This window comes from Filicampus tigris, chromosome 1 (genome assembly GCF_054856515.1).
Source record: "Filicampus tigris isolate MCC_2025a chromosome 1, RoL_Ftig_1.0, whole genome shotgun sequence".
NCBI lineage: Eukaryota > Metazoa > Chordata > Actinopteri > Syngnathiformes > Syngnathidae > Filicampus > Filicampus tigris.
The window spans coordinates 8291534-8415149 of NC_141217.1; the positions used below are offsets into that span (position 1 = coordinate 8291534).

General features: G+C 40.9%; 4 protein-coding genes across 11 annotated transcripts; 3 read left to right on the forward strand and 1 right to left on the reverse strand.

Annotated features, from left to right (window-relative positions):
- Positions 1–1465: 1465 nt before the first annotated feature.
- On the forward strand, positions 1466–45424 carry LOC147152659 (glutathione synthetase-like). The gene is made up of 13 exons (XM_086050188.1): positions 1466–1747; positions 27541–27673; positions 27865–28010; positions 28227–28302; positions 32764–32903; positions 35365–35481; positions 35695–35775; positions 35914–35991; positions 36101–36170; positions 42585–42779; positions 43788–43869; positions 44074–44263; positions 44409–45424. The coding sequence occupies exons 2-13, from the start codon at positions 27542–27544 to the stop codon at positions 44530–44532; spliced, it is 1431 nt and encodes a 476-aa protein (XP_085906314.1). The 5' UTR covers positions 1466–1747; position 27541; the 3' UTR covers positions 44533–45424.
- A 3463-nt stretch (positions 45425–48887) lies between these two features.
- On the reverse strand, positions 48888–62426 carry gss (glutathione synthetase). 2 transcript variants are annotated; one of them, XM_086050282.1, is made up of 14 exons: positions 62358–62426; positions 60589–60613; positions 60146–60286; positions 59265–59410; positions 58944–59019; positions 57481–57620; positions 56805–56921; positions 56524–56604; positions 56295–56372; positions 56144–56213; positions 54859–55053; positions 52770–52851; positions 51503–51692; positions 48888–51347 (listed from the first exon to the last, which is right to left on the reverse strand). In XM_086050282.1, exons 3-14 carry the CDS (start codon positions 60275–60277, stop codon positions 51224–51226), a joined length of 1431 nt encoding a protein of 476 aa, XP_085906408.1. In that variant the 5' UTR covers positions 60278–60286; positions 60589–60613; positions 62358–62426; the 3' UTR covers positions 48888–51223. The 2 variants fall into 2 exon arrangements, with proteins under 2 accessions (XP_085906408.1, XP_085906399.1); XM_086050273.1 differs by having other exon boundaries at positions 62197–62413.
- Positions 61887–70654, forward strand: LOC147152661 (U8 snoRNA-decapping enzyme). 5 transcript variants are annotated; one of them, XM_086050322.1, is made up of 5 exons: positions 61887–62038; positions 67206–67337; positions 67471–67511; positions 69866–70103; positions 70200–70654. In XM_086050322.1, exons 2-5 carry the CDS (start codon positions 67206–67208, stop codon positions 70443–70445), a joined length of 657 nt encoding a protein of 218 aa, XP_085906448.1. In that variant the 5' UTR covers positions 61887–62038; the 3' UTR covers positions 70446–70654. The 5 variants fall into 5 exon arrangements, with proteins under 5 accessions (XP_085906448.1, XP_085906430.1, XP_085906457.1 ...); XM_086050304.1 differs by lacking the exon at positions 61887–62038 and adding an exon at positions 62068–62838; XM_086050331.1 differs by lacking the exon at positions 61887–62038 and adding an exon at positions 62068–62346.
- A 2809-nt stretch (positions 70655–73463) lies between these two features.
- arhgap4b (Rho GTPase activating protein 4b) lies at positions 73464–119809 on the forward strand. Of its 3 annotated transcripts, none has more exons than XM_086050344.1 (24): positions 73464–73629; positions 85184–85475; positions 98434–98605; positions 98688–98850; positions 100739–100801; positions 100915–101088; positions 102011–102139; positions 102567–102788; positions 102866–102967; positions 104654–104839; positions 105015–105099; positions 105791–105818; positions 106063–106159; positions 107514–107574; positions 107826–107903; positions 109538–109666; positions 110508–110613; positions 111242–111469; positions 112488–112543; positions 112693–112864; positions 113240–113335; positions 114902–115009; positions 116408–116510; positions 117678–119809. In XM_086050344.1, exons 2-24 carry the CDS (start codon positions 85406–85408, stop codon positions 117897–117899), a joined length of 2850 nt encoding a protein of 949 aa, XP_085906470.1. In that variant the 5' UTR covers positions 73464–73629; positions 85184–85405; the 3' UTR covers positions 117900–119809. The 3 variants fall into 3 exon arrangements, with proteins under 3 accessions (XP_085906470.1, XP_085906487.1, XP_085906477.1); XM_086050361.1 differs by lacking the exon at positions 106063–106159 and adding an exon at positions 106539–106566; XM_086050351.1 differs by lacking the exon at positions 73464–73629 and adding an exon at positions 84097–84213.
- The last annotated feature ends 3807 nt before the right edge of the window (positions 119810–123616 follow it).

Genomic DNA, 123616 nt, shown 5'->3' on the forward strand with positions numbered 1-123616 from the left:
TCTAGGTCTCGCTTACGCTTACAACCTGGAAAAAAAATATTATTCTGTGAGGTCTCGTGCAATTTTGATTGGCAGTTACAGTACAGCTGCATGTTACAAGGCCGTAAACAAATGGAGGCCAGTATTGTCATGTCTTATTTGGGGGAAACTAAATTAACCCTTGTATGGTGTTCGGCTCTGTGCGACCCATGTTCAGTTTTTTTCAAAATGACAAGGCTTACGTGAAACCTTCTCCTCGTGGTGATAAAACACTGTTATGGGATTATCTTTTTTTTATTACATTTTATTTAAAAAAAAAACGAGCGGCACATTAATTAATAAATGTGATCTTGTAAGAATCGATGAAGTGAGCGAGACGAGAGTTGGAATGTGAACTTGTTTATTCAACAGTGGTCACTGTTTTCATGTCCACGCAGCGGACGTGTGAGAGGTCGGATGAAAGAGGTTGGATGGGCGGGGGCCCAGCTTGCGGAGCGCCTCTTTGAACAGCCCCTGGTGCTGCTTCAAGTACTCCCCCGTTAGGGAGGCCATGGCCAGTGAAAGTGTCGAACTGCAAGGTGAACAGCCAGTAACTCTCAGCCAAAAGTACTGTATTCCGTAACCCGGTGGGGTTTGGTGATCCCGTTGAGCGACTGTTTCACGGCACCTCCGAGAGCGACGTTGCTGGCGTCTGTCGAAAGCGTGAGAGGGGCGCGGAAACGACAGTGTGGTGCCGTTAGCCAATGCCAGTTTGGAGGCGTAGACCCCCTGGCATGCCACAGGTGCACTTGTCAGGGCGCACAACCAGGCCGTTGTCCCTCAGAAGCTGCGGGACGGTGCGGACGTGGCTTCGGTGTTCCTCTTCACTTTTGGAGTAGATCAAGATGTCATCGATGTAGACGCCACAGAGGGAAAGGTTGCCAAAAATTTGGTCCATCATCCATTGGAAGGCAGCGCCACTGTTCCTCAAGCCAAGGGTGGAGTAGTTGAACACGCACGTGCCAAATGGGGTGACGATAGCGGTCTTAGTGATGTCATCTGGATGCACGGGTACCTGGAAGTACCGCTTCAGCAAGTCCACCTTAGTGAACACTCTGACGCCGTCCAACTCGTCAGCCATGTTGGGCAGTGGGTAGGGGTCAGGAACAGTCTGGAGATTTGGACGGCGATAATCCCCACACGGCCTCCAGGACTCATCAGGCTGCTCTACCATATGTAAAGGCCTAGATAGATCAAACCGACGTCGGAAGTCGTGAAGCGTCGTGAAGAGTCGCGAAGCGTCGTGAAGCGTCGTGAAGCGTCGTGAAGCGTCGTGAAGCGTCGTGGCATCTGATTGGTGTAGTGACCACCGTCGTAATCTGTCAGGAAGCGTCTGGTGGGCGTGTCAGCATGTTGAATCGGCGTTGTGAGTCGTGACATTTGGTCACTCTGACTGGCTGTTAGCTAGCCAATCCGCACTGGGAGCGCCGACGGGAAGAGACAAATGCGGATAAACAGCGAGCATGCCTTTGCTGGCTTAATCTTCTTACAAGTACAAGAGCGAGAGTTGACAATAAATATTTCACGATATTGTGTCAAGAACGTAAGGGTTTACTTTGCGCGGGAGTTCATCGTGAGGGAAGAATATCGCTGAATGCACTGTTGACGCCCACGCCGCGGATGTGTAAGAGGTCGGATGAATGAGGTGAAAGAGGCCAGATGGGCAGGGACGGCCGGCCTGCGGAGCGGATCTTTGAACATCTCCTGGTGCTGCTACAATCCAGCAAAGGTAAAGGGCAAATATCAACAATGTTTTCTGTTCATATGACTTGCAATTGGGATGTAGTAAACATCTGTTGAGTATTTTAACAGGAAACTATGTGATTGTGTTGTTTTGAAAACCCAAAACTCTAGCGGGTCCAGCAGACCCATTAACACTGACTGAGTAACAACATTACAAACACCACAAGGGCTGATGACTAAGGCAGAACTAGAGACCCAAGCAAAGAGAAAAAAAAGAAGCATGTTTTTGTTGCAGCTTCTTCCACTGCCGTTTGGTAGCTGCAGAAGCTGCACCATACCACAGTTGGTTTCCGCGAATGTCTCCAAGGTTCATTTCCTCTTTCATTCGCAGAAAGCAGGCGCCATATCACAAATTCATGCCAGTAAACTGATGGAGGTGTTAGATGGCTTATCACAACATTAATGGACGCTTTCAACGGACAATGTTAGTTTAGAGATGAGTCATCACTAAAATAGAACACGAGTAGCTTTCAGAATAAAAGACACCTTGATTCTAATGATAAATAATGTGGTGTTTGAGGTTATCTTATTACACTGTGCCGTATCTTCCTCCTTCTTGCATTTTTAATCAGTGAGAGTGTTGTCCACCAGCTGATCATCTCTGTCCTCTTCCCGTAAGTCATGTAGTAAGTGCTCGTTTCCCACTTGCATAATCAGCCACTCATCTGTCCTGACTGTTACATTGTGTAATACTGACAGAAACATCACTTTGACCCTCTTATCGCTCTCTCTGTCTCTCTCCTCCCCTTCCTGCTCGTACAGCTACGATTCCTTGCCTGCGTGGGTTTTCTCCGGGCACTCCGGTTTCCTCCCACATTCCAAAAACATGCATGGTAAATTGATTGGACTGTCTAAATTGGCCCTAGGTGTGATTGTGAGTGCGGATGTTTGTCTCTGTGTGCCCTGCGATTGGCTGGCAACCAGTTCAGGGTGTCCCCTGCCTACTGCCCAAAGACAGCTGGGATAGGCTCCAGCACGCCCCGCGACCCTTGTGAGGAGAAGCGGTACAGATAATGGATGGATATATATATTTATATATATTTATATATATATATATTTTTTTTTTACCATTATTTTTGTGGATAGAGCATCAGTGTCTGTTAAAACTGAGCATTAGTATTAGTTTTAGCAATTTTCTTGTTGTCCTTGAGTATTTTAACTCATTCACTGCTATTGACGAATTGACTTGTTTTTTCACAGTCCAGCCATTCAATCCCAGGATTTTTTCTTTTTTTTTTTTTCAAACACTAGGCTAAAAAAGGGTCTGAAAATGTCTGGCAGTGAATACCTTAATGAGCAGGGGTGGGTAAAGTATGGCCCTCGTGCCACATACGGCCTGTTCTTTTCTTAATCGGGCGTGCCTAACATGTATGTTATTGCAGTGGACATGTTAAAAAAAAAGTTTGGTTCTCATGAGAACATGTTGCTACATCGACTTCAAGCAAAACTCACAAATTTTATTCACTCTGAGAGACTTGAACCCACAACCTTCACACTGTAACTCAAAAAGATCAGTCACATGGCAGTTTTAGATTGAAGTTTTAAATAGCAAAGACCATATTTGTTTCACAGCCAGTGGGTCAAGTGATGCTTGTAAATTGCAGTCATAAAAATGTCTGTTTGAGCAGGAATTATGCAAAACAGGTCCGTCCTGTTTATTGTGTTTCCTATTTTCCAATGAATGTTGCATTTTTTATGGAAGTGTGGAACTGCCAATGTGGAGTAAAAAATATTGACTAGCAAATACATTCAAACGTACTCTGTACAAACGTAGCATTTTTTTCCCATAATGCCACGGGGTATTGACTTGTGCATGCGTGAGTTAGCCTACATTATAACAATACATTCTAAAATTAAGTAAGTGAACAGTGTTTATTCATAATTTTATGGTTTGATTTTGTCTCCAGTGCATGAGTTACGGTACTTTTCTCATAATGCTACGGCTTATGCACATGCGCAATCAATAGCTGTGGCATCATAGGAAATAAATGCCACGTTGATAGTATTTCGCCTCCAAGTATGTTCGAATGTATTTGCATGTACGTTGGAATGTATTTGCTGTATGTTTGAACATACTTGCGAGTATGGAATGTATTTGCCAGTCAAAAAAATTTTAATATGTCACACTGACAGTTCCGCATATATTTTACATGTAGCTCGCTTGGTATTTTCGCAAGACAACTATCAAATTGTATTTGCAGGTGTAAATTCAGCATGCAGTAGAAAAGAGCAGAGTGAGATTTCAATCAACACAAACAAGGCAAAGCACGGCATTTGCTCATCAACGGATGTGCTCGTGATGCTGTTTTTCATTGCCTCATTAAGCAGAAATGCGTCAACATGTTCTGCTCGCTTAATCTGCATGAAAAGATAGCCGACAGTCATTCTCCTGCAACTGTATTCACACGAAAGTAAGAATTTGTTTTCACATGCGAGCAGTGAGTGACTCAGGCACAAAGAAGTGACTCTCTGCCCCACCTCAGACGCCGGGTCCCACGGGCTGAGGCTTTCCCTGGCACCTCCATGTCCAACGTGTATGGGCAAGGAAGGCGCGAGGAGGTCCATGAAATGAAGGTATCGGGAGTGTTGGCAGATGCGTAAAGGTTTGGAAAAACAAGTGATCTGGTTTCAATCCAGGGAGAATTTCACCCACAGTTCGTTCCATGATGTTTTCCCAGAAAAACAGACAGAAGCTCCTATGTGACAACATGGGAACCAAAGGTCATATGCTCATGTTGGGAATTTCCAATTCAGCGCCACTCTTCTTTGTATATTATTTTTCATTGTTAGTATTTCCATACATGGGGTGGAACAGTGGACGACTGGTTAGCACATCTGCCTCACAGTGCAGAGGTTGAGGGTTCGATTCCGGGCTCCGGCCTCCCTGTGTGGAGCTTGCATGTTCCCCCCGTGCCTGCGTGGGTTTTCTCCGGGTACTCCGGTTTCCTCCCACATTCCAAAAACATGCATGGTAGGTTAATTGGACTCTCTATTGTCACTAGGTGTGATCGTGAGTGTGAATGTTTGTTTGTCTCTGTGTGCCCTGCTATATATTTATATATATACATATATATATATATATTTAGTCTGGCTTTTTATAAATGTGAAAAGTGGCATTTATGGTTGACATAATGTAGATTTAGAGTTTTTGTATTACAGTTTTGGGGCCATGCAAAAGAAAAAAAATACAACTCTACAATGGAAATAGTCAAGAAGAAAATTAGAACATTTTATGAAAATTAAGGGGTTATGTCATTATGACGTCCATTTCCGATTATATCGTCATCATCACATATTTCCGTTATCCATCATTGGTGCTCTTCTATTTGATTGTTGCTCGTAATACTCACTTGAGTTGAATTCTGAAATTGTTGAAATAATAATGAATTAGTTTCATGAAGTACCTTTCAATAGACATAAGAACACCTGTGTGACCTCCATCCACTGTATATTTGTTATTTCTTAGATTGAGACATTATTTGTGATAAATCTTATGAAATGGAGGGAATATATTGGTCTTAAACCCAATGACTTGTATAAAGTAAAGGAATATTGATAGTGTCAATTCATCGGAAAACTGAAAACCTTTTTTTTGCTGCAAAGTTCCACATCATTAGGAAACTTGAATGATAAGCAGAGCATAACACTTATTCGGAAACACTTTTGGATAGACTCGATCTCATTGAAATCCTGCTAAATGCCATTAATGTACACAAGAGAAAAGCAGAGTGAAGCCAAAGTTAAAAATTAGAAGTTCTTAATATTGAACTTTCTTTCTTTTTTTTTGGCCTTGGTTTAGCATTCGTAGTGAGTAGCTTTCCCAGGCCTGGCAGTCTTCTGTGGGAGTCCAGGAAGTGAGTGCGGTAGCTCAGTGTGTCTCTGTGTTTGTCTCCAGGATGCCTGTTGGGTTTCCAAGGTAGTGGGGAGTGTGTTGTCTGAGCCAGGGGTGACCCTGCCTCTCTCTTTGGCCAGTTCCCTGAGCAGCTGATAGGCTGCGGCATTGGGAGGCAGCACTTTGTAGAAAGTGAAAGGTTATGGGAATGGGAGCCTGAAGAAGCCACATTGAAAAGATCAGTCAGTTACATGAAAGAAAAGGTTCTATTGGGCACCTTTGTTTGTCTGTGTGCCGACACATATGATACTGTTTGAAAAAAAAAAAAAAAAAAAAGCAACACAAAACTATACTAGTACGGCCCTACACCTCTGGCATAAGATTTACACAGTACGGACATCAGTTTGAAAGCCGCTTAAAATTAGAAGATCACCAGTCAAATTCACACTCAAGGTAAATGAGTGTCAGCATGCACTTGCCATCATTTCAAGCGCCTATTTTTTTAGCCCAAATAAACTTCAGATGTTCCAGTAGGCTTTTCCTATATTTTGCTTTCTAAGGACCCAGCTCCAGCTAAAGAAAAACAGCACAAGAGCATGATGCTGCCACCACCATGCTTCACTGTAGGTATTGTTCTTTTGGAGATGAGCAGAGTTGTGTTTGCGCCAAACATACCCATCTCTCAATCACATGTGGGAAAAATGTGGTCTGATTCCCACCAGGAAAAGATGATCTACAGTGACTGAGGCTGCTGTTTGGATCACAAATATTGTCTCCCTCCATCTTAACAGATGGAACAACTCAGTATAAAATGAAATTAAAAAGCATAATTTCTGTCATTTTATGTCATTGAAAAACTCTCATGAGCTTGATGTAATTAGTCTGTTGCTTCTGTAACACATGCAGTCATGCCTGGCAGTTGCTCCCGGTTAAACAAGCAGTACCAGATGTCCTTTGACAACTTGTTTTGGAAATAGTTCAAAAATGAAAATCAAACTGGTGATGGCTCTGTATTTATATCAGCATTATTGGTAGAGTATGAAAATAATTAGTTAAAAAGTTAAATAGTTGGCTGGCTAATGACTTTGAGAAGAGGTTACTTTTGTTTCAACTAAAAATGGTAAATGTAAAATGACTCATCATTATGAGGCTACAGTATATATATATGTATATATATATATATATATATATATATATATATATATATATATATATATACTCCTAATTAAAATAAGTTTTGACTAATTTTGAGCCAATTTTTTTTACTTTTAATAATTTAACTGGAAATGTGAAAACAAATTGTCAAAGCAAAGTGAAAGTAGGTTGATTACAGTAATTGAAATGATAAATATGTACTTTCGATCGTTATATTTTTTTAAATTAAAAGACTTTTGATCTTTAAAATAATCCAATGAATAAAAACAAACTCAAAATATTGAAAGACTAAGGCTATACATTTTTTTTTTTTTTTTTGCTAACTGTAACGCACAAGATGAACTCTTCCTGCAAGCATGGATGACTTAATAATAACAACCAAATGGATCACACGTTCCAAAGTTTCTGTTGATGTTTGGGACCAGCCCTTCCGGCAAGCTTTGTGGTGAATAGAGAACAACAAGTTAGACAAGCAGGCTTGCAACTAGGTCAACCAGGTTGACCTGTTTCAGGTTACTCGTCCACATGGAAGAATCTGGGTGGGACTATTGAGTTTCACCTCAAATATTTATGCTAAAGTTCAGCCCAGAACCAGATGATACAAGAAATAGCCTACTGTGGTTCAAAGTGGAGCGTCAACAATGTTATTCGCTTGAAGAGGATACTTCATGCTTATCCACCCCCACGCCCCCCCCGACACACACACACACACAAAATATCAGTCAATATGTACACATGACACACACAGAATATCAGTCAATATGTACACATGACAATAATAAATAGGACGTCATCATCTGGTGATATTAAGTAGAGAACAACAGGTAATAAAACTGGTGAGAACTCATGCAGGCCTTCAAGGAGATGCCGGGGGAGCGCCACATTCCAGTTGGCTTACTCAAAAGTGCCTGACACATGGTCCTGGCGGTCACAGTGTCCTTTAAGGGAAAAGGTCAGCGTCTCCTCCCTCACTGTGAGGTTGAAGACTACAACTTGCAGTTTCTGCTGAGTGAAGGGTGACCGTCCTTGTTGTATTATGAAGAACATATACACAGACTTGGTAGACATTTGAATAGAAATAAAAGTGTGCGCATGTTATTGAAACATTTTTACTGAGACATATGCATGCCTTCAGGGTGGTAGAGACCCACCAGATTCAGCAGGTGTTTCTGTTTGTTTTTTTTTATTTCTAATACCTATCCATCCATTGTGGATCCATACTGATTGTAGATTGCACTGGAGCCTATCCCAGATCATTGGACGAAATGCTGTGTACAGCCTGGAATGGTTGCCGGCCAATAGGGTACATACAGACAAACAACCATTCACATTTACATTCAGTCGCATGCACAATTTAGATTTGACAATGAATCTAACATTCATATTTTTGGAATGTCAAAAGAAGCCAGAGTACAGGAGGCGAGAAGTGTCTCATTTGTATGAGACAGAACTGACTCACCAAAACTAAGTTAAGCATATTGTAATACTTTACCTGTTGTGTATTTTGAAGGAAGAATGCGAGAGAGCTTTTACTCAGGCTGCAGGGAACAGTTTCAAATTGTGGAGAAAACCCACGATATGTCTCCTTTAAGAATCGTTGTTGAGGACACTCAAATAAGAGGGTATGACTGGCATATGGCAATATTTTCAAATTGGCCAATGGGGCAGTTATATTTGCGTCACGCAAACTCTCCCTGGCGACAAATGGCAGCGCAAAGGTGGCATGACACAAAAAAAGAATGATTCTCTGCCCAATAGTTACATTTATATTTTACATGTACATTTTAAAGATGGGTGTTTTTTCTATTTGATACCTTGCCGTTGGAGACGAGTTGAAATAATATGTTGCCTACCTGAGTTGTTGGTGGCCAACTTTTTTTTGTTGTTTTTTTTTACCTAAAAAGACCACTGAATTGTGAAAGAGAACACAGTGTGTATCACTTTCACCAGCAACGATAATGCCCTTATTGAATAACGCCTCAGTGTGGAGAACAAGACGCCACTATGCCATTTCCTTCTTTTGCAATCACCACGAGTGTTTGCCTCGATGCACGCGCGCCTAGTCACCTGTGATGTGTGATTGCATGTGAAGAATACGATTAAAGTGTTCTACCATTGCACTTTGCCTCTCTTTTTAATCCCCTCTTCCTCTTTGCCTTAGCAAATATTTGTCATACCCTCCCCACCCATGCGCTTTCCCATTAAGCCCCACCTCCATGCCCCCTCCTCCCTTCCTCCACACAAGCACGACACACACGCGCGCACACGCACACACACACACACACATATGCTGGGTTCCCGTAAAGATGCAGCCTCAAACACTTCCCCATTCCTGAAAGACGTATAAAGAACTGTGATGTGGCAACACTTCAGCTTCTGCTTGCTTGTGCTGACACAGTGTACGCGCGCGTGCATGTAGTGTTGGGGGGGGGGGGGGGGGCGGGGCGTTGGGCACGGGGACGGCATGTATGTGTTTGGAAATACAATGCTGGGCAGCGATGTTGATAAATCTGAAAATGGGCTGTGGCGCATTGTAATTTGTCACTATCGGAAGTGATGAAGGAGATGACTTGCGTTTAACCTTCCTGTTATGTCAAATTGACGTGCTTTTTTAAGTAAAAAAGAGAAATCGATGAAATATATTATAAAATGTGTAATTTAAAACAGCATATCCCTTCTTCTGTTGGCCCTCTTTCCTTTTTATAGACCATTTCAAGGTCTCAGAATTACCCAGAATGCACTGCCACGCATCCATTTTGGATGTCTTGCTCCGCTACCACTTCATATGTTATTGTCCAGCGAAGCAAGGACGATGTTTACCATGCCTACTACGTGTGTGGTTGTTTGCTGTACAAATCGAGGGGGAAATGGCGGGAAGGGATTCTACAGACCCCCGAAAGTGATCACAAACCAGGAATTTCACGCCCAGAAAAAAAGTGAAAGACAAAGACGACTGTGGCTGGCTGCAATAAACAGAGCCAACCTACCAAACTCCGACTATGTTCGAATTTGCTTGGATCACTTTGTCACAGGTAAAATATTCTCTGCTGAAATACGATCGCTCTTTGTTCGATTCTTTAACGGTAGTATTTTTATCGCATTAGTTGGACTATATATCCTGCTAAAAAAAAAAAAATTTAAAAAAAATGTGACTGTCCTATAGTGTGGTGTGTTCATGTTGGTCTTGCTAGTTGCCCTGCGAGTAGATGATGAGACCAGCGCCAAAACAAAACAAAACACAACCATGTCGGTTTGTTGTTGTTTTTGTTTTTTTTTAAAGATGGGTATCCCATTTCAAAATGACCTAACCAGAAAAGTGATTTAATGTCAAGCATGTATCATGTGTGTTTGTGTTGGTCTTGCTAGTTGCCCCGCTAGTAGCTGATGAGACCAACACCAAATCAGAACAAAACCATGCCAGCCTATGCTGTTGCTGTTTCAGCAGGGAAGTGATGATTAATCCAAATGATGGAACCAGAAAAGTGATTTCATGCCAGTCGAGCATGTATCGTGAACTAGGCTCCGAGAGTCTCTCTGAATGAAGCCCTTTTGCTCTCACAACCTTTCGGTCACCATCATCTAAATTGTAAACACACATCGCGAACCCAGCTAGACACAAACCTGTCATATGCCTCCATATTTTTATAATTCTGGAAGTCCTTCAATTCACGGAATGGGCTTGGGTGGAAAATGAGGTAGTGGACAAAATCGATGTAAGTCACAATGGGCAGTGCTTGCTTGTCAGTAATCCAGTCCCTCTGTTGAAGTTTGTATGGGTCCAAATGACAGATCAAGCGCAATTTGTCGGCATGCCGCACACTAGCCTGCTTGCTCAAAGTCTCTGTATTTCTCCATCGCAACAGACGGTTTCAATCCACTAAAAACGGAGTCCAAGTGACCAGTTTACATGTTTGCAATGAAAAGGCGGGATTGCCATCCAAAATAGACGATCGCATGGGATTGTGGGACATGTTACTATTTTTTTTTTAGCACATACCTCGGAGGGGTCTATTATCAATTTTGTAAATTATTTTTCAATTTTAATCCATACCAATTGGATATATAACTGATTATAGTTGGAGTTAACCTGTCTTGAGCCTGTAAGGCAAGTATATCACACTTTTTACACTGAAATAATGATGATGTGAACTCAATTAACACAGATTTTCTCATTCAGTTTGAGCTCTGGGCCGATTGAGTTGAACACAAAGCTATTACAGTCAGCCCTATTACAGTTATATATATATATATATATATATATATATATATAGTTAATTACAGTACAGTAGTCATCGTTTTCAGTCAGTTTGTTAGTGAGTTAGTCAATCAGCCAATTACCTAAATAGCAGGTTTAACAGTCATTTTAGTTCCTGTGAGTTTTCAGTCAATTTGCTTGTTAGTGAGTGAGAAATTCACCAAAATAGCTAGACGAAAGGTATCGTTTGTTGTGCTTTTTTGTTTACCTCTATGTAATGCAAAGTACTGTACTTTGGAGTGTTGTGCCTGAACAACTTAAATGAGGGAAATTTCATTAATTTGTTCATATTTTGTGCCAAAGTGAACTGAACGTAGTGTATTTTTGCTTTGTGAACATTTCTGTGAATGAGCTCATTCTGGAGCCAATGCATGGTTTTTGAATGGCAGTTCAGTTTTGTTCAAGAGGGCCAGGTTTTCTCTTGTTAGTCTACAAGGAGAAAACAGCTAAACACATTATAAATTTTCCACCTTAGTTAGGTGGAAAAGGTCATTATTTGACAACCCCAGCCACCAACAGTCGCACGGTGTCATCATCAAACAATCATCAAAATGCGATGCATGCTTGGAGTGGGGGTAAGAAACTACAACAAAGCACGATGATTTTTTAAAATCAATTAGGAACTAAGAACTGAATTAGTTCATCTTAAGATTTGTGAGCTGAAATTTGAACTAGCTTGCATAGAAGATTCATTTTCTCAATTGCACAGGCAATAAACCATGTATGTGAAGCATTATAAAACTTCAAGTAAAATTTCAACAATAGAGCAGAGCCAACAACATTCCGTTTGATGTGATAATCATGTTTGCTTGGCCACTTGTTACTTGGCAGGATTCTTGGGGCGGAACCATAATTGCCCTATAGGCAAAGTAATAATTGCCATATAACGGTCACACCCTTTTGAGCTGTCAAAGGGACACTTGGATGAGCTTAACATTGACACTTATATAAAAGGTTTGCATGTAAAAATGACATCAGTACTAAAATTCCCCCCCCCCCCCCAAAAAAAAAAGACTGTAGTGATTTAATGGCTTTTTTGTGATTAGATTTACGACAAATTGGCACGGCCCCTTTCGGAGCTCTCAGCGGTCTACGTCACGGGAGAGAGGCAAGCTGGTAATAAACCAGCGACTGATCGCCACCAAAATGCAAATGCACATTACTACTCTTGTCCACTTCAACCTGTGAAAGTGTAAAAGTGTTCTGTACAATAGTTTGGATTTATTGACATCAAACATGATCTCATCATGATCACCTCCACATAATCAAAAATACCGTGTCGATCACGTCTCCTTACACAGGCTGAAGCAGACAAGAACAGGAATGCGCACACGAACCCCGACTGTTTATATTTCGGACATTTAACTATGCTAAACTCGTGTCAACTCTCATGAGGCAGACGTCGGCTGGGAGCGAGCAGCAGGCAGTCATCAGGCAAGCATTTTGACAGTACAACATTAGCTCCTTACTGTCCGTCCAGCTTGCTTCTTCATGTCGCCGAGTTGCCTCCCAAGCAGTCGCGTACGTTGTCCAACACTGTTTGCAGCCACCAGCTTCGGCGTGACAGTGAAGCGGCGTGAGAGTAAGGTAAAACCTCATCAAACAAGCGTCAATGTTCAGTGAACAAAAAGTTCGAGCGAGGAGGCTGACTGACTCCACAGCCGAGTGTGGCCGCATTGGAACGTACCGTTTCGGCTGTTACGTTCCAAATTGGACGGCGTGTTGTAGGTGGAAAAACTGTGGCCATTCCTCATCCAAATTAATGTGCACGTCTCCTCATTCCCACTTCAGTCTCTGTAAATATCCTGAATGTTGTTAAATGCACTCGCTCATCCTAACCGTGATCAGCAAAGAAGCAGTGTTTTTTTTTTTTTTTTTTTTAAGAAAAGAAGCAGTGTACGCTCGTCCCAGCACAAATCTATGTAGCTCCGCTCACTTCCACATTTCCTCATCATATAAATCGGCCCCGGAGAGGTTAATCCTTTAGATATGTTGAAGTGGTCATTAGTAAGGACGTCCACATAAATTCTGGTGCCAACTGATCACCGTTTTTGGACGTTATAAGCAATAAAAGTACAATGATTTCCAATGAATTTGTAAACGGTTCCTCCAGTGACTACGACCGAACAAGGATAGAACGGTAGGGGGCGCGACCATTCTCCTCATTAACAAGAGGCGTTATTTATGGAGTCACTTATTTCCTAATTTCTCCAAAATGAATGGATAAAATAGAAAACGACAAGTCTTTTCATTTTCCTGATCAAAAAATATATTAAATGAACTTGTTAGTGAAAACATGGCCATCCTAGCCCAACCATCCCTTTAATTGACAAACTAGGGGCTGATGGGAGAGCTGACAGGTAGAGAAACAGGGCATGAAATTAATCACATAATAGCTCTCAATGAGGATTATAGGTTTAGACATAGTTCCTAATCATGTGATCTGTATTTGTTTGTCGGTTATGTTGGAAGTGGAGAAGGTCTTCAGTCTCTTGAAAGTCTTAAGGTCCCTTGAAACGGAAAAACGATGTAGACTGGCTCATGTTTGTTTTCGTGTATTTGTTTTTTCTGTGTAACTTTAATCAGATTATATCAGATCTGTTATTAATTTTCCAGTCTCCTTAGATTTCCTAAATTGAGCTCTAAAAAGTTGACAGAGTGAAGAGAATGCAGTGGCAAAGACATATCACAATGACCAAGTGGCCGTCATAAACAACTATGATCCCCTCTCAAATCAAATCGTTCTCATTACCTAGCTGTGCCAATTCAATCACTTAATGACCCGGAATAGTTGACCGCATGGCTTGCTTAAGATAAAAAACAGCATTGACTTTGCCAAACATTAGCCTCAAGGATAGATAGCGGTTAGCATGGCAGGAGTCCAGAATCCTATTTTGTTTGTGTATGTGTGGATAATATAAGACAGCTAAATTAAATATATGTACAGTCGGCTACTGTCTGTAGAGAACTTTTTTTTTTTTAACATTTTAAAGCTTACCTTCAACAAAGTGTTCAGAATGAATATAGACGTATGAACCGGGTATCAATAGCAGGAGTGAGATCACTCTTGCTGATTTGTGAAAGCCACAAACTCTCCTCCATTTTCTTTTTTTTTTGTGTAACTATTTTTGTTGTGTGCATGCGTCATACGCTTGCGCATAACAAGGACATTCAGGGTGCTTTCACAACACTGAAACTTGCATACAAACACCACTCCGTTCGGCACATTAATCGTTTTGGTTCGATTGTAATGTTTTTATGATCGTGAGAAGCCAAAATTGAAATTAAATTTCGATTACTTGCCCAGCTCTAGTCTGTCATGTATTTCTGCAGCTCACAATAAGATCAACATTTGTAGGTGATGACAGATGAAGTCATAAGGAAATAGTCTTACTTGTATCATAGTCCTTGTATCACTTTAGTAAGGAATGAACTCAGGCCATGAAATTCCTTGACTGGAGAAATCAGGCTTCCCTGGCTGTGAGCCAGCTGGTGGTAACTAATGAGTAGTGAGGGTGTGTCAGGAGTTTATGGCTTTGGCTGACTGCTCTCCCTGGATTTTTCCATCCGGCTGTTTGGTAAGAGGTCATTAATAGTGGCGGAATGTCATTGTCTGCAGTTTATAGTTGCGGCGAACTCGGAAAGATTCAAAAACAGGATCTGACCTTCACTCTTCCCTCTGTGTGTGATGTCGCTGGAATGCACAATCGGTTGTCACAGAGGTTCCAGCGTGTTGAAATGACCTGTTACTACAATGGAAGTTACAATTCTGCTGACACTAGTAGCTTTTAAATCAACAATAAATGTTACATAATGTTATAATTTGCAGAGTTATCCTGTCCAAAATAGAAACCCAGCCAGTAGAGGTCTGACAAAAACATCCAAAAACCTCAGCTACCAGAATAATACTGTGTAAAACGATATTATGCTATCTGGTCACGTGACGTTGTGAGGCACAAATAATTGCATTTAGAAGTGAGACAGTCATTCGGATCTCATCTTCAGGAACATGTGACCAAGAGCCTCGTTTGCATGTGATAACCTTTGAAATGTTAGCAAGTATCACTATAGCGACATCCTCTTGCCGAGTGTTTAGCGATTTAGGTTAATTAGAAAAAAAAAATAGGAGCGGAATAAGAATAGATTGCTTCTTTTAATGCAGGTTGTCAAGTGTGCTGTAATTAAACCTATTCTGGTACATCAAAATAATAATAGGGCTGCAAACAGTGAAGCCTGTTTCCCATGGACCCTATTTTTCATTTAAATGATCATCAAACTTTGAGTGACGCTATGCGCCACCACTTTTAAAGTAACATAAATTGTGCATGCATCACCAATCTGTGTATTTCAGTGGCATCAAGCTTGCATGGAGAGTGTATGACCAATCTGTGCATTTTTGCTGGACTCACACTGACAGATACCTGAAATGTAGTGGATTTCTATCCACATTTGAAAGAGGCCTGATTCTGATCTGAAACTCTTTAACTCCATGCCTTTTTTCTCTACATTGCCATGATCTCAGGGAATTGAGTTTGGGAGAACTAAAATGCTTTCAATGCTAAAAATATTTCCACCATGGTGCACACGCTTGCAAAAATGTGTGCGTTTTCGGGCATGTTGAAGGCTGCCAAAAAGACAAATAATTTGTCATCAATTTGAGATTTTCCTAAAAAACAGATTTTTGTGGTCACCAATATTTTTTATTTAATAATGTCACAGCAAAATATAGAATATATTAAGAACATTAAAGAGAAAAAAGTATAATAAAATCATCATGACAAAATAAATCAAACAATTTAATACTTGCACGAGGCCATGATTTATTCTGTCTTATTCTGACTTATAAATGGCAACAGGTGGAGAGACATTTTGACTGTACCTTCTGCCATCTAATTGAAGAACATTTCATTGTTCTACCTGTCATTATACGTCACTGGTATATATAATGAACGAAGATACATTTGTAAATAATGAAAATTAATTTTCAACTTAAGTGAAATTGACACCCAAGATTATCCCTCACCATAAACCGGAATTGATTTCTACAAAAATTCAGAAATTTTGATGAATGAAATACAATGATATCCACAAAGCTCCTTCACCTTGATCAAATAGACCAAAATCGTCTTACACCACCTGCGCCACAACTTAGACCTGCTTCCAGTTGGTCTAAAGTTTAGTCTACTTTCAGCCACCAAATTGGTGGCGTGTAAAAGAAAATGCCCTTGGTCCGCCCAGTATGGTGCAGCACCATCTGCCGAATTCCCCAATTAGACTAAAAGAGGTTTACACCGCCACGAAAATCGAGATGTGTCAGTTTTTACCCCCAAGCGCAGGTGTGCTGCCTACGAAAATAGAGCCCACTTAAGACCCCAAAAGTGGAAATTGTCTCTTTCAAACAGCCACTACCAAATGTGGCTATTCTCGTTAACAAGATGGCGTGGAGGTGCAAAAGCGTCTGCCACTACAACCCAACACACAACCATGCGCGCACACGCACTGAGGCGCTTCAAACCTGCTCAAGTCCCTGCTTCCTACCTGAGGAAGGAGTCAAGAAGGAGAGCAGGGTGACTCTGACCCACTTCCATCCTTTCACGGCTCACATCCTGCCTCTCTTCCCCTGTGTCGCTGTGACATGCACAGACAGACGCACACACGCACGCACACTCACTTGACTCACACTTAAGGGAGAGAGGTCACTGGCTAACTGGGCCAGAGCACTTGTGTAACAGGCTTATTACAAGCACAATTGTTGGGTATGAGGCAGGGTTGGAGCTGTGGACTGGAAATTGAAGGCAGATCAACAACATAACAGGGAGATGGTGGCTTCACTACTGACCCATCAACAGCCAGTTGTGAGATTCCCGCACCCCTGTGCTTGTTTTGCTCGTGCATCGTCATCATTTTGCAGGCAATTAAAAAGGACATGAGATTTAGGCTGAGAGCGCAAATTAAGCACAGCGATTGTGCTTTACAACTGTCACGTGACACACTATACAGTGGATCCTTCAAAGTCCAGTCCAATCTAGTCCAGGATGCTGGTTGAATTCCAAGTTGCTCGAAATTTAACATTCATTTTCCTATAGGAAATTGTTGCCATCATTAAACCTAAGCTAACCAAACCGATTTAAGTCATATTTTGCCTTTTCCAACTACAAGTATTATGAGTTCATGTGAGTAATGCAACTAAAGAACAGTAAACTACTCGCCCTTGAAAGGAAGTCTGTTGCCCGCAGTAGAAGGGCACCGGGAAGGTTTTCGCAGAACGACACTGTCACTCAGTTTTATTGTTTAGTGCTGAAGGTGTCGTATACATATATGGACAGTACAGTGTGTCTGTCAAAAGGCAGCATAATAGCACATCTTGAGCTTTGTTGATATGTACTGTGAAATAAATTGGTAGGTAGAGTGATCTAGTCATGAAATCGAAAACAGAAACATAAATCACTTTTGAACTTTTTGACCTTCAGTGAACCTCACCTCATTGCTGCTGGATCAAATGTATTTGTGTACAAACCATACATTTGGGGGGATTCTTACGTTAGGATGTAAAGTCCGATTTTAAATTTTGAGGCTGGTTGAACTCCAAAAGGTTCCGCGTACAGGAAAAGGAATGAGAGTTCCGTGTACAGGAAAAGAAATGAGACATATGTGATGAGGCCAAATGCATGGCTTTGCCTTGCACTGAATCATACCCCATTGACAACGGCTTCAGGGGGCAACTCACAAATTGTTTTTTTTTCTTCATTTGATGCCATTGCAGCAAAAACAATAGGATGGCGTGTTTCCTGTGGGACATGATCTGTTGCTGACAGACTTCACCGGCATTGACCTTTGTTTCTGTTTGATGACCCCCACTATCCCCACTGAGGAATGTGTCGTACTTGCAAGTCAACACTATTAAGCATAAAAATAACAGGAAGACTGCGGGGGGGACATTGGTTTTCCGGTAAGGAAAGACCGACAATTGGAAAGAGGAAAATTGGGTAATGATAATATGTTTGCTCCAATGTGATGTCTTACCGCGAGGGTTGTCGGCTTTCATTTACAGCTCCAAGGGCCCCTTTTTTTTGTTCCCAATGCAAGTCTAGCATAAAGGCGCACTCTAACTGTGCACATGGGTGGAGTTTTCTTTCTTTTGTATAATGCTAGACTTTGCACAGGTAGAATTGGCCGTTATGGCGTGTTTGCGCCATTGTAAGATGGAACCTAGTAACCCTAACCCTAACCCCGGCCAATCATAGCTGCATCCCTCATCTGCATTAAAATCAGGGTGGCCGGAGTGCGCGCTGTGCTTGACATTGCGGAAGCAGTAACAGACTTGCTGGGGTCCGTGCTTAACATTGACAGGTAAACTGCAAGCTCTCCCCTTGCGGATGATGTAGTCGGCCGCACATGTGACGTGGGCAGTTGAGAGCACTTTGCACTCACGGCCGTGCGTCCGTACGTGACGCCAAACCTAATTGTGCCGCACGGACGAGGCGGTGCTATTAAGATGTTAATGGTTCTAATTGGTTCAATGAATTGAGTTTTACAAGGATTCAGAGGGATTGCCCCACGTTGTTGTCATACCTTTGAATGAAATAGATGACATCCACCACACACATCCGCGGAGCGCTGAATCGGTCTGCCTGGGCCTCGATCAAATACAACAAAATCGCATTACACCACCTGCGTTACGAGTCTGGTGCGCTTTTAAGCAGAGCTGGGCATTCCGTCCAGCCGGCGGAGCGGTCCGTCTATCCGCCTATGACGGACGCACATTTTGTAGGCGATAAACGATAGACGGGAAACGCAAAAATAAAGCCGGACTAAGCATAGGCGGAAGTGCATTATTTTTCTTCGCCTTATGTATCGCCTCGAGGGGTATCAGCGGCAGCCGAGCAGTACAGATAAGGGTTCCTAAACACATTCCATTACACATTGGCCACGGTGAGTCTTCCATTTCACATTTCGCACAGGGACAGGAGCGGGAGAGGTTGGTCGACGGAAGCGCTAATGGAAGCGCATTTAAAATGATAGACAGACCGACCGATAGGCCATTACTATTTGATCCGGCTTGACAAAAAGGTGGATAGGTGTCCAGGCTGCAGAGGGATGGCGATAAACGGACGGTCAAATTTTAGTCAACTGCCCACCTCTGCTTTTAGGTACTCTAAAATAATGTCTAGTTTTTGTCACCAAATTGGGAGATGCTCTGGGTGCCGCGGCAGTACGTCACCCGGAATGCCCAGCGAGGCATAGCGCATCTGTCAAACTCATACGTGTTGCAAACACGCTAGGCAAGACTTGCCCCGGCACCAAAATTAAGGTGCACCTGTTTTTATGCTGAGCACACAGGCACCTAACCTACCAAAATAGGCCCACTACAAAGTACTATAACTTGAGCCATCACCTTACCATGGCGGAAGGGTTTGTGTGTACTAATGATCGAAGGTGCTCAGTTATTGGTGGGGCCACCATAAAATAGGCCCCAGGAGAGGGACCAGTCAACATGCCTCAGGACCCTTTAATGATGACAAAACTCGACCAACTGCGGTCAAAATGAGTTGTTGTTATTTTTTTTTTAATTAAAACAGTTGTGTTTTGTCCCTCACAGATAGGAGAAGAAACTTTGACAATATAAGAGAAGCTTAAAATAGAGTTCTTCAATGTGGAGAGGAGCCAGATGAGGTGGCTCGAGCATCTGGTTAGGATGTCTCCTGGATGTCTTCTTGGTGAGATGTTCCGGGCACATCCTACTGGGAGGATGCCCGAGGGAAGACCCTGGACAATGTCTCCCCACGGGCCTGGGAGCACCTTGTGGTTCCCCTGGAAAAGCTGGACGAAATAGCGGGAGGGAGGGAAGTCTGGACGTCCCTGCTTAGGCCGCTGCCCTAGCGACCCAACCCCAGATAAACAGAAGTTGTGCAGATTAGTTTAGTAGTGATTAGCACGTGTGCCACACACTTGAGGTTCTGAGGTTGATTGTCAACATGTGCCCAGCGAGTGGCTGGTAACCAGTCCAGGATGTACCTTGACTCTTGCCCGAAGTCAGTCGGGATAGGCTCCAGCTAAGCTACCACCCAAATGCGGACACGTGCTATAGAAAATACTTAAACCCAGAGCTGTCCCTCATACGAGCAACGTGTTGCAAGTAAAATTATGATGATATAAAAAAATAAGATGGTAATTTGTCAAAGACCAGCCAATGGCAGGGCACAAACAGCATACAGCCATTCACACTTACAGAAAATTAAGAGTCTTCAATTAACTCATTCAATGCTAGACTATGTTGAAAAATTGCACTTGCCAGCCATTTTTGACCATTTTTACTCATTTTTGAAGGCCTACAGAAAATTGAGTTCTGTAGCTATATAAACATGGAAACTGTCAAAAGAGTGCTTTGATCCTCCTCTTTCATCAGAAAAAAGTATGTTTCTACCCTTTACCATTCTTTAGTAAAGGGCAGTTGAACATTGGTAAATTTCTTGAAAATAGTCATTTCTAAGAAAGATTTTGAGGAAAAAAAGCTTTTTGTGAAAGGACGCATTTCAAGCAGAACTTTCACTTCAATGCTATTTTTTTTAATTTCATTTGTTATACCTCAAATATCTAAATGCTTTATTACATCATAAAGAACACAAAAATGGCAATTTAATCGCAAAATAATTTTATTGCAAGACACTGCACTGTGCACGTTCACGTTGACGCTTCTAGAAGGCGTCGTCACTTTTACCGTTGATCGTACATTGACACTCGATCATAATTCTGGGGAATTCAATTCAATTTTCCACACGTATGGCAGTCACCACGATCGCGTGCACATTATCCCTTTCCTTTCAAACAAAGATGATGATGGGACTGTGTCGCCTTTTTTTGATTGGTAAAAATATATTTGAAAGTCTTGATACTGGAGACCAGTGCCAAGCCCTTTATTATAGTTTTATTTAAAAAAAAAAAAAAAAAACAACTAAAAACGTATTAATACATCATGGCATCCACAAACAACTGTACATTGACTTATTCTGCAGATGTATTTATACTTTTTTGCATCAAAAGAGTTAACCTACTGTGCATGTTTTTGGAATGTGAGAGGAAATCGGAGCACCCGGAGAAAACCCACACAGGCATAGGGAGAACATGCAAACTCCACACAGAAAGGCCCGAGCCCGGAATCAGACCCTGAACCCTCTGCACTGTGAAGCGCATGTGCTAACCAGTCGTCCACTGTGCCGCCAGAAATAAAACAAAAATAAAAATGAGCTCAATCATAGGCATGGGGTATGCATCCATCCATTATCTATACCGCTTCATATGGATGGCTGGATGGATGTATAAAAGTATAGGTCCTGTTCGCTCATTCCCACCACCGTCGCGGCGCAACGCTGCCTTGTTTACAGCTGGGTGTTTTGGTGTGTCTCTTTTTCAGCCTCTATTAATTTCTTTCTTTCTTTTTTTTTCTGACAACCTGCTGTTCCTGTGCCTTTTTGGGGACATTTTTGGTCCGTTTTGCAACGTACAGAAAAGCGCCAAATAAATCGGACTTAATATTAATATCATTATTAATATTATAATTGATATTATTATTAATCATAATAATCATCATCATCATCACAAGGAAGACCCGTAATAAGTATGTCTTGTTTTGTTTTTCTGTCCTTCACGTCATGGCCGTACTGAGCTCAATGCCTTGGGCATTACTGACATCTAGGGGTGGAAATAGCGAACTGCAGATGTACACGAGTTTCTATTGACATAGGACTTCAAATTTAATAGCTTATTCTCTCTTATGGTCGTTCCTTGTTTTTTTTTTTTTTAATATAAAAAATGTTGAGTGTCTGTTCGGTTCGAGGCAGTATTTCAGTATCAGAATCATGAGAATCACTATTCGCAAATGCATCAAGTAGACACACAGGAATTTGACTTGGCAAACAGTGTTGAAAAACATCAATTCATTAAAAATAGGACTAAACAAACAGACAATGAGTGCACATGAGCTGCAACAAATCATCAGCCACATAGCATAATTGCCCAAAATAAGAAAAATAGGCTGCTCAAAGCATTTCATGACCACTGATGTAAGGGCGATGGGCCTGTAGACAATGAGGTCAGTGCTGCTGTTCATTTTCGGCACTGGAATAATGATGGATAAGTTAAAACAAGCCAAGACTTTACATAAAATGACTGATTTGTTAAAAATGTCCATAAAAACAATGCGAACTGACTAGCACACAACTTTACAGAGACAGGTAAAATCCCACCCAGGCCACCCGACTCCCTAAAATTATACCAGCTAAAAAGATGGTTTGGTTTACATCCTTCACCTCAAAACTGAATAAACTGAATAAAATACAAATCCATCCATTATCCATACCGCTTGTCCTCACAATGGTCGCAGGCGTGTTGGAGTCTATCCCAGCTGTCTTCGGGCAGTAGGCGGGGGATACCCTGAATTGGTTGCCAGCCAATCGTAGGGCACACAGAGACAAACAAACATCCGCACTCACAATCACACTTAGGGGCAATTTAGAGTGTCCAAATCAACCTACCATGCATGTTTTTGGAATGTGGGAGGAAACCGGAGTACCCGGAGAAAACCCACGCAGGCACGGGGAGAACATGCAAACTCCACACAGGGGGGCCGGGGCAGAGATCGAGCCCACGACTTCTGAACTGTGAGGCAGACGTGCTAAACAGTCGACCACCGTGCCGGAAAATATTAATATATATATAAATATTTTTCAGCGGCGGCACGGTGGTCGACTGGTTAGCACGTCCGCCTCACAGTTCAGAGGTCGTGGGTTCGAGCCCGGCTCCGGCCTCCCTGTGTGGAGTTTGCATGTTCTCCCCGTGCCTGCGTGGGTTTTCTCCGGGTACTCCGGTTTCCTCCCACATTCCAAAAACATGCATGGTAAGTTGATTGGATACTCTAAATTGCCCTTAGGTGTGATTGTGAGTGCGGATGTTTGTCTCTGTGTGCCCTGCGATTGGCTGGCAACCAATTCAGGGTGTCCCCCGCCTACCGCCCAAAGACAGCTGGGATAGGCTCCAGCACGCCCCGCGACCCTTGTGAGGAGAAGCGGTACAGATAATGGATGGATGGATATTTTTCAGCAAACATTAGGGGAAAAAAAGCTGGTTAGGCAGTATAGTAACTAATCAGGTAATTCCGGTATGAAATACTGCCCCAAATAGAACGCTCAGCAAAATGTTTTTATTTAAAGCCAAATAAAAAATGAACGACAGAGAGAGATGGTAAGCTATTAAATTTGAAGTTATGTGTCAACAGAGACTTGACAGAGCCCCCAGTCTATCTATGTGCTGTGCGCTTTTTCTATCCCTAGATGTCAGTAATGCCAAAGGCATTGAGCTCAATGGCCATAACGTGAAGGACTGAAAAACAAAACAAGTCACACTTATTATTAATATTATTACTACTACTAGGGCCCGAGCAGCGACCGCTGCAAAGTCCCTATTGTTTTTGTAGGCATTAATTTTATTATTATTCTACTGCTATATGTCATATTTGGGGCCCTAAACATGCACAAAAACTCACCAGATTTTCCACACTGATCGGGCCTGGCGAAAATTGCAATGTTTCAAAGTCGTCCTAAACGATGAAAACAAAATGTCTCTGTAGTGAGTGGGAAAACAAAATAGAATTCCAGCCCGTTTGACCTTAGCGTACGAAAATGGGCAGGCACAAGCATCCAGAGATGTAAAAAAAAGTCCATTGCAGCCATAGTCTAAAGCAGTTATTTTCAAACTCTGTGCCGCAGCACACTGGCGTGCCGCGAGATATTGTCAGATGTGCCGTGGGAAATTATCTGATTTGTGATCTTGTGCGGTCTAGCGCCTGGCAGCGTAATCATGTAGTTACATTGCAGTACTCTACCACAGCAGCAATCCTTAATTACTCCTCTGGACATACTCCAAAAAACCCAAAACTTCACCTGTACGTAAATAGTCGTGACCTGAAGACATCTATATGATAACATTTTGTTATACATATAGCGCCACCTATTGACGACCAAAATTGTAATTTTTTTAGTGTTGACCATTTTTTTTTATAATGCAGGCTTATCATATAAGTGGCAATGTTCATCCCACCCAAGTGTCCCTTTAATCTTCTTCCCCTGTCTCTGAAGGACAGGCCTTACATCTTGTGTAGAAAACTCGTTTTGGCCGAGCGTTTGTTCCATTTTGTCATCGTTAAAGAGTCCTGAGACATGTGTTGTCTGGTCACTCTCCTGGAGCCTATTCTATTTTACCTGGTTGACCCCACTATCAGCTATCCCACTTCTGATACCTAATTTGTTGTGGAACTTTCAGCCCTTAAGCGCATCAAATAAAATAGTCTGAGGGGAAAAAAAATTGCCTTTTGGGTTTTTTTACATTTGAAGCTTCAGATATAAAGTCGGACAGAACAGTCTTGGCTTCTGTATGAGAGAGTGAAGGAAAATAGATATGGGAAGATTCTTACGAAGGCAGTGATAGGAGGTGACTATTGACAGGAACAAAACAAAGAGGTACTTGTCCTGTCTTGAGCAGCATTCAAGGTCGCCTTGTTCTGGCTTGCTAAATAATTATTGTTCTGGCTTGCTAAATAATTATTATTAAATAATAATTATTTTCCATAATACGATCCATCCAGTCATACAGTTATCTACGGTAACTATAGATCCACCCACAATATAGGGGAGAAGGAAAGGCCCAGGTGGCAATCTACGCAAGCAAATAGGAATCGAAATATCTAGGTCCAGCATATTGATAAAAGGTGAGTAGCATTCTATGCAATCATTTAGTTGATTTGCCAACATTTTTTCTAATGCAATGTATTCTTTGATTAGATTTAACCATATCTTAGATTATTTTTCCAATTTAGCAACATTGTTTTCTTAGCGATAACTAAAGTAACAAGTATTGGTTGTGTGTGTTTATTTGGGTCTGTTGCCTCTGTAACACATGCAGTCAGAGGTGGAATCCTGCATTCCAAGCATAACCAATGTCCTAAAGCTTTGAACCGGTGTGGATTCACACATAGCATTCCCTCTACTTAGCACTTCAACTTTCGTGCCCTCAGTGCAGTGCAGATTTTTCAGAAGCATTCATAACAAATTAAAAATGAAACAACACAGCCATATCGGCAGAAAGACGCATTGTTTCAAAGATATGAGTTGCCTCGGAGGCTTTGTAGATACCCGCAGGCACTCATAAAAGGTGCGATGGGTTTCTGGTGCGAGATCGACCAACGAGAGCATAAGTGGATTTATCCCGTGAGCTGACGGTGCGCATCACCGCAGCCTCTCGCTAGTATTGTCCGCGCTAACAAACGAACATCACTTTTGAACGACGTTCTGTTCGGATATTCATAACGTTATTTCAAATGTGCCGTCCGACAGCTGGGTTTACAAGTTGTGAGTAAAGCGTGCTCAGCCACCCGGCAAGCACGAACGTTCTCAGCACGACAACGACGACAAAACAAACAACGTTATGTTCGGAAACTCATAACGTCATTCAAATGTGCCATTCATTTAGTCAGAGTCAAACCGGGTAAGAGGATAGTACAGTACAACGGCTGTGTTTACAAGTTGTGAGCAGAGCACGACGACAAGACATCGGGCAAATAAAGGGTGGAAGTGTTTATTTTTAGCCTAAGTTTGTCTTAAAACACTTTACCTTAACTAGAATCCCGCATTGCATTTTATCTAAAGGACCTTGTTGATATTGTGCAAAGAGAAAGTTAAGGCATAATTATCTACGGTGACCGTGCTTCTTAGTTTTTAAAAGAAGTAGAAGGAGGCAACGAAGAAGTCGCGGCAGCAACAGCAGCAGCAATTTTACTTTTGCTTTGCACAAGAAGGACGACGACAAGCGTCGAAAAGTACAGGATTGTACATTTGGATAAAATGAACTATGGCATTCTAGTTAAGGTCAATGTTATGATAAAAATTAAAAATTTAATGTAGTTATTAGAGAATGTTCTGTCGTAATCATCCACTGCCCCGGTTGAAGCTCAGTTTCTCTCTCAGCCTGCAGCTTGGTATTTATTATTCATTTTGCATTTTTAAAGTGAAATTTATTGTATAACAAGTATTTAGAAGTGTGGGAACCATGTCGGGGGTTCTCAATGGCATAACAGAGGCGTAAATCTCCCCCAAAATGTGTCATCTTCCAAACCGCTTATCCTATACAGGGTCGCAGGGAGGTGCTGGAGCCTATCCCAGCCGTCAACGGGCGAAGGCAGACTACACCCCGAACTGGTCGCCAGCCAGTCGCAGGGCACACACAGACACCGTCACTGAGAGGGAATCGATCCCACGCTGCCCGCACACAACTCAGGCGTGTGTACCACTACACTATCAGTGACCTCCCCGCCAAAATAAAACTTTAAAATAAATATAATATAAGATGAAAATACAAATTATCAGAGCTGAGCAGTCCGTCCATGGGCCACCGGTCGGATCCTCCGGTCCGGCCGGATGCCCATTTTTGGGGCGGGGCGACTTGGAGGCGACAAATTTGAAAAAATGGCTGGACTAAGTATGGCCGGAAGTGGATTTTAGTGCGGCCCACTAATCGGCCCTCATGTGTTTGACCTGGTCGCGAGGCGGCCACATTTCATCTCAGCCTACTCAGTGAAAGGCTTCTTTTTAGGCTTGTTTCTACTCCCGCGTCAGCGGGAGCGTCAACTGCCGCATTGATTCACGTGATCGACGCGATGTGCTGTTGGCGACAGGTCTGCAACACATGCCACACACCCATCAGGAATTGTTGCTGCTCTGATCTGTCCATTATGTCACATGTTGCGATGACATACAGTCTCCCACACGGAGAGGAGAGAGAGGAAGCAGCACGCAGCTCGTTGCTGCTGCAAAAGCAAACTAGTTTGGCAATGAAATTAGGTTGTAGCAGGTACGATATCCATTGTTGTCGCTGTCTTTTTGAAGCAACATAGAATTTAACTGTTTCAAAACAACTTGTGTCTGGGAGTATATTAAGTTGCACACAGCACTCAACTATGACGCTGCCACATGAAGGGGCAAGGGGTAACGGGGCGGGGGCCGACAATGTTTATGAATATGGCCGGAGGGTCGCGGCCGGAAGGCTACCCAGGTCAAGGGTGGAGGGTCGCGGCCGGACCGGCAAAAAAGGGTCAAGTACCCAGCTCTGCAAATTATAATAAGTCAACCTTTACTTCAAGGTTTTTCACCTATCATTCGGGGTTCTGGTCCACATTAACTGCAATAAACGAGGAATCACTGTATATCTGGAGTATTTTCAGTGCGTTGCGTACATGTATCAGATGGAGAAAAGCCCATTTTGTCCATACTATATTGAGTAATGTGTGTTTTATGGAGCATTGTCTAATTTTAAAACAATGTTTAATTGAATAATAAACTGAAGCTTAAAATCAAGGTTTACAATTTTATGTTATGATAAATGACAGTGAACTGTTTGTAATTGCAAATCTGCATTCTGCTTTACTGTGTGTTCAGATTGCTGCATATGTCCATTCTCTGACTGTGTTTTACTTATCTTAAATATAAACCAGAATGGCTGAGGAGATACAAAATGAGTTACTGATGAACACAACCCAAATAAATGAACTGGCAGGAGTGGCAAAGGATTCAGCATATGCACATGGTTTGCTTATGAGGCTGAAAGAATCCCTTAACTCGTCAGAGGTGAGAATTTCCCATCTTTTTGAAAATGTTAGGTAGTTAATCTGGTTATATAAAAGCAGCGGTACTCAAGTAATTTCTAAAAAAAAAAGTAAAAAAATAAAAAACTTTGTAGAAGGGTGGCGCAATGGAGCCAGCTGTGGATCTACATTTCATTCCAAGCCATTAGCGGTATCACGATTGCTCTATTTTAGGAGATGACGTATGCTCCCATCACGCTCTTCCCAACGCCAGTGCCAAAAGCTCTTTTCCTCCAAGCTGTGGAAGTGCAAACTCACTTCAACACACTGGTTGATAAGATCAGCCAAGATCCTGACTTCCTGCAAGAGGCTCTTGCCAGGTGGGATGCTGACTTCATATTGGGGTATATTCACACATGATAGATGGGCAGATTCATCATGAAGTGAGCGAGATGTTTTTCTATATTTTATATTTGAAGCAGAAAATATTGATTTAGACACACCTCTAGACATTTTTACATCTTTGTCAGTCAATCCACAGTGATTTGAAATATTACAAAAAATAAATTTTATTTTGATACATTTTCATTTTCTAGCCTCGTTACTGTGGATGATTTCATCGCAAGATTGTTCAAGATACACCAGCATGTCGTCAAAGAAGGAAGGTTGAAGGTATGCAAGTCCTCCTGTATAACCTGCTTCTCAAACTTGTCCAACTAAGCATGCCTTGGGGGAACTTTGTTGTGCTCTCTGCCACAATCATGATGGAACAGAAAAGAGCCACAATCTTATCATATCACAGCACCCACTCAGCATACAATTGTCCAATATAGTTAAGACTCAGATTTATGGTCAATGAAGGAACATTGTCCAAGGCCCCCATTAAATCACAAACTCATTCTATCCCAATGACATATTCATATGTCATTTCACAGACGGTCTGAAAAAGTCTGGTACTGAATGAGTTAAAGGAGATGCAACATGCTTAATCAACTTACTTTTCTGAGCTTTTAGCCATGTTAAAATGCTTTTTCCTCAGCAAAAAAAAAAAAAAAAAGTGGTGTTTTCCTCCATTTATCGATATTAACGTAGCACTGAGTAAGAATTCGACCTTAATATTTTTTTTATTTTATTTTTTTATTTTTTATTAACTATTTTGATGAAACATTGACTTACAAGTAGTTGAATGGGACTTTTGTCATGCTGTGGGGAGTGGGGTGGGGGTCTGTATAATTTTTTCTGGCACTAAGCAACTTTGAGGAAGATAGGAGTAACCTTAGGACACGAAAAAATATAAATGTCCTGATTTGCTTTACGGCATACTCACTTCCTCCTTTCGCTATAAAGACGGAAGTCGATTCGAACGTCTACGTGCTATTACTGGTGTCATGGCAGAAGCCCCAAAACAAACAAAAAAAACAAAAGCATTGTATAAACAAAATTAGATTAATTACCTCATCACTATTCATCTTTCACACAGCCACTGTAAATAGAAATGTAATTCAGTACAATTTGCAGGCGAGCGATAGCAGGATTTCACGACACTCCGCGCTGGCGCGCATAGGAAATGTGGTTGACTTTGGTCAAAGTACTCCCGCTTTTGTCAACATGGCGCCGCCATAATCAACAAAACGGACATATGACACAGTACTATTTTGTTTTAAAGCATTCCTGCTCATTCCTCCTCACTAAACACCCACCCCACCTGATCCAAGAAAACAACTTCACAATGTGAAGTCACAATGTGAGGCGCACCTGCCGAGTAAACAAGCCCACTTTCCCCAGAAGCCAGCAGTTACTGTTTGGCGGGAGGTGCGCGCATCCGGCTTTGGGACGACAACGTGAAAGAGGCTCTGCAGCCACAACGGGAAGAGGCAGGATTTTGGTTAGTCTTACTTCTAGGTTAGAAAGATACCCACCAAAATAACTCATATTTCATAAGAAATTTGACCGCCATTGCGCTAAAGGTCATCACCATCATCATCAGCACTTTGAGTTCCATTTTTGTGTATGAAAAGTGCTGTATAAATAAAATGTGATTGATGTATATGCCTATCGTTAACTGTAGAAATCTTAATATAGCATGAGACATTTACTTTAAAGGGATGGCCATGTTTTCACTAACAAGTTCATTTAATATATTTTTTGATCAGGAAAATGAAAAGACTTGTCGTTTTCTATTTTATCCATTAATTCTGGAGAAATTAGGAAATAAGTGACTCCATGAATAACGCCCCTTGTTAATGAGGCAAATGGCTGCGCCCCCTACCGTTCTATCCTTGTTCGGTCGGAGTCACTGGATGGAGTCTCTGAACCGATTACAAACTCTCCATTGGAAATCATTGTACTTTCATTGCTTATAACGTCCAAAAACGGTGATCAATTGGCACCGATATTTATGTGGACATCCCTACTAATGCCCACTTCAACATATCAAAAGGATTATCCTCTCCGTGGCAGATTTATATGAGAATGAGGAAATGTGGAAGTAAGCAGAGCTAAATCGATTTAGGCTGGGACAAGCGCACACTGCTTCTTTGTTTGGAAAAAAAAGAAAAGAAAAGAAAAACACTGCTTGTTTGCTGATCACGGTTAGGACAAGCGAGGCATTTAACACCAGTCAGGATATTTCTAGCGACTGAAGAGGGAATGAATAGACGTGCACATTCATTTGGATGAGGAATGGCCCCAGTTTTTCGATCTACAACACGCCGTCCAATTTGGAACATAACAGCCGAAATGGCGCGTTCCAATGCTGCCACACTCAGCTGTGGAGTCGGATGCGCACGTTTAAGACATCCCCGGTGTTCGATGAGGTCTAACCTCACTCTGACGCAGCTTCACTTTCGCAGCTGCAAGTGGTGTCGGACAACGCATGCGACTGCTTGGGATGCAACCCCCGCGTCATGAAGACGCAGGCTCATGATCACCTCCACACGATGCGCGGACAGTAAGGAGCTAATGTTGTGCTAACGCCTTTTTTTTTTATAACTGCTTTAAGCTAGTTGTTGCTATTCACTGTACCATTATCCTGCTGTTAGCCGGGGGCGGGATAAAGATCCATGCCTCGCTGATTGCTTACCCGCTGCCAGTAGTTTAGTGTAGCTAAATGTCCGAAATATAACCAGTCGGTGTACGTGTGCGCATTCATGCTCTTGTCCACTTCAGCCTGTGTAAGTGGAGAAGCGATCGCCACGGTAGTTTTGATTTTGTGGAGGGGATCATGATGAGCTCACGTTTTATGTCAATAAATCCAAACCATTGTGCAGAACACTTTTATACTTTCACAGGTTGAAGTGGACAAGAGTAGTAATGTGCATTTGCATTTGGGTGGTGATCGGTTGCGGTTTTAGACAACAGAACTGAAAAAGCAAGCAATATTAACAGCTTGCCTCCCGTAACGTAGACCGCTGAGACCGGAAAAATAGCAAGCCGAGCCCCAAAAGGTGGCGGGGCAATTTGTCGTAAATCTAATCACAAAAAAAGCCCTTAAATTATTACTGAGTCTTTTGGGCGAAGCATTTTAGTTCTGATGTCATTTTTACATGCAAACCTTTTATATAAGTGCCAATATTAAGCTCATCCAAGTGTCCCTTAAGTGTTTGCAAGGGCCTTCTTTTTTAATCAATGTGCATAGAAAAGGTTGTAAATTATTTTGTAGAACTAAAATTGTGGCCACAAAATTGGTGGATGTCTCAATCCTTTTTCATTTTGTTTTCAAAGAATCACAAAATGTTAGGCGGTCCTCTTTCTTTATCCGCGGCATAACATTGCTTTTCTGCCATCGTATTATTATTTTCATTATTATTTAGTTATTTTTTTAAACAATGTGATGTGAAACACAAAACACACTCGGTAATGTCGTAATAAAAATAAAATCTCAACCATACATTCAGAACACTTCTCAACTGAATTTGCTTCACCGTGGCCATACCGTAAATTGAAAAAGCATAAAGTGCATGACCATTGCTGTTGGCACATTCCACTTCAGTATGAAAAATTACCGAGACCTGTACAAACAAGCACAACAAAATAAACTGAGAAAAATCATTTACACATACAGAGCATTCTTTAGAACAGTTCAGACAACTAGCAGAGAACGAGCTTCCTGAGCCACCAGGATTGTCAAGAAACATTTATTTTATATCCTGTACTTGATTTCTTTTTTTTTTTTTTTTTTAGTCCTTCAAATTTGGCAGGGCTGTTAACAAAACTCCTCTCTGGGGTGTTTCAAATTCAGAAGACATTTATGTTCACTTTACACAGTCAAAAGTTCTGAGGGGACCTTAGCATGGTTCTTTTATCTTTAATGCTTGCTACGCTAATAGTAACCACCAGAAGACTGTATATTTTCAGTTGAGCTCTTCAGGGAATGCCAGTAAGATCGCGTAGCTACACAGCTGTGGAGCCTTCTCTGCAAGATTGCAGTAGAAGGTCTAATCTGTCCAAAATGGTTCTTATTCTTTTTACTTCATTGGCTGCCCACCCATAGGGATGGCAACTCTCCTCTAGGACATGTGTGACTCTGTTCGGAACTGATTCCAACTAGCTAAGATGCCGAGCCAGGAGGAAAGGTCACAATGACACAACGGCCTAGCTCAAGTCACCTATCTAATCATATGCGCCAAAGAGGCCTTATATAACATCTTTCATTCGTTTATCCTTAACTTGTTTTTTCACCTGGGCTACGTCAAATTTTACCATTGAAATGCCACAGATAGGCTTTTACATGCACATGGTGAGGAAAAAACATTGGCTAAAGGGCACTTGGCGCATCAAAGTTAAATGGTGCAGGTGCTGCTTGAGGCACAAGGCTGCGTTCTATGTGTAGTTTCACTGTTGTATCACTAGCTTTGTTTGAACATACGGTAAGAGTTGCGCTTAAATGTACACATTCCTACACACTAGTGCACTTTGATAAATCTGATACTCTGCTAGGGGGGAAATGTTCGGCACTGATTATGCACACATTTGGCCCTAGTACTTTTGTCCCCACATTGCATTTTTACATTGAATTATTTTATCCATTTTTGTGTGTATAAAAAAGCACAAACAAGTTTAATTTTATCGGTCACAATGCAGACACTGTCTTCATAAAAATGTGTCAGTCTGTTATTCTTACCGTCTTCCCAGTCAATTGTGTTGGGTCTGACTCGATCCGACTACATGTGGGACCAGAAGGAGGATGGACACACATCTCTGAAACAGATCGAGATCAACACCTTTGCTGCTGCAGCAGGAGGCATCGCCTCACGCATACCTGATGTACACCGGTAACGTAGTTGTCAAAATCTAACCGCCAAAAAATTTTGGATTAATATACTAGAAAGCCCCAGAGAATCTGAGTAAAATATCGAGGAAAAATGGGCCTCTGTTGTCACAAAACTAGAATATGGAAGGAGTGAGGGCTGCCGGCCATAAGCGCTTTTACAGGGTTGCAAGAGGTAGCTGTTACCACCTTTACTAAATCCTTGGTACCAAACATGCCATCCCTGTTCGCATTGGCAATTAATCTATCAATACTAAATTCAAATTTTTTTTAATAAATATGACTTGTTTTGTCTTCATAGTGTGTTTAAAAAGTGGGTTTAGTATTTACTCCCACTCCGAGCCCACCTTCTTTCAAAAAGAAATGGTTGGGTCCTACGCGCCAACAATAGAGGTCCGGACATCACTTGACTGACCCACGTATGCATTTTTTTACGCAGCCATGCTGGCAGGATAGTAGCTGCGACAGGTAAAGGATTCACAATGGAAAGCAGTGATAAAATAGCGTTCACCAGTCAAAATTCCGACCAAGTGATTTCACATCTCACTTTGGTAAAAAGGAAAAAGTGCAAAAAGTGCAAGCTGGAAAGGTTACATTTCAAAGATCCCTAACAACTATCACAACGGCAGATGGTGAGAGCTACAATGGGGAGCCCTCGCGAACATACAACGTCTTGCAAGGTTACAAGTTTTGGTTACGGGCCATGTGTACTTTAGTCCGGTCACACGGCAGGATAATTAGCTCAATTTTATCCCCGAATCTCCCTTTCCGACAATTATAAGCATTACTGTAATTTCTCAAGAATATAATTTCACCAGATATTCCTGTTGACGGTGTGTTCTGATCTCAACGCTGCGACCTCAAATTGCAGATATTCAGCATGTTGGATTGTTTTGGCACGACTCCTCACCGTTCGTGGTGTGCACTTAGGACAAATAAGCGCACAGCCGGTAGACAGTGATGTGCAGCCAATCAGACAATGAGGTGACCAGGCGCCAAGTAAGTACGTAAGGAATCCAAAATCAAAACCGTCATGGCGTAACAGAAAATCTGCGCTCGCACTGTCTCCACTTCTTTGTCCAACGCAATTTCTTTTCGCCACTTTTTTCCTGATAAAAACAAACCAAAAACTATTGCCACTGCCTCCTCTTCACCCTCCATGTTTGTTTACTCCCTCACATTTAATCTCGAGAGGTTTTGCAAGATGTCTCGATCGACGTGGGAATATTCCTGAATGAAATCGGTTTGTGTGTGATGTGTTGATTTTGCCGCGTGGCTGTACACCACATACTGTATGCTCAAAACTGTTATACCCGTGATTTTTTTTTCCTCATCATGCGTGAGGTCTCTCACAATTTGGAAGTCTGCCGACAATTTTAAAGTCCTACCGTGTGGACCAGGCTTAAGACTTGCAAGGCTTAATCTTTGAAACAAGACTACTGAAGGCTCTCAACTGGGTTGCCTCTGAGCCAAGGCTGGGCTGACTGGCGGGAGGGGAGCAGCATTGGCAGGCCGCCTGGCGGTGGGCCGGGCACTTCCGCGCGCTGCCAAAGCGGGCGGGCAGGCTGGCCTCGTTCGGAAGCGTGAGACACGTGGCGCTCGCAGTCTCCCCGGCACTGGAGAATAACCCGTGGGCCGGAGGAGCCCTCCAATGGTGGGTCATAGCTTCGGTCAGTGTGGCAGTGGGACGAGAGAGTCCGTAGTTGGGTAGTTTTTCTATTACCCAGCTCAGGGAGTCACCCCGGAGGCAAACGGAACTGAAAAATTCCGACAACCCATCAAGGGATGGCCCGTGCCTTGCCCCTTTGTGAAGCAAAGCAAAATGTTTTGTATAAATTAAGGGTACATACAGAGGTGGGCATCGTTTAGCTATCACTAATTTCCCCTTTGTATTTCCGGCCAACCCATGCGGTCCCAATCCGTCCCTCGTTCCCAACAGCCAATCGGCGTCTAGAACATAATTTTCACGTCACACGCAAGCGCCGCACAAGAAGACACGCTGCCAAATAATGAAAAAATATGTCATTGTCATTGTGTCTGTGGGACCAAAAGGTATAAAACACTTTTATTTTTTATTTGTCTTTATGTGGCTGCATGTCAGGAGTACCGGTAAGTTCGTTCTCGAGGCTGTTTGGCTGACTCAGACCGACCGGGCGGGCCTGAGATACAGACGGACTAAAGCGCTGACGAATGTCCACCTGTGGTTGCATAAAAACAAAAGGGTTTATTTTAGTTTTCTTTTGTACAATGCTTTTTCGTTCAAATGTTGCTTTAAAATGGCTCGTATAGTTAAACATTTTAAGATTGGGACACTTTGACCCTAGAACACATTATCTGTATAGTTTCCTACCAAAACAATTTCAAAATCCAAATTGTTTGACCTCAGAGTTTTCACGGAATTTCTTATTTTGACCTTCCGTTTTAAATTTCTGTTTTAAAAAATATTGTTTGTGTTGCTACAAAAGACACATCCTCAAGGTGGCTGGGCAGCCGGAAAAGAGCGAGCGAATCATTGACAACAACCCAGCGGTGGGTCTGGCCAAGGCTATGGCCAAGGCCTGGGAGCTCTATGGATCAAAACGGTACATCCACCGAAAACCTTATCAAACGACACTTCATTGCCTAATAATACATTTTATATCTGAAATGGGCAGATTTAAATAAACAATACTTACTTCACATTGTATCCATTGGGCTTTCCAAAGATGTCTAACCCAATTAAGCACCATACCCTTAATGCAGAATGTGTTTCTGTAGCGATAAAGTGTTTAACAGGAGCCCTGTTGTCATTAAAGAGCGGTTGTCATGTTCGTGGTGGACGAGAATGAGTTCAATATGATGGATCAACGGATAATTGAGAATGAACTGCGGAAAGGGTAAAGTGTGATTACTTAAGACCTTTGCAATACCTTCAATAACTTTGTTTAAAATGAAACCTTTGCTGCAAAATGCAGACTGTGCTCACTGACCACTTTTCATTTAATGACAAACTCACAGTTTTCAATGTGTTTCAGGAATATTGCCGTTATACGAAAGCGTTTTGAGGACATCTCTGAATCTGGAAACCTTGATGAAGACAAGAGACTGTTTGTGTATGTGTCTTCTGTCCATTAATATCCAACATGAAGAACACTACTAGTGTAACACTGTAGACTGTGTTCTTGCTCGTTTTGATACAGTTCTGTCCTACCTCAAATTCAGTGATCGTCATGAAGTTGCAGTGATCTACTTCAGGAATGGTTTTATCCCTAAGAACTACAAGTCAGAAAAGGTAGTGACTTGCTGTATTTCTTCAAGGTGAACCACACTATTTAATCCGACTCAGGTACATAAACATACATAACACTAGAAAGCAGAGATGGGCTCTTTACCCTATTTTGCCGGTCTGTCCTCCATCCGGGACCTGGGCACCCTTCCGTCATTGTCCTTCCGTCGTTATTCATAAGTATAATCGTCCTCCGACCCCATCCGTCCACGTCCTTTTGAAGAGCTTCCGTCCTTGCATTCCGTCAGTCCATCCCCATTTAAAAAATAAAATAAAATAAAAATATGACGCCGTGGGAGAGAGTCTAACGACAGACGTTTCACAATTCATAAACATTTAAAGCTCATTAGCTGGGTATATCGTGGGCTGGCTGGGAATATCGTGAGTGGATTGAATTGTTTACAACTGTATCACAAAAGATAGCATGTACCCAGAGGACATCATGAGAATATTTACGATTGCGTTATAACGCAATGCTATTGTGTTTTATTGCAAAGCGTTTGCATTATAACTCAATACGTTTTCAGTTTTTATTGCGTTATTTCGCAATAAAATAATTCTTGCAAAATAATACAATGTTATTTTAGGAGGAGAACGAAAGACTTCCACTTCTGGTCGAAGCTTTAAGTGTACGGGGCCGCTGGAATGAGCATGAATGACTGTTTGGAGAGATTTTTACAGTCTAGAGATGTCCTAGACAAGGACATTTGTATGCAAAGGGATAAGAAACGCACTGAATGTTAACAAAACAAAATAGCTATCCACCTTTTTCCTCATCAGCGTAATGGGTGTCCTGTGGCGTATTACGTGTGTTGAACTACTAGAGGGTAGACTATGCCTGTGAGTGTGGTATCGCAGAAGAGAACAGTGGTCTTTCTTTTTAACACTAGGAGTACGAGAGCAGTCATTTTGACTGTTTTCAAACTTTGTGTTTACTCTGCATCTATAGATATAAGATGCTCCTGGCCTCTTGACTTTTCCTAATTCTGTAAATATTACATTACCATGGTGCAATTTTATGGTGTTAAATAGGGGTGTAACGGTATACCAGGGTGTATTAATACATTTCGGTCCGGCATGTTCGGTTCGGTCCACTTGCATATCATTTCTGATCAGTTTTTATTTTTATGGTAGGCTTATGCGCGAGTAGGCGAGTTTTCACACGGAAGCTATTGAGTGTTGCACACTAGGAGAGTGGGGGCACAGATGAGGAGTCAGTACGCCAGAAGCCATGATAAATCATAAATGCGTGGATAAATGGTATTATTATGGCATACGCAAACAAGCCAGAGCCCGAAGGCGGGGGAGCCTTGCGTGCACTGCGGTCTACTGTTAAGGAACATTCTGGCTTTACTGTTAAAATCGCCGATGGGGATAGGTACGTGGATAAGACCCAAAGTTGTGTGCCGACATTGCTACATGGAGATCGACGGCTATGTTGCAGGTAGCACGTCTAACATAATAATGGCATCATCCGACTGTGAATGTTTCTTCCACGAGGAAGAAAGTCTTTTTAGACAAAAACTTAAATAGCGAGAATTATCATATGCTGTTGAACATTGAAGATTTAAATTCCTGAAAAGTGTATATAATTTCATAAAGACTTTTTAAAGTTACTGTATTTTTTTCATTATAGAGTTTTAACATAGTTAGCAATAATCGTGCCTTCACACATATGTTATTCCTACACTATAAACGTATTCTATTTTATTCCACTATAAACGCTTTTCAACACACCCACAATTCCTACTTCACAAAGGTTCAACTTTTTCACCCGTAAAAAAAACACAAAATTCATTCCCATTGCCATATTCAACAATTCACATTCACATCAACAATCATTCCAATTTGAAATTGACAACATTCATCTCATTCACCTCATATTAGTCAAGCTTTTCAACACCCCCAAAATTCCTACTTCCCACACTTTCGACTCATTCACCCTTAAAAACCCACAAAAATTCCACTATTAACCATTCATTTCCATTGGAACATTTAACTTTTTACATTTATACCTTCCTAATTTCCACAAATTCAAGTCATTCAACACATATTCCGCTTTTCAACACCCCAAAATTCCTACTTCCCACACATTCAACTCATTCACCCTTAAAACACACACAAAAATTCCACTATTAAGCATTCATTTCCATTGGAACATTAGACTTTTCACATTTACACTTTCCCAATTGACACAAATTCAAGTAATTCAACTCATTAAACTCACATTCAGCTTTTCAACACCCCCAAAATTCCTATTTCCCACACATTCAACTCATTCACCATTAAAAAAAATCCACACAATTTCACCATTCATTTCCATGGACCAGTGTTATTGCTCCTTGGTCTCCCCAGTGCGGCCGCCATCTTGGACAGGGACATTAGCTAGAATGGGGATACTCACCCCGAAGTCTCCCCAGTGCGGCAGCCATCTTGTGTAGGGACATTAGCGAGACTGGGAATACTCACCCTGAGGTCTCCCCAGTGCGGCGGCCATCTTGGGCAGGGACATTAGCTAGACTGGGGATATTCACCCAGAGATCTCCCCAGTGCGGCGGCCATCCTGGGCAGGGATATTAGCTACACCCATGATTCTCGCCCCTCAGCTAGCCCCAATAAGGCGGCCATCTTACAGTATTGGAACACCCAGAATTGTCATACCCAGGTGTCCCTAATGAAGGGGACATGTTCAAAAGTATTGGGACACCCAGAATTTTCATCTCCAGGTGTCCCTAATGAAGCGTCCATGTTGTTCAAAAGTATTGGGACACTCCGATTTTTCATCCCCAGGTGTCCCTAATGAAGCGGCCATGTTGTTCCAAAGTATTGTCCCCCCCCATTTGAAATCCCCAGGTTCCTTCCTTCCCAAGATTCCTTCTTTCCTTCCTTCCTTGCTTCCTAGTGTCCTTTCTTCCTAATTTCTTTGCCTCATCCTTTCCTTCCTACTATTTTATATTCTTACTTTTTTTCTTGCTTGTTTTCCTTGCTATCTTGGTTCCTTGCTTCCTCCCTTCCTTTGATTCCATCATTCTTTGTTTTCCTTCTTTTTTTCCCTGACTTCCTTCTTTCATTCTTTCCTGACTTCCTCTTTTCTTGTTTCCCTTCTGATTTTTTTCAAGGTCATTCAACTTGATTCCAACGCATTCCAGTTTCTATTCAGCTTCCTTCGCCTTCACATGCAATTTATCCAGAAATTGCATTCTCTAGTTGTAAATGTTATGTATTGTTTTCATCACAAAGTGTATACACGTACTGTAATGACAACTTGTCTTTAACTGGAATACTTAGGCTGTTGCTGCTGAGTGTTCAAATATTTCAGTGTCGTAATAGTTTACAACATTAAGATATCTTTATTGTTATGTATTTTTTATTCTGGTGTAATTTTTATTAGAATGTCACCCGAATCGTTTGCTTTTATTTTTTCTAAAAAATGTACCGTTTACTTGTAATCTTTTCAAAAATAAACATGTTAAAAAAAAAAAGAAATCATTTTTTGTACCGAAAATATACCGAACCGAAATGTGATTTTAGTGTACCGTTACACCCCTAGTATTTAACAATATAAAAATTGTCATTCCATTAACTACAGCGTCCCAGTCAATTTGACGGTTCTACATACTCTTACGCACATTGCGCTGGGATGGCGACGTTCCTATAGCAACCAGCGGTTGCATGCCAGACAGTCGAAATAAATAAAATAATGATCTTATGTGGTGCTTGTTGACATAATTCCCCCATGGAAAAAAAAAGAGTTCCGGGGTGCGATCGGGACGCAGTTGTTTTGTGTACCCTACTTGGGTTTTACGTCCTCTTCTTCAAAATGAAGTGCAGTAAAGTTTCGGACACTTGTCTCCTTTTTCTTTGGCTCAAACCAGCGCAAGAGCCACATGGGACAATAGGCACTCCGCCAATTGTTTTTTTTAATAAACAAAAAACTAAAAAGAATTATTAGACACTCAAGCAGCGAGTAATAATGATTTTAGTCGATTACATCATTGCTAGAGCGCACCAAAGCACATTTCGCGCAGCAACATTGGAGCCCCGATTTGACGAGTCACTATGGCAACGAGGAAGAGGCGTGAGAGAACATTGCTGATTGGGTCAATGCATATGTTTCAATTAATATATGTCCATGATGGATCGTCACGTGAACCGGTACCGCTCAAAAACATTTTCTGGAAATGCTAAAACATCACTGCGCGGCCTGATCTCCATCCATTATCTATACCGTTTCTCCTCAGAAGTGTCACGGGCGTGCTGGAGCCTATCCCAGCTGTCTTCGGGCAGTAGGCGGGGGACACCCTGAATTGGTTGCCAGCCAATAGCAGGGGACAGAGAGACAAACAAACACTCACACTCACAATCACACCTAGGGGCAATTTAGATTAACCTACCTGTCCAATTAACCTACCAAGCATGTTTTTGGAGTGTGGGAGGAAACTGGAGTACCCGGAGAAAACCAACGCAAGCACGGGGAGAACATGCAAACTCCACACAGGGAGGCCGGGATCGAACCCACAACCTCTGAACTTTGAGGCGGACATGCTAACCAATCGAACCACCGTGCGGTCTGATCTCCCGACGAATAATTCTCTGTGTAGTAATGCTGCACTTTTAGCCACGGGCTCATTATCAAAAGGACATGCCACGTTTGTCTCCACCTGCATGTGCCTATAGGCACTTCTCATATACTGACTCAGATTTTTTTTTTTTTTATCGGTATAGACTTGTATGAACCGGTCCATGGCAGAAAAAAGGCTGGGGACCATTGCTCTATATGGATGGCTTTATATTAGCCAGTATATTAGCCATATGTTGATCAGATGGTAATTGCATCACACATTTATGGCCATCACACACAAACAGCTAAATGTCTTTACACATAAGCAGTCATATAACAATCAATAGTAAGGGAAGAAAGAAAACTCTGTGCCTTTTTTGACACACACACACACACAAACACACATGTAGACTTACACGCACACACCAAGAGGCATTTACATAAGTGCAGGCATACTTTGTCTAGTGGAATGGAATGTGGTTTAGAGGGATGTCTGACAAGGGCAGGACCAGGGCCGCCTTTACCTACTTATAGGCCCTGGGGCTAACCATCAAATACTGTATAGACAACGCCCACCTCCCCCCGACCCCCGCCCCCTTATCCCCACCCACACTCCCCCCCACTCTCCGACTCTAAAGCTCCTATTCCAACCATTTCCCAAACATTTTGGTGAAGGTAGAAAAATCATGCTAAAGTTTGTTACAGTTCGTAAATGTTCACCAAACTGCTGTCAGACATTCGCATATACTTTTATTTCTTTCTTTTCTTTTCATGCGACAAAAAAAATCAAAAAAATCTGTACAACTGTTGCCGAACGTTTTGCAAACATTTGCAACACTGAACAAACCCTGGCAAAAACTCGGGAATGCAACATTTTCTGCCTTCGAAAACACAATTGTTCGTTGCTCAGTGCAGGCATAAAGTGCTTTTCTGAAATACTCAACTCATTATTTAACATTGACAAACAGATCAGCATGCATATTTATGCATTTAATCCATTTTAACAAATAGAGTAGCCAACAAATCAAAAGATTCACAAACCTTAGTTTTTATAAAGTAATAGTACATTTCCCAATCACTTCTATAGATCAAAATATACATAAATATATTTTAATAGTTGCACTGCTATAATAATTGTGGACAGAAACATCACAATGCCCTGCTCCAAATAACATCCAAACAAGGTCATTTTGGCAGGGTAATAATTGACAGAAAAATAAACCACTGACAGATTAATGTGGAACTTAATGCCTTCCGATAGGCACCCTAGAGCGGGCTTCGTGTACTGCAGCAGCAAGTGATGCTCTCTACAGCCACGGCGTTGCACAGAATCGCATGCGGCTTGGTAAATTCATGGCAAGAATGTAAAGTGATTGACAGAAAAATCAACATCTTTTTTAAATAATTATTTTTAATTCTGATAGGCCCCCGACTTCTGTAGGCCCCTGACTCAATCCCAGGTAAACCCATTGGTAAATGCGGCTCTGGGTAGGAGTTCTTGTGGCCAAGGGTGTCTGCAGCCAGACGACCTGGTCTTTGAAATGATAAACCATAGATGGAGACGGTTAGAATCAACATTTTTGATTAGACTTATCTGTCAGGACAACACAATATACGTGAGGGTTGCCCTTTTCACACTTCACCTTCCACGGATGTAAAGTCTTTGCGAGGTAAGAAAAGAAGCCCTACTAAATATTTTCCTGCGTAACAGACTCATATCTGCCTTTATGTAAACAGAGCATAAAGAACTGCACTGGGTCCTAAAATTAAGTAAACTTCATAAACATGTAAACAAAGCGTACTTGGTTATTGCTGCCACACACGTTTCACTTTCACCAGCTCCATTTTTTTGTTTATAGGCCTGGGAAGCTCGCCTGATGATGGAGTGCTCTTTGGCTGTGAAGTGTCCAGATATAAGCACCCACCTGGCTGGAACTAAGAAGGTCCAACAGGTGCTTGCTAAGCCCGGTGTTCTGGAGCACTTCTTCCCCAACCAGCCGGAAGTAGTGGAGCAAGTTAGGGCCACATTTGCCGGCCTCTACACGCTAGACATGGTGAGCAACAACCAGGGGCTGCGCAACATAATCCGGTGTTTTTATTTGTACAATTCCACAAAAGCTATTTTTTCTCTTCATACCGTTGCACCACAAGACAGAAAACCATTATCTAGTAAATACTATTGCGCATCTCCAAAGAAATCATCACCATGACTGTTTCATTCAAATTCATTCGATCATCCATTCGACTGGTCCTCTAAAGCCTGGTTCACACGGCAAGATTTTAAAATTGTCGGCCAACTTCATTTGAATGAGAGCCACCGCTGTAGCCTCGGCAGCCACCCGGTCCGACGGTCGTGGCTCCCGCCTCGAGGGTGGTGACTTCAGGTGGCCGCCAGAGAGTGATGACGAGCCGTGCCTTTTCCTTTTTCACTGTAATTTTTACCTTTGCTGCTGTTCCCAAAATAGTGTGGACTTAATCGACACTGGATTATAGTACAAATTGACTAGTTCTCACAAACCTCACAAACGGAGGAAACATAAACAAAAGCGGGCCTACCGAGCTAATGGCTAATATGGTTAGCCATTCTGATCTCCGCTGCCGAGCCTCTCTACCTTCAATCGCTATAACACACAAAACGGGTGAACTGGAACTACAACCGGCAGGAAATCGCAACGTTGGGGACTATTGCATTTTATTAATCACAGAATCCTGACACCTCAGTGCAACTATACTTGAGGCTAAGTGCAGCACAAAGTCAAGTTTCATCACCAGATTATGTTGTCCAATAATACGCCACAGAATAGTGGGGATAAGCAGTTCGGAAAATGGATGGATGGATAACAAACGCTTTGACACTGCACTGTGTCGTTACTGCCATAATAGCAATTAATACTTGTTGGAATACAAATGGCCAGGGCTCTTTGAAGTGTAGCTATGGTGAGTGACATTATTAATCATGTTTTATTTCTTTTTTTTTTTAAGTGTCTTCACATGAAAATGACCATTGGCACTGATTTGTTTTTATGTTTTATTTTTTATAATTTTTTATTTTGTAATTAAAGGGAGCAGAAGGTGACAAAACAGTTCAAATGGCTTTGGCGACACCGGATCGGTTTGTCCTGAAGCCTCAGCGAGAAGGAGGAGGTACAATAAAAGAAATAAAAAAGTATACATTTTATCATGCAGCAAAACATATTTACATTTCCTACACTGCTTGAACTGTATTTATCAGGGCAAAATATTTGTATGGGCTAGAACTAGCACGGCTGTTTTTCATGCATCGCTAAGTCCAGAAAAATGTAACTTGATAGATAAATAAATAACATAATCATACTTCTGTACTTCGAGGAAACAACTTTTACGGCCGAGGGATCAGTGAGGTTCTTGGCAAAGTGAAGAGCACTCCAGAGAGAATGGCCTATATACTGATGGATAGGATCCAGCCCGTGCCTACACAGAACTACCTGCTCAGTAGAGGCAAGCCCCTCAAACTAAGTAATTGCCTAAGTGAACTGGGCTTCTTCGGAGCCTATGTCAGGTAAGCAGTCACTATTGATTATGTTTGGAATTGCGCTTTTGGCACATTAGGATGCTTGTTTCACATCGCTACTACCAGGATAAGGAGTTAAAGGAAAGACAACAAAAGGTTTCTTATTTAATCCTCACATCCCGTTTTTGTGCAGGCAGGGTAAGGACATGGTGATGAATGATTATGTGGGCTTTCTCATGAGGACAAAGTACTCACAATTCCCGGAGGGTGGTCTAGCTTCAGGAATGGCAGTCTTGGACAACCCGCTCCTCTTCTGAGAAGGTGCACATTGTCAGATGTTGTGATGATTTGGTGCCACAAAAAGGTGAAGTAGCAAGAGCGCAAAAGGTATAACACTTGTGTCACAAAAGGTGACGTGGTTCAATTCCTATTGATGGGTTAAGTCCCAGGCAGAATGAATTGATGCTCAGAATATATTCAGTAACTGCTTTATATACTATTCTTTTTGAAGTAGTGTGAACCCATGATCATACACTCACGTTGTGATGCATGTGAATAGGATTAAGAAGGTTTAGGACCCGTCTTTACATGTGAGAGTGAATGTACTGACGTGAATAGACATTGTGTTATGGTTAATGAACAATGTGAGACTTTAAAAGGTAATCCGTCAAAGGTGGAATGTCTTGTACAGTCAGCATGCTTTGACGATCAACATGACTGTCCATAATGGAGCTAAAAGACCCTTCTCAACAAAAACAAAACTCCTCTGCGTTCAAAACTGTCTTAGTTCCGAATTAGGAATTAAGTGGAAATAGGCAACTTGTTCACTCGACTATCCACCTAAAAGACTTTTTACCTAAAAGTGATTTTTCTTCTTATTTTTATACTTACTTTGTGTTCAATCAAACTTGAATTTCTGATCATCTGGATTATGTTGGATTATTCTTGATTTTGGATTTTTTTCTTGTTATTTTTATATTTACTTTGTGTTTAATCAAACTTGAATTTCTGATCATCTGGATTTTGTTGGATTATTCTTGATTTTGGATTTAACATGATTTGGATTGAGAAGGTTTTCTTCCTGATTTGTCAGTAAGTACAATCGTTGTTTGTCTGAATACTGTTAATTGAATTCATATGACTTTATTATTTCTACTTATCATTTACTATTGGTTGAGCTGCGACTCGCCCGCTTTTGTTATTCTTACATTCTGGCTATTAAAACTCATTCATAAAATTCAATCTATCTATCCTGTTTATTTCCTGATTCCATAAAGTTCTTTTAGTGGATGAACAGCAATACTATTAACACAGTCTAGTCATCATAAATATTATTAGAGTTACTCCATCCTATTTAGACGGTAAAATAAACGAGTCCTCGCAGTCCTAACAAGGGCGGCTAAACTTATTTAGGTGAGTACCAAGTACACCAGATCATTAAGGGAAAGAGCTGCTGTAAAATAGGAGTGGTCTGACCTTGCCTCTGATTTTGGTTATTCGGTAAAGGTGCGCGGGCCGACGTAAATAGGACAGACTTCTTAAATCTGAGGCAGTGAGAACCTAAACGAATCTTTCCCGACAGCGGCCTAAGCAGCTTCCGTCTCTCTGCACCATTGCGTTACAGCGAGCGGGGATAACGGGAAGCTTAACCCGTCTGAGTTCTGTCTAAGATTGATTGCCTGTTGCCGCGGCTGTTTGGTGTTTTGCTATGACAACCGAGTGCGAGTTTCACCATCCTGCTATGCATGGATTACAGAGCATTTCAGGAGCTGGCGCCAAGCCCCTTCCCCATTCTTCAAATACTCTTTATCTTGGCTTTAAGTTTAGTGTGCCAAAAACTCTTACCAATCTTTAAGCACTCATCTGGACTTTGACGGTAAACTGCTCTTTTACTGGGCTATGAAGTTAACATCTTGTGAACATCGCATGACCAAACCCACAAAACAGGTGAGCTGTGACAGTCGTTACCTGAACCCTTAGGCACTTTGATGTCATTTTCAGTCCACAGCAAGAAACGTGGCCACCATCTTCTCTGCTCTGACAACGCATAGCGTGTGGCCCATCCAACCCTGTTGTTAGAATGCAACATAAATGCCAGACAGACTAACAGCTAGCCTAGATTCTTCTACTTCTTCTTCTACGACTATTCGCTTCTTTGTATTTTCCATCGGTGTCCCCATCTGGAACTGCTCAAATGAGTTCATGTTTAACGAGCTAAGATAGTAACGAAACATATTTCTCAAACTGATTTTGGCAGGGAAATGCAACAAATTACAGGTGTAATGGTTCAACATAATGTTATTGGTGGAGAAAGCGGCGAGTCGAGTCAACTTTAGCTGCATTACGTGTATGGAACCGAGGCCGTTGTTACGTGTCCTACACGCAGGAGTAGATTACGTTTGTTTTATGGAAGTTATGACCAAAACAAATCCAAATTCCACTTACATTTCCTGGAACTGAATTTATCCGCTGGCAAAAGCTGTTCGGGATAAACCTATCTTTTCTACAATAGTTGCCAAAAATAACTTTTCCGGTGTGAACCTCGCCGGTACAGGCCCACGTGTGGGGGCCATCAACAACACTTGGTGTAACACCTGGTGCAACTACCCGGACTTGCATGCTACACCGATAAAACCCACGCAGTGATGTGTGGTGGTGGTGTAGTAACCGAATATATGATGCACTGAGGAATGCTTCAGGAGTTTGTGCACTTGTAACATTACTCTTACCTGTTGCTACTTTTCCATCTACTGCAGAGGACATGCAGAGGGCAGCTCTGACGCACACTCCGTGAGAAAACCTCTTTAGGCGCAGTGCTTCCTGGAGGGATAGCGATCCGACCTATATTGATGCGATTGGCGTACCTCGTGGTGTACCAGATGAGTATAAACTGGTTGATCAGATTGCAGCCGGTTGGGAGTCCATTTTTATATGGATTACACCGAATAAAAATGTTGATAGAATCAACTACCTGCACTACAATGTACAGAAACTAGGTAACTATGCTGCAGCAGGATTTCTTGCTATCAAAAAACAGCTGGCAGCCACCTCTCTCATGACATTCCAGAACCGCATTGCGATTGACATGCTCCTGGCAGAAAAAGATGGGGTGTGCGTGATGTTTGGTGACATGTGTTGTACGTTCATACCTAACGTTTGTTTTCATAAAATGATTTGGTGGATTAAAGCCTTTCTGGAGGGTCTATCCGATAATATGAGGATTTGTGCAAATGTAGGACAAAGGGGGGAAAAGTAAGAATAATGTATATAACGAATCGTATGTTATGATGCTTGCCTTTTGTCTCACATTTGTATTATGCAGGATAGAGGTTTGCTTCACTTGTCTCCCTCCCAGAGTTATTGCCACACCTGCTCGGGACCAAGTGCAATTGGCCCTGACCTTGATCCTCAACAACTCTAGCAGGCAAAGGAGTTAGTGGATGGGACCCAGGATGTGTTCTCATCTGTCCCTGGATGCACCCAACCGGGAAAAACTGGGCACCAGAAGCTGTACCAAATACCAAAGACCCGCAAGAGGACAGTGGGGGAGGAGGTAAGGAAGATGCTGGAATTAAAAGTAATAGAACCCTCTAAGAGCGCCTTGTCGAGCCCCATAGAACTGACAGAAAAAACAGACAACACAGTACGCTTCTGTAATGACTTTCGGAAAGTTAATGGAGTATCGGAGTTCCTCCGGGTCCTCCGGTTTCCTCCCACATTCCAAAAAACATGCATGGTAAGTTGATTGGACTCTCTAAATTGCCCCTGGGTGTGATTGCGAGTGCGGATGTTTGTCTCTGTGTGCCCTGCGATTGGCTGGCAATCAATTCAGGGTGTCCCCCTCCTACTGCCCGATGACAGCTGGGATAGGCCTCAGCACTCCCCGCGACCCTTGTGAGGATAAATGGATTGGATAATGGATGGATGGATGGTATTTATCTGATGAGTAAACACTGTACTAAGAGAGATATTAGATTGTGCTTCCATAACCATAGGAAAATAATTCCTCGTGGGAAATTCTTCTGGAACTCTCAATTCACAAAGATAGATTAGCGTAAAACATGGCTTGTTCCTTATAATTTTTTGGGAACAAATAAAGTAAGAGAAATACTGTACATCTAAAGATATTACATAACATATATCCAACAAATTTATATATTTCAAGACTTGTTGAGTTGCACTGATCAAAAATGTGTAATTCATCTTTTCTATAGGTGTGTCTTTAGTGTTAAATTCTGGAAAGATGTATAGACGTATATTTCTCATAAAAGTGGTCACATTGTAAAGATTGAGGGTACCAATAATATCACTGGTTTTGTTTACAAAGATACAGACATTTGCAAATATGTTGGTCTATTTTATTCTGTTAGTTTCAAATTTCATATTCACAAAGCTGTACTGGGATGTCTGATTGTTTGTACACACTTTTGTTTGTTCCCATTCATTGTTATATTGACAAAGGCAATGTTATTGAATTGTAAATTGGATATGAATGGTCTGTTAAAAAAAAAAAAAAAAAAAAAACACCATAGCATTCCGCCTATGTCGGATACCCATTATGTAGGCGAAAACCATAGACAGGAAACTTGAAAAAAAAAATACACATACTAAGCATAGTCGGAAGCCCATTTTTTTCCATCTATGCAATCCCCTAAAATAAGCACAAAACAAACATTTTTCAATCAATTTTATTTTAATTATATGAAATATATAATATCCTGCACAATCTTCACTTGGTCTAAAATATGACACAAATAAAAAAGTTCAAGATAAGTGGACTGATAGGCACCGGCCTTTCATTAGGCTTTGAAGATAGTCATCCTCATAGAAGCGAGAAGTGTTTATTGCGGGCTACAGAGGTACTGATTTTTAATCTATTTTTGTCTCAACTCGATTTCAAAATGCGACAGACCCCACAGATGATGAGGAAAAAAATTAACTATGTGTCTGGTGCATGGGTGTGCGTGGGTGTGTTTTTTTAAACCATCTACAACCAGTCCACTTCCACCTCCCAATACTCCTGCGCCATCCAATTTCATCCTGTTATACATGTAAAACATATACTGGAGGTTTCATAGGGTGTGTGGGGTTTTTTTGCGCTCAATGCAATTTAATGGCTGTCAATTCCACACTGATTTTAGCTATCAGCTGACTGGCACAGTCCATATCCCACACGAATAGCAGAGTTCAATCGTACATGTTCCCTTACATCTATGATAATTAAAACAACCCTATATATCTGTGGTGTTTGTATAACAAAATGGAGGAAAACTTCACAGAACTAAAATGTGACCACTGTGGTACAGTACATATGAAATATTGTCTACCCTATTGTCTACCCTTTAAATCTACTCAGATGAGGTAATACATGTACAACAAATGCAATCAACCACCTCGCCTACCGGTAATTAAGATAATCTGCTCTAAAGCAATCACTTTCTGCTAAAATATTTACACTTCCAGTAAAGACCAGCTGAAGGGAAATTTTACATTGTGATTAACGTGTTAGCTTGAAAAAACACTTAGCCTTGTGTTAGCCAATTTGGCTGTCAATTACACTTATATAATAATATATAAATCGCTAAAGCTCTGTAGGCTAACTAAATCATGGATTCTTATAACATCAAGTTTGGTTTATACAGGAAGTCCTCAATTTACAAGTTCCGTTCCTCCACTGGCGATGTAACACAAATTCCAGCGTATGTTGGATTTCACTGTGAAAGTCTAAATTTACGTACAAATACTTTGTCCAAAAAAACCCGAAAATACATTAAAATAAAATGCATAAGATGCTGTACTTAGCATTACTGCTGAGAGGTGGATGGAGAAGAAGCAGAGGAGGGCGAAAAAGGCAAAGAATCTGCAGGCGCGCACAGACACGGTTGAGACACCCTGCGCATGCTCAACCGCTGGTCTTTGTAGTACAGGAATTGCTTGTATGCGGAAGTGCGTTGTTTGGCGCGAAACCCATCGCAAATACACAAGCAGAGGTAAACAAGCTAAGAGACGCAGCACAAAAGCACACCTTTGGAGCGCGGAGGAAACCGGCTGCTTCATTTATGTGGTGAGTGACATGAATATCAACTGTTTTATTGACGGTTGAAAGTAACAAGCGGAAATGACGTCCTCTGAGTCACGACGCCATGCGCCGCGGTTCACAGTGGGTTGTTCAAATGCCGGAGCAACTCTGTCCGCTCAATCATGTCAGCGGGTTATTCCGAATATTTCTGAATTTTGACCTTAAAACGAATATTGACTGCATGTAAACGTAGTCACTATGGTGCTGGGGACAAAATGGCGTTAGAGGCACGGGCGTCCTAATTCGAGGACTTCCTGTACTAGATGTTACTAGGATCCAATAATAATCATAAGAATAATAAAAAGAGGAAGACTATTTTAAGATTTAGATTAGCTGTGCAAAAGATTGAGTTTCAGGGTTCTGAATAACTTTAAAAAAAAAAAATCACCAAGCTCCAACAAATTTTCACAGCCTTTTTCCGCATTCTTATTTGAAGATATCAAAACATACCAATTCACCAAAAAACAAAAACAAAATCATCACATCACATTTTAGTCTCCCAAAAAAAAAAAAAAAAAAATCAAATTAACCCAAGCCCAAATCATCTACCTACTTTAAAAATATACTTAGAATTTTTTATATGTACAATATATTATTGGTGTACCTTGCGGTGAATGTAATCAGCCAAAGCTGGAATCCAGGCAGGAGCTGGTGATAGGCATCAATTTCACAACGGATCATAGGAGGGTGCCTACTTTTTTTTTTCTTTTAATGCCATTGTGATCGACCGACACCCCCTTCCGAGAATGACGCAATGGACACCCCTGGTGTACATGCTTGTCATTCACCCTTCTTGATTGGCTCAAGTTGTATTTCGCTATATTCTTTCTCAACGGGAATGTGCATGAGGTAGCAGTGGGTATTACTATCAATTGCATCAAAAGATGGTGTGAGTGCCTATTTTGTAGCCCAAATACTGGTGCACCTTCTCAGAAGAGGAGGGGATTGTCCAAAACTGCCACTCCTGCAGCGACACCTCCATCCAAGTGGTCGGAGCTCTTGGTCCTCAGAAGATGGCCCACACAATCGTTCATCACCATGTCATGACCCTGCCTGCACATTACATGAGAATTAAGATAGACATTTTGTTGTCTTTTTTTTTTTTTTTTTTTTAACCCTTCAACCCGATAGTACCAATTCCTAGCTGAAGCGAGTATCATAATGTGACCGAAATGCAATTCTACACATAATCAATAGTGACTGCTTACCTGACATAAGCTCCAAAGAAGCCCAATTCACTAAGGCAATCACTGATTTTGAGGGGCGCGTCTCTTCTCAGCAGGTAGTTCTTTGTGGGTAAGGGCTGGATCTTATCCATCAGTACATAGGCCATCCTCTCAGCACTATTCTTCACTTGGCCCAAAACTTCACAGATCTCTTGTCTATAAATGTTGTTGCCTTGGAAGTAAAGAAGGTTGATTTTTATTTATCTCGCGTAATTGTTCCGGATTTTGCAATGCTTGGAAGAGGAGTAACCCTAACCCCAACCCAAGAGCTATTTACACCCCTTTACCTACAGAAAAGAAAACATGGGGGCCATTTTGACATCTAAGATAAAGATTGACTGTCTATTCCTCTATGGCAATTTTATAAATGTTTTACATGCAACAAAAACATTTGGAACTCTGGGTTTAAACTTATTTTAAAGAAAAATACTCAATGTTTGAGTCATTTTTGTATGACATAAAACCTCAAACAGAAATTATCCACCTGTAGCAAACCAAAAACGCAGTCTGCTCATGTACTGTTTGCGTCATTTTATCACTTTTACCGGAGCGTGAACCTCAGCGCATCGGGACTGTAAAATGCATATGTAACATATTGCCACCCACAATGGCCATATTTTGACCAAAAATAAATCAAATAAAAAAAGTTTGGTTTTGCCAAAAATTAGCTACATCCTTAGTTAAACAGATCATTGAATTCTAACCCTGAAATGAAATTAATAAAGAATATAATCACTATTCTTCGTGTTTTTTAAAAATACTGAAAAAATGACACAGGCCATTATTTTATGAAAGTGATGATATGCAGATGGGGTCAATTGGGTGGCACTTTCCTGAGATACGTCACCAGGTCCGCCATATTGGATGTGGCCATAGTACAAAATCTGCCAAACTCAAACCTATACAAAATCTGCCAAACTCAAACCTAATGGTCTTAATGAGTTCTTGCTTTGAGTGTAAAACGGTTGACCAAATTTTAATGGTCCACTATAATCTTCACATTTAGAATTACATTTGAAAAATATAAACTACAATGAAAATGATTTATTCATGATTTATTTTCTAAAGACGCTGGGAGCTGCAGTGGCGGGATTAAAGGGAAATGCTCAGGAGCCAGGGCTTGTCAACACTGGACCAAACCCACAAAATGTCACCCTGGCTAATGCATAGGTTAAGAAGAGTCGTAAATAGATGGAATGGAGGTTTTGCTGTATGCTGAAATGCATAACATTGAATTTTTTGCCCGTACCTCCTCCCTCTCGCTGAGGCTTCAGGACAAACCGATCCGGCGTCGCCAAAGCCATTGCAACTGTTTTGTCGCCTTCTGCTCCCTTGAGGACAAAGAAGTGAAACCATGGCAGGATTGTCATCATTATGTAACAATGACATTGGTAATTCTGACTGAAATGCAACTTCATCAACAGACATGAAGTGTATGTACTTTAAGTCCACATGCACCCATCCATTTTTGGCTCCATTTTTATGAAGGTGTCTCAACATGCCCTGTTTTCTCCTTATGAGATACGATAGCTGTTTGTGTGCCTGTGAAAGTTCTTCAGACCTCAACATGGACAAATACATTATGCAGCATCATAAATAAATGGAATATGAGTGTTCGGATACATTGTGGATCTCTATGACCATGCAATTCTAGTTTGGCGTACTACCCAGGAGAAATGATCAGTTCACATATATGCCTGCTTTTTGTTGTGTCACCAGTAAGGATGGGAATTTCAACTAATTTGCCTGCCGACTAGTCTCCAATTTTATTTGCGACTAGTCCACTAGTCTATAAGCAAGAAAACTTGAAATTGAATACATATTGAATTCAAAGTTTAAATATTCTGTTTTTGTAAATAACAGCATAGGAGCGGCATGGCTCAGGGGTAGAGTGGTCATCTCCCAACCTAGAGGTTGTGGGTTCAATCCCCGGCTGTTGTGACCTTGTCGAAGTATCCTTGAGCAACATACTGAACCCCAAGTTGCTCCTAATGTCATGTCATCAGTAGGTAAAATGAGGTGTGAAGCGCTTTGAGTACCGAAGGTAGAAAAGTGATAGCCTATAATAACAGCATTCACAAAGAAATGGGCTTGGCCAGTCATGCGTTCCTAATGGCTCAGCAGTGCAAAGGCACTTAATTGCTAATGTACGCAAACATTGTGAATCTTAAAATGCACAAATAAGCTAACCGCCACAGGGTGTTAGAACTGCACAAATTGAAAACAACTTGGGCTTTTATACAGATTTGCTGCTGTTAATATTGTGGCATGATGCACGATATCGTGGCCATTTTAAAGTGGAAGTCAACCCAAACATATGTTTTTCAAGAATATGTTCCCAGCAGGCCCACGAGTTGGAACACGGCATTCTGATTAATTTTGCGTTTGTGGAATATGAGTTACGCAGCAAAATGCACTCCTTTTTAACCATCTCTGGGGGCGGCCATTTTGTCTTCTGTCGACCGAAAATAACATCACAACTGCTCTCAACGACCAATCGCGGCTGACCTGTTTTCTGAATCTGAGCCGTGATTGGTCGTTGTGAGCAGTTGTCATGTCATTTTCAGTCGACAGATGTGACAAAATGGCCGACCCCAAAGATGGCTAAAAACGAGTGGATTAACACTTATTCCCCAAACGCAATATTTATTAGAATGCCCTGTTTCAACTAGTAGCCTTGCAGGGAACATATTCTTGAAAAAAATATGTTTGGATTGACTACCTTTTTAAGGATCTATGCTAATTAGCATAGATGAAGGGGAATGTATCATGTTTCAGTTCCTCTGCAAATTGACTCGATTAATAATGTACATTAGCAAGTAAATGCCTCAATATTAATCAGGTCCAGACATTTTCAGACCCTCTTTTACACTATTGTTTAAATAAATTCCTGGGATTGAATGGCTGAATTGTGAAAAGACAAATACTGGATGTCTTTGGGATTGAATGAGTTACGTGTTATCAGCCGAACACAGCATTATTAACATAGACCATGATTACTTTGAGCCGCTGAGCCAATGTACAAAAACAAAATATTGTCGGGGGGTAGTCCAATATGATTATTTTAACAATAGTGAGTTTTTATTCTGTATCGTGAGTTTTTTGTTTTGTTTTTTGTTTTTTTAAATATCGTCAACTTCCCCACAATATGATGATAATTATAGTATTGTGAGGTTTGTATCATATCGTGACGTTTGGATATCATTACATCCTTACTTTGAATGAGGGTTAAGGGGGCGCACTGTCTGTGCAGTATTGCACATAAATGTGCAGTGCCACAACATGGAGTGACAAAACTCCTTGTGTGGAACTGTGCAAATAAAACTGTTGTTGCTCACCATGTCCAGAGTGTAGAGGCCGGCAAATGTGGCCCTGACTTGCGCCACCACCTGTGGCTGGTCAGGGAAAAACTGTTCCAGAACGCCAGGCTTAGCAAGTACCTGCTGGACCTTCTTAGTTCCAGCCAGGTGGGTGCTGATATCTGGACACTTCACAGCCAAGGAGCACTCCATCATCAGGCGAGCCTCCCAAGCCTAGAAATTAGAGCAGTGGATCTTAGACTGTGGTACCAGTGCTACTATGGTGGAACGTGAGATGCATAGAATTAAAATGGGAAAAACTCGCCAGTTATGTTAAATGTTATTCGGCTCAAACTTTTTTTTCACCCCCCAATGCAGTAAAGTACAGTTCAGTTGTATTGAATTTTGAAGTACAATTCACCAGCTAGGTTTTCATGGTGTCTGTTAGCTGGAAACGGATGTGCTTTTGAGGCTTCCGCACTAATTGGTCTTCAAAGCAACAGGCAGTGCAGTTCAGCTACTGGTGAGAGACAATGACCAGTGCCATTTGATATTGTAATAGAAAGTTGTTATTCCTCAAGGTATGATTAAAAGTTATTTGTCTTTGCGTGTTTACGGTGAACCACACCTTGTCCTCGGCCCTGAGAGTAAACTGCATTATTATACATTTGTCAACGTCACCTTCAACTAGACAGTCTCAAAACATCTTCAAGCACAACCATGTGCTTGAGTGAGGATAAGATGCTGTTGTCTAAAATCTGAGGAGGTTGTAAACAGATTTTAAAGGTGCTTCAAGTGTGCATTTGGTCGATGTCCTGTGAAAAACTCATGTCCAATTTTGTCATTTCTTAAAATGTTCACGTGAATGGGATGTCCGTAAGGTGGAAACCCCATTAACGCATTTAAAAAAAAATAAATAAATCAAATAAAATAGGCATACGTGTTTCACAGGACAGCGACGTTTGCTCCCCATTCTTGACAAAACAGAGATCCCATTGGGTAGCAGAGCATAAATAACTTTGACAGAGGCACAGGAAGCATGTGACAACCAGCTTACTAAACTGAAAGAAGAATTCCATCCCAGTCACATTGTTTGAGGATTTTGGAGGCTTCCAGAAACACTGCGGTTGAGAGACAGCACATTTTCTGATTGATCCATGAATGGAAATTATTTTTCATAAGCATGTCATTTCTTGGGTTGATCATGTACTGTAATGAAACATTTGACATTTGAACTGAACGTGCTACGACAAATTCACTAAAAGAATGCTTGCTTCAAAATGAGTGTGCTTCACCAAAACCATGAAGTATCTTTCTTGTTTACCTGTTCAGACTTGTAGTGCTGAGGCATGTAGCCATTCCTGAAGTAGACCACTGCAACTTCCTGACAATCACTGAATAGGTGGCAGGATGGAATTGTATGAAAAAAGCAAAAATATATTGCAATTGGATATTGATGGATGGAAGACACTTACACAAACAGTCTCTTGTCCTGATCAAGATTTCCGGATTTAAAGACATCCTCAAAGCGCTTCCGTGTGCTGACAATATTCCTGAAAGGCATTGAGACATGGGAGATGGTCATTAAAAGAAATAAAGGATCATTGAGCAAATCATGTAAAGTATTTTCCAGCAGCAAAGGTTTCATTTTAAACATCGAGGTTATTGAAGATATTGTGAAAGATCTAAGTAATCACACTTCACCTTTTCCACAGTTCATTCTCAATAAATCGTTGATCCAGGGCGTTCCTCTGGTTCTCCTCCACCAAAAACATGACAACCGCTCTTTAATGACAACATTGGCTCCCATTAAACACTCTGCCGCCATAATGCATTTTTGCATCATGAGTATGATGCATAATTGTATCAAATGACAATGTTTGGACAGCTCCATGGAAAAAATGTGAAATCAAGCACCAGTGTTCTATATTAAAATGTACTTTTAGACAGGAAGAGTTGTTTGAGAAGGTTTTCAGTGGCCGTACCGCTTTGATCCATAGAGCTCCCAGGCCTTAGCCACAGCCTTGGCCAGACCCACCGCAGGGTTGTTGTCAATGATGCGCTGGCTCTCTTCCAGCTGGCCAGCCACCTTAAGAATGTGTCTGTTGTAGTAAGGTAAAGAACATGTATGTCAATAGAGCACAGAAAATATGAAAGGAGGAAATACTCATGAATAGCTGTTTCCCTGCCAAGAGCCATTACTACCCTAAACTCACACAGACTCCACAGTCTGATCCTTGCTTCCCCTGCTTCCTTTTATCACCTACTGTGAAATACTAAATGTTTTTGGAACACTGTGCAATACTCCTACTTGGACCACAAATCCATTCTTTATCCTCTTTTATTATTATTCCTCCTTTGTTGGAAATATTCTACATTTTATTACTTTGTATTTAATTTTATTATACATTTTTACATATCTGCAATTGAGAAGGCACTGTTTTCAATGTCATTGTACATGTGTATAGTGACAATAAAAGGCATTGTATTCTACTGTATGCAGTGCTTACTCTTTTTGTGCGGCAGAGGTCCATATTTACATGGATATTTTGCTCAGCTTCCAAATTGAACAACGCCTGGAGAATTCTGGTATATGAATCCAAAAGCCCTAATTGTGGATGTCCAATTATTTTGGAGTTACGTGTTGATTGGCTACTTTACCGGTGTAAATCAGGCATGCGTGATGAGAGGCCTCCAAAACTAGCTGCAAAGGTGTTGATCTCAATCTGTTTTAGAGACGAGTGTCCATCCTCCTTCTGGTCCAGCATGTAGTCGGATCGATTCAGACCCAACACAATTGACTGGGAAGACGGCAAGAATACCAAATTACTGACAAACACTTTGTTTGCTTGTTTTTGGGCTACCCTGTATTTGTGCACATACTGTACATAAATACACGGTCAGCCAACAACTGCCCCCCCTCTCCCAACACACAAAAAAAAGGGTCCCGAAAGAAGATCTGGATCAGGAAAAAAAAAAAAAAAAAAAAGAGATTTCTGAACATGAATAGGTCGATGAGTACAATAATAATAATGTTATAATATAATAATGTTCTGAACACAATAAAGTGGTTATACTTGAAGGTGCAGTTGATTCAATAACAAAAAAAAGTTCAGAAATTCCATATACACAAACATACATATACATAAATATATACACCATGTGTGCTGTGCCCCGAGGCCAAACGAGCACGCAGCCGGTTGACAGTGACGTGCAGCCAATCAGAAAGCGCGTTGATGGGGTGGTGAAGAAGCGCGGTGGGAATCCAAAATGAAAACAGTCATTGCGCAACCCCCGGTGACCGTTTTGGCACAACTAACAATGTTATTCCCACCGACGTCAGTCTTGTAAACCCTAAACAATTTACAGACTACGGACGACGTGGATTCGCGCCTCGCTATGGATCCCCGCTCGACAGTCGACACTCCTCCATATTTGAAACAGCTCGGTTGCACTGCGGCCAGAGTCACGTGACCGGTTCCTGCCCGCTGATTCGGCGAATGATTATCACTTCCTCCTCCTCTGCGGTCAATGCACAGTTAGCATTTTCTCGTACTTTGCGGCCGTCGGCCGACTCTCTTTTCAAGGCAGTATTAATACTCGATAATGTAAAATTACACACCGTGAAACCAAGATTGACGATGATATCGATAACGATATATATCGAACACCCCTACCGACAAGACACAATCTCAGACCCCTTCTGCCTTTTCATCCGCCATGTTTGTTCACTCTAAAGTCTCGTTTAATCTCGATGGGGTTTTGCGAGATTTTCCGTCTGACATGAGAATATCTGAGAATGAATGTGGTATGTGTGTGATGTGTTGATCTTGCTGTGTGGCTGCACAACACACCACACGGTAAGTTCAAAACTGTAATACCCGTGATTTTTTTCTAGTCACGTGTGAGGTATCAGAGTTTGGAAGTCGGCCGACATTAAAATCCTGCCGTGTGGACCGGGTTTAAATGTATATACTCGAGTCGAGTATAAACTCAAGTTGGAACAGGTTGAGCCTTTTTTGGTGTGCTCCAGCATGCCTGTGCCCCAGGTTCACAGTGTAACATCCCTGACATCATACATGGCTACAGTTGGAAAAGCAGTTTACGCAAGTAGGCTTCCTTACCTGCAACCGTCCTTCTTTAAGGACCTGCTGGTGGATCTTGAACAATCTTCCAGTGAAATCATCCACAGCGATGGTGCTACAGTAGAATATAAAAATGTGTCAAAATAAGACAAGTGTTATACTTCATAATCGTATTTTGAATTTCTACAGATCAGCTCACAAAGACTGCAAAAAGAACTGGATATTTTAGAGGCTTGTCATACTAACATTTTCTACTTCAAATTTAAAGCATCTCTTTTTTTCCCATTTTTTTTATGAGAAATCTTCCAATCTATTCTGTTTGATGCATGATTACACCCTAGTTTGAGGCTAGCATCCTACCTGGCAAGTGCCGCTTGCAGGAAGTCAGGATCTTGGCTGATCTTATCCACCAGTGTGTTGAAATGAGTTTGCACTTTTATAGCTTGAAGGAAAGGATCTTTGGGCACAGGTGTGGGGAAGAGCGTGAAGGGAGCATACGTCACCACCTATAATACAATATGCAATCGTGATATACAGCTGATTGCTTGGAATGACATGTGGATCCACATCTGGATCTACGCTAAAATGTAATGGGTTCTTCCTTGGTCCACGACCCGCCTCTCTACAAAGTTTCATGAAAATCATTTTGAGTAATTTTGCCCAATCAGGCTAAATAACTAATAGGAATGTAGCAATAGCAATTCTGGTATCAGTGCCAATACTGTACTGTATGTCTGTACTTGCGTTTAAAAAAAAAAAAGTTCCAATATGTATTCATTTTACATAGTACCCATAGTATACAGAATCAGACACCAAATAACCAAAACAACTTGTGTTACAGGCTCAATTTAAGCGAAGTGCTTAAGTGTGTGGCTGTTGTGGCAAAACATGCCATTGAATCTTAGTTAAAATGTCCATTACGATAAGTTGTTGCTAAAATGTGCGCTTTGAATGAAATTTATGACATGTTCATTAAAGGTTTGCGTTTCGGAGCAATATTTGATCAAACACACATTTTCATCACAATTGATAAGACGTAATGGCATTATTCAGTATCAGTGCCTGGTATTGGTGACTACTCATGTAGCACTTTGTAAGTGCTTCTATACTCAGTATGAAAAAAAGCAGTAGAGGTCCAACCCAACTACTTTAATAGTGGGTGGTTCATTCTGTAAACATAGGTGGTAATAATCAACATAAAACAGACATGGGAGGGTACCAACAAGATGGAAAATGCTCACCTCTGATGAGTTGGGGGATTCTTTGATCCTCATAAGGACACCTTGCAAAAGTGCAGCATCTTTTGCCACTGCCGCTAAGTCATTTATTAGGGTTGTGTTCATCAGTAGCTCACTTGGTACCCCATGTGCCATTCTGACAGACTAAAATCAAATAAATAAAAAAAGACTAAATGAACATAAATATAATATATACAAATAGCACCGCTTAAATGCAATAAGTGTTTTACACATACCCATCAATTCAATACTAACTCTTGCTTATCGATTGACACGCAATAATGCAGATATATTAGCCTCATGCTAACTGCACATGTTTTTAAACCAACTGCACGCTACAGTCCAAACACAACGTATATACCAACCTTGCTGGTGCGTTTCTTCTCGGGTAGTATAAGCATTGTTGGAATTAGATTTACGTAAATGTCAATAGAAACCTGTGTTACCTTTTCGGAGCACGTCTGGGCGTCGCTGTAGAAGAAGACAAGAAAGGACTGAGTGAATTTGATCTCAGTTGCCAGACCGAAACTCCGAAGTAGTCCGATCAAATATCGATATTAAGAAAGTACTTGGCCGGATCGATACTATTCACACGGGATCGATGCTTCGCTCGTCCACCAATTTCCTCAAAGCGCAGGTTCTCTGCGCAAATAGCGCACCCACTTCTTTAGTGGAAAATGAACGAGCCAACGTTTCCCTCTCCGAGCAAGATTGCAAAGAAACAGCTGGGACTAATGCCAACATCAGTACCTGCGGAAAGGTACTTTCTAAAAGCAGGACAGTTAGTGACTCAAAGAAGTGCAATAAAATGGAAAAATGGAAACATGTTACTGTTCCTGAACAAAAACCTGTAAATCCGTTGTAACTATGGCAACAGAGCCAAAAGGGATTCTTCCTTGGAGCAGAGAGCCAAAGGCTAGGAATGAGAGCCAATTGTGTTTACATACACTTTATTTGCACTACTGACTTTATTTTCAAAATATTGTGCAATGGGAAGTATTTTAGTTGTCTTGTTGGCATTATTATACAGTATTGTATTTTCGTTACATTGTCGCTTTTTTTGGGTTTGACTCGCTTGACTTTTGTTGTAGTAGAAGTATTTTATCTTTTATACTGTTAAAGGTTTTTACATTGTATTGTTTACACTATTTGCACTTTCTGACTTTATTTTCAAAATATTGTGCAATAGAAGGTGTTATAGTTGTCATGTTGACATTGTTACATTTGTATTTTCGTTACATTGCTGCTTCTTGACTTTTGTTCTGAAACAGTTGTTGCAGTAGAAGTGTTTTATTTGTTTATACTGTTAAGGGTTTTTACATGGTATTGTTTACACTATTTGCACTTTCTGACTTTATTTTCAAAAAATTGTGCAATAGAAGGTATTATAGTTGTCATGTTGACATTGTTACATTTGTATTTTCGTTACATTGCTGCTTCTTGACTTTTGTTCTGAAACAGTTGTTGCAGTAGAAGTATTTTATTTGTTTATACTTTTTTATTGCCTAAAATTTTTGTGCTGTGTTTATCATAATTATAATAAATAGGGTTGTAGCGGTTTTTGTATTCGTCCCGAACCGTTTCGGTGCGGGCTTCACGGTTCGGTGCACGCATACGACGAATACGTCTGATGCTGGGGGGAAAAAGTCAACGCCTGACGCTGCATTCCATGCTACGTCACCACAACTGCGTTGGGAGCGTTTCCGGCGGCGCGTTTCAATTGGAGTCAATGTAGCTCGCGCGGGCGGGCGCGGTTGCGTGCGGGGCGGTGTGAATGATACGTTTGGAGAAGTGGGATGCGGAGCGAAGCACCGGAAACCCGTCCATTCCATTTGTTACGTATTAAACAAGTCATCTGTTTTGCCATTCCGCCTCGCGGCAGCCAATCAGCATCAGGTGTACTACGTCACACACAGCCAAACGGCGTCTTGTTCACTCGTCGGCTTTTATTTTTTTTACAGTTCTTGAGCTTTACCAAGACAGCAATATCGTTAGCATTAGCATAGTGTGTCGGCCATTTGATTGCGATGTTGAAAAATGCTGTCGTAGTCTACCACCAAGCGAAGCCTCTCCCCTCTCCGCTGTGCGCGAATGAACAGCTGCAGCATCCAAGCGACCGCCACATTTGACCGTGGTCACAAGTGCAGTGGTGGAGCACGAGCTGTCCTCTGCTGCTCTTATGATGAAGTTAAAGTTACTAGTTGGCAAGTGCTACCTGACTTTATCTGCAACATCATTCTATCCATGTTTTCCAGTGTTTAATCGTTCTTCTTCTTCTTCTTCTTCTTCTTCTTTTTCTTTTTCTTCTTCTTCTTCTTTTCTTCTTCTTCTTCTTTTTTCTTCTTCTTCTTCTTTTTTTCTTCTTCTTTTTTTTCCTTCTTTCTTCTTCTTTTTTCCTTTTTTTTCTTCTTCTTCTTCTTCTTTTCTTCTTTTTCTTTTTTTCTTCTTATTTTTTCCTTCTTTCTTCTTCTTTTTTCCTTCATTTTTTCCTTCTTTTTCTTCTTCTTCTTCTTCTTATTATTATTATTAATGAACAACCCTAATGCACAAGTTTTGATTCTATTTTGTGCTTTTATAACAGGGAATGTTTTTTGCTTTATAGCAAATTGAATTGTAACTTGCTCTCTGTTCAAACAAAAAAATGTGCTATGCATTTGAGACTTATTGCTATACCAAACCGTGACCCCCATACCGAGGTACGTACCGAACCGTGACTTTTGTGAGCCGTTACACCCCTAATAATAACTAACTCAAGGGGGATCCTGACATTTCCAAGCAAAAAGTATCGATATTCTATCGGTATCGACCGAGACTACTCTGTATTTACTTGGTATCGGAGTGATAGGAACATTTTCTGTATCACCTACCCCTACAAAGTGCAAGCGTGGCTATATGTAGTCTTTTCCTCGTCCGTTATTGGCTACACGGTGCCACGTGATTTATGCACCCAATCTGCGAGTTGAACACTGCCAAATACATTTAAATCCAGGAAGTTGCTGAGCACTGTGCTGACTGAAAGTGAGTTTTTCTAACTTCCCTTGTATATTATCTTTTATTTTCTACAACTTTACCCGTTGCACCAATAATGCATGGTCACCAACTAAACCAGTTTGGTCTCTCATTTACAAGCACACTTTGTAGCCCCATAATTACTATTTGTGGGATAACAAGGACATTCTCTAGAAACATAAGACTCTCTTCATGGAAACTTGGTTTAATAATAATAATATATGTGTGGATCAGTTATTTAATAAGGATGGTACTCTTTTTTTCATATGATAGTTTTTGTCGGAATATGGCATACCTGTTACACTTGGGGATTATGCAAACGTTTTTGGTGCCATCCCTTCAGGAATTTGTATGCTTTTTAAATCCCAACCCAGGCTTGATGCCCGGAGAATGTCCTTGTTATCTCCAATATGTACATTTGTGGGTAAAGAATGTTTCTCCAAACCTGACAGAACAAAATAAGAGTACTCTTTCAAAAAAATGTTACCTCAGTCCCTCATGTGATCACATTCTGGTCTGGCTTTGTGGATAATATAGTTTGGAAGAATGTCTGGCTCTTACCTAATCGTTATCTAATTAAAATAAGATTAAAGAAGTGTCATTTAAAATTGTTCATTTTATCTAACTAAAGCCTATATTCAAAAAAAGTTCAAGAAAGACATTGATATGAATTGTAACTGCCGTTCTGACTCTCCTGAAACTGTGATTCACTTGTTTTGGCAATATTCTTCAGTACAATCTTTATGGTGTAACCTAAGTATCTTTTGTAACAAATTATATTGAAAAAAGTTTTGTGTTATTTCGGAAGAATGTGCTTTTTGGTTTTAGTGGAAAAAATGTGATAAAATCTAAATTGTATTTGATTAATTTACTTTTAATAATGGCAAAATGTCATATTCATAAATGTAAGGTCATGTGAAGGATTCCTAGCTTCAATGTTTTCATTAACAAATTCAAACATATATTTTCAATTAGATACTCTCTGAAACAGAAAGCAATTACTTACAACTATTTCTTCTTGTGTTGAATCTAAGGTTTATAACTAACTAATTTTCTTCTTGTATGGTATTTTATGTTTACTCCCTAGCGTTGTTTTCTTTTTGTATGTGTGTGTTAAAATGCAAATTGTGTTCAATTCGTTAAAAAAAACAACAACAACAAAAACGAAACCAGTCGCTTCTGTTTGGTGTACTTGTTATTTCCAGTTTCGGGGTTGTAAACTCTGTCTAAAAACGGTCAAATCACTATTATTTGTTGTGTGCTGTCTGTTAAATGTTAATTAATTTCACATCTTGTGATATGATTGAAACATGTTGTTGTTGTGGCAATGACAGAGGACAGATAATCACATAAATTTTAATCCTATTTAGCAATGCCATTTGTTACTAAACCATATGTGTCTTTGTTCAACGCTTTACGTAGCAGACGTGTGATGTCATGCATGCTGTGATCATTACGTCTAGTTGTTCAAAAATTTAATCTGGATCAAAATGATGCGGATTTGGAAATTGCATTTTCTCTATCCAGGATCAAGCAGTAGTCCGACTCATTCGTTTGATTTTTATGCCAGTTTTTTAGGGAAACATTAACTTGGATCACCCTTGTACACCGTTTTTAAGAACGGATTATCAGTGCTCTAAACGGGGCAACATATCACAATGTGGGCTACCAGCAATTTAAAGAACAACAGGTAGAAGAGCCAACATGGGTTCACTTTCGGTATTATTTTTGTCTTTTATATTTGGGGTGGCAAAACACAAAAATAACAAACGTCCATTTGTAGTTATGGTTTCTTTTATGAACCGTCGTCTGAGCCGCAACAAGTAACGTACATAAACAAGTACTGTACATTTGTGGATATTTTCACGAAGTCTTAAAATAAACATGAATACTAGTAATAAAAGAAGGGCTATGTGTCCAATAGTTAACAAACTAAAGAATGTTGTTTCTTTGAAATTAATATACAGTGATGAATGACAGAATTTAATTTATTTTGTTAACACTTATGTTTTTATTGAAATTTGTATGGTTTTTTTTTTTTCATGGGGACAAGATCATTTTTATTTTTCTATACTTAAAGGGACACTTGGGTGAGTTTAACATTGTCACTTATATAATAGGTTCATGTCGCGGGATTGCCTCCCAAGCAGTCGCGTGCGCCGTGCGGTGTCCGACGCTGCTTGCTCACGGCTCAGATTCAGAAACCAGGTCAGCCGTGATTTGTTGTTGTGAGCAGTTGTGATGTCATTTTCAGTCGACAGAAGACAAAATGGCCGCCCCCAGAGATGGCTAAAAACGAGTGCATTTTGCTGCTTAACTAATATTCCACAAACACAAAATTAATCAGAATGTCAACTAGTGGGCCTGCTGGGAACATGCTGTACTCGTGAAAAAAAATATGTTTGGGTTGACTTCCGCCTAAAGGTTTAATTGTAGCCTACGTCTACTGTATCTACTTCGTCTGTAACAGTTGAATGTATCAATATAATAATCAATATAAATAAAAGTCTATAAACAAAATGATACAAATTAATTATTTGACTAATTTTAGACCATATTTTGACCAAAGTTTTGCTACACGTTCTTCCTGAAATCCACCTTGAAACCCAACCCCCTGTTGGGTTCAGGATAATCCTGTTTTTTGTTTTGTTTTGTTTTGAATCAAAGTTATCCAGATCCTACTGAAACGATTCGAACAACAGAAACTGAAGGTTTTATCCAGATTAAAACTAGGATTAGATTACATGATCTAATCCGAATTCAGGTTTCTTCTTTCCCCATCCTCATTTTCAAGGTTTGATCCAATCCGATAACCAAAATCGAGTCAGATTACTGTTGAACAAACATTGAAACGGCGTCTTTTCAAACATTGAAACGGCGTCTTTTCAAATGCCCGGTGAAAGGGGTCTATAAATCCCTCCTCTATCGTCTAAAACCGTTTCAACCAACAAAGTGTATGTAGGAATGGAGAAAAGATTTTTTTTGTTTTTTTTTTACATTTGTATTATCCACAGCTGGACATTTTACAAAAAAACGTGCAATCCTTTTATTGACTTCCGCCTACAGCCAGGATACCCTTCCGCCATATGTTTATCCGCCATTTTGTCCGGTCGGACCAAATACTAATCGCCTATGGCCCGGTCTGCCTCTCATTTTAAACGGGCTTTCATTAGTGTTCCTGACTACCAACTTCGACAAATTAACACTAAGGTCCTAAAAGTAGACCTTTATGTGCCTTTGAGGACCTCGGCCACGGGAAACGTGAGCCTCGCCGCGGCCATTGAAGCCTCACCGCAAAAATAGACGGTAGACGATTACATAGACGAAAAAAATGGGCTTCTGTCTATGCTTAGTCCGACAACTTTTTAAAGTTTCCCATCTAACGTTTATCGCCTACTAGATGGGCGTCCGTCATAGGCGGATAGACGAACCGGTGCGTCACATGATGGGCGGAATGTCCAGCTCTGATATTATCTTGAATGTTTTATCTCATGTGTTCTGTAAAGCGCTTGGTTACATATGGAGGTGTTGTGAAAGTGCTATATGAATAATGGTGAATTAGAATGCACACGTATTTCTGTGAGTAACAATGTATTTCTGTGATTCCTCTCATCCACATTCAGCTGACAAGAAAACTGATGAACTGTTCTATCTGTTTTCTCAACATTTACTAAGCCAGGGTACATATTTTACATTAAAAGCAATCCTCACACCACATCACCCAAATTAAAATGTGAAATTTGATCAATTCCGCTGGCACACCTGATGGAGGATATGGAGGAGGGACCTGCTACTTAAACTCTCTGCCACCAGGGGGCGAGAAGCAGTCTCTATCTACCCAGCCCTTCCTGCGTGCAATGACACGTTCCCACAACTTCATTTTACACAGGTCTTTGTAAAAGCTTGAGTATGACAGATGGAGAGCAATTTTAGGACTTGAATGATGTCTTGGTGGCACTGCATAGCAGAAGGGCAACCTTCAGGGATATTAGAAAGCTCTGAACTGTGACAAATGGTTGGTATTGTACAGTACACTGTGCTTCTATACTCGTAGATGGCAAATGGACGGCTGTCAAGGGCCAATGCGTTGGCCTGCTCAGGCTACAGACACGCATGTCATGTGATGCTCTACTCTGACACGAAAAGTCTCCTTTTTGGTAGGACTCCCATCAAACATATCATACTGGTGAGTTGAAAAACATGTATAAATGCAAAGAAATTGAATGCATGAGCAAAATCCTCTACGTTTAAAAGCGTTTACATGTTTGGAAGCATCGTGTGTGCGTGTATAACAGCCTCTGTCCTGTCACATCCCACAGATGCAGATGCGCTTTGACGGTCTGCTGGGTTTCCCTGGCGGGTGAGTTTCTCCTAGTACTGCTTTTGTTTTATCCTTTCATGTGCCTAAGACTCCCTTTTTTACGACAAACACATAATCCCCATCAAATGATATAAACCAGAGCAAACATTCACATGTTGCCACTGCAAAGACAGTAGAAGATAACTTGTGCTTGGCGTGCTCAACAAGGTGTTTCGTGTCATATTAGAATCTAAATGCTATTACGGCCACAGCCCCAGTCTTACATTAGCATCCATCCATCCATCCATCCATCAATTTTCGGTATGATCTCTAAATGCATTTGAAAGTCCCAACTCACGATCATTTTAATTACATTTCTTACTCTCTTCGTTTTTCATTATATTATTTATTTTACTGATTATATTCCCTCAAGGTGTAATTCGACTTTGACTTTATGTTGCACGCTATACAGATAACCAAATCTCAGCATGCAGGCTTTCAAAGAGAGATGTCAGAGTAAAGTGGTGTATACTGATCAGTGCTGAACCTCTTGAGCTGGGGTCTGGGGTGATCAGTGTCTTGCGCAAGGGAACCTCAACACTAGTCCGGAAGCAGACTCATCAATCATCTCTCCAATATGTAGTTACCATTGAGTTTAAAGTCCAAATCCTTACAGACGAGATACTGATGCACCGTGTTTAACCTAATTACCTTGAATGCCTAGAGCAAAGAAAATAAATTAAAAGGGACTTCAGAAGGGTACCTCCATCTAGCACATTGCATAAGTGGTACTCTAAAGTTGACTATTAATCAAACAATTTGGGATTCAATATAATGATTTGACATAAACGATTGCTCGCTACCATATGGCATACCATTTTGCCACAGTTAATAAAACATTAACAATAATATTAACATACCAAACCCAAGAAAATCTTTTTCTCCATTCCTAATTATGCTTTGTAGTTAGAAGTGTATCTATAGTTGAAAGGGGAGCGAGTTGAAGTCTGCTTTCACCAGTCAATCAGAGATGTCAATAAGTGAACATCTTAAGCGATAAGATATATTCAGATGTGTTGTATCATAACTTCTGTATAAGCTTTAAATGGCAGCATTAGCACAGGTAATAATGTCATGCATTATGAAAGTAGATCTGTGGTGTGGACACCAAGGCAAAAATAAAGATACTTTTCTTTTTCTTATAAGCCAGTCTACCATCAGTGTGATTTTGAAGCTTCTAATTTAAAAGCGGAAGTCAACCCAAACATATTTTTTTCAAGAGTATGTTCCCAGAAGTCCCACTAGTTGAAACACGGCATTCTGATTAATTTTGCATTTGGGGAATATAAGTTAAGTAGCAAAATGCAGTCGTTTTTAGCCATCTCTGGGGGAGGCCATTTTGTCTTCTGTCGACTGAAAATGACATCACAACTGCTCCCAGCGACCAATCACGGCTGACCTGTTTTCTGAATCTGAGCCGTGATTGGTCGTTGGGAGCAGTTGTGATGTCATTTTCAGTCGACAGAAGGCAAAATGGCCGCCTCCAGAGATGGCTAAAACGAGTGGATTAACACTTATTCCACAAACGCAATATTTATCAGAATGCCTTGTTTCAACTAGTGGGCTTGCATAGAACATATTCTTGGAAAAAAAAAAAAAAAGAATTGGGGCGTTGACTTTTCGCTTTTAGGTCTCATGACTACATATTGTTGCTTTAATAGACTTACAACCGAAAACACACTATGCAAGTGCACCATAAGCATTTGTCAGAAGCCTGGTGGGAGGAATATTTCAGTCAGTCTCCATCAAAGCAAACATCCATCCATCCATTATCGATACCGCTAATCCTCACAAGGGTCGCGGGGCGTGCTGGAGCCTATCCCAGCTGTCTTCAGGCAGTAGGCGGGGGACACCCAGAATTGGTTGCCAGCCAATCGCAGGGCACACAGAGACAAACATCCGCACTCACAATCACACCGAGGGGCAATTTAGAGAGTCCAATCAACTTACCATGCATGTTTTTGGAATGTGGGAGGAAACCGGAGTACCCGGAGAAAACCCACGCAGGCACGGGGAGAACATGCAAACTCCACACAGGGAGGCCGGAGCCGGGATCAAACCCACGACCTCTGAACTGTGAGGCGGACGTGCTAACCAGTCACCACCGTGCCGCCTCAAAGCAAACAGTAGAATAGAAATGCTTTATTTCTAGGTAAGTCTTAAGTAAAACTCTGATCTCACCTGCCTCCAATTTAGGCATGTGAGTTGAACACTTTATTCGTTGGCCTTTTCCAATCAATCCACTTTCCATATTGATTTCAACACACGTGGAGGGTTACTGAGGAGCAATGCGCCCGACATTGTTGGTGTGCAATCATATTTTATTTCTAACCTTTGACCGCCTATCCTCCAAGGTTTGTTAATCAATCACAAGAGAGCCTGGAGGCGGGGCTTTGTAGAGAATTGCAGGAGGAGTTGGGTGTGGCTCTTCCTATATCTGAAGACGATCATGTGGATGCTCGCCATGCCCCTGGAACCGGCCTCTGTCCCCCCCGTCTCATCACACACTTCTATGTGAAGAAGCTAAAGGAGGAGCAGATTAAGGAGGTTGAGCAAGCGTCTGCATCCACAGCAAGAGATCATGGCCAGGAGGTAGAGTGCGTCCTGTTCCTTCGGGAATGACAGATTGCAGCCATTTTCCCAATCCCATGCTCTGTTCCCCATCGCGTCTTTCTCTTTTATGGCAAGGTTCTTGGGATGGTCAGAGTCCCACTCTACACGACGAAAAGCGGGGGAGGCCTCTCCTCGTTCCTGTCCCACGCGTTCATCGGGAATGCTCGCACCCAGCTGGTCGACTCTCTGCTGCGCCTCCACCTGCTTGCCCCCGAGGACCTGCACAAAGCCCTCAAGCACTCACTGAAGACACATGCGCACAGTGCAGCAGACCTGCAAGCGGCACTTGCGCTGACGGCGGCCAAGAGGGATCAGTCTTGAATCACGGTTACTCAAGCACACACAGATGCACTGTCACGATGTCGAGAAATAGTATTAGAAGTTCATCCACATTTAACTTTTGTGTTGCTATTCTAAAGGAGAAAAAAGTGCCAGTTACTAGTGAGCTTCATTTAACTAATTTTTTTGTTGCTATTCTTTTATGTATTGTATATTTGGAAATTACAATAAAAACTAGAGTTCAAAGCATATTGCATTGTAATCCATGACCAAATCGCAGTGTTCGTCGAGAGAAGCTTGCAAGCGCATCAAAGATGAGGAGGTAATTTACCCACAAATAATTTGAGTGAATAAATTTGTTATTTCAGAAGCTGGTAGCCCTTCACATTGATCCGTCCTCAAAAAGTAGCTTTCAGTTTTAAAAAGGTTGGTACATACTTCCTGTCCAAAGAACATCTGAACATGGCAGTAAAGAAATGCATCCTGTACTTATGTATGTTTTTTCATTACTCGGTGCCCTATCTGGCATTTTTCCCCTCAGAAAAAAATAAGGCGGTACATTTCATTTCAGTTCACACAAGTGCAATTTGGTACACGACAACGTAATTTTGACGTACCCCATTAATTTGCTTGGCCTCTTGAGTGTTGTCCATATGTTTGCCTCTGACTTATATAATAGGTGTGGATTTAAAAAAAAAATGTCACTACTAAAATTCACCCCCGTAAAAGAATCTGTAGTGATTTATGGGCTTTTTTGTGATGACTAAAGCCGCAAATTGTCCCGTCCACCTTTGCGGCGTGTTTGCCTTTCTCCATCTCAGGCGGTCTTACGTCATTGCTGGGAGGCAAACAGTGTTGTTCCTTGTTTTGGTTTGTCCCGTTCTGTTGTCACCTAGTGTCTGAAAGTGATTAATTGCCACTAAAATTCATTTGCACATTCCTACACTTGTCAAATTGTGAAAATATAAAAGCGATCGGCACAATATTTCGTTAGTATTAACATCAAATGTGAGCTCCTATGAAGGAAAAACACTATCACCTCCACAAACTCAAACATATTGTGCTGATTGTTTTTTTCTAACTTTGTGACAATTGATCATAGTTTTCGGACATTTAGCAATGCAAACGCTTTCCCATAGGCAGCCAGCAGCCATGGCTGTTGGACCGTGGCTCTCTGATCCCTTTAACAAATGCACATTTACCACCGTCCATCTGTAGAGAGAGAGCTTGAGCAAAAGTACAAAACATTTACACCATTGTACACTTGTGCTCATGACGTCCGCTGTAAACTCTTGATTTAATATTGTAAGTTTCTTGTAGGTAAGAATTGTAAGCTATGTTTTTTTAAATAACACTATTACATACCATTTTGCCTCTTTAAAAGCAGACATGTAAATGTTTCACAATTGAAAAGTTTTCGGGTGTCTTCATTAAAATGTCTCTGGCATTCTTCTATCAAAAAATACAAAGAAAGACGGCACACGTAACATCCACTTACAAGTTAACACTGGTTGAAATAACTCTTTGGAGAGAAGCAGCATATTCTCATGAAAATGAGTCACTGCTTACCTCCAATACAATACTGAGTACAACTCACCAAATTACACTAATACGTGCGTGTGGCTCGTGCAGCAGACACCAAACACAGCCCCATTTCAACAGCTTCGCCAAACCGCCAACCTACGTAATGCCAGTCATCAGAAGCTAATCTTTAAAACACTATTAGTTAATGCTTTTCTGTGTTATTACTGCAGCTCTGCTTACCTTCTCGCCCTGCCTAGCAGTCACAGGCGGATAAATTGAGGGTGGGGCATTATGTAATGTAAAATCCAACATTTTGAGCACTCCACTTAGAGACACATTTTTGGAAATAAGCAGCTAACTCCAGAGAAACAACTGTTTGGATATAACAGTTGTTTTGTTTTTTTCTCAGACAATCACATGGTGCATTCAAACAATACTAAAAATCAACACTTGACAAAAGAAAAAGACAAACGAACCACAAGAGTCTGCAGTAATGCGGTCATATTCAAAGTAAAATAGCCAATAAGTCAGAGAGTACCTGTCCTTCGCTGGATTTGGCCATGTTTGTCGTTGTCTTCTTTTTTTTTTTTTTTTTCTGAGTCGTTTATGGAGTTAGAGCACGTTGCTGGGCAATCCGCGGATTAATTACGTGCGTGACAACCTTATAGCCTGCAGCGGAAGATTTGATTCTGTTTAAGTGTACCCTCGGTGCACATGATCAGACTCTTGCACCAGATGTTTGTAACCTCCTTCCTAGACAATTGCAGAGCCACGATGCTGTCATGTGGACAATGCACACAGTCCAAGTGCAAGTGCACACAACACGTAAAATACCGCATTTCTCAATTCAAGTTTATGACACTGCATTCAGTGCGGGGAACACCCTTGAATCATAAATGCGTCACGTGAGGTGATGAATGATTCCATTCTGGAGTCATTTTGTAAAAGCTGTCACTTGCAGTGACCTGTCCTTTTAGCAGCATTGGGAATGTAAATAAGGAATGCATACGGTCTTGGAATGAGTGTAAGCTGCTTGTGACGCTCTGTCCGGCATCACAGACAGCAAACATGTCTGTCGGTGTCTGTTTGTGTGTATGTTGGCGGCTTATCCCATCCATCGCCGTGCGTGTGTGTCATGTCGAGCGTGTGTATGCAAGTCATGTGAGGGCGAATAATACAAGGTCATCAGAATAACATTAGCGAGAGAGAGAGAAATTGATGTGGGGGGGGGGGGGTTGTTTGCTGTGCAAGCGGTGGGTGGATGGTTGGATGCATTCAAATGCATTCGGGGAGGGAGGTAGAGCAAAAACAAGGGATGCTGAGGGAGAAAATGGTATATTCATAGCAGCAGTGGTATTTATAGCCGCCCGGAGGAGAGGAGAGTGTGGGGGCGTGGCTTGGTTGGCTTCATGAGGCAGAGAGGGAGGGAATGGGAGGAGTGAAGCATCTCTGGTGTGAGAGGGAGGCTATTTAGCGTATTTGGCAGGAGAGGGGAAGAAAGAGGGGAGGGAGGGCTGTTTTTGAGTCTGAGATGCAAGGGAGAGAGAGATGGGGGGGGGAGGTAGGAGAGTACTGAGCTGAGAGGAATCTGTCAGATTCAAACACACACGACTCTCGCTGTCTGTGCGATGAAGAGAACGAGGGATGGGAGGAGAGATCTGAGGAAAAGATAGAAAGAGACAACAGAGGAGCACAAAGTGAGGTATGCAGCGCTGACAGCCAGTGTGTGTGTGTGCGTTCGTTGATGTGTTTACACTCTACGTGTGTGAGTGCGTGCGTTCTTGTGTACATGTAAAGTGAATGACTTTGTATTTATGTAGTATTTAGTTTGGAGCTTTAAAAGCATTTGTAGACGGCACATGCTGACTCCATTATGTAACGTGAACATTATGTTCAGTGTGCGTGTATGTGCTTGTGTAATTACGCTGAGGTGTTTATGTGGCTATTGTGTGGAGCTGTGCCACAGTGTCTCATTGGTCGCAAGAGGTGATTTATGGCAATTGTAAATAGAAGTCAACACACCACATCAGCTCATTCTTAATGTCATGCTTCTGTCCAGCATCTATGCGGTTTCCCATCTATTAGCCGAAACTAAGCAGACGTCACATGAGAGCGGTATTTACCTTTGGCGTTTGGCTTTGCAAAAACACATTATTAAAATAAAATAAAAAACTACGTCTACTGCTCTTGAAATCAATGAATATACTTACTTGTAAAAATAAGAATAAGGAAATTAAAAGACTGCTCAATAAATAAAGGAGCGCTCATGATTGACCTCTGCCACGAAGAGTTTGGTGCTGGGGGGCCAAGGGGGATTTGGCCAATGCCCAAGAAGTGCAGCCCCAACCAGCGCCAATTTCCATTTGTTTGTGCACTGTGGGTCTCCACCCCCATTGGCCTCCGGTCCGAAGCCAAGTCTTGACAAACTGAACCAACACCACCAATATTGATGGGGGTGCAGATGTGTCGCACCTGGCACCTTGATTGCTCAAGGGCACCTTGACTTTGTTTGGGAAGTAAACTGGTCCCCCTGCAGTAGAGCTGGGCGATTATAGAATTAAAAAAAATATATTTTTAAAAGAATACCTTATTGATATTGAAGTCATAATTAAGAAAAATGAGTGTTCATTGATTTCCAAACTTGGTGTTTATTCAACTACCAAAGATCAACAACTCAAAACTACCAGCATACCCTCATGCCTATTCATCATGTTCAGCATGTTGAAGACTTCATTCTTAAACACGCTATTCTTTCAAAATGATCTTGTAAAAATGTGAAACTCAAGCCTCCAGCCTTTTTATTGTACGTATAGTACTGCATCCACACCTTTGCGTCTTTGCACACATTCAAAGTGTGAATATGCATCTCCCTTATGCCTTTATCTTATTTATTTTATCTTATTTTTTTTATTTTTATTTTTTTTCACAAGACTTGGGACTTACTGAGCCAACCTAGAACCTCAAGTATCGTATTTTGCGCCATATCATGTGGAAATGCGTGTTGGTATGACAATAAAAGTGCTTGAGTCCTTGATAACTCAAGTTTAAAAAAACCTTGAAAGAGCAACCACAAACTAAATTAGGAACAAAGTAAAACAAGAATCGACTAAAATAATAAAACAATAAACGCAGACTGTTCCTGCTGTGCGTGCGTTAGCCTCTTGGGGCAGCGTGGTGCCGTGCATACAAGGAGTACACACTTATGCTCGGATAAGAAGCATAGCGGAAAAAACTTGAGCTTCAATTCTATTGATATAACTCGTTTTTTAACAGATTGGGAAGAATTTATCCTCTTGAGCAGTGTTTTTCAAACTTTTTTGAGTCAAGGCACATTTATTTCATTGAAAAAAATGCTGCGGCACACCACCAGCTGAAATTGTGAAAAAAAAAAGCTTATTTTAATAATATAAGTGTTATATTGTTTATATAAGCATTTGTTTAACATTGAAGAATAACGTTATATTACAACGCCTCGAATAGGAATTAAATAAACACGAATAAAGAAGTATTTTATAATGTTTCATACTTACTCAGTATGAAACATGGGCCTGTTTGGATAAACATCAGGGGCGGAGCCATGAGTGGGCCTGGGTGTGCACAGGCCCTCCCAGATTGAGAGACTGCCCACCCAGTGAGATTCATGAAAAGCATATATACTTTAAAATTTGTAGTAAATTATGAAATTATTTTTGAATTTGTGTTTGTTGTTGTTTTTTATTTTATTGAATATTAAGAATGGCATAATTGTGGTTGTCTAAGGAAGATCTGTACATTGTCATTTTATTTTAATATACGATGTGTCGGGATAGGAGCCTTGTGCTCAGTGAGAGAAATATTCATGCCCACCCTGATTTTTCCAGGCCCACCCATTAGCCACGTTCTGGCTCCACCCCTGATAAACATGCGCCACTAATTCGCTTGTCTCTAAACAAAGACAATTAGCTAACTCCTGCTGCTGCTGCTACCTACTGGTATGGAAGAGTACTACAATGTAGTAACTACATGATTACGCTGCCAGGCGCTAGACTGCACAGGCACACAAATTAGATAATTTCCCACGGCACACCTGACAATATCTCAGTGTGCCGCGGCACACAGTTTGAAAAACACTGCTCTTGAGCATTATGCTACCTGTGTGTATGTTTCTACAGTGGTTGTGTGTGAATATTAATTATTTGAGGGAAGCCGATGCTAATTTCCTGTTAGCATATCAATGGGATTTTACATTGACTTTGGCAGTGGTGATGTTGCTCAAATGAAGCATGTATTGCATTTAAATATGCAATGTGTGTAATTATTTTTGTTGTGTGTTGAGTTTTACAGTAAAAGCCAACTGGGGTGTCATTAAACAGCTTCAAGGGCCCTCAGGGAGGGCAGAATCACATACATGTGACGTCACACGCCTGCTGCACAAGCAACGCGATGCATTCGGGGTATTTTTACAACGTTGGGGACTGGGAAACACACCGTACCATTTGGCACATTACTTATTTTTCTTTGATTAGAATGTCTATGATCCAATGAGCCAAAATCCAAATCACAATTAAATTCAGATTAATCTCCCAACCCTACCCAGCGGCCAATTCCAATGTTCTTTTACAATGGGCCTAGAGCACACACAACACTGTTCATACTGAATGAACACAGAGAATTGGTGGGCTATGCAACTGTGTCACTCTGCTGAGCATTTGGGTAATTTTGGGTTTGATGCCTTGCTTTAGGGCACTAGGACAGTATCCAGGAAGTGAACTGCTTAGTGCTTACTCCCCAGTAACCAGTCTCAACGTTTACATTTTTCACTTATAGATGTTCTTGATACGTTTTGGTCCAAAACCAAATCCTGAGCTGAGGAAAACACAATTCAATGGTTATGTACTATATAATTAACTTATATTAAGCAAATAAAGCAGAACTAAAGGTTATAGGTCACACAAGGTGAGATGTATCAGATTGTAGAACATTTCCATCAAGCTATATAGTATGGCGTTTGGTCATTTGTGAAGGGCACCGCACAAATGGATCTGTACCACTTCATTTTTTTGCACCCTTCTTTTGGCCAATCAACCAATCAAATAGCTAGGGTACCAAAATTGTGGAGCTTGTCCAACCAAGAATGTTCCATACCTTTGTGGTAAGGTAACAGGAAAGTCATAACAGGCTACATTTTTCCTGGCACCGTTTGCCCAATCAATGGGCTCCAGCATGCCCGTGATCCTAGTGAGTATAAGTGATTAGGAAAATGAATGTTTCCCAACCGTTATCAAGCCAAGGCACCCCCCATTTTACATTACAAAAAAATCTCATGGCACACAAATGAAAATGTCCCAAATGAAAACTAAAGTAAATTCATTATGATCATGTCTCAAATTACTAGAACTGTTTAATTGAATACAAAGCTGATATAGACTTGCAAGAAGTCATGACTTCTTCTGTTGCGTGAATGGCAACAGATGGTTGAAACGTATTATTGTACCTTCTGCCTGTCACAGAACGTTGCTGACATAGATAAATGAGTAAAAATATATTTTTAATTACAACATTTTGGGGCGAACAAAGTGAAATTGTATAATTTCCCACAGCACCCATTGTGACCTCTCATTGCGCACTGGGTGCCACGGAACGCTGATAGGGATTCACTGACCCAGATGATGAAGCTTTCACAATTCCATTTCAAAACATCCTGCGCTGAGCTGAACTAGACTGTACCATTTGAAGAAAACATGACAAGTTTTGTATTGATTAAAAATTCAATAGGCCAGGGGTCACCAACTCCCGTCCGCGAAGGCCCCTATCCTGCATGTTTTAGATGCTTCTAAAACACCTGATTCAAGCGATCGGGATCGTTATCGGGCTTCTGCAAAGCTTGTAGAGAAAGTGAAGAAAGTAAATAGCATGTGCAAAACAAGCAATTTGAGCCATAATTATAATAATGTGCTCACTGTCTAAATTATTCTTCAGAAATGGACCTCTAATTACTGTCCGTATGTCACAGGGAAGTTTATTGTACACAAAGTCCTTTCTGCAGAGACATAAGCCTCTCACCCTGTACAGAGCCAAACTGTTTGTTCTTAATTGCACCTTCTACCAGAGCCTTCAGCTTTGCCTTCCACAAACAAACCCTGTAAATAATCCTCCACATAAACTCAACCACAGCAGGAAGCAGAGAAATGTTGATAGCTGTACGTTAAAAATGGCTCTGATTTTGTTGTCTTCAGTTTAGTTGCTCTGCTAAAGCCTAAAAGGCACCTAGTAAGCAGAAAATATATTGATATCCAGTGGTGTTGATTTCTACCATTTGATTAAAAATGGTCAGCCTGCTTCTTTTTGCAAGAGGTCCTTTGGTTACTGCTGGATGTTTATTTCCCTAAAAGAGTCATCCCCGCGGTGGGTTTTTATGTATCTGATAAAAATGAATGTGACTGGAAACCTTCTGAAGGAGGAGACTGTGAATAAATAACATTTGAGTGCGCAGGCTGAGTCTAACCAGAACTCATTTTGTCAGTGATATATCGAATTTGGATTAAGCTTCTGCGGATAACAAATTTTGCAGAGGCCCAATTTGTTTGACTCATGCTGAATACAACAAAGGCCAGTATGAGGCTGCTCTACCTGCTTGTTGGAGCTCCTTTTTGGGCTTTCTTTGATTCACAGTAAATCAACTTAACGCGTACAAGTCGGAAATCTATGGGTGAACATCTTCCATTTTTCCCATGGGGAGCAATGGAAATAGCCCAGGGTCGAGCGTCATCACAAAACATGCAGGCAGTCTTTTAAGTAACATTTTTAGCTGTCGAAAAAGTGTTAAAAGAAGCTAACCACTTGTAAAATGTAAGAACAATAAAACAGTCAATTAAAAAAAAACTTAAAGAATGGTAAAAGATTAAGATGGTTAGCATTGTAAATGTTCCTCATAGAGCTAATGTTTTAATAGAATAACTTAAAATAAGTTAATCATTATTAAATATAAAAACAAAAACACCCAGAATCCCTTAAAAGGAGAAGCCAACCCAATAATATATTTTTCAAGACTATGCAAGCCCACTAGTTGAAACAAGGCATTCTGATAAATGATGCGTTTGTGGAATATGAGTTAAACAGCAATTAATCTACCCCTTTTTAGCCATCTCAGGGAGCGGCCATTTTGCCACTTCCCTTGACTGAAAATGACATCACAACTGCTCAGGGCTCAGATAACGACCAATCACGGCTGACCTATTTTCTGAAGCTGAGCCATGTTTGGTCGTTATCTGAACCGAACTGAGCAGTTGTGATGTCATTTTCAGCCGCCCCCTGAGATGGTTTAAAAGGGGTGGATTAATTGCTTTCTAACTCATATTCCACAAACGCAATATTAATCAGTATTCCGTGTTTCAACTAGTGGACCTGCTGGGAACATATTCTTAAAAAAAAAAAAAGTGTTTGGGTTGATTTCCACTTTAAAACTCATTCACTGTCATTGATGACTTTACTTGTCTTTGCACAGTCCAGCCATTCAATCCCAGGAATTTATTTGTATTTTTTTCCATTTTTTTCAAATGTTAGGGTAAAAAAGGATCTTGAAAATGTCTGGCAGTGAATGAGTTAAGACGGTTCACACTGAGGTTTGAGGCGTGCTCTGTAACCCTCTGATACTATTCTGAAGATTTGAATGACCTCAAATGTGAACTTTTCAATAACATTTTAGCACAATGTCAGAAGAACAAAAATAAATGGTGAAACGTGTAGCAAACCTTACCTTTGGACGAGTGATGCCTTTGATGAGCCCCCTTTTCTTCTAATGTTGTCATGAAAGAAAGACTTAAATCAAAGCTGCAAGTAGCAATGGAAGCGCACTTAGATGAATTACCCAGTAGAAGTTTGTCAGTGTACGGTTACATGCCACCAGGATAAACACATTTGAAATAATTGGTGAGTTTCTGGGCATGTTGCACCTCCCCCCAAAAAGGAGGATGAATTTGTCACAAGAATAATCAAACATGGTTCCAAGCGGTTATAAGTTATGAATGATATTACTGAAAATAATAATACCTAATAGGGTTTTAAAAAAGTTTTAATGATGAAATGTGAAACTCTGCCTTATTTTATTGATATCAGCCTACTGAGATACAGTACTCACTGAGCTCTTGCAGAGATTTATGGCTAAAAGGCAGCATCAAGGAATGCATACTAGTCTTTAGAAGACACTCCCAGGGGTGTTTTAAAAACTTCCTAGGAGGCAGGAGAGGTTATTGCTCTGAACCATTTCCCTTTGACAATCTCCTACCAGTGAGCCAAACACATTGAGGGTCACACCTCAGCAAATGGACAACAGCATGCGATTTTGTCACATTTCAGTGCTTGCCTGAAAAAACAAAACAAAAAAAAACCATTTAGTGAAATAATAAAACAACTTGCCAAATGAGTCACTGATGGTGAAGTTGTAAATTCGCTTGATTCTCGTGCAGGAAGTGTGGGTTTAGTTCCCACTCAATTACGGTTTGATGATTGATTGGTCCAGGTCCAGGGTTTAGTCCATCCCCGCGAGCCTAAACCGGAAAAACGGTATAGAAAATGGATGGATGGGTAATTTATTTATGACTTATTTTCTACTAGTGGGAATTTGCAGCTGTTCGAGACAGCACAGCTGCAGGAAAAATTCAAAATCAAGTGACATTTTACATTCTTGTATTACATTACAGTACATTCAATCGGAATGACTATCCCCATGCACGTGCAAACATCTGCAGTGACCCTAGCCGAATATGCTGCACAGACTTTTTTTTTTTTCAAGGTGTGGTGAAATGAGATCACAGGCTAAGGCAACATCTGTAAATGTCATCAAGACAACTTTGTAACATTACATGGTATTATTGGTGATATTATCTTATCTAAATTGAACTCGGTATAATGTGCCTCTGTGTGTGTGTTTGCACTCGATACAATATTGGAGTGCCTACATATATCAGGGCATCTGTCATTGCTCACAAAACCACAATATAGTGGTTGCCCAACTTGGGAATTGGAAAAAAAAAATGTAGTTATGCGTGCTAGATGGTAGCGGTAAACTCAACTCACTTCAAAAGTCTTCAAAAAAGCAGCTTCAACGTATTTATTGCCATGACCAGTTGGGGATTACTGTCACACTAAACAGGTTGTGTATTGAAAACATCCAAGCAAGGATCTCAGATAGCTCAATGCTAACACACAAAGCAAAACGCCATTGACAGAATAATGAATAGCATTGATAGTTGCAGCGTTTTAACCCTTTAAGCGATGGCTGTTTGGACACAAATGGCAAAGCAACACTTGTAAACAGACGATATAACAAAACTCACAGACATACATTATGTTCTCTATCTTCTAAAAAAAACCCCGACTATTATTACTTTTATTGCACCAAAAGGAGCACGATGTGGGGCTGAAACAGATTCATGGCACTCCTATCCGTTTCAGTGGGGTAAAAGCATTTGAGTGTTTTGACTTATAAGGATGTTCATGGAATGAATTACACTTAACAAACCAAGGTATTTTTGTAATATTTCAAAGAGGTTTGGTTTTAGGCATATTCTAATATTGAACTCATACAGTACTAGTTAATGTGAAACTGTTGCCACTATTTGGCAAGCTCAACTATGATAAACATGGCAAAAGAATTAGACTACAATGTTGATTCATTTCCCAACTTGCGTGACCCAAGTTAAGTATGGTTGCAGATTTCAGTGTAAGTCTGTCTGTCAGGAAATGCACACTCTACAATCCGCCATACCATCAAACAAAATGTCCCCCTTGCTCATTCCATTTTACAACATATCCTGTGTTATATCTGATGAGGCGTCACTTCTTTTTCTTTTCAGCAATAGCTGAAAATCCCTTCTGTATCAGTATGAGCCACACGTGTTTCCTTTTTTGTCTTTAATCTGCTTTGAAGTAAGTTTTGGGATCATCTTGACTCTTACTATGTAAAAAAAAATGCATATGATAACCTTGGTATGAACTTCTTAAACTGTACAAAGGTCTAATTCAATTAGACAAGTTCCATATTTGATAGCGTGCATTTACGACTCAATCCTTAAAATGCAGTCGTGTCTTGATGTGTTGAAATGAAATGAAAAATGAAATTAATGAATTTAAAACCATCTACGTTTACTAACAATGTTCTATTACAGTATTTACTTGCATTATTTTCTGTCAAAAATCCAACTAAAATTCTCAACAGCCAGTGTTTCTTGACCTTTTGTGTTACACCTCATGATTGTTAAATCCCTCCCAGGCAGATCTTGAACGTTCGCTTTGTTCCGTGCCGATTTAGGTCGCACACTGATGAAGGCCTGCGAGCCTCATCCAAGGTCTCAGTGTCCTCACAATTCTCAGCTGTGGGAAATCACTCCATTTGTTCACTGTAATTCTCCATTAACTTCCAATTTCTTTTTGTAGCGGAGCTTTGGCTGGGCGACAGAAATTGAGCTTTTTAATCATAATACTAATGCTGCTGCTATGCAAGGTGTCAACGTTTAGTGAAGACACAGCGCTTGTAAAGCCCATGCAGCACAGTGTAGCTGTGCTAGTTCAATAATCGATGCGGGCCAGCCGATGAGGAACAATCAAACTTGCTGTCAAACTGGCAGACTTTGCCACTCATTGCAGTGTGCTGAAACTTGTTAAGACACAGGATGTGGTGAGTCGTTGCTTTTTTTCCTATGGTGTGTGGTTGTCTGTGCTTGCCTCCTGTGCAAAACCTTGTATGCCAAAACACTCAAACAAGCAACTCCAATGCAACTGTGTGTGACTACTGGACTTTACACTTTTTGAGCCTTTCTTTTGCTTTCACACCTCATTGACTGCATTTCCAGACAATGTGTGCTTTAACCCCCTACAGTACAAGCCACTCCACGTGTCAAAAAACAATCTCGGTGAGACTTAACTAAAAAAACGGGAAAAGTAAATTGTGTTCTTTTTCCATACGTTTGTAATAAGGCCAATTGCTCTATCACGGAAGATGGAATATGATTGTGCAGCAGCGTTGAAAGATGGGCTAACTGATGATTATTCCATGACAGGGAATACTATTATAATATTATTTTCAATATGAAGCATTGACATGGAGTACCCCAAATTGACATTTTTGTATGGGAAGCCCTGTCTGTGACATTACCGGTTTTGATTCTGTGGCCAGGGCTCATTCCATCATGTCTTAACCCTTACATATAGCTCATTTTCAGACTCATCCATATTGGCAAAGTATGTAAAACATACACGGAATTTATTTGTCTTTGGTAGTATGAGGTACACTAGTATGTTGCAATAACAAAGAAAGACGTGCCACATAAGCATATTCTTTCCGTAATGTAAGGATACCATTTGTGCAGTACTACCACAATGAGAGCTGTGCAACAATGCGAAGAGTCATCAAGCAAAGATAAAGTGACCAGTGGTGCGGTAATTATAGTACTATGACGGTTGTGCAGAACATGCACATGATCATCGCACCCTTTAAAGTGACCAGTGGCAGTAGCAAAAACAAATCAAAGCAAATAACTTTCACATTCAATTTGGGTAGTGGTAGTAAACATCAATGCAGTTGAAATGCTACACTTTGTTGCTGGGTATTTTATAGTTACAACTTAACACAACAACAGTAGTGAGGCCTTCTCTGCTGGCCTCTCCGAAACATTGACCTACATTTGCAACCTAAATGCATTCCATGAAATTTTATTAATTTATTCCAAACAGTCTATTGTCTTAATTTTGTAGCGTTTTTCTTGGCTACACTGCTTTCAGCAAGTTTATATGGATTTAAAAAAAAAAAAAAATCAACCTCTATTTGCTGGCATGTCAATCTTATCTGCCCAAGGCCTTCAATATCAATATAATGCTGTATAATCTTAAAACTGTATTCACAATGGGAATGTCTCTTCAACCAATCACATTTCAAATTCACATCACAAGGCTAGCTAGCTAGCCCATAATAATGTCAGCTCTTTTCTGTCCTCCGATTGGTCGTTCAGAGTAAGCCAAATTCCACTAGCATACACATCTGCAGCAATCTACACACAGTAATACATTTGATAATCAGCATCTATGATGAGTAAGATGTATTTTATTTTAATGGTTTATGTTTTTGTCATATTAAGTCAATGTTGATTCTACTACTACTACAAATGATGTATGGAACACAGTATATTGCATTTTTGAACTGAATTTCTCTCTCTCTCTCTCTCTCTCTCTCTCTCTCTGTCTCTGTAATTGCAATGTCATAGTGGTGGTATTAAGAGGTGCATTAAGTCGTGGAGGTCCCGACATTTAACAGGTGCCATATTGTTAATTGGCAAAATTTGATTTCATTTTCTTCATTTTAACCATGAAAGACAACAGAACAACAACATTCAGGCCATGTTACTTCCCTCCAAATCCACACAACTATGCGAGGCAGACTTGCTAACCACTCACCTTCCGGGACTGCCTTTTTATTTATTCATTGATTAACTGATTTATTTATTTATAAACGATCATGATTATCATTGCTAAGTTCTATTATTCATAGTCTGTCACTAAAACCCATCTCTAAAGACCTGTGGAATTAATAACAGATATTGATGTTTTATTTAATCCTTGTTGACACGCAACACTTTGAGGTGACTCACAGTTGGGCACCAAACACAGAATGCCAATACAGAGAAGAAAAAAACAGATCCATTGTTAAAGTGCTGGTGAATTGTTGACTGTGGCTGCTGATATTAAGATATAGTACACAGTATATAGTTCAAGATTAATAAAACACTGTGGAATATGTATCCAATGTGGGCTACGTATACTCCTCCTAAATTGAATACACAACAAACACGTGACATCATAGCACATGAATTTTATTGTGTAAAATGGGTCAGCATCCATATCAACATTTCTGTTTTCTTTTTTCTGTGACTTTTAACTTTATGGACATCACCGACCTTGAGGCACTGAATGTCCTTTGTCACGCCTGTTACTCATCACCTCTCATCCTTCCACCCCCCTCCATTCTTCCTCCGTCATCACCCTCCTCATCACAGCATCCTGGCACTGTCCATTCTTTGACGTGACCCCCATCGGACTGTCCCTCCTACTAAATCTCCCTTCTTCGGTGTCACTATCCCTTTTGCTCTCACCCTGGCCTCATTTGTCCGCTCTCTCATTTTCCCATTGCACACATCATAAATCTCCCTCTCTTTCTCCCAGCTGTCTTCTTCCATCCATCCATATCCTCTAAACATGATACTCTCCTCTCGCTATCCCACGTTCAGAACAATCCGCAAATGGATCGGCATTCCACGGGCACGACGAACCGGCCTGACATCCCTGGCGAGTGCGGCACTAGGTCAATCAAGGTGTGAGAAGAGAAGTGGAAGGTTCACAGAATACATGCGCTGAGGCTGGAAGGTTAAAGGAGAGGCACCTTGGACGTGAAGGACGCCAGACTTAGGAGGAAGAGGAGATAACAGACAAGCATCAAGTGGGTGGCAAAGATGATGACCTCACACGGAAAACTGAGGAAGGAGAAGGGGAGTCTGGCCGAATATGAATGTCAGATGAAAGGTGAGTCACCGGGCATGTGTACACGATTGTGTTGTGTCATAGGTAGACACACGGCAGACACTTCTTTAGGTCTACTGTACGATCACCAGTGATGTGGAAGTTACTTCCAAAATGTAATGTATTTCATACTACTAATTGATTACCAGAGCTGGGCACTTGACCCTTTTTTGCCGGTCTGGCCGCGACCCTCCACCCCTGACCTGGGTACCCTTCCGTCCTCGACCCCCCGCGCCCTTATTCATAAAAATTATCACCCCCCGCCCAAAAAAAACACAAAAACATGCATGACGTGTATTTCCAGAAGTAGGAAAGACGCCAGAAGAAGTGCATGAACTCCACCTTTATGTACTAGCGTCATCCTTGAGTGCTGCGCATAGCTTGACTATACTCGTGGACACAAGTTGTTTTGAAACAGTCGCGTTCCAAGTCGGGGGGGGCGTCGCTTCAAAAAGACAGCGACAACAATGGATATCGTGCCTGCTACAACCATAAAGGGACCGAGATGACTATACGATGCATTTAATTGTATTGCGAAAACAATCTGGGAGGTAGCTGCAAAGGGGGAACATGGGTGAGTATCTTCTTTACACACACATACGTGATATAACACCCATGCCGCTGCCAAACTAGTTTGCTTTGCAGCAGCAACGAGCTGCATGGTGCATTCTCTGCTCCGTGTGGGAAACTGTATGTCATTGCAACATGTGACATAATGGACCGATCAGAGCAGCAACAATTCCTGATGGGTGCATGGCATGTGTCGCAGACCTGTTGCCAACAGCACAATGTGCCGGTCATGTGAATCAATGCGGCAGGAGTAGAAAGAAGCCAATAACTTCCCCCCACAGTTAATTAGTTCTAAAACGAAGCCTTCCACCGAGTAGACTGAGATGAAATTTGGCCGCCTCGCAACCATGTCACACGCATGAGGGCCGATTAGTGGGCCAGACTAAAATCCACTTCCGGCCATGCTTAGTCCAGCCCTTTTTTAAAATTTGTCAGCCCCCAGCAACCGCCCCAAAAATGGGCATCCGGCCGGGCTGGAGGGTCCGATCGATCCGGCCCCGGGACGGACTGCCCAGCTTTGCTAATTACTTGCATTTGAAAATAATACCGTCTGTGTGGAGTAGTAAGTTATTTATTACTTTTAAGTTATTTTTTATTTCTCAGTTAATGGTAATTCCTCATATAGCGGAGGTGTGGTCAGGGCACAATTAAAGTCTAATGTGATCAATATTGCATCTGCAAATAGTGGTTACCATGAAAAGCTGAATTACAATAATGTAATGTAATGAACTGTAGAATGATTAAACAAGCAAAACCTTTTCACAGGATGACCCAAACTCAACAACTTAGAAAACGTAGAATTATGCGCTACTGCCATTTCGCTATCTCCAAACCAAACCGTCTTCTTCTATTGTTTTAAGCGTCTTCTTCTCGTTATTTATGGCTGTTGCGCCTACAGTGTTTATTCAAGACTTCCGCCAGTATGACAGATCAGGTTGTAATGAGTTACCAAACTCAGTAAGTAGCTATTATAATGTTGCAAAAATATAATGTGTAGCGTGTTGGATTACTCCATTACCGCCTAAATGTAATACTGTATATTACTGTGACGCATTACTTTCGGAACACGTTACCCCCAACACTGACTATCATCTGCCATTATGAAAACAACGATACACACATTTGGATTGACATTATACCTGAGACACAGAGTTGGCGATAGTACTCTCAATCTGTATTTAAGTGCAGACTCTGAAAAATAGTTAAGGACAAAAGAAAAAGTGTTCGTTTTTTTGTTTTGTTTTGTTTACCATCTGTTATACACAACACCCATTTTGATGCATTCCTCTTCAAAAGTTTTGTTTCCTCTGGCTGGCCGTTTGTAAGAAAAAGACTTTCACTTTCATAAAGAATGACATAAGATGTTAGGAATAGCTGGTCTGGACACAGCCCATTTGCATTATTGGGCTGGGGCAGCGTTTTTTATGTGGCTGTCTAACAATCAAAGTGTAGTTCCTCTACCTACAGCGATGAATTACAAGCCCCCTCTAGACTGCCGGTTCAAGCCAGGATTTAGCTGCCTTTCTCAGGGTTTATATAGCCAGCACTGACACAGAATTTGAAGGACATCCATTCATCCATTTTTTATATTGCTTTTTTCTTAATAAGGTCACCAGTGAGCATTTGGGCTTTTCAGTTGACAGTCAATCACAGGGCACATATAGACAAACAACCATTCACACTCACATTTACGTCAGACAGACAAACTATTTTGAGTCTTTGATTAACCTACCATGCATGTTTTTGGAAACATGTGAATACAGTCCACCCCAAAAGTATTGGAACGTCAACTTCAATTCATTTGGGTTTTAGATCAAAAGATGAATATCACACAAAAGTTCAGAATTCCATCTTTTATTTCATGGTATTTACTGTATGTTAAACAACTAAGGACAGAGCACCTATTGTTTGAAGCAAGATATTTCTCACGTGAACAAAAGTATTGGAATGCACTGTTTTAAATTAACTTAAAGTGAATAACATTTCATATTTGGTGGCATAATCCTTACTGGCAAAAATTGTATTAGACCTGCAACCCATTGACTTTGCCAGTCTGTTGCTGTCGTCATTTGAAATGCTTTTCCATGCCTTTACCGCAGCCTCTTTCAGTTCTCATTTGTTTCTGGGGGTTTCCCCCTTCAGTGTCCTCTTCAGGAGGTGAAATGCATGCTCTATTTAGTTAAGGTCCGGTGACCTTCCACTTTTTCCCACGGATGAAGTCCTTTGTTGTATGGGCAGCGTGTTTTCGGTCATTATCTTGTTGCATAATGAAGCTTCTCCAGATTAGTTTGGATGCATTTTCCTATAAATTGCCTGACAAAATGGTTTTGTAGACTTCAGAATTCATTCTGCTGCTACTGTCATAAGTACCATGAAATAAAAGCTGGAATTCGCAACTTTTGTGTGATATTCATCTTTTGATCTGAAACCCAGATGTCTTCAGTATACAACAAAAGCAAAAAAAATCGGCCTTGCCCTTCCAATTCTTTTGGAGGGGAATGTCTATCAATCAGAATCTCTCAAATGTTGACGCAGAATTGCTAAAGGAAGAATAAGTCCTCCAATATGCAAGTGTATATAAATATATGTTCAGCGGCCCTGTATTCCACTAGGATAGATCCGCACCTGTAGTGAGCTGCAGTAGAATCACATTTGCACATTCAGACACAAAACAAGAGCAATCTGTACTAAAATAACGTAAATTCATGTCATCATCATCATGATTTTTTCTTTACATTGTTTTAATTTAACTGGAAAGTAGTTTAACATTTTATTATGGATGGATGAAGTACATTTTTAAAACAAAATGAAAAAGATAAACATCAAATTAAACATTTTTACTCAACAGTATACCAAATGTAAAACCCAATAAAATAACACAGTTAAATATTTTCCAGTCTTGAGGCTTTTAGTCGGTAAAACCCAAAATAAACACAGTGCCCCCTCAGGAATAATAAAGATGCCTTAAAATGTAAACATGATCATTTTAAAGTTATGAGGCCCTATTTTGGTAGACAGGCGCCCGTGCGCTTGGCGTAAAAATTAGCGTAACTTAATTTCACCTAATCAAGGATTTTCTCACCTGCGTGTTCGACCATTGTTTGCCTCTTACTATTACTTCCTGTTTACTTTTTCAACTTGTAAACCAAAGTACATGCGCTGCTATAAAAAAAATTTAGTACAAATATTTCTGTTGCTCTGTGCGGGCTGGTACCACGTGACTCGCAGACCTGTTGTTGGGGACCACTGGTGTGGAGGTCTTTGATGAGCCATGCGAAAGGTTCCATCGGAATAACACCTCAGCCTTGGAAGGAATCCCTTAATGGAAGCCAAAGCATGAATCAGTTTTGACAGCACTCATATTGCAGCAAATGCGTGTGTATGGGTATACTGAATGTGCATGCATGCATGCATTTTTATACTGGGTTTTGGAAGAGTGCATACCATGGCTCACTGGCTCTGTACTGTACTACAAGGATGTATTTATAGTCGGTATTATCGACGCTGTCTTCTCACATCCAGTCAGCCCCGGGCTGTGTGCACCCAAAATGAAGGGAAAAGAGGGGTGGGGGATGAGAAAGCTGAGGAAGGCTACATGAACAAGAGATGAAGAGTAATGCACAGACACTGTTGATATGAGACAATGATGACTTTATTGGCCTTTTCATGTACAGCACTGGGCCATGCTGAGTTCACTCACCAGCGTGTGTGTGTATTAAAATGTGATTTGGGGTTATAATGAATTACCTGAGAGGAACTAATTGCTACATGAAACAGAGTCAGACACCAATTGGGACCATGTATTCTCTTCTCTTCAGGGAATGGCTAAAATCCCAAATTTGATTATTTCCTTTTCATTGAATCCGTTGTTTATCTTAATTGCTGATAGGGAGAATGACTCAGTGGTCATATATTTATCAAGTCAGTCAGTGCAAATTATTTGTGATTTTTGAAGCAGAAATTTCAGAACATGCTACATTTGTTTACTAATGTAATTTTGTCTTTTTTTTTTAATTTCTTATTCTGTCTTTACTAGTGTTTAGCAACTAGCTTTACAGATAGCTAACATCTTATCCAATTAAGACCAGGAAGCTTCTTGCTGTTTTGGGACTTTACTGGATGTTAACTGTAAAACTGTAACATAAAAAACATAGCAACACATTACAATCATGTTATACATAGTTTGAAACAATATAGACTTATATCAGTCACGGATATTAGCTGCAAACCCTAATAAAGCGTACCGTTAGCACAATGCTAATTTACGTAGGCGTTTCCAGAGGGATGCTAGCACTAACTAGCGACTAGTAACTTATAACAAATTCGGAACTTAAAACGTAATTGAAACATAAATTCTGTAACCTAGTGCAAGCAAACACTCCTCACAATAGTATACTTACAGACAGGTATTTCTGTCGCCAAAATAACACTCTACAGGCTTCAACACTCTGGATTAGCGATGTAGGAGCATTGGCTGGACTACAATGCACTACGGAGCGCCTGGTTTTAACAGGTCGGGTTGTTGAGGGTTGGCTGACACAGGCACTAATGGACGACCGTTCATTATGGCTGCTACTTCTGCCATGAGTGTCACAAGGACGTCATGAGAGAGGTTTGGAGAGTGGATTTTTAACAATATAGTGTCTAAAATACGTCGAGGTACACCGATCATCCTTTCCCACACCCCTCGCATATGAGAGGAGTGAGGAGGATTGAACTTCCAGATGCATGTCTCTTTACTGAGATGGGATTGGAGCTCTGAATCCTATGAATTTATTTTAAGGTCTTTCCATGCTCCAACGAAGTTTGTCCCACAATCTGATCGAAAGAGCTTGGTTGGGCCTCTAATGGCCAGGAATCTGAGAGCATTTATGAAACTCAAAGTTGAGAGGGACTCAACAACCTCGATATGTACTGCTCGTGTGACTGAGCAGGTAAACATCACTGTTCTCCAACACTCCACCTCTTGTCCGACGGACACTGATGTTCCATGGTCCGACCACATCTACTCCAACATGTGTAAAACGGGGAGCTTGCGTGAGACGATCGGGTGGCATGTCTGCCATCTTTTGCTGTTGCACACTTCCTCTCAACCTGTGACAGATTGTGCATTTGTTAAGAACGTTTAACACCAATCTTTTTCCTCCAAGAATCCACAGTCCAGCGGACCTGATGACTCCTTCTGTGATGTGTCTGCCTTGGTGTGCAGTGGTAGAAATGAACTAGTAAACTGGCAATGTGATGCTTTTTTTGGAATTATTATGGGCTGGCTCTGCTCTTGAGGTATTTCTGCAGAAGACACACGTCCTCCCACTCGCAATAGTCCTTCTTTGTCCAGAATCACACTGAGGGTTTTCAATACACTGTGTTTCGTTATGTCCTCTCCTTTGCTTAGAGATTTGATTTCCTTTTCAAATGCTTCATGTTGTACTGTCTGCACAATGACTAACTTGGCTTGGTTTAGTAAATCCAACTTTTGATCATTTGACTCAGTCATTGACTTTTGAATGAGTGTGGCAATGGCTTGTGTAAGACGCTTCCGGTTTGAGAAGCGTTCAAACCTTTGAGAGCCGAGCAACTTCATCACAGTTGTGGTTGCGAAAGTAGAAACTTGTGGTTGAACTTCAGCATCTTTGATAGGTTCAACAAGCTCAAAGTTGTCTGGTTGTGCAGGGTGCTCTCCGTCACTTTTCATTAGGAAGTCGGTCCAGTAAACCAGTTTGTAATGCTTAGAAGAGAAGCTGGGATCTGACGTGTTCCATGATCGGCAGCATTGCATTCGGTGCTTACAAAGTGTCATTGACTGGGATCAGATGACTTTCTGATGCGAGCAACTCGATTAGCGATGTAGATGTAAATTCTTCGATTTGTGTAATTGATGTAGCCTAAGACTACTCGACTGTCAGTGTAGTATTTCACTTTGTGAATTTCAATGTCAAGTTCCACTAGCAATATGTGAGCCAGGTCTACTGCCAGGACCGAAGCGCATAGCTCCAAACAAGTTACTGTGTGAATTTGTCTGGGAGCTAATTTTGACTTGCCCATGCAGAAGCCCACATAAACATGGCCTTTGTTGTCTATAGTTCGAAGATTTGCGACTGCTGATATAGCCAATATGGAAGCGTCTGTAAAGACACACAGCTCTCTCTGACATGTAGACTGGAGTGATCTGTTCACATACTGTCTGGGGATTTGTAGTTTCTCAAGTTCAATGAGTGAGTTTTTCCAAGATTTCCACTGTGCCTCATTTTCTGCAGGCAGTGGACTGTCCCATTCACAGTTCTCTGTGCAAAATTCCCTGATGCGAGCCTTGCCTTGCATAATTATGGGGGCTGCAAACCCAAAGGGGGTCATATAAGCTGTTAACAGTTGAGAGAAGGCCTCTTCGTGTGAATGGCTTGTCTTCTTGTGACATGAGAAAGGTGAAACAGTCATTTTGCAAGTCCCAATTAAGTCCTAGACTCCTTTGGAGTGGCAGAGGCTCTGCTCCATGGTCAAGGTTTTTCAGCTCTTTTGCCCGTTCGTCAGACGGGAGTGCTTCCATTACAACAGGACTGTTGGAAGCTATCTTTTGCAGGTGAATGTTTGAGTCGGAAAGCATTTCTTTCGTGCTTTTCAGAGTCTGGATGGCTTTGGTATGTGAAGGAAAGGAAGCCAGCCCGTCGTCAACATAAAAGTTTTTTAGAACGAACTGTTTGGCCTCTTCGCTGTACTTTTCTTGTGTGACCTGCACCGCCCTCCGGAGGCCATATATCGCTATAGCAGGAGAAGGACTATTTCCAAACACGTGTACAGTCATCCTGTACTCTCTGCTTGTCTTGGTTGGATTGTTGCCTTCGTACCACAGGAAACGGACAAAGTCACGGTGGTCTTCATGAATGACAAAACAATAGAACTTTTGTTCTATGTCTGCAGTAACTGCCACGGGTTCTTTGCGGAACAGTAGGAGGACCCCGATCATCGTGTTGTTCATATCAGGGCCACTCAATAAGACATTGTTCAAAGAGGTGTCTTCATAGGTGGCACTAAAGTCAAATACTACACGTATTTAATTTGGTGTGCGAGGATGATACACGCCAAAAATTAGTAAGTACCAACACTCTTGGTCACTGTTGAGTGGTGGCGCTGGTTCAGCATGTCCTGATTCAAACATTTTCTGCATGAAATCAAAGAAATTTTCTTTCATGTGGGGCTTTTTGTCTAGAATACGACAAAGTGAAGTGAGACCTTTAACTGCTTGGTCTCGGTTGTTAGGTAGTCTGCATCGATTTGGTTTGAAGGGTAGTGGCCCAACCCAGCTGTTGGACTCGTCCATAAACATTTGCTCATCCATTATCTCAAGGACAGTTCATCGTTCACTGATGTGGCAGGTTAGTCATCATGCGGGGTTCTCATGAACAATTTTTCGCTAAGATCGTCATTGTCAGTTAAGTCACTCAAGCTGTTTGTGTTCAATGAATTAAGAATGCCTTCTGTTTTAAGAATCTATTCTTTGACATGGAATGAGTTTGGGCAATAGTCTAAGAGAGATGTGTGACCATTGTTCAACACTGTGGTGCGGTAAACACTGACATGGCTTGGCACGTGAGCACCCCCTAGACAGACTTCACCTATTATGACCCTGCCGATGTCTAGGCATTGGGCGTATGGGGCGTCATGAAGGCCGTTGTAGTGTTCTCTGACCTTGTACAGTCTGGGTATGTCACGGCAGAGAAGAACTAGTATAGAAGCATTTGGATCCAATTCCGGGATCTTGTCTGCCAGATGCTTAAGGTGAGTGTGGTGCCTTGCAATCTCTGATGTCGGGATCTCAGATCGATCATCTGGGAGCATGTCGCACTCGATTAAGTTGGGAAGATGGATGCTGGTGTTGCCATCAAGTGACTCTATTAGGAAGGCATTGGCTTGCTGTGCCTTTGTCTCTCCTACGCCTGAGCAGGTTTTTAAAGTGTAGACCTCCCTTTATGCCTGTGTTAACGTTGAAGATCTCAAAGAATTCCGTTTTTGCCAAAGATCTATTACTTTGTTTGTCTAACACAGCATTGGCTTGCTTTCACTGCTTTGTGTTTGTGTCCGGCAGGATAGATTTTTACGAGACAGATTTTGGAGCAGGAGCGTGAGCTGTTACCTTTTCCACAGATCGCAGTGCACTTGGATATGATGGCTGAAGCGGAGGTCTCTGTTTGCTCCCCGCCATGCTCGTCTGGGGCTGCTGACTTTGCAGCTGTTGACTTTGGAGCTGCTGAGTCTGGAGCTTGAATTTTCCACGGTGCTGGTCCAGGGTGAAGTGCGGTAACATGTTGGTTGCTCTTGCGTTCATTGCATTGTACACTGGTGCCACAGTTTTTTGCTATGTGGTTGACAGAGGAACAGCACTTGAAAAATGCTTTTCTATCATCCAGGGTCTTTGCTCTGAAGCCACAGCTTGTTGTGAAATGGACACTGTTTGTCAGGGTCAAACACCGTTTTGTCGTTGGTGTCACTTGGAGCAGTTATTTGCGTTTTTCGAACAGATAATGCGTCTTGGTGCTGGACTTATTCCATCTGTCTGGTTTGGAAGAACTTGGACTATTATTAGAGAGCAAAGAAGAAAAACTTGGGTCATTGAGAGTTTTAGCTTTGTCACACACCAACTTCACAAAGACTGGGAATGGTGGGTAGGGTGCCTGATGTTGTTCTTTGTAACAGGATGCTGAAGTAATCCATTTTTCTTGGAGGCAGAAAGGGAGTTTTTGAATGATAGGAGTGATGCCCCGAGACGTATCTAGGTAGCTGTGACCAGGTAAGAAACCGTCTATACGGGCTGCAAAGTTCTGTGAGGAGATCACCTAGCTCCATCAACAAAGTCCTCCAGCTTTTTCAGTAGAGCGTCCTCTATAGCTTCGGGGGACCCATAACTGTCCTCCAGTCTTTGCCACACCCTTTTAACACCGGCTGCTGCGTCATAGATGTGTACAGCCCTTATCCGTTGTGCTTGCTCTGATGATTTAGGACCAAGCCATTTGCATAGGAGGTCTAACTACCCTCTTGGGGATAGATGGAGTCTCTCTACTGCATTCAGGAAGGATGCCTTCCAAGCCCAGTAATTTTCTGGCTTATCATCAAACATTAAGAGCCCTGAGCTAACCAGTTCCCTGTGAATGAGATATTTGGCTAAGTCTGTTGTGGCAGCGGAATATGACTCATTAACACTAACTACAGGGCGTGAAGGTGATTGTCTGGGCTGGAGATTCGGTGTGTGACTCTTAAAGTGTGGCTGAAATCTTTGATCAGTAGTAACTGGGGTTTGATACTGTGCATGAGATGCAAACGTAGTGTTTCTGAATGGGTTTTGGGCATTGGCACCATCTGCTCGACTGGTGGTGGTGTACTTTGGTGTTGGTGACACTGGTAGGTCTTGGAAGTCATAGTCACTGACCTCGCCGTACGGTGTGCTGTGTTCTTTGTCTTTGCATTGGTTGAACTCACTTCTGTTTACTCTTTGCTGACTTGCTTGAGGCGCTTGAGCAGAGTCAAACTGGACATTGGCTGGCGGAGCAGTAACTGGCTTGTGCTGAGCGACTTCCTCCTTTCTTCTTCGGAAGTAAGTGTTTCCAGTTTCCTCCTCGGCTGCTGCCTCCAGTACCTCAGCTTCAGCGTTTGCTGCAGCGGCTGCACTCTGGAGACGTAGTTTATGGAGGTTGGCGCCGAGCTCAGCTTTCTTTTTTGTAGCTTCAGCTTCGATATGGGCTTATGCTTTTAACATCTCTGCTTCTTTTTCTTCGTAAGATGCCTGTGCTTGAGCAGCTGCTGCTTTAGCACTTGCTTTGGCTGCCAGGATACTTGCACTGCACCGCTGACTGGCATGTGAGATACTACGACAGTTCGATCTCGTTTCCCACAGTTCACCAATGTTGCTGACTATAGCGTTACTTTGGTGGTGGGGGACAGCAGTGTTGTCCTCTGTGTCATCTTTTGGCATGCTGTTCATCTTGTCTTTTTACTATTCTGTCTTCACTAGTGTTTAGCAACTATCTTTACAGATAGCTACCAGCTTATCCAATTAAGACCAGGAAGCTTCTTGCTGTTTCTTGCAATCCTCGTTAAAAGCATCGGTTTGGAGACATTTAGTTTCATTATTAAGTGTGAGACGTTGATAAAAATATTTCGGGAACCCAACAAAGATGACACCTGACCACCCAGAATTGAGTGCTGCGACCCGTCGGAGATTATAACAGCCGATTTACTCCGACTTGCAACTCTCCCACCAAACTCAGAAAGAGTAAGAAAAATGACCAAATCCATTGCAGAGTACATTGCATCAGATTTGCGCCCGAATCGGTTGTGGAAGGAAGGGGCTTTCGCAGCCCCGTTGCACAGTGACGCTGTATATAAAATTCCCGCAGAGCATGTGACTTACTTCTTTCCTCGCACAAAAACCTAGAATATGCACACCTTCTGCAAGATTAACAGTTTAAAGTCTGTTATTTATTGTTACAAAATATGCTGCTTTATATTTCGAATAATAACGCTGTTCTGTTTGATGGCAATTTCTCAGGGCTTTATGTTAGTGTTAATTACACCACTCACAGTAAGCTGTGGAACGCGCTCAAACTTTTATTGCTCTTAACAGAGGAAATACACAGTACAGTACTTCTACCAGCCATATCGCTACAGCACTGCGCGCCTTTTTCTTTCTTCAGTCTCGTCCTCTTTTGTTTTTGTCCACCACTCAGGGACATTCTTGCTCTCTGGTCATTTTTCACACAATGTTCAACACTGCCCTCTGCTGTAATGCATAATTTCAAGTCCAACATAAACTACATGTGAAATAAAGGTCACCAATTGAAATATCATCCATCCATCCATTATCTAAACCGCTTTATCCTCACGAGGGTCGCGGGGGTGCTGTCTTCGGGCAGAAGGCGGGGTACACCCTGAACTGGTTGCCAGCCAACAGGTTACGCTAAATCAGATTAAGTTTAAATATGTTTTGATAATGTTTTTGTTATAGGAGAAGTTACAGACATTTGTTACAACAAATGCTGCCATTGGCACTTTTTTAAATTAGTGTTGACAAACGTAAACAAGGTTGCCTTGCTACTTTAATAAAAGTCAAAGAGTGAACTATAAATCCTTACACTTCCTTGAGTTATGCAATTGTTTTTAAAAAAAAAAGGTACCAGTGTTTTAGATTAACTATAAAATGTAAGCCAATGTAGTGATGCATCGAAATCAAATCGAATCGTAGGAATCGGATCGAATCGTGGGACTCTGAATCGGAATCGGATCGAATCGTGAGGAAGCCATAGATCACTACCCCTATTTACAGGCTTCAAGACATTGGATTAGCGATGTAGGAGCATTGGCTGGACTACAATGAACTACGGTAGCATTCGAATGTCAAAAAACATGCAAACTCAAAAAACAACACTTTCTCCACAAGAGAGCAGTACAATTCTTAAAGTTACAAAGTAATAAGTGATGTACTGCCCCTTAAAATGCAGCTGAATAGCTAATAGTTTATAGCTGAAGATGGTCAAGCATTCTGTACATAACTATTAGCTCATACATAACAATACTGTAATCTTACTTTAGTTTTGATTGCTTATGCTACAGATGATGACAAATGTTGTGTGAAGTCATTAATAGAGGCGACATTTTTAAGAAGCTACCTTTATTTGAAAACCATGCCTTCAAAGTAATTTATTTGTATACACCAGAGCTGGGCATGTGATGGACCGGTCTGTCCATCCGTCACTGAGTGGTGCAAGTTAAAGTTTAGTCGGACTCGCTGACGGACGGCCATTTAAAATTAGAACCCATAGACGGGTAGTATTTTTTCTCCCTTGGAAAAAAAGGCGAATTTTTTGTAAAATGCCCAGCTCTGGTATACACTACTCTAAAAGGTTAGGAATGTACGGCTTAATGTAGTCGTTGTTAATGATTTCAGACAACGGGTAAAAAAAAAAAAAGCACTGAAAGAGTGAACAGTTTAACAAACACAGACACACACATACATATGTTACAGTATTTGTATGTGTCGCTGGCATCAGACCCAACGCTTGTACCTCCAAATTATTACTTTTCAGGAGAGCCCAAAAATAGCAAGTTTGTTCCACCATTAGCATTGCATCGTGAATAAGACCAAGCCATAAACACTTTAGATTGGTCAATAATGTTTAAAAATAACACCCACGTGGTGTGGACTGACCAACAGTATGAATTTTTGAAAGAATATGAAATTCACCAAGATGTGACACCAACGATTACATTTAAAGTTTTATAATGCGACTTTTCAAACACATCGGAGAGAATGTTTGTTTTCCAACTTGGATTACCAGCATTTTTACATTCCTAATGTATGCTTATTGGAAACATAACAATAGTGCCTTTTCCCTCTGTGTTTCAGACTTGCGAGCACAACTGACTGACCAAATTAAGATTTTGGACTCCCAGGTAGAGGTGAAACAGCAGCAGCTCTCAGATCTTTCTGAGTTTCTCCGCCGACGTGGCGATATTGAGGCTGAATACGCACGTGCCCTTGATAAACTCACAGAGAGGTTCACACACAAGACTAAGAAGTGAGGAAGTGACATCTCATTTCACATTAGTGCATTATCAGTAATGAGCTGTTCAGTGTGAGTAAGGATGTCTTCTCTGTAGGAAGGAGCAGTGGGGTCAGTCGGTGTGTCAAGTCTGGTCTGTTTTACTGACTCAGACCCGTTTGGAAAGTCGTGAGCATTCAACTTTGGGTGACACCTGCTGTAACGCACTTACGCAGAGGTTAGCGCACAGTACAGAGGACACACACCGGCTACACAAACGGGTGAGTATGACACAGAAGTGTTTACTGATTTTTTTTTAAGATGAAAATCTTTAAAGTAAAGATGAAATAGTTTACAGTTTACTGATAAATAATGATAACATTCTAATAGTTATTATCGCCCCTTCAAATCTCAATTATCGTTAATACCATATTTTATGCGATGTGTTGTGGTTGTTGCCAATTCTAGCAACTCTTTTTCAAAAAACTAATCCTGCAACTCTTGTGGGAGACTGTCTCTCTCTCTCTCTCTCTCTCTCTCTCTCTCTCTCTCTCTATATATATATATATATATATATATATATATATATATATATATATATATATATATATATATATATATATATATATATATATATATATATATATATATATATATATATATATATATATATATATATATATATATATATATTAGGAGTGTAACGGTACACGTGGGTATATTAATACGTTTCGGTATGGCATGTTCGGTTCGGTCCACTTGCGTTCGGTTCGGTCCACTTATTAGCGCGAGCTTACGCACAGGCGCTACTGACTTTTGCACGAGGGAAAGGAGGGTAAAGGCACAAAAGAGAGAGCCGGAAAAGAGCCAGAGCTCGAAGGTCCCCCCGTACACTGCGTTCTCCTGTTTGGGGACATTCTGGTTTTCCTGTTAAAATCGCCGTTGGGGAAAGGTACGTGGATGAGACCCAACTTTCTGGTTTAATTTGCAGAAAACAACCCCCAAAAATTGGATTGTTTTGTACAAAACAACTCAAAAAGGTGGGTCAAATTGACCCAATTTGTGGATCGGTCCATTTTTTACCCCAAATTGTGTTATTTTTATCCCAACTGTTTTTAGAGTGTATGAGTTTGCTTTCAAGCTAAATTTTGATCTTAAACTATTCACAAGGCTCTAACTCTGAAATTCAGGTTGTCAATATTCAAGATTTTAAGGAATTTTGTCAACTCAAGCACGTTAAGGCCCAAGCTCTGTCAGCTTCTTCAGGGCTGAAGTCAATGACCTGCACTTCAGGGCTAATTCCCCAATTTTGGACCGATCCACTACTTGGTTCAATTTGACCCAACTTTCCGGGTTATTTTGCAGGAAACCACCCCCCAAAATTGGTTGTTTCGTACAAAACAACCCCAAAAATTGGACTGTTTTGTAAAAAGCAACTCAAGAATGTGGGTCAAATTGACCCAATTTGTGGATTGGTCCATTTTTGACCCAAAATTGTGTTATTTTTAACCCAACTTTTTTATAGCGTATATTTATACTTTGTTAAAGATTTTTGTAGAATGAATTTTGTTGTTGATGTTCGTACATACTGTATGCATCTTCATTGACTAAAATCAGTTTGAACTAAAAAATATTGTTTATCCTGTCAAATATTTGTATTTGTTTCATAATTAATGGAGTCCCATCACTATAAAATATCACTTGATAATTTGGTTTTAAAGCTGAAATAGACTCCAGCTCACAGGATAAGCTAAATTAAGAAGATGGATGGATGGATGGATGGATGGATGGATGGATGGATGGATGGATGGATGGATGGATGGATGGATGAAAGGATGGAAGGATTGATGGATGAAATCTGTAATTCTTCTTAGTTCTGTATGTGAAATGATTATGCCATTTAAAAATATGTTCAGCGTATAAAATTAAGACTAGAATTCTTCACCAGGTTGTATGTCTCTGCAAACAAAGACCAGAGGTGATGTCGCATCAAAAATGACCTTTTAGATGTCAGCGCTTCATTTTGTTGTATATTTGTGACATTTTGTGATAATCAGTGCGTTGGTTCTTTACTTAGGGCTCAATTGGCTTTTCTCTGTCCTACTTGTGTGCAGCTGGTTCAAGCCATAAGCCAATATACAAAAGAATAGATGTTCTTTCTGCCAACAGAGCAAAGAGGTTGGAATCCAGATGCAGGATGAATTGCTTAAAGTCACTACTGAGCTGCAGACGGTGAGCATTTTATATTGATGTTCTGCATATTAATAATGCAAAATAATGTCGTATACACAGGAAAGTGACAATGATCATGTGCACTGTATGTTACGCGACGCATGCCGATGAAGGCCTTGAAGACATACAATCAGTACCACACTGACTGCCTAATAGCTGAGGGCAAACTGAAGGAGGCTGAGCGGTTGGAAGAGAGACACACTGGCAAGTCTGCTGAGCTCGGACTCGGCCAATCAGGAGGACAGAGGCGAAGCTCCGTCAAGAAGATGGAGAGATTAATGGAGAAGGTAAATCACATGCGTTGCCCTCAGTATGACTGTGAATGTAAAAGCATATGTTGACATTATGTGTATTATGTTTGTATATAAATGGATGTAACAAAATGACATTATGGGCCCTATTTCCGTGCCCAGTGCTAAGCGAGGCACGGTCCAAGGGCTCGACTGGGTTTCGGTATTTTTGCGGATGCATGCAGCTTGATGCAGTTAAAAACAGGCTTTTGTGCCGTTGTGGGCGTGAAACCAGCCATCTTGATTCGCCGCCAATCGACTCTCCTCTCAATCCCTTTTGAACTGATGTGCGAGAGGCACAGTCCTTGACGTGGTTAGAGAAGAATTTGATTTTCTGGAGTCCACGCAATAGATGGAAGCACACAATGTACAGTATGTTCATAAAGAACCCAAAGCAGGCCAGCATGGGCGGATGATGTAAAGTTGGGCAGGCAGATCACAGATCTGTGAAGTAGGCTCTTGGGCTGTGCTGCACATAATAAATACATAATAAAGATGATAATAATGTATCCAGAATCTGTCTGTCTGTGCCACGATTAAATTCACCAAACCACGTTAGACTGCATGTGCCAATAGTTGGACGTGGTTCCAGCAGGTGGAATGTTTATATTTTACCACCAAATTGTCAGGTGCGCCGGGCACACACAAAGAAAACACCTTAAGTATGCCAGAACGCATGGCCCACCATAGCACAGAGTGGTCTCCCAAATTCTCAAACAAGGAAAAGGGGGTTTGGACCGGCACGAATATCAAAATCTGCCAGATTTTATGCTCGTCAACGAATATAGAGCCCTATGTGTGTTTGTGAATGGACAAGTACTTCATGTGTTTATATGAATGGAAATACATATTTGCATTTCACAGTGGCCCACATACTGTATACATGTGAATGGACGCAGATATTTGTGTGTGTATGCAGAGGCACGGCCGAGTGCAAGAGACTCAGCTCAAGTGTACTAAGGCCCGAAATGACTACCTGCTCAATCTTGCTGCAGCCAATGCAGCCATGAACAAGTACTACCTGCAGGACGTCAGCACCCTCATTGACGTAAGACACAAACATTCCTGCATCTCTCTCTCTTCACAGAATCGGTATATCATTTGTTCTTTCCATTTTTAATTGCCCCCCCCTAAAAAAATATATATATATTTTTTTCAAATTTCTTATTTTACCAAATGTGACACTCTTATTTTGTCAAATGTGACACTCTTATTTTGTCAAATTCAGTCTTGGGACCCATTTCTCTATTTCATATTTCTTATCTTAGCCTAAAATTGAATTATGAAAATTCTGTAATTCTTGCAATTATACAGTAAAAAATGAATTACACTTTTGATTGCCAATTGAAAATGGAAAGAACAAATGACACAGAGATTTCCCTCTCACACAACATCAACATTATTCATGCATTTTTTTCCTGCTCCTTGCTTCCTTCTCCTTCCCACGCTTTATGGCCGCCTGTCCCCCCGGGCAGTGTTGCGACTTGGGTTTCCATCCCTCTGTGGAGAGGGTAATGAAGTGCTACCTGGCTAGTCGGTGGCGCATCCAAAAGACGGAGGAGGCAGGGCTTAAGCAGCTGGAGGCCGCAGTAACATCGCTAGACCAGGGCGGGGACAGAGATGCACTGCTGCAGCAGCATGACTCCGCCTTCTGCCTTCCGTTTAGGTTTAACTACCACCCGCATGAGGGTGACCAGGTATAGTAAGTAGTGTTTTTGTGGAAACCAGATGAAACCTGAGAGTTGCTCTATTTTGTTGATGATTTTTATTCCAGGTGTGCGAGGTGAGTGCGGAGAGTCAGGTTAGGTATGAGATGGAGACCAGATTTCAACAACTTCAGTCTCGACTAGCTGCTGTCACTCTGGAGACAGAGGAGGTAAGATGACCTTCAGTATACCTCACTTTTCACAGGGGTTAGTGACCAATCCATGCATAGCAAAATTTCACCAATGCACACACGTCCAAAAATGTAGATCAGGGATGGGCAATTTAAATGATGGAGGCCACAGTTTTTCATCAGCGATACTGGGAGGCCACATAGGACCACACACTTCCTAACCAGATGTATGACAAAAATGCTGTTTTTAATAAGGATAAAATACATGCATAGGTGCAAAATACATAATCATTTTTGTATTTAATTTTGGATCATACATTTTTTGAAACATCTATAAAAGATCCACTATCCAAACCCACCAACAACGGTTTCGGAAGCAAACAACAAAACAACCATTTTTTTTTTTTAATGCAAAATAAAAAATAAAAAAAAGAAACATTCAAGGACAACACAAAACAACTTAACATGAAACCAACATTAAGTTCAAGAACTCCTTTTGTACTTTTTTTTCACACAAATAAAGTTATTCAAAATTTTAATACAGTATTACTGACTTACTATGTTTGCCCTGCGTATCACTCCAAACGCGCCAAAAATTATTAGGCCTACTCACGTTGTACCATATTGCAGTATAAAACCTAGTGTAAGCACAACTAAAACATCCATCCATCCATTATTGATACCGCTTCTCCTCACAAGGGTCGCGGGCGCGCTAGCCTATCCCAGCTGTCTTCGGACAGTAGGTGGGGGACTGTGGGGGGGGACGGTGGGGGTGAATTGGTTGCCAGCCAATCGCAGGGCACACAGAGACAAACATTCACACTCACAATCACACCTAGGGTCAATTTAGAGTGTCCAATCAACTTACCATGCATGTTTTTGGAATGTGGGAGGAAACCGGAGTTCCCGGAGAAAACCCACGCAGGCACGGGGAGAACGTGCAAACTCCACACAGGGAGGCCGGGGCCGGGCTTAAACCCACGACCTCTGAACTGTGAGGCGGACGTGCTAACCAGTGTATTGAATATTTTTCAGTGTTTATTAAAGAATTTGCATGCAGCCCGTGAGCCTCCAGTGGCCAATCCCTGATAAAGATAACTGCCCATAATAATAGTTTCTAAATATACCCCAAAGTATGATACCAAAACACTTCAGTATCATTTCAAATTCATCTTAAAATGACCCTGCCACCCATTTTACAGCATTTTGACTTTTTCCAGACCCATAGGATATTGTGTTCAGTGATTATATACTGTATAAAAAGTTTGATTCTGCCTTTTTCCATTGTTTTAGAAACAGCACCAGAACAAAGTTAGGTTAAACAAAATGCAGCCGTCTAGCCCAGTGGACTCACAACATGGGCTTGCTTATCTAAAATAGTGCATCGCTGTTATATACTGGGTGCTTGTGCCCCAATAAAGTTGTTACCAAGCTTGACATTTACATTGGAGCAGCATCAGACACTCCTCCACCCATCCCTGTTGAAAAAGAAAAGTTTATTAAGTATAATTAGTTTTGAAAAAGTTAGCTGACTATAGCGAAAGCAAACCATTGGCAACACCAAAGTTAGTATAAAAAATACTTTATACTATATTTTGAGTTTGTTGAGGAGAGTGAAAGTTAGTTTACTAAAGCTAAGGTCAACTGACTATAGTTAAGTTAGTTTTCTCCTCTGTATGGTAAGAAATTGAACGACAATTTTTACTGTATCTCACCCTATCTCAGGTCAGTAAAACCCTCAAAGCGACACTCACAGCCCTGCTGGACTCTATGTGTGACAGCGACTGCAACACCACCCCCGACGTGCCCAGCAGCCTAGTACATGAGCCCCCCGGAGCAGGCTCCGCCCCGAAACTTACCCTCGCCAAGCGTCGAGCAAATCAGCAGGAAACAGAGACCTACTATTTTACAGTGAGTTATAGTATGTACTGTAATCTCAGAAGTAATGTGAAAGAACAAATGTTCCATGCGGTGTTTAAGTGTTAGCATTTTACTGGACAAAATGATTACATTTTGTATCATCAACCTGATTGCATGATTTGTTTTTTAAAAAAATGCTAATGTCTTCTCTTTTTCATTTCCATAGAAAGTGAAGGAGTTTCTCACCAGTAGTTCACTGACTTTCAAGCTTCAAGCCAAACATGATCTACTACAAGATGCCATACAGAAAGGTATGCTTTGATACAGTGGAATCGCCAAATTCAGACACAAAGAGGTATTAGTGGACCAATCCTGTCACCTGTCGATTATCGATATTGCTTGAATTTAATAAACTTGTGTAGTGTATATGTGACTCTTACATTAGCAAGTCTCAGTTACATTGGTGTATGCGTGGTAAAATTAATTTGTGTATGTGATGTTTATTTAACCCTGGCATACTAAGGTTAAAATTAGTAACACCATCACTAATGTCGGGTACATTTAACCTGATATAATATCCCGATAAAATACAGTTTTCATCAATTTGCGTTTTCATCAAGTACACACTGTATGCCAAATTGGAAGTTGTCTTCTTTCATTCACCAATACAAAATATCACATAAAAACAATCGTGTGGGTGGAAATCACCCGACGTTTGTGTTTTAGGGTTAATTGTGTTGTTCATATTGAACCGAGCCGCCAGACAATTTTCTCGTTAGTTATTGCTGGTAAACTTCAATGGTGGCATCACAAAAAAAGGCAAAACACATGTAAATTAGCCAAAGAAAAAGCAAAAAGTATCAACTAACTTTTTCCGCGGTCAAGCGACTTTGGAGGTTCCACTGTACAACAGCAGCTTCTCAAAGCCTGGCCACACTTGAAATATGTGGAAAAATACATTTAAAAAGTGTTTGTTTGTTTTTGTTTTGCTCTTTCCTTTAGCTGAAGCCGTCAACACAGACCCCTCCAGGTATCTATGAAATGTAAACGTAGTGTGACTGAATGAGGTATGGAGAAGTCGAGAGAGGAGAGCAGTGAGGACAGAGTTTCAACGTCGCCTTTTTGAGCCATTCTAGATTACATAACAGGCCAATTTTTTTGGATGGGGACTGCTGAACTCAAGTGTGACTAATAGCTGCATTTAGCAAGCCTCATTACAGCCTCTTTTAATACCCACAAACAAAATGCCGTGATGCATTTTATGTACTTCCCAGAGCTCAATGTGCTTACTCGGTGCGAGTTCGCAAGTCCAGACCCGTATCCCAATTTTGCCACACACTCTTCAGCACAGATATACTCTCCTACATACAGGTAATGATCACGCAATCTCCAAATGCAAGAATGCATATTCATCTTTTTAATTTGCTTTTGTGCAATTTGGCTTTGCTTTTCTGAGGAACTGATGTGGAATATTCTGGGCCTGTGTGTTCTGTATGGTCATGCTTATGGCTTATTTATGGCGCTCTTTCCTTTCAATCCATTTCCCACTTTTATCCGGTCCCCTTTTATAAAGGGATTAAAATACACTTGAGTCTCCATTGCCTCCTCTCTCGACTCCACAACTTCACTTGTGAGCTCAAGTGCACTTTGCACCAGTTTCTAAATCTCTCTTACGCTTATTTTTTATGCACATCTTTTCCTTACCTTGCCTTTTCTCTTTCTGTTCACCGCTGTGCTTTGCGTGGTGTAGAAGAAGAAGAAGAATGTCTCGTACGCAGGTACCATACTATGTTGTTGCTTATAAGAAGCAAGAAATAAGAGGTCATTTTGTCACCCTCAAAATGCATCTGTAGCGGAGTTTTATGGTAAAAATGCTACAATGGAAATGATTTCTTTCTTTCAATATTGTACACTAGGAGTGGATTGGGTGCGTGTGATATAAAAGTGAACTTTTTTTTAGCTCAACCTTTGTTATCTTGGTATAATGACCTCGAAAATATTACTCAACAGAGCCACTAAATTAGGATTCCCAACTCCTACAGGCGAAATAGCAACATATATTTACATTATAACTCTTTGATTTCACAAGTTGAATAGTAAATTAGATCCGGGCCGCAACATCATTTTATGTGGACCGCGAATGCAAATCATGTGTGTTGACTTGACATTTCTTTGAAATTGTCTTCACTGTTAACACAACACATAAGATATTTCAAGCATTTGTTACCAATCCTTCCTTTGAAATACATTGGAAAATAGTTGATCAAACTATTAACTGGCTTCTGATTTCAAAACTAGATATCCATCAATTTGTTGTGTATAAGGCGATCATCCAATTACATGGGTTCACAGTCGTAACTCCGAGTGAAATCAGAACTATGATGTGGCCCGCGACAAAAAATACGTTTGACACCCCTGAGATACAGTATACCTAAAACATAAAATTGTGTCTGGGGGGGGGGTTGCTTCACCACAACGTTTCTCATCCTTGCTACGGCCCTGGCAGTGCCATTTATGCATGTTTTCCATCTTAGCAGCAAAAAAACAAAGCTGTCATAATTTCATGACTGACTTTCTGTAGCTTTTCAACCTTCACATTCAGTTTATTCATTTTCCAATCACGGCATATATTTATTTGCATTTTTTTCCTCCTACAAAGGCTGTTACAATATTCTTTTCTTTGTGTTCTATTTCTTCCGACTCTGAAATCCTCTTTCCTCTGCAGAGCACCGGCCAGCAGATCCCTGTGGTGGTTGAAAGCTGCATCCGCTTCATAAACCTTCACGGTGAGACAATTTGCATGACTTGCCATAAACCACGCTGGGAGAGCTTCTGCGGACTTTAAAACGAGCGGATGTAGTCATCATGATGTCAGCCCACTAACGTTCTCTACTTTTACCAGCATTAGGAGTTGGTCATATATTTTACTCCCAATGAGATCATACTTTACTGTAAAACAAAATTCTTATTGTGAACCTTAATGCGTAAGTAAGAATAAATAAATAAATAAAAGGTTCTGTGTGTGGATTTGTTTCAGGTCTCCACCATGAAGGAATATTCCGAGTTCCTGGGTCACAAAGAGAAGTTAATCTGATCAAGGATGCCTTTGAAATAGGTACATCTGGAAAAGACAGAGTAAATGTACAATATGCTCATCAAAGATTGAGTTTTACTCGGCAGCTAGTTATATGCGTGCATTTTGTTTGTTAATCATAAAATATTACGATAATGAACATGCAAAAGTCTAATAACTAGAGTGGGCAGTTGTCTTGACAAGAAAATATATTCTTCGAACTAAAAGAGAATTAAAACAACACACGTGGTGTTTAGTCTGTTTACATTATGAATCACCACATGCAGCATTGAGAAAGTTCATTTTCTTCGCGAACCAGTTCAAATTTTAAAATAAACTAGTTAAGGTCATAGTTCATAATGAATAATTCATAATCAAGTGTATGTTCCCAAAATGAACTAACTCATAGGTTGTTTTTTCTTGTTCAACATGTTGCTGTGAGTTATTACCCTCATAATTCTGGCATTTCCCCATTGTTGCCACACATTCATTCCATACTAGTAAACAGCTGCATCTTTCACTATCCATCAAAAAAATGAGGAAAAGCTTGTTGTGAATGTTGTTTTTTTCTTTATATACAGGCATATGATGAATTGAGACAAAAACATGACTAATATGACAACAGTCCTTAACTCATTCACTGCCAGACATTTTCAGACCCTCTTTTACACTAACATTTAAAAAAAATTGAAAAAAAATATAAATAAATTCCTGAGATTGAATGTCTGGACATATAAATATGTCCGTGGAAGTGAATTAGTTAATGTGCAAGTGCAAATATAATCTTAGGGAGGAAATTAGCTGTCACTGCAACTATATCCCTTAATACGCTGTGGCACATTAGTGTGCCGTGAGAGACCATAAGATGTGCCGCGGGAAATTATCCACTGTCAAATATTTTGACAAAAAATATATATTTTATAATTTAAAAAACTGTTTTTTAATGTATTTATGCAAACCACGGATAGTAACAGGAAAAACAATAAAATGTTCTTCCACTAGATGACAGAAGGTACATAATGATAGCCACTTTTTGTGAATCGAAGTCGTGTGCCGTGAGATATTTTCCGATGTGAAATATGTGCCTTGGCTCAATAAAGGTTGAGAAACACTGCTCTAACTAATCGCCCAGTCTTTAAGTGACCTTAAAATGGCGACCCACCTGCGACTTCAGAGTACTCCCAAGCCAACTGCTTCACCAGTTTTCTTCACTACAGATCGATCCCATCAGCGACATTCAAAGGGAAAATGCTAATGCTGTATGCTAGGCGCTAACAAACAAGTTTACTTACCTTTTGTCACCATTTCCATAGTAAGGTAACCACCACAGGCTTTATTTTTCCCCTCCAAGCTGCCATCATTCTTTTCATTTTGATTATGGTGGCTCTGGTTGCCAAATAAGGTGTTTATTGGCCGAAATATGACGCTTCGTTTATGTGTGTTTAGCCGGATTATCTTCTTGAGGTCTAACAAACCGAACAAAAATCAACTGTCGTTCAAAAACCGTCACAGATGTGTCTTATTAAGCGCGCTCACAAAAACGTTCATTGGGCAGAATTTGTCTACGTTCAGTTCAAGGCCCCTTTGTGGTCACAAAAAATGTGCTTTAGGTTTTTCTCTGATTCTAGATTATTAAATCTATTGTACATCATGCATACCTGTAACTCCCTGTGTAGGAGAAGACCCTCTGTCGGACAGTGAGTGTGACCTGGACTCGGTGGCCGGGGTGTTGAAGCTTTACTTCAGGGGCCTTGAGCCTCCCCTCTTCCCCTATGATAGCTACTTGGAGCTGCTGGAGTGTGTCCGTAAGACCCCTCTTTTTTCTGCACTCTGTGTTTGAAGATTCAACATTGTATAGTTATACTTATTAGCTCCTGAAATTGCTCATAATTGATTTCCACCTCCTTATCCGACATGTACTGTAGTCAGTTGTTTAGACAATTCTCAAATCTGAATGGTTGACGGAACCAACTACTATAACCGAAAGATATGTTTGAAAGGTCATGGTGATGTTACATTTAAAGGAAAAAAGTTAAAACACTATCAGACTCTTACAAAAATGATATATAATTGATAGAACTATCAATTTTAAATAACACTATATTCCCGTAATTTTATGGCATTAGTCTTGTACTTTTTAAAGACCTTATTGGCTAGTAAAAGGACCGTAGTGGCTGTACATTTCCTGATATTTAGCCAAATGGGTTGTCGACTGGTTAGCACGTCCGCCTCACAGTTCAGAGGTCGTGGGTTCGATCCCAGCCCCGGCCTGTGTGGAGTTTGCATGTTTTCTCCGGGTACTCCGGTTTCCTCCCACATTCCAAAAAACATGCTCGGTAGGTTAATTGGACACTCTAAATTGCCCCTAGGTGTGATTGTGAGTGCGGATGTTTGTCTCTGTGTGCCCTGCGATTGGCTGGCAACCAATTCAGGGTGTCCCCCGCCTACTGCCCAAAGACAGCTGGTTTAGGCTCCGGCACGCCCGCGACCCTTGTGAGGAGAAGCGGTATAGATAATGGAAGGATGGACGGGTTGGTGTCCCACCATTTCATTCTAATTTAAAAAAAAACAGTGTCTGCAACAAATTGAAGTTTATTTTGTTTGTCTGATGTTGCTTTCCTCTTCCTTCTTCTCATTTTCATTCAGAAATCGAAGGTATGGCGGAGAAAGGGGCGCAGATCAAAGCGATTGTCTCTGCCTTCCCACGACCTCTCCTCATCATAATGCGATACCTGTTCGCATTCCTCAATCAGTGAGTTAACATATCAGAGAGATTAGAAAAGATGTAGGATTTTCAACAAAAATCATCACTACTGTAAAAGTACTTTATCCAAGAGTTTTTTATTTTTCATTTTTCAGCACATGTTAGAGGTTTTGGAGATAAGGTCAGAGAGGCCAGACTGAGATGGTTTGGACATGTCCAGAGGAGAGAATATATTGGTAGAAGGATGCTGAGTTTTGAATTGCCAGGCAGGAGGCCTAGCGGAAGACCAAGGAGGAGGTTTATGGATGTAATGAGGGAGGACATGAAGGTAGTTGGTGTGAGAGAAGAGGATGCAGAGGACAGGGTTAGATGGAGGCAATTGATTCGCTGTGGCGACCCCTGAAGGGAAAAGCCGAAAGGAAAAGAAGAAGAAGAAGATCTAATAAAGCACAGTAATCTGTTTCTTAAGACCAAAGGTGAATAATAGCTGTGTCGCTGCTAGAATTTCTGCTTGCACACAGTTCATCTTGCTGGCAAATTGTCTAGTTGAAACATAACGTAGTGCTTAACTCTATGTATGATTTTCTACTCTCTTTTCACAAGACCTCATTGGCAGATTGGTTTATTTTTTCCGCCCCCTACGCTAGTGCCATTTAATTTGTGCATGTTTTCACAGCGTGACTCAGTACAGTGATGAGAACATGATGCAGCCGTACAACCTGGCCGTCTGCTTCGGTCCAAGCCTGCTGAGGGGGGTCGATTCGGATGATGCCGTTGCTCGGCAGCCGCAGGTCAATGACCTTGTCAAAACCATGATCCTCCAGCATGATGCCATATTCCCCGGCCAGTCAGAATTGCCAGGCCCTATCTATGAGAAGCACATGACCCTTGAGCAGGAATATTGGTAAGGGATGTCACAGAAATGTGATTTGATCATTGCTTGATTTTGCCATTTTTTCCTCATCTCTGTATGTGTTATGTGTGGAGTGAATGACAGAATTTATTACCCAGTTTGAGATGGTTTAAAGCATGTAAAGCAGCTCCGTTTTTTTGGCCTATCCTCCGGCTTATTGAGTGAATTTGATGCCACATCAAAGGCATTTCTTGGCAGCTTTATGCAAGCACTGTTCAATTCTTGTGACTGCTGAGAGGGAGAGTCAATCATTCACAATATCGTTATTCTGTTTTGACACTGCTAAATGTTGTACTACTTAATGTCATTGCCGTTTTCCAATAGATTTACAGTCAATCAAAGAACAAAACATGCTGCTTGTTTGGCGTGGCTGAGTTTTATATTGTTTGACTACCAAACACTTATCAGTAACAAAAGATGTGACTTTTTCTGCAATAAAATCAAACATGACACACAAACGTGAAGAAATGGAAGTGATTTTAAAGCATTTCATGAAATTCAAAGCTCTTACTAAAAATTACATTTCCACAGTTCAATTCACCACGGTATGGTTCAAACTGGTAAAACGTGACGAACGCCTCATTAGCTGTGTAAATATTTGGACATCATAAGGAGATTTTACAGGAAAATTTTACTATGAATTAAACAATTAAAATTTTTTAAAAAGAACAGCAACAGTTCCAGTGAACAAGATCTTCGGCTTTGAATATTTATTCTGTTTTAATACTGTACTGTACTGCTACCATACTGTAGCATACCACTGCGACCCAGGCCCTAGTCAATAGTACGTAGTCATACAGCCATAGCATAGAAAAATTGATACCTCTTAATAACTAACTGGCTTTCAGAACTAACATTCATAAGTTAGAAATGATAACTTGTAATAATGCAGAAAACATTCAAAAGTGTATTTAAAAAAAAAAAGGTTTTGTGCAAAGGAGGCCTGCGAGTGTGGTCGATAGTCAGAAGAGTAAAATAGCACAAGCTCACCTTTTTTGGTTGTCTGCAGTGAACCAATCACAGAGGAGGGAGATGGAGATGCTGAACATCTGCCTAGTGAGGACGGTGAGAAGAGCACACACGCAGACACAGTTACATTTAGCGATTAGACAATTATATAGCATCCCTTTTGATCCTTTTTGGAATTACATTTTAGAATATAACTGCAAATCATAAGGATTATGTGTGTGTTTTTTCACGTTTTGTGCGTACAGAGTGGGAGGCCGTGGCAATGTTCGACTATGCGGCGAGATCGCCGGCAGAGCTGTCGTTCAAGCAGGGAGAGCTCCTTATCCTTCATAGCAAGGCCTCTTCTGATTGGTGGAGGGGTGAAGCAGCAGGGGTCAAAGGTCTCATCCCACACAAGTACATCAGTGTCTTGGAAGGGTGAGCACCCTTTAGAACAAAGACCATATTATATTTTTGTTTCTTTCTCTGTTTTTCCACTTTGCAAAAACAGCAAGGCGGCAATCAGTTCGGTTTCACTGGTTTTCACTCAGTGAAAGGGAGAGAGCAAAGAAGTGAACAATCCTTGCTCTTTTATTTACCTAGAAATCTCAAACAACATGTTCCATACACTTTTTCCCAGATCAAATTCAAGTACTTTGTGTGTGCTATAAACAATGCAAATTCTGTGATGTAAGAGTGGTCGGATCAGAAATCAAAAGAAAACTCATATTTTGTCTTCTCATCTGACAGGAAATCCCATTCCATACTTAAAGTTTGTATTGTGAAAGTAGCCTTTCTTTTCTCCTCCTGCAGGTCAGAGAGAGGAAAAAGAGATGAAGGAGGAGGAGGCGGTGGTGGCAGCACTGGAAATCTGTCAGCAGATGATCCTCATACAGAGAACACTGTTCGGTATAAACACACGCACATTCACATTCTGCAATGCTTGAGAAATAATCACTCATTTGGGTCATGTAATGATTTTATCTTTTTTTTCCAACTAATGAATATTGAGTTATGAAATACAGAATTTAATACTAAATACTAATGACTCATGTATTTATTCAGTATTCCCAAGTGGAAACATACAATGTAAAATAATAAGATATTACAATTTTCGTTTTGGAGCACTGCACTGATTGAACATTCATTCATTCATTCATTCATTCATTATCCATACCGCTTATCCTCACAAGGGTCGCGGGGCGTGCTGGAGCCTAAACCAGCTGTCTTTGGGCAGTAGGCGGGGGACACCCTGAATTGGTTGCCAGCCAATCGCAGGGCACACAGAGACAAACATCCGCACACACAATCACACCTAGGGGCAATTTAGAGAGTCCAATCAATTTACCATGCATGTTTTTGGAATGTGGGAGGAAACTGGAGTTCCCAGAGAAAACCTACGCAGGCACGGGGAGAACATGCAAACTCCACACAGGGAGGCCGGAGCCGGGATCGAACCCACGACCTCTGAACTGTGAGGCGGTCGTGCTAACCAGTCGACCACCGTGCCGCCCACTTGTAAATGTGCTCAATCCAAACCAGACAGTCACAGATTAGCTAGATAAGGATGTACTAGACCAAGGGTTACCAACATGGTGCCTGTGGGCACCAAGTAGCCCTTAAGGACCACAGCTGGTTCTAAAAATAGCTTGCCAGTGATGGAACATTGTTATTTTCTGGGAATGTTGTGGAAGTAATCATTTGAAAATGTCAACACGAGCAGAGACGTATAAAAATAAAATGTTGCCTATTGATATTTACGTTTCTAAATTATTGTGAGAAATAACATGATTAGTGTCTTTCCCAAAATGAATATCATTGATTGTTAATAATAACATATGATAATGACATTATTAAAGGTAATTTGAGCACATTTGTTATTTCAGAAGTTTCTATCAAACTGGTAGTCCTTCGTATAAACTATTAGTTTCAAAAAGGTTGGTGACCTTTGCACTATATAGGTGATCACCGATAAAGTATAATGCCACATTACAATATTCTAAAGTAGAACATTTTGCTTCCCATTTTCCTTATAATTGTATTTTTAGAAGCCCGTGCCTTCACAATGGAACAATTGTCTGTTAATTTATATGTACAGTCGGGCCTATTTCGCAATTAGACGTGTGAACTTAATGTTCAACCGTTATGCATAATAACACCATCAGGTAATATTTAATGTATTCAATTTGTCAAATATTGTTCATGGACATTGTTCAGGTACAAAAACAATACAACATGGGAAATGATCACTGTGACCTATGAATAATATTTACTTGCATGTATTACTAGCTCATTATAATAAGGTAACAGAAATCCTGTAAGAACCACTACTTTTAGTTCTTACGGCATTCCCGTTACTTTTGAGCCCATCACACACTTTGTACAAGATTACAGTAGGTGAAAATGTTCAGTTTTCTCTCACCCAGAATTGTATCAGTCCGAAATGTCTTACCCTCCTTTGTGTATTTTCGACAGGATGCGAGTGAACAGCGATGGCGCTTCGTTGCCTGGGCGACAGAGAGGAAGTGATGGAAGCCCTGGTCGAAAGCCACCGGCCTCCCCGGCTGCACGCCACCTGCCAGTGTAAGACCGACTTACCACCACAAGCCTATAAAACGTATCGACAAACCAATCAAGTAATTACAAAATATGACGTGACGCAGCGGTGTTCTGAAAATAAAATTGGGGAGCACCAAGCACTTTTAAAGGGCCCATGCCACACCTTTTTTTCTAATCTTTGATGTCCTTTCGTGTTTGCAAGAAGACATTTGAGTTGAAACTGCCCTTTTTCAAGTATTGTAGCTGGTCCCTAAAGGCGTGGCAGATAAGACGACTGGATTTCTCATTAATATTCGATATGCAAATAAAATTTGCTCTGATTCTGACCTGTTTGCGGTTCTCCTTAATTTGAATATGGAAAACAACATTTAATGACGTTGCGTCTTTAATCATTCTCTCTTGTGATTGGTCCGTTATGTCACATGTTGTGATGACGCACAGTTTCCCCCGGCTCGGCCCAGCAATTTATTTGTTGCCCCAGCTCGTTGCTGCTGCGAATCAAACTAGCTTGGCAGCAGTGTGCGTGTTATGTCACGTACGTGTGTGTAAAGAAGCTACACACGCATGTACCACCTTCGCCGCCACCTTCCAGATCGTTTTCACAATACAATTAAAAGCATTGTCTAGCCATCTAGGTCCTTTTGTTGTAGCAGGCACGATATCCATTGTTGTCAGGGTTAGTCTTACCCAACTTTTTTGTCAAAATAATTGACATTGGATAATTTCCTGCGGCACACCTGATGATCTCTCACGTCACACTCATGTACCACGGCACACTGGTTGAGAATCACTGCCTTAAGGGCTCTTCTTGTGACCAGCGTCTGACACGAGGCGTGACTTGTGACCAGCGTCTGACACGAGGCGCGATCTAGATCCGCGCAGGGGCTGGCTAGACTTTGTTTTGGTATTTTTGCAGATGCATGCGGCTTGTCCCAGTTTCAAAAATGCGTCTTGCGCCATTGTTGGCGTGAACACACCGATAAGAGCTCATGAGATTTCATTGTTTATAGGACCTCAACAATGATTGCCCGAAAGGCGAATGAGAAAATAAGTCAAGCACATAGACTGTTTGAATGACAAACAATTTTTAAAAACTTTTATTCATACGCATTGTATCACTTTGAAGCTGAAAATAATGGTGTGTAGAATTTACTGAATTTTATTTCATCAAGCAGTTGCACAAAATAAAAAAATCTGGATCCAAATACATTTTTCAAGTCAAGTAGTAGTCTACTTATAAAATATATCTGGATCCAGATGCTCTTATTTCATGCAACCATTTGATGAAATGAAATTGAGTAAATTCAGCACACCATTTTTTTCCGTGCACATAGTCAGGAAACACACGTTCAAGATAACACTGTGCATGTGTTTTTGGTTCTTGAGGAAAATTTAAAGGAGAAAAATGTATTTGTGTCTCAGGTCTCAGGAGCGAAGACACACGCTGGACACTGTGAGACAGGCAGGGTTCAAACCTGTGGACAGACCTGCATTTGTTCAGGCAGAAAGGACATCGGTTGACAAGGTTCGTGGCTCAGTTCAACTGATTGCTTGTTTTCACAGTCAAATAATATACATATATATTTTTTTGTCATTTTCTTGGGCGCATGTTGGATGCATGGCAACTCATTATTTAGAGCAGCAACGCTGCGCGCAGCCTTTTTTAAACCGAGAGCTACTTCTTGGGTACTCATTAATGCAAAAGGCTACCAGTTTGATAGACACTTCAGAATAAACAAATTGCTGAAATAATATTTGATCAGCTGTTTTTATTGATTCATCACATGTGAAGACACTGATCATATTAATGATGTTCACAATACATTGGAAACATATTAAAATGAATAATTATGCAACACTCTAATTCTTGAAATCTCTTACACCATTCACATTTTCAAATGATCACTTCTACTACATTCCTAGAAAATCACAATGTCCCATCACTGATTAGCTATTTTTGGAGCAGGTCTGCGGGCTACTTACGTATGTGGTCTTGGGGGGGATACCTGGTGTCCCTGGTGTAGTTTTGTCAATGTGTAACCGTGTACTATAAAATACCTGAACTAGGCATTTAAATATCGAAAATAAAGTTTTTCTTCTGGGAGAATGGCTCGAAAAACGTTCCCCAAGCACACTCATAATCTCGGACAAAGCTCTCCTAGAAGAGTGGAAGCAGGATTTTCACTTCCAATACTTGTCATGACTGGACGTCTCAGTACTTTTGTCCATATATGCCTGTGAATATTCTCATCCGTCCAGTTCATTTGTATTGTAAGAGCATTGAATCAATCGCAGCTGAACTGTTCTGTTTGGTTTAGAAGACATTTCATCTCTCTTCCAAACAAGCAAACTCAGCCACCTTTGGCCTTCACAAGCCATCACAACCACTGTCACAACAAAATGGAATATTAATGAGGATGACCGTTGATCATGCCACTTGCTGTGCATGATCTGATAAAGCCTGCTCAGAAGAGAGGCAACCCAGACCAAAACTTCCCGAACAGTCAGTTTGTGATCGATACAGTGCCCTGAGAATTTTGTCCATTATAGATTCTGTCAGTGCAGCTGTTCTCCTTTAGGCTGTACTTAGTGCAGAACTTTAAGTAAATACAATAGAACAGTTTCTTCTTAAATGTAATGCTCCATTTCCTGTCTATGTCCCATCTTGGCCCCACCCCTCTGCCACTCGCAGGAGATGATCAGTCGCCAGATGAACTCTGTGTTCAAAGAGCTGTTGTCTCGACAGCCTCCCATGCAGCCGCCAAACCTTGCAGCCGCGGGTTCCCCTGCTCCCCCTCCTTCTTCCTCCTCCTCCTCCTCATCCTCTTCCTCTCCACTCCCTCAAGCTGCCCCCACTGCCAGAAAAGTGGGCTTTGGTATCCGAGGACGGGCCCTTTTCCGGCCAGTGGACTGACAAACCCTAAAACTGGATGGATGATTGAAAGTATAGATTTAAAGTTTGAGAATGAATATGGTGTCATGCATTCTGGGAAAATCTTGATTTATTTTTAGGATAAATGTATATATTTACATCTGTGCCATCTCATAGTGCCACATGGTGCTGTATTGCAGTATGTCTTGTGTGTTTTCAGCTGCTTTTGTTTTTCTTTTTTTCCAAATGTGTAAGTCTGGTTTTGGTCTCCCTTTTTTGGAGGATAAGGGACGTGTTCTGTCTGATATGAAGAAATAATAGGGCCATGCTGAAGAGAAAAAAAATCAAGCTTGAAATTTAATGAGGGGAAAAAACATGATATTGCATGAGTAAAATGTGTTTACGGCCTACATTGGTCAACAGATATTTACTACATTTGTTAATCAGAAATGCAGGTAAACTAGATGATTTTTTCCAGTGATTCTGAATCTGCGCTTGGTTTTCTCTAGCAGTTCATGTTTTCATCATCATCATAATCATCATTATCATCATCATAATATAACAACAATATGTAATATATTTATTTAGCAATATTTATGAATTAAAGGTTAGGTTCAGCAACAGGTGAATTTTTTTTCTGAAACGTCATAGTTGCATGGCAACATTTATTTCGCACAAGCTTTTATAGGTCAACCTTGAAAACTAAAACTGACGTGCGAGAAAATAAAGTAAAGTCGTTTTTAAAATCAGCGTCAAAAATATGTTTCGGGACACATGACGCCATCTCTGATTTAAATGTGCTGTTAGCCAGTGTTATTTAATTTATTTGTGATATTAAATACTATTAACTTTACTCTTATAAACACTATGAGCCTTTTGTCATATATTGAAAATAACAAGACTTTCGACTAGAAAATCAAAACGTTTTCTCCATATAGCAACTTTATTCACGTTTGTTTTTGTAATGTTATCTATTTCTCACAAATCACAACTTTACTCTCGAAATATCCCCCATTTAATATTACAATTTCGGTCTTGTAAGTCTTGACTATATTCTCGCAGCAGTATTTTTTCCTTTAGAGTATGGCCCTAATACTCCTTCATTGTTATTTTCAGTAATGTGAAAACAAATTGGTTGACATGCTTCATGTCAGCGAAAGACTGTCCTCTAGTGGCAAGTTTTGAAAAAGCAACTTCTGTTCATTATTGAAGGAGGAAAAAAGACAGCCAATCTGAGGCCTGTGTCAAGACTCAGAGTGCCTCTGTGTTATTTTTACATTCTAATTTTTCTTTTCATTTCAAGTCTTTTTAAAATATGTGACATATAAAGATGTTTGCATTGACATTGCTGTTTGCAGCTACAGTATGTCAATATATGAAATAGCATGCAGTGATTTGACAAAGTCGTGATGGAAAAAAACAACATTCCCTTTCATATGTGATACATGGCCGACAAGGCGAAAACTCAGGGCTTTGCAGAGTTAAGATGGGCTGACTCAGGTTTGCCTTTGAAAGAATTAAGTGGCTTTTCTTAGCTTCCTTCAAGCTGTGCAAGAGCCAAAACTGCCCTCATGTCAGGGGAGAACTCATGTAACTTCTTCTGGCTTTAACTGTGACTGACTATGGCAACAAGGTTGGGCGAACTCACTCCTAGCTACACTCTTACATACTAAAAAAATACATCTATATTGAGGCATCCACGAAACACGATCAAGAGATCAATGTTGTCTACTTTGATTCCAAACATTTGAGATGGTTTGACATGTATTGCGTCCCTCTTCTGTTGAGTTTTCATCGAAACATAAATGTTTCCTTGCTTTACAAAATGAAAGCACCCTTTTATTCAAAATCACTGTTTGATAATGTCACTAGACTGAAGTGTAAAATTACAATAAATGTGTGGCGAAAGAAACTATGATGAAAATAAAAGTTGAAGGAGTGATGAATTTTAAGGTGTTGTCAGTGTACTTAATAAAGATGTTTATACAGTTCGACTGTCCAGTATTCCAGGGTACGGTTTGCTCCCATTTCACAAGCACATCCAGTTCATCCAGCTCACCTGAGACCCTATGACAGGGGTGACCAACTCAGGTTTTTGAGGGCCCCTACCCGGCATGTTTCAGATGTTTCCCTCCTCTAACACACAAGATTCAAATCAGATCACTTGAGTCAGATGCGATGGAGGAGGGAGACATCTAAAACATGCAGGATAGTGGCCCTCGAGGCCTGAAGTTGTTGACCTGTGGCCTACGAGAACAAGCGCTATAGAAACTGGATGGCTAGGTATGAATAAAATTGAACTGAGGTGTGAAAAAATCCCTTGCGTTGTATCACACCCTAATTTCCTATGCATATCTACTTACCGGCTGGGAGTATCGTGAGTGGATTGAATTGTTTACAACTTTGTTTACAAGACTTTTCTTGAGGAAGGGGATGAGGTAGGGCTGTGGGGACGACTGCCATAGCATTTAGCGGCCAACTTCACGCAGGTCGGTAACCTGACCAGAGCCCGCCGGGAGAGGTCACAAACATATTTAAGATTGCTTCATACCGCAATGCTATTGCATTTTATTGCCAAACTTTTGCGTTATAACGCATTAAGTTTCCATATCTATTGAATTATTTAGCAATCAAATTATTGCAAAGATAACGCAAGGTTAATTTAGGAGGAAACGAAAGACTTCCACTTCCGGGTCGTCAGCGCTGGCAGAGATTTTTACGGTCTCAAGATGTCCCACACAAGGATACACTTCGCATGCAAAGCGATAAGGTTAGTTAACAAAACAAAATTGCTATCCACCTTTGTACTACGCTCAAAACATACCATCTTCCAGATTACACACACAAGACAGGCTGGACGTGTTTCTGTGTGTCACTGAAATGTCCTTTGGCATAATCCATGGTATTACATGTTGTGAACCACTAGAGGGCAGACTATGCCTGTGAAATATGTTACTGCAAGGAGCGCACATGAAGTGTTGTGCAGTCAGTTAATAAAGACAGCTCCGTGGTATCGCAGAGGAGAACAGTGGTCTTGCTTTATAAAAGAATACAACACAACACATAAGTAGGTACTTGACCCGGTCAGGGACAAATAGAGACCCACTTCGGTCCTTGCTTAGTCTGTCCTTTTAAAAACACTTCTCCTCCTCCGTCCGTCCATCCACAAAATGGGCGTCCGTCTGGGACGGAATGCTCATCTCTGCCCACAAATTCCAGATTGTTGAACAAAGCAACTGTTGAACAAAAGGCACTGGTGGCGCTAGGATTTTTCCTTGGGGGGGACATGGGTATTTTAGGGGGTCGTCACAACAAAACATTTTTTTTTTTTTACAACCCCCCAAAATTCTTCAGAAAACACAGATAAAAATTCATTATACGTTCCCTATGGGGGGCAGGGATTGTTGTTGTTGCTGTTGGATCCCCATTAGCTCTCGCAATATACAAGAGCTAATCTTGCTGGGGTGCCTACAAGTGAAAGGCAAAACAATACAAAATATGTAAGAGTAAATAAGTATATATAGTAATTATAAAATAATAATAATAACAATATAATAATCATCATCTTGACAATGATGATGATATTAATAATCATCATCATCATCATCAGAATCATTACCACAATAATAAAGTAATATAATACAAAAAAAAACTACCAAAGACCCAAATGCAATCAATGTTATCTGTACTTTAAGCATTAATTCGAATTATGCATGTGCCTCACACCACAGACCATGTAAAAAAAAAACAATACAAAATTCCTCACATACCCGTATTTCACCCCACCCCAAGGTATGTGTTAAGGGAAATGAAGCCCAACATACCTTTATTTTGACTATTTTTCCATTAGGCATTTTTTTATCTTATTTTTGAAAGTGGACTTTGTTTTTGTATTCTTGATCATGAAGTCAGGAAAGATTTTGCATTTATGTAATATGTGCATACCTTGAACAACCAAGAGTCAATCTAGAAACCTTATTTTGTACTATTTGCAATTTCTGTAAATCAGTTCTTGTAGTAGATGACGAAATTCCTGGACAATAATCAAGATGTGATAGGACTAGCGCTTGGATTACTACATTTACCGGTAGTATTTTTTTGTGTGTGTGATATACCTGGAGCATCTCCTTATTGTAGCGAGGCTTTTTCCCATTTTACTTAGTTTATAATCCAATGTAATACCCAGTAATTTAGTTTCTTTTACTTGTTCAATTGTTTTTCCTGCAAAGAATAATCTCCATTGAGGGTTACCGTCCAACATACTGTGTGTCTAGAGCCGAGCACCATGGATATAGGATACATTTATTTTCAAACTCCTTCCCATTATTCAGTATTTTCCATAGCTTTTTACCATCATTTTTAGAATTGATTATTTTAGACTGAAAATATTCCCTTTTTCTATTTTTATTCAGTTTAGTCACTGTGTTTCTTAACTTACAGTCAAGCTGTCTGTCATAGAGTAGCCCTCATTTATTTGCTATTATTTTAGCATTATTGCACTGGGCTATTAAAGTTTTCATTTCTTCATTCAACCAAGGTGCACTTCTAAATCTAGCAGTCCATTTTTTCATTGGTGCATGTTTATCAACAATCGCTGTAAACAATGCCATAAACATACTAAGAGCTTTTTCTGGGGTTTCTTCAATACATACTGTACTTTATCCCATTTTACCCTCTCACTCTCAAACTAATGTCTGATTAAACTTTTTATAGGATCTTCTGTAGTTAATTTTAGAGCCAACTTTTGGTGGTTTGGCCTTTCTCACTATAGCAATTAAATTGTGGTCACTGAAACCCACCGCAAATGATATCGCCTTGGAACATTGTTCCGGTCTGTTAGTGTAAATGTGATCAATGCAAGTTCTTGTTGTACTGCCAAACTTGTTCGTAGATATTCTGGTTGGTGTAGTCACTGTCTGACTCAGATTACATATTTTGGCCACAGATGATATTCTGTTCCACATGGGACAGTTCTCATTAAGTGCATCAATATTAAGGTCTCCCAAAAGATATATTTCATAGTCGTGATCAACCGTTTTATCCAGCATGTGTGGTAAATGAACCTGTAACCAAAGGGCTTCTATATCGTTCAGCATTAAGTCACACCTTTCTTTCACTGGAATATGATTCAGAACATAACAGTCCGCCCCATACCTGTCTCTAACTCTTCTAAACAGATTGTAACCATAGATTGTAGCCTCTGAGTCATTCAAGGATGGGACTAGGTGTGTTTCTGAGAGGGCTAAGACATGAATGTTGTTGGATCCAACAAGATTATATACGGTAATTCATGTATTTTATTCCTCACACTACATAAATTTAAATGTGATAACAAAAGACCCTTCTTTGGCAAGGGGGAGATGTAGGGAAAAAAAATCACATAAAAAATAGGAAGATACCCAAAAGTCAATTATCTGGTCTGGCACATGTGGGGTCCAATCTTATTTCAGTGGGGGGCAGTGCCCCTGCACTTTTATTGTTGTAATACATTTTGTTTCGCTCACAGTCACAGCCCTCCTCTCGATTCCACCTCCATATTGTACTTATTAAACAATTTATTCTGTTTGTGCTGCCTTGTTTCCGGATGAACACTCCCCCTCTTACCCCCTAACCCCAACTTGTGCTGAAACCTGATCTTATAGACTCACCCTCCCACCCTCTTTAAATAAGCTCTGCCCACAAACACCAATTGCACACTCACGTGAGAAAAATGGGCATCACACCACAATAGCCATTGTGTGAATATATCTACAGTAAAT

What these genes read in the sequence shown, in the direction of transcription:
- gss (XM_086050273.1), bottom strand. Translation starts at nt 62,267, where the DNA reads ATGTGGCGGTCGCTTGGATGCTGCAGCTGTTCATTCGCGCACAGCGGA. An exon ending in GAGCTCTATGGATCAAAGCG is followed by an intron (nt 56,605 to 56,804) that starts GTACGGCCACTG and finishes TTGTCATTAAAG; the next exon opens with AGCGGTTGTCATGTTTTTGG. An exon ending in TTCTTTGGAGCTTATGTCAG is followed by an intron (nt 51,348 to 51,502) that starts GTAAGCAGTCAC and finishes TGTAATGTGCAG; the next exon opens with GCAGGGTCATGACATGGTGA.
- LOC147152659 (XM_086050188.1), top strand. Translation starts at nt 27,542, where the DNA reads ATGGCTGAGGAGATACAAAATGAGTTACTGATGAACACAACCCAAATA. An exon ending in AATCCCTTAACTCGTCAGAG is followed by an intron (nt 27,674 to 27,864) that starts GTGAGAATTTCC and finishes GCTCTATTTTAG; the next exon opens with GAGATGACGTATGCTCCCAT. An exon ending in GCCTCTACACGCTAGACATG is followed by an intron (nt 42,780 to 43,787) that starts GTGAGCAACAAC and finishes TTGTAATTAAAG; the next exon opens with GGAGCAGAAGGTGACAAAAC.
- arhgap4b (XM_086050344.1), top strand. Translation starts at nt 85,406, where the DNA reads ATGATGACCTCACACGGAAAACTGAGGAAGGAGAAGGGGAGTCTGGCC. An exon ending in TACATCAGTGTCTTGGAAGG is followed by an intron (nt 112,865 to 113,239) that starts GTGAGCACCCTT and finishes CTCCTCCTGCAG; the next exon opens with GTCAGAGAGAGGAAAAAGAG. An exon ending in AAAGGACATCGGTTGACAAG is followed by an intron (nt 116,511 to 117,677) that starts GTTCGTGGCTCA and finishes TGCCACTCGCAG; the next exon opens with GAGATGATCAGTCGCCAGAT.
- LOC147152661 (XM_086050294.1), top strand. Translation starts at nt 65,276, where the DNA reads ATGTCGCGGGATTGCCTCCCAAGCAGTCGCGTGCGCCGTGCGGTGTCC. An exon ending in CCATCAAACATATCATACTG is followed by an intron (nt 67,338 to 67,470) that starts GTGAGTTGAAAA and finishes CACATCCCACAG; the next exon opens with ATGCAGATGCGCTTTGACGG. An exon ending in CTGCTGGGTTTCCCTGGCGG is followed by an intron (nt 67,512 to 69,865) that starts GTGAGTTTCTCC and finishes CTATCCTCCAAG; the next exon opens with GTTTGTTAATCAATCACAAG.